Source organism: Atractosteus spatula, chromosome 21 (genome assembly GCF_055471065.1).
Source record: "Atractosteus spatula isolate fAtrSpa1 chromosome 21, fAtrSpa1.hap1, whole genome shotgun sequence".
Classification (NCBI taxonomy): Eukaryota; Metazoa; Chordata; class Actinopteri; order Semionotiformes; family Lepisosteidae; genus Atractosteus; species Atractosteus spatula.
In genome coordinates, this window is record NC_142726.1 from 4,003,662 (window position 1) to 4,147,840 (window position 144,179).

At 39.1% G+C, this 144,179-nt stretch overlaps 4 protein-coding genes across 4 annotated transcripts; 1 reads left to right on the forward strand and 3 right to left on the reverse strand.

The window, feature by feature from the left end:
* Window positions 1–5,642: 5,642 nt before the first annotated feature.
* Window positions 5,643–45,606, reverse strand: tango6 (transport and golgi organization 6 homolog (Drosophila)). Its single transcript, XM_088939240.1, has 18 exons — window positions 45,530–45,606; window positions 43,185–43,837; window positions 40,707–40,823; window positions 38,563–38,713; window positions 36,573–36,694; window positions 35,737–35,899; window positions 35,012–35,079; window positions 33,125–33,237; window positions 32,057–32,236; window positions 31,574–31,700; window positions 27,755–27,940; window positions 27,271–27,405; window positions 24,737–25,327; window positions 23,002–23,059; window positions 18,829–18,981; window positions 16,287–16,438; window positions 12,003–12,116; window positions 5,643–6,234 (listed from the first exon to the last, which is right to left on the reverse strand). Exons 1-18 carry the CDS (start codon window positions 45,579–45,581, stop codon window positions 6,058–6,060), a joined length of 3,312 nt encoding a protein of 1,103 aa, XP_088795366.1. The 5' UTR covers window positions 45,582–45,606; the 3' UTR covers window positions 5,643–6,057.
* Window positions 45,607–46,443: 837 nt separating this feature from the next.
* Window positions 46,444–47,539, reverse strand: il17c (interleukin 17c). The gene is made up of 3 exons (XM_088939151.1): window positions 47,466–47,539; window positions 47,077–47,324; window positions 46,444–46,696 (listed from the first exon to the last, which is right to left on the reverse strand). The coding sequence occupies exons 1-3, from the start codon at window positions 47,472–47,474 to the stop codon at window positions 46,444–46,446; spliced, it is 510 nt and encodes a 169-aa protein (XP_088795277.1). The 5' UTR covers window positions 47,475–47,539.
* Window positions 47,540–54,844: 7,305 nt separating this feature from the next.
* Window positions 54,845–93,473, reverse strand: zc3h18 (zinc finger CCCH-type containing 18). The gene is made up of 19 exons (XM_088939007.1): window positions 93,312–93,473; window positions 91,207–91,950; window positions 87,842–87,926; window positions 86,988–87,136; window positions 84,299–84,391; window positions 82,053–82,210; window positions 80,653–80,767; window positions 78,764–79,023; window positions 70,663–70,845; window positions 70,134–70,253; window positions 69,300–69,401; window positions 68,623–68,799; window positions 65,399–65,557; window positions 63,792–63,800; window positions 63,074–63,234; window positions 61,356–61,543; window positions 60,704–60,800; window positions 56,725–56,818; window positions 54,845–55,654 (listed from the first exon to the last, which is right to left on the reverse strand). The coding sequence occupies exons 1-19, from the start codon at window positions 93,441–93,443 to the stop codon at window positions 55,450–55,452; spliced, it is 3,231 nt and encodes a 1,076-aa protein (XP_088795133.1). The 5' UTR covers window positions 93,444–93,473; the 3' UTR covers window positions 54,845–55,449.
* A 7,061-nt stretch (window positions 93,474–100,534) lies between these two features.
* On the forward strand, window positions 100,535–113,346 carry trhr2 (thyrotropin releasing hormone receptor 2). Its single transcript, XM_088939008.1, has 3 exons — window positions 100,535–101,081; window positions 102,897–103,323; window positions 110,858–113,346. Exons 1-3 carry the CDS (start codon window positions 100,699–100,701, stop codon window positions 111,278–111,280), a joined length of 1,233 nt encoding a protein of 410 aa, XP_088795134.1. The 5' UTR covers window positions 100,535–100,698; the 3' UTR covers window positions 111,281–113,346.
* The last annotated feature ends 30,833 nt before the right edge of the window (window positions 113,347–144,179 follow it).

Genomic DNA, 144,179 nt, shown 5'->3' on the forward strand with positions numbered 1-144,179 from the left:
ATGTTACACCGCTTTAGTGGCATCTGAACTGTTTTAAAACAGCAGTTGTTTCTAAAATTCAAATAAATCTCTTATAGAGTAGTGAATGAAAAAAAAAGAATAAACACCTCTTATCTGGTAGGAAGCCCTTGAGGCAAACAAAAGAACTTACATGTGAGCACTGACAGAACAGACATCACTAAAAATAAGAAGAAAACAAATTCACTTTCTTAAAGAATGTTAAACATTCATACACTTATATTGCACTAACATGCAAAATGTTAAATGTAATAAAACATTCCAGAAAATGTGTACAAGAGTAATAACAAAATATTCCTTAAAACCTATTACCAAATATAAGAAAAAAAAACCTTGAAGCTTTGGGGGTTTCACTTTAAAAAACCTGTGCCTTTTTGCTTTACTTCAGCATAGTATCCCATTAATCATAACACTTAGAAGCTGTTCTGTTTGTATTGTGACTCATTCTAACAGAGAGTCACATGAAGACATATTGCCATTCATTGCAAGCTGTTGCAACTTGCAGCAAAGTTATGTGTTGCTTCCTTGAGCTACACGGCTGCTCTTTTGTGATTTCCCACATCACTTTACTTAACACGCCTCTTAAGACACATGGCTACACATGCACCTCTTACAGTGCTCTGCCAAAAAACTGCAATGGCAGATTTACAATGGATTCCCATTTCGGAAACTGTCCTTACCTTCCAAATGCACAACAATACCTCTGGTGTTCCCCCCTGCAGAAGGCTCCCCACTGACTTCCCAGGGATGCAGTTGCTGTTTCAATTTGCACTTGTTCGGCTTACAGAAATCTCCTTGTTTCACAGGGAGTAGCATTAGCAATTCAGGCTACATTTTTTTCTTTTGGAGATTTTTTCAGAACCCTCATCCAAGTGCACCCCAGTACCACTAGGGGGAGGTGGAGGGGGGTACAGAGCAAAACCAGACCCAGGGCATTGACTCAATCTTTAAGCAAAAACGAGCAAAAACAAATTCAGCACCGGGATTGCCTTGCAGCATGCCTGCAAGTGATCCATCCTTCTGAAACATCCCGGTTGAGCCAGCCCAGCAGGATGCAAACGGGACTGAGGTACTGTATGAGAAAGCTTTATTTCAAGCAGCAGCCTAGGCTGCTACTGCAGCAACACACTGCATCTCTTTTGTAGCACCAGAAGGGAAAAAACAATCCAGTTTGCTGGAGCACCGAAGCCACTGATTTTCCCATCAGTTCACCAAATTACCCAGCGCGTCCTCCTCCTAAAGACATAAAAGGTAAAACAGGATCCTGGCTTGAGGATTTGAAGGCACTAGTTTGTCCGTGAGAGATGAAGAAGAGAGAGAGAGAGAGAAAAGACCGCCAACTCTTTCATTATTATTTGAAATGCAGTCCAGAAGCCTTTGTCCAAAGTTCCCTCATTGTTCCCTTCGCTCCATCACTACATCACAGCAATAAATCCCCGTGATTCAGTTCATACAAAGTGCCTAAGTCATCTTTATTCTTTTTTTTTTCTTCAGCAGAAATGGAAGGATGCAGCTGCCTGCTCTCCTGCTACAACACAGAAACTGCAGCACATGGCAGGATGGTAATTAAAGTAACAGCTCCAGCTTTGGACGATGGGATCAGTGATTCGTCGTATTAATCCTGCCAAGAGCAGCATCCTTTAACATCAGAAGGACATGGGAGTCCCCAAGGTTATTCAGTGTCTGCCTGTACCTCCACTTATTCAGCGGGAGATGTAGGAACTCCACTGCTCTGAACTTTAAAGGGAAATTGCCAGGGACTGCAGCTATAAAAGGCTCTTGACATTACCTGCTGTTGCCTCTCTTGTTCTGCCTCACATGGTTCTGGGATGAAACGCAGAGCAGACATTAGCCATTTCGAGCAAGCGAACAACAGAATGTTCATTCAGCACAATAAAGACGTACTGAAAATAATCAAATAGTTTAAAAAAATGTATCACCACAAGCCGTCAGAGCAAGATTTCCACTGTACGTGCATGTTACCTTATTTTGAATAAATCTGTATAAACATGGAACTAAATGGCTAATAAAATATTGTTTCTTCAATAATAATTTTGGGATTTGCATTCCCAAACCCAAGGACATTTCACATAGTGATGAAGAAGAAAAAGAGAAAAAAAATAAGTCAATAAAATGAAACTAGAATGTGGAGGACACACTGTAAGAGAGTGAGTTTTAAAAGATTTAAAAAGAGCAGTGGACATACTGCAACTTACTGAGAAGAGTGTCAGGGAGGGAGCCCGTAAAGTGATATAGAAATGACCTAATGTGGCCAAAGATGTCAAAAAGGTCTTAATCAAAATTTACATGTGGGGCTCAAAAGACAGGAGAGGGTTGAATGCGACTCCAAAGTTCTTGAATACCCATGACACCCGAATGAAGAAGCCATCCACCATTACTGTGAAGCTCTCCAGCTCTTCAAGCTAACACCTGCTGCCCACCAAGAGCTCCAGGCTTGTATAACCTGAAAGAAAGGCAACTGAACTGGATGCATGTGCCCCATGGCAGGTGGACTCCCATGTGCCTGAACTGCCAGCTGGATTGTTTTTGATCAAAATGTCCTTTAGTCTTTGCAACACTTCTAATCAGACTATTTGTATCCAAGGTAGGATTTATAAAGATCTTCATTTTACAGTAACATGTTTAACTCTTGGAAAACATGGCAGACATGCTCTTGACTCCAGTATTAAGTTGTTTTCTGGAGATTAACTGTTACCTTGTCTGGTACACAACATCTTAATCCATTAGACTATGTTCTTCAAGTATTCATCTTAATTGAATTACTAAAACTGAGACCTTTGTGTTCTTTCACGGATTAGACCTTTTACAGGATTAAAAACAAATTGTTTCATTGTCCATGTGTCTGAAATTTAAGCATCTGAACCTCTGAAGAATTAAAATTTTGCTGCAAGAGATTTAACTCTGCAAAAATCCTCACCCTTACCTGTTCAACATAAATTGGCAACCTGTTAGTTGCTAGTTGTTCAGACACATACTAAGAAGTAACATTTATTAAATCCACAATGTATTTTTTTGACAGCAATATGTCCAAAATACATCTGAAACTGAGGACAAGGTGTAAAAACATTTAAAAGATTAAGCTAAAAAACCAAATGCAACTAAGGCAGGAAAAAGCCAACATCATTAATAGCTCATCTGAAAAAAAAACATGAAGAAAATCCACAGGAATTTTCCACAGGAATCCACAGGATGTACATCGCTGTCCTATAGCTGCCTTAAGCTGGAACAGAGCCTAATGCGAGCCCAGGGGATTGGCTAGGACAGGTCTTCCCTAGCACGTCAGCATTCACAATCCATGCTTTTTCATGGCTCATTAATAAGAAACTTACCACAGCTGACACACTTCCATATGCCCAAACCACTGACAAATTCGAGACTTTTAACAGGTTCCACATAAAAAGGTATGATGACTTCTTCTTTCAGAGAAAAGATCAATGACCAATAGCATCAGGATGACATTTTTTACATTGCCTTTGAAAACGAAATGTGATTGGAGAAAGATGATGTTCACCCTCCCATATCACAACAGCCTTTTTTCTTCGGCAGGACCAAACTGCAACTGCATGGAAGTGGGCATGTTGAAAATGACTGCAGTTGACGTCTACCTTATAAGTTTTATAAAGGATTAGAGTGGCAACATTAATTAAACGGTGTGACAATACACAGTGTTACATTGTTATGCATATTGCTCGGAACTGCTACCTGCTCTTCAACCGCTTGATTAAGTATTAATTCCATTATATAATTTAGGTGTTACTCATAGGAACAGACTCTCCCTGGAACTGCGTCACAAAATCAAGAAAGACATTGCTTTTCTGGAATCAGTCCAAAAACAAAGAGCACCCTGATACATTCTCAGGCTTAAAAGGTTACACACTGACAGGCTGAAACAACTGCACCTTCTGAGTCTTGAACAGAGAAGGGAATCTGTTACCAAAATTCAAGACCCTCAACTTAGTCAGTTAAGATCTAAAAGGTAAAAAATTCCACTTGAGTGAATAGTCAACAGGGAGCTGAACAAATGCAAAAAAAGGTTAAAACAGAGAACAACTGGTCAATAAGAAAAGTTTTTAACAGAATGGAAAGGGCTTTTGTTCACAGGCAATGTCCCCAGAGATTTGTGTGAAAAGCCACCACATTAATATAACTAACCTACATCACTGCTGTAATTAATGCTTATGTACATGGAAACAGGCCTCATCTTATTGTTTTTCAGCCCTGCAATGAATTTAGGTGATCAACATGAGTGTTCACCTTTGAACAGATGAAAATCCTAAAAAAGTCAAAGGGAAAACACTGCAGCTGCCCATTAGTAGCCTAAAAACTGCTATAGTTTCCTTCTTCTAATAGTCAAGACTTCCCTACCATAAAATTTTTACTACAGAATACTACAGAGTATTAATGGCCAGCAGCCATGTCATCCTGCAATTCACATCTGGCAGCCTACTGAAGCTCAGCAGGTGTCAGTACCTGGATGGGAGACCTCCTGGGAAAAACTAAGGTTGCTGCTGGAAGAGATGTTAGTGGGGCCAGCAGGGGGTGCTCACCCTGCAGTCTATGTGGGTCCTAATTCCCAGGGACACTATACTGTAAAAACACACCGCCCTTCTGATGAGACAGAAATCTGAGGTCCTGAATCTCTGTGTTTATTAAAAACCCCAGGGTGTTTCTCGAAAAGAGTAGGGGTGTTACCCTGGCGTCCTGGCCAAATTTCCCATTGCCCTTTATCAATCATGGCCTCCTAATAATCCCCATCTCTGAACTGGCTTCATCACTGTTCTCCTCCCCACTGAGAGCTGGTGTGTGGTGAGTGTACTGACGCACTCTGGCTGCCATCACATCATCCAGGTGGGGCTGCACACTGGTGGTGGCGGAGGGGATCCCTGTTACCTGTAAAGCGCTTGGAGTGTAAGCAATTATTAATTATTATTATTATGTCACTAGCCAAATGCAGCCAGAATTCCCCAAATGGAAGTGAGCGATTGGTTGAGGGTTGGATGGGATTAATCAGTCAGGGTTCTCTCTTGCAAGGCACTCCTAAGAAAGGTAAGGTGTGCAATAAGCTGAAAGGTTAGATGTGCAACAAACAAGAGCAGGCAGTTGATTGATCCAAGGTTCTCAACCAGGGTATCAGCTTCACCACCATGGCTGTGTAGCTTGTTCCATACTCCCACAGCCCTTTGAGTAAAGAAGCATTCCCCGGTTCTTCCATGTATTTTCCATTTGTTCCTCTCATTCATGTTTCACTGTTCATTCAGAAGAATTCCGTTGACTTTGTCAAATTCCCAAGCTATTTCCTTAGCACAGTTACACTGCTACTCTCTCGGCTCTCCCAAGATCCCTGTGGCCAGCTGGGTGCTTGTAGGTGTGGGACACACAATTATCACTGAACCACCTGCGCAAGGGAGGGACCTATAGAAAGACAGGTGGTTCAAAGAGTCTGCCAACATTTTCTCACCTAGTAGCTGCGAGAAAAACACAATCCGCTTTTCAAAAATGAGGTAAGTATAACAAAAACAATTGGTGATCACACATAAAAAATGAAACAGAAAAAAATAAACTTACAATGTCAGATATTAGGAACTGAATTAAGACAGTGAAGTGCTTACAACTCTTGAATATTTTTTTATTAAAATTAATAATATTTTTTTCTTATGTCAACCCCGTCACAGTTTTCCAAAATTTCTGAAATCCTATATGTACACAAGCAAGTGGAGAGAAAGTTTCAGCCTGCTGACTAAACCGTGAAAAGCTCTGTACTGTAGCTTGTCCGGGGGTAGATTTAGAGAAGCTGAAATGTCAGTTTGCCTCTTGGCTGTCACACAAGCACTGGGGAAAATGGTTTAGGGAAATCCCCTTTTTTCCCCCCCAAAAGAAAAAAAACCACCATAGACTCCTTAACTTCCTAACACACATTCCAAAGAAACTCCGGAAATGACACATGCAACCAACAGTCTTCACCACAAGATGAAGAACAGCTCCAAACAGCTCCGAAAGGATGGCATGTGGTCCAGATATTTACGGTAAAACTACAATTTTCTTCTCCAGTTTCTGCTCCGGGAAGATGAACCTCCGCATGACATCATCCAGCTCTTCCAGGGCCAGCTGGGCGTGGAGGACAGCAACCTCATCACGGTCATTCCGCACTACGAACTTCAGAGTGCGGTACAGATCCCGGAGCACGTCCTTCAGGACCTGCGGAGCACAGGAAAGCACAGGAAAGTCAGCGCCCACATTTCTCACATTTCTCAGCTATGGAACAGGATAGGAAGAGGAGATAATGAATACAACAACTGTAAAGGAATCCCATATTAAAGTTAGCCTTCAAGAACGTGCGTGGCGATTCTGAGCCTCTGCCATGTCTTTACTCTACATTTCCACAAATACCATGTGTCCATATTACTGTACTCCACCATCTTTTACCATGACTAAAGCCTTACAATGCTCCTGCTGCACTTTTCTATTTTCCACTGTAATTAAACGATTTGTCTCTGTGAACTTTTCCGAAAGAGAAAGAGGAAAAAAAAAAAGAAATGAGGCTAGGTTAAAAAAAAAACATCTTAGTGAAAATCCCAATAAAATATTCAATCAAAATGTATGAGAATACATTAAGACGGAGGATCGACACAGGTATCACCCCAGTACAATATCTTGCCAACTGAATTTGATTTAATCAAAATCTATAACACAATGTCAAAACTGTTAGCTTCCATTTCCTAGACCAAAATCAAGCTACCAGCTCTGTCACTTAAACAGTAATCTGCCAAACACTTGTAATGTTACCATTCTACCAGAGTTCCTTCCCATGAAAACAAAAGGTAATGCCATATTGTCATTTAACAGTCTGTTATAAAGAAGAAAGAGAAGAGTGCATTATTATAATGTCAAAACAGCTCTTTGAAACTGTAGTTACAGAAATGAAAGGGAGGCAGTTTTCATTACATGGCCTGTGAGACTGAGAAAGGAATCACCATGTTTAAATGAAAAGGCTGTCAAACAACAGTTTTCTTTCCTTATAGTACAATAGGTCTACAGGACTATGACAAGTTTAGTTTTTGTGTCCATTTTTCTGTTTTAACTAGGTCTAAGTGACAATACCCCTTTTCACATAGAACCAGACACACCCTGCCACCTTATAAACTGGACTTTATTCAATAAAAAAAGGATACAAAAAATAAAAAAAACAACTTAAATTTGGTAAGACAGGATTATAATACATCCACCCTGAATGGGGAGAACAATTGGAAAACCCCTTAAATTAGTTTCAGTCTTCCCTTACAGGCAACCTTTGGGAATACACATCAGAAATCTAAGGTTTGCAAAACCTTTGCATCCTCACACATTGAATACACATGTAGACACAGATTTCTGACACTATGTGCTGAGGATGTGAGGAAAAATTTGGGATCTCAAACATGATCAAGGAATTAACCACCACATATTAGTGGACAATATAGTAAAAAGCAGTTGCAAATATAATAACACAATGTGACCAGCAGCTAGCTTGAAAATGCATTTAGCCTTTTTTATTATTTTATAACCCAGTTAAAAGCAGTTCAAAAATGGATTTTAGATGGGCAAGACCTGTTAGAAGGACAGTCACAATCCCCAAATTCTGCACTGGCTTAGTCTCTTTCAGTATCGTTACAGTGAAAAGATGAATACTTTTAAACAGAACAAACAAGTCACTGCCTGAATGTATCTTGCCATCCGATCAGATCTGTGGTCAATTAGATCAGAAATAAAAGTAAGAAAACTGAGGTGGAAAAAAGGATGCAAATTAGTCTTCCGAAGGAAAGCTTTGATCTAATTTCTCAATAGGATGGATCCTATTCAAGTGTTTTATCACCTCTCCCAAGGATAACAAAGCCACAGGATCTCAGATTCTGCACTCATTTCAGCCGTTTTTGTCTGTCAATACAAGAAACAGCTTGCAAAAGCTGCTAAAGTTTTGTGGGAAGGTTTATTTCCAGAGAATATCCAAAAACTTCCAGCTATTTTTATCATCTTGTTCAGCGTCCTCTTCAAGTACATCATTTTCGTGACCTAAAAGTTAATAAAGTGTAAACGGGGGAGGGAGCTTCTGAGTGTTTTTTTCACAAAAAAATGTGATATCCATCTTTCTAAAAACATACATGCATACATAAAATACTGTTGGTTTGAAAGCTCTCTATACAATAACCTCTGTATAGACATTTACATGCCCTTGAGTAAGAAAAAATGTTATTAAAGCAATGTTTAGATGCCTGATTAGTTTTTTACGCTCACGCAAAACTTTACAATTGACCAGATGAAGGAAGGTAATTAAAGGAAATTATGGTGGAATACTAACATGTCACAAAAAAAGACCGAAATAAGGTTGCAAGGAAAACAAGACATTAATAACATGGCAATTGTTTTGTGAGATTATTTATTGTCCTCCCATCAAAGACCTTGGGCCACACTACGTACTAATTCCACTTGGCTCATTCCACTTTATGCAACCTTTTACACGTACATGGGATGAGAGACATGATAAAACTACAACGTGACAAATTAAAATGCATAACAAACCCAAGCGCTGCTGCCCTGAAACACATCCTACTGCACTTTGCTAAACTACGGAGATAGTTTACTTATTTTCAGCAAAGTTTTGTGCGTTTAAGTTAAGGACATTTGAAACGACTAAAAAGAGGAATGGTCACCTAGTGTAAGATACAATCATCCAGTGATCAAAAGAGTCAGAAATAAAAAAAAATAACTTTTTCAGTAAATATCAATAAAGAAAATATAAATAAGTAAATATAAATGTACTAATCGTCTCCCCGTTAAATCCTCTAACATTCCTATTCTTTCAATGAGGGTGGATGTGAGGCCAATTTTGCTTTTGCCACACCTTGAAAAAGGTGAGGTTCGACAGTCTGGCACAAGTTAATGATATGGGTTCCCTTGTACAGAAAGACAACAGCCAATCAAAGGCTAACAGCTGTAAATACCACAGGAGAACATGCTGCTTATTGCCACCAACAAAGAGTGATGGTGTATGTAACCTCAATCAGCATGGATATACCCAGCAGCGGACAAAATCCCAATAGGCACTAACTTGTGACCAAAACATTACTTCAATTACTTTAACTCTATAGTGAAATGTAAACAAAAAATAATAGCCAAGAGCAAGCTCTTATGAGGCTTCATTTGGAAGCTTCCATACGTACATCATGAGAATGTACTGTACCAGTAGACATGTAAACTGAAATGTATACAGAGTGTGGACTTGCGTTTTTACTTGGTGAATTCTACAATGATCAAAATAAAAAGGACCAAATCAATCCCAATCCACTCAAATTCAAGACTTTCAGCTGCGTGAAAAAGGGTACTCAGTATCAGTGCAATTACCTTTGAATATTAACTCATTTCAAACTGGCATTGTATGTTTATAAATACAGCCATGTTTCTCTTCAGTTGGATCAGAATTAACACTGACCAGGTCTATCCACACTACAGCCCATATAACAATGGTCCAGGATTCCCAAATGCTTCTGGCAATTAATGCATTACCAAAAGCCTGTAACCTGCGCAGCCTGAGAAGTAAACAGCCTTGCAAAAGAACGCCCTAGTCGGGCAAATCAAGCACGCTGGCATCTGCAGGCGCTGCCCCTTCTCCTGCACTCTTCCACTTGATCACTGTACCCCCAGGCAGGCAGGTAACCTCTGGCAGATTTAAACCCTCACTGGTCAATCCCACTATACAACACATCCGGACTTGCCTTTCACAGTGTTCCGTGATTTTAGGTCTTTTTGTTTGAATCAGTCAGCAATATCTCACAGCCCTCTTTGAACAATCAGACATTAAGGTAAGCATACATTAGGATGTGACAGCACATGTGGCTATTCGGTTTCCCTAGGCGGCTCACATGACGGATGCACAGCTAAGTCAACTACAAATAGAGAAGGATGAAAGCTATAGTGTAGTTACGAAAAACACAAATAAGGAAATGAGACAATAATGATTTAAAAAACAATTCTGGTTTGGCTTAAGTTTACTCTCCATTTCAGCTGTGTAATTTTTTAGGATAATGCATTCTGGCTTGCTCAAAATACGATCAACTGACAGAACTGAATCATGAATTTGAAGATTGGAAACTGCAGGAATTCCCATAGACCTTTAAATCCAACCTGTCTAAACCCCATCCTCACAAAAGGCGCTTTCCCAGGAAAATTAAAACCTGAGACCTGCTCTCTCATGCCTCTCCCTCCTGTGCTTCATTAATCATCATCAAATGTCAAGGTGCACACTAGTCTGCTTCACAAAATGTCTTGGATGTGTGATACCTTTCTGGTTTCCAACAGAAAGTGAGTCATTAAACTTCAAGGAGGGAGCTGGAACCATTTTTTGGCAATACAGGAATTGAAAATCTGGGAAAACAAGTTATATTGATGCCTCTATCCTTCAGGGCACCTTGTGAGCAGTATGGTTAAGCAGGTGCCAAAATTTCGGTCAAGAGACCTTATTTGCAAGGCTAACAGTTTCATTTTTGGTCCTGGGGAAGAGCTAAGCATGGTGTTACATCCGCCCTTCAAACACCCACTCTTGACTCACTTCCGAATCATCACAGCATAAATACAAAGATCTCATTGGGATACAGCTTTCATTTGCAGACAATGATCACCAATAACTACCCCAACTACTACATCACACAGATTTCCAAATTCTCCACTTCAAAGACTGGTCCAAAGATGACACTTCCCGGCTGAACAGTTCACAACTTGATCTAGTGAAACACTAAGTTACATTGAGGTCACACACATTTCTCTCAGGGGTGTAGTTTCCTTTCTAAAACTAACTATAAGGCTTGGGTTAAATGTAGATTAAGGCAGTGATTGTCTGCCTTTGCTGTTTAGTATAAGTCCACATTTAAATTGACTCTGTCTAAATTGACAGGATCTCAAAAGTATAGCATGTAATGCTGAAAATTCTCTGAAAATTGAATTGACATCCAATATATTTCCATTCCCAGGCACTGTTACCTAGAGGAAAGTCAACTTTCATATGCTTATTTTAGCTAAAAAGTCAACTTACCCTCCCCATCATAAGCCTGATACAGTCACAACTGTCAAGATGAAGAGTGAAAAAGATAAAGTACCTGTCTTTTACCATGGGGATCAAACAGTTTTGACAGGTATTGACCTGAAGCTGATAAAGGGACTAAAACTGTTTTAGGTACAGAATATATTTGAGAGGACAGGTGACAAATGTTTAATAAAGTCATGATGTCTGAGCTCTGAGCGATCTTTCTATAGCAAGCCCCAAAACCCCGTTATTCATTTCAAACAAACAGATAATTACACAAAGAAACCAAAAGCTTACAAACACTCTGATTTGGAAACGCTCAGCTCAAAGTTATAAGTTAAAGCCATTAAAGCCAAGTAAAGATTTTCAAAACATGGACCATGAAAATTCACCTCCAACACCCAATCGTAGGAGTGTTGGAAATATGCCTCCTTAGAAGTGTCAAATGTGTGAATCGTTTTAAGTGACGCTGACCACACAAAACTGGAAGCAAACTGGAGCAAGATAAAGTGCATGAAAGGACTGGATTGGGGACACTTTTGCTCATTTTCACTTTGACCACTAATAAAGGGCTTCCCTGAACTCCCTAAAGGATAAATCAAAGGAACCAAGGAAAAAGCCACCTCACACAGCCTTGTGAGGCTTGATATGTTGTCTTTTTCCTAAGAAAGTCTGCACATTCCAAGTGTGTGTGTGTTTCCTATCAGACTTATGATCCACATTCTAAAATACTGGTATGTTGCTCCTTTGAATATACAGTAATTTCTTAATTTACTTTGTCCGGTTATTATGAAAACAAAAAAATTAGTTGTGCACCCCTTTATCTGAAACTGCAATATAGCATAAAGTAAAAAGAGCTGGTTTCATGTTTTGATGAGTAAGAAATGCAGGTGGCACCAGGGAATCTCCTTACCTCTGTGGCCCTGTTACTCAGTCCTCTCAGGAGAAGGGCAATGACATGAACACCTGCTCTACGCACTTCGGCCTCCCCGTCTGTCCTAATGGTTGCAGTTAAACACGAACACAACTGCAGAGCACAAAACAGTGATGGCAACGGTTACAATTTGGAATCATACGGGACAGTTTCGTATTTTTCAAGATTTGTGGGTTTAATACAGATACTTAAAAAAAAACAACCGATTTTTATTAATATAAATCCAAATGTAAATGAGAGTTCAATACATTTTTCAAGGTAACAAATTCAAAAATAACCCTTTTAAAATTGTATATACTGATTTTTCTTTATTACAGGCTTTATTATAACGTAGTATTTAAAAACAAGTATGTTGGTATGCACAATCTATAGTCAGAGATGCAGTTGAATAGCTTGCACTAATAGCTTGAAAATTAAATCAATAAACTCTTCAAATGAAATTAGACTGTTACTCAGCTTCTTCTCATAAATATCAATGTAGCTCAATAATTAGCAGAGAGCTAGTCTGTATGTTATAGAACCATCTGCATGAGCTTTCTCGTATCCCTAGCAACGTGGCTTTATTTTTAGAATCTTCCCGGGACACAAAATTCCTTCGCAGGCCTCGGACTCCAGAAAGAAAGGCCAACACTTCCTAGGTTGGTATCCTTAAGTATACACACAATTCACTGCAGGCGCTGCCCGTTCAATTCTCACACCCCTTCGCCCCCCTGCATCAGACCACATGAAACGCTTCATTCAATGACCAGGCAGCCCCCTATCAATGAAGCCTGTCTTTCTTAAACTCTCTCTACTCCATCCCACTTCTGCTGACAGAAGCCCGTGTCTCCATTTCATCACTGGAGACAGCTTTGCTGGCAACGCCAGTTTGCATTTCTACGGCTGCCTGTGTGCTTAACAGTGAATAAGAGCCACTTGTTCAGTACCTTAATTCCCATTCAGTTAACCACTTGACTCCTTTCAGTTTTTATAAGACTGCATAATATAATTTCTGAGCTAACTGCCCCTCCCCTCAGAAGCTTCAGTACTAGAATTAGGAAGAACCTCAAGCAGATAACAGGAAGTGGACAAAATTTCCAAAAGAGAAACCAGGCCACAGCAGGTGTATTGATGTTGAACTATAATTGCATCAAATATTGCACCACGTTCATATTTATGGCATCCCATGTTGATAAAACACTGGAAGTATATCTGTGAAAGTAAATTAACGTGTAGCCCTCAACACTGGTCACTCATTTTAAAAAGTGAACGAAAATACCAACGTTCCTATAAATCAACTCTTTATATCACTTCCATTGTTCCTGTCATTACTTTACACTTCAGGATAATTATATCATCCTAAATGCTGTTTTCAAACCATGTTTTATTTGAGAGGTAAGCTTATAACATTGCTAGCAGAGTTATTTTATTAAAACCCACAGGTTAATACAAACATACTGTACATATTCAATTGCTTTCATTTTACAACAGCAAATTCAGAACGTAAAAACATTTAGCATATCATAGTAAAAACTGAACAAGTCAAAAGTCTACCTAATGACAGCTTTCAGTTTGTTTTATAAGGATGCCACAGACTTGCACAGAATAATCCAACAATACTTATTTTTGCCATGTAGTCACACTGTGAAACAAACTACAAGTCAGACCAAATCTTGGCTAAGACCAACAATGGACACAGACTAGTCTTTTGTCTGGATAAAGCTGGAAATAATTACTCATGAGTCTAGGTATAGAAATGTTCACTTTTTTTCTTTGTTGGGTTTGGACAGTATCACTCTTCTATTGTTTTTTAAATTCCACTGATGGGAATGAGTACTCTTATCAACGGTAATGTAGTACAAGAGATGTTTTGCAATAGTACAAATAAGTCACCTTTCTCTGTTGTTACCACTCAACTAAGCCACAATCTAGAAAGGAATGAGTTCAGATAAATTTCATTTGTGCTCTCGTCTGTTATGAGCATCACTGCAATCTCTAGAAAATTCATAAGTGGTTTATTGGTTTTGATAAACAAATGAATCTCGTTTTGTTCCAAAGAAATGCTGGATGTCTTTTTGTGATGTTTATGTACTACACATAGTCATGGTAATATAACACAAAGAGTGTAGATTATCTGGACGTAGGACTTTCCAGAACAGACCATGTTATTTTGAGATAACCATGCCTTTCACAGCTATTGACAAACAGTCAGGCCTTTTTCACCCACGAGAAGTTCGAGTTCAGCACTGAACAGGGTTTATGACCAGTCAGAGATGCTGATTTCAACATTATCACCAGGGACCACTGCAACACACAGGACTGCTGAGTTCAAGAAATGTGCCCAAGTGTGAAGGTGAAGAAGTAGGGATTGTTATAGCTGCTCATCCGCTAGCGTATTCTGTATTATTTCATCGCTTCTGAAACAACTTTCATTGCAGATAAAATTAAAATTAAACCTGTGTCTGTACCCTTTGTAGGTACAAATTACAAATGACATGAAAAGTCATGGCATTTTTCTAACTGCCCTATAATACAGCCAGTGATCTTGGGGGTTCAATTAAAGAACTGTATTAGGTGAGTATTTCACTTCAGCCTGGAGGTCATATAGATACGATACAGCCTGACAGCTCTGAGACCTGTGTAGACTGTCAGGATGCTGGTGTTGATGTGCACTGAGAAGGTGGGACAGAGTAATTGTCATGAATAATGCTCCACTGATGTCCTTGAATGCAGACACACTTGACCGTAGTTGTTGACATAGGTATAAATTGTTTTAGAAATTGTTTAAAATTGCCTAGCCTAGACTAGTTTGCGAATGTGACAAGGAATAAAAAAGCATGAAAGTAAAATGTAAAAAAAAAACTTCTCCACAGGCAATCTACATGGAATCTACAGTACAAAGATACTGATTATCCCAAAATAAGCTACACATTTTTACTCTCCTTTGCAGATTAAAAGGCCCATGATTCTGAAATAATTCAAAATCTAAATCTCAAAGCTTGTGACTGACCACTGATGATGGCAAAATCCTATGATGTACTTCAGACTGTATACTGTATACAAGACACAACATGGAGTGGAGTCTGTTATTATGGTGATTACACCGGCTAACAGAGCTTCAACTAGGCACTTTGGTTGCAACTACCTTTCTTCACAATGGCAAAATAATGCTCAAAGAAAGGGGTAGCGATATCAAATTCAAAAATAAGAAAATACAACATTCTGAACTCTGGTATGAAGCATTTTAGATTCAGGGGTATGGACTACAAACACATTTCAGTGGGCCTCTGGGTAATGAGAAATGCTGTTAAATTTGCTAATGAAGAATGTAACGTCAAAAGTGATTCTTTGGTTGTGTTACCAAAAAGGTTTGCATGAAATTGTCTGCCCTAGAGAAGAAAAGACTAGTAATTAAAACAATGTTGTACATTTCCTATACTAATTTTATCCTTCTATGGTATGATACATACTCAATGCTTTGTTGGACTGCACAGGTTGTATTAACTTTGCTGCTGAAGCTCATATTAAGTTCTTCATTAACAAATCTACAAGTGCCTCAGTGCATAGTTCAATGTCTGTACATAATTAAAAAAGAATTACTTGTTTGAAGAGTAGAAAAGGTTAAATTGAACCCACCACTGCAATGCCAATAATACCTACAAGTCTATGCTTACAAAACAGCACCAGATTCTTTTTCTGGATCCAAAAAGCCTTAAAGGTCAGGCTATTTTAAATAATCATTCAGATGTTCTCATACCCTCCTGCAGAGTTAAATATTGAACCTTTAATGAAAACCTACCATAAAAATCAGTGCTGCAAGGGCAATTAACTTTGAAAGGGAAGTGGTGTGCAGTGGCATTTTGGAATCCCACAAAATTTTAGAACCTTTTCAGTAAGAAATATAGTCCAGCTTGGGAATTGATTGCCTTTTCTGTTACCATCACTCCATCGGTGACCGCAGGAGTTTAACAACAAATACAGTAGGTCCATACACAGCTGAATAGAGAAACATATATGATCATATTTGAATATTTGTCAATCAATTATTGAGCACAATTAAAAGTCTCTGCCGGCTTAAACAACTCATTTGGAAACAAGCATACAGAGTCTTGCTACTACAGGTTACACCAGGAAGCAATTCAATGAATCACTGACTTTGAGAATGAACTATTCAGGGAAAGTTTTTTTTTTTGCTTTATTTAAAAAAAAAATAATAAAAAGAATAACATTCATTCAACACAACTGTGTGTTAATTATAATAGAGGACCCCAAAAAAGTCCTTACCTCATGAACCAAAGGCCCCAGAGCAAAGTTGAGCCTCTGAGACAGCTCACCCAGGTTCGACAGACTGCTGGCTCGGATGGAGCTGTCTTCATCCCGCGTCCCTCTCAGGAAAACGTGAATCAGGGGACCTGCATAATGGCACGTCAGGTCACCTAGACAGGGCAAGACAGACACAGTTTTGTTTTTTGTGAGGGTACTTGTACCTGGGCTTCCCACTAAGCTAGCCTCTTTCTCTTTGTACATTGCATGATTGCCTGAATACACCAATTCACATTCTACAACACTTGTAAAATGCACTGGACCTTAGATAAATTGTCTGTTGTAGCAAAAGTACTTTCCAGTTATGAACTATGCTGAAATTAACTGCAGCATTTGATTACAGTTACTACAACATTCCTATAGCGAAGCCCATTGCTACCTAATTTCCTGATGCTGCAATACTGTTACAAACAGCAACAGATATAGCCATCATGCTCTCCAACACCACCCTTGTCCATTTTAATTTCACAACTTCGCAAATGAAACTTTTCACGAGCTGACTAGCTAATTGCTGTTGACAAACTGTGCAAGCTGCATGCAAGCATCAATGTGCATCACAGAAAATTTGAAGTGTTTTATGTTTAAAGTCTGTGAAAGACTACAATATTTATTTTACACCACGTCAATAGTGACTAAACCAGAAAAGGGACTCTATTTGAATACAGGCTGATCTTTTTGTTATAAAATCAAAACAACTAATAATAATAAATAATAATAAAAAAAACCTTGCACTATAGTACAGTACAATATATTGCATTTCCATCCCAGTAGATCTCACAGCGTTTGCCATGCTGCAGGGGAAACACTTCACCCAGCACTGTACAAGCTCAGCTCACACCAGGAACGCACAGTAGAATTTAAATGCGGAAAGCCTCACTACAGATCAGGAAGAGGAGTGAGGAGTGGCTTCAGGAACTGAACTGAAGATGAACCTCAGATGGCTACACTGTGCAACTCACTGGTGGGAAAATGTCCAGGAAACCAGGGTTAACAACCCTACTCTTAAGTAGTAAGGACCTTAGTTTAACATCTTATCCAATCGATGGCAGCTCATACAGCACAAAGGCCCTGGTTCCCATACTGGGGCACTATTTTGGAAACTCGGGCTGAGATGGAAGGGCACTACCGACTGCTCCATCTGGTCCATCAGCACCTCCTCCAGCATCAGCTTGCTCTTCCTTAGACGTCTTGGTTCCTAGTGCTGAACAGGCCCAACCTTGCGCACCTTCCAACATTAGTCTTCAAGTCTAGGTCAAGGGTCAAGGGTGACCAGCGGTGCCAGGGCTTGTTTCACATCAGAAGGACCACTCTGATTTGATAGCTAACCCCTATGATTTTGTAGGTACCCATGTGCTTGTAATGTTTTCAGTGAACCAGTGCACCTCCTCCTCCTGACCTGAACATGTTCTGCATGCTCAACGAGGGAAGAAAAGTCACGAATGGCTCTTGAAAATAGACATTTTGGTATATATAAATAGAGTTAGAAGTTTTTCACCCAAACTTTGAACTCTAACCCCTGGATTTTCTATTCTCATAACCGGAATGCTCACTTGTTAGTTCAGGACATGACCACCGAAACAAAATTTGCCTACGGAACCGTTTTTTACCAAAAAAACTTTCCCAACAGAATTACATAGAATTACCTAAAAAACAAACACTACATTTTTTTTGGCTCATGTCTCCGTCACTAGTAAGTCACCCACTCTTGGAACAAGTACAAAGGCAAACAGCAACTGCTAGGCGTGAACAACTTTGAGAACGGACTATTTGTCTTGTTAAATAGGAGCTTGCCACTGCTTGTCGAGTGATCAACATCCATTTCCTCTTTGTACAGGACCAAACAAAAAAAGTATTAGAACAGAAGAAGGGTCTTAATTTTGCAAGTTTAGTTCAGTGAAGAAATTTGCATTATAGTTAAGACCTCAGTCATCTTCCACAGAAGCTCTCTGCCATGACCCACTCCACTAATCATTACCAAGCATGCAACAACTAATGCAAGTGAGGACATGACAGCATGCAAGACCTCCATTGCTTCTGTCAGTTTTAACTTTGCATACCGATTTCAAAGCCAGTTACCACTAATTAGCTATTTTCCATCCACAGGAAAACTCCGTTCATGTTTATCATCATTTGTCATTTAAAAGGATGTTACATTGTAACATTACAGTATTATTTAGTTAACGAGGTCATTGCCATCATTATGATTCCAAAGTGCTAGATCAATAATTTTATAAATTGTTCATTCACTTTTGTTGTTCTGTCAATTGCCCACTTCTCTTAAAACCAAAGTAATGATACAAAAGTACTGAAAATATTGGTGTTTTTACTGCTCAAACTTAAGATCTTTCATTCTTAAATTAGACTCTTGTCAGAAGTAAATTTAATCCATCACTTGAAAAGCTCTTGCATGTTTAGAACAGATCAAGCCAGGAATGCCTGAGCGGAATATTATGAGGAAAGGGATGACTTCCTACATATTCAAGCACAGCACATGCTCACTGACCTAGTGCCCTGCTGGCCCTCATCAGAACTTCCCCAACCTTCAGTCTGGTCTCAAGAGAGCGATGTTTCTTCACCTCCGGAGGGCTTTCCTGATACTCATCAAGCAGCCTCTGTAAAATCTGGTCTGGAAACACATCTGCCAGCACCGTTAGACCTAGGAGGAACAGTGGGGAAAAAAAAACATTGCAAACAAAGCATTTCCCATTTTTTGCCAGAAATAAAGTTACAAATGTTTCAGGACTGTCCCTATTTCAAGCAGCATGTGCCTGGCACCATTATCTTTTTAAAATATTAGACCAATGACAATATGTTTTGTTTTTTGCAAATGTCCATCTAAGCCATATGGTCTAAAAAGGCTAAACTGAACAACATTATGATACAAAGTCATCATTGTATAATACACAGATAACACACGTCACAATCACCAACTGCTTCCATGCCTCAAATCTGGGCTTGGCCCCAAACTTGGTAGCCACAACTACAATGTACATTGACTGTCAAGAAATACAGATAGATCAATAGGTTGGTCTTCCTGAGAAATGACTTCCATGTCTAAACTATATGACATAGAAGTGATGCAGGATTAGATTTACAAATTTGTTTATTGCATATTCTTTTACAAAATCAGACATCTTCATGTTGTCCAATTGGAATGTGACATTTTGACCACTTGTTTTCATTGTAACCCTTGTTTATCAGCGCAGAGCAGATACAGTACTAGCAGTTCGCTGAAAGAAGAAATATGATGGCCATCTACTTCTTACTAACGCTGTGAACATCAGTCCAAACACCAGGGCTAAGGCACTGAATGGAGAACACATGCATGTTTCTAGATAACATGTGTTCAGAGTGGCAGTCTTTACTGATTGAGTCTTTGTTTCCTAAAAGATCAGTATATGAATAGGTAGAATTGTTAAATGGGGCTAATATTTGGAATTGCTTTCCATTGAAGTGTGTAGGTTTAAACTAGTTTTTGGTCAAAATGGACAAAGGAGCACCCAGGGCTGTGTTGGAAAACGAGCCACACTTGAGAATCTGATCTTAAAATTGGTTTTCTGAGCACAAGAGGTATAAGCTGGAGTAATGAAGCAAAATGACACACTAGAGAACGCCATTGCTCACTGAGGGAATTTACTCACTCGCTAACACACTTAAGTGATAGTTCTCACCAAGAGAAAAAGAGCAGACAGCTAAGTAAGATGGAATGACACATTTGATTAAAGCTATGAAATGTATTAGTTTTATAATTACTCATCTTACTTGCATCATTAAATTCTGTGGAAAAGTGGACATGTATTTTGAAAAGAATTAACTAAATAAAAGGGCAGTCATTGTAGGGGAGTGCTGAAATGCATAAACACAGGCTGTCATAATTGTCATAATTATCAGTTCCTTTGACAATTAAAAGGAATTAAAAGTTTGTTACTGGGATGGCATACATGGGAGACTATTTTATAAACAGTGGATGAATCACCAATTTGAGAGCTCTACACTGTTATTAATCTTTAATTTCACCATTTAAAGTTTTGCAAGCATTGCACCTGAAAACAAACCACAGTCATACTGTTATTCATGGGAATATTTCGTGAATTTCTGAATCCACTCGAGGGGAGAGACGGAGTGCAACACATGGCCAAGGGACAATTGCTAAACTTCACTGGCCCCTTGCAAGCAAGACAATTATAGAGACTGTCATTCCAAAGACATTTTCTCCCCCTTACATCCACGGTGTTATTTTGTATAACTGCATTTAAGAAAATATAATAACATGGAGAGCAGACAACTGTAAGAATAGGCTCATAATAAAATAATCTTAATAGAATCTTAAATACCTCAAGGGTTACTCCAATTAATTATAAAGATATAATCTGGATGATAAACCTACACCTGAATGACAGAAAGGCTTCCTGAGATCTCTTTTTTTAAAGCATAGGGATTTGGAAATGCAATCTTTGGATTAAATTAATGCCTAACAAAGTGGATAAACCTTGGTCCCGAGCACAGACCCGTTAAACCAATTTTTTGTTTGTTTCAAACTACGAACCACAGACTTAGTAGTAACAACTACAGCAAAGCAGGAAGACAAATAATCAAATACCGTAGAGGCTTACAGTACATGGCTACTATTACATGGCATACTGTTCTAAATACTAGAGAATTATAATCGTTGTCTTTTTCCATCACTTTTCGTTATTTAAGATTCAGTAAGGCTTGGTAATGTACACAGAACAGGGTTTAACTGAAATAATGCTAAATGTATTTTTTGGGAATGTTATTTTGTATCAACAAAGGCCATCAAATATTCCGGGTTTAGGTTACCAGTTACTGTATTTACAAAATATTTTCAGTTGTTTTCAAAGATGTTCTTAAAATCACTATACATTGCCATGCTTGTTGTGAAATCGTAAAAACATTGATTCAATGTAATTCTGATGATCATTAAGATATGGTACTATGACTACTCTTACAAAAACTAACTAGTGAATAAAAGCAAATCAATCTGTTCGATTGAACAGGTCTGATAAGGGTATTCAGTGTCCTGGCCAGCCAGGTTGTAGCACTGCCTACTCAAACAAAACCCACCATTCAAGATGCTATAATAGACATGGATGATATGTATTTGGTTTTGTAGGTCTAGCTGCAGAACAGCCTAAATGTCAATCTTATTAGACAATAAATGAAATTAAAACATTTTAATCATGTAGCCTTTTTCCTTTTAAAACGATGGGACAACTCCGAACATTATTTCAAACTCTTAAGCTTTAGGTCTAACATTTGATGTCGTACATTTCCTCAGGCCCTTTGCAAATGAGGCCACAAGTCCCAGTGGGTTAACGTCATGCATAAATAATAAATGTGCGAATAATAAATCAGTAACAGGTCTTATACATGCAATGTTTATATTTTATGTTAATTAAAGAAAATCTGTTCATTTTATTTGTAATGTTTGTGTTTGACTGTGTACATTTTTCTTACAAGGAATGTCTAGTTATAGACAGGGCTCCATTATTAAAATCAGTCAGATTGACAGCGGCTACCAGATGAGATGATCACAGCATTACTGGTCTGTTGCTTTACTGTGCTGTTGCCTCCTGTGTGTTTAAATAGAAGGAGCAGGCCAATGGCTTTGGGGATCCCTTGAATAAGTCTTGGAAATACAAACAGAGCACTGGCGTATGTTTAAACAACCATGACATATTTAAAGAGTGGGAGCTGGGGTATAGGCTTCCAATACTATAGGTAGTGGTGAGCTTAGGGGTTTTCCCAAACCTTAAACTGAAACTTTTCAAACTAATCAAAAATGAAACTTTTAATGAAAGAGTGCATATTGGCTTTTGACTCTTTTGTTGTCTTGCTGTCTTCCCAACTGCAAAGTAAATCATTCAGCGTGTAGTCAGCTGATTACACACAACAACTCATTTCCATGTTGCTTAAGTGCTCCGATTACGCATGAGAATGCATGACACATTTTCTCTTAGTACTGCATCAGAAAAAGCTTGTATTTCTTTTTCACTGACTCAGGTATAGGTGAGAGATTCAAAGTCACTCTAATAAGATCTTGTATTTCTGCCAGGCCGGACACCTCTCTTCAGAGCTACGTGAAATTAAATACTTCCCAAATGGAGCAGGCTTGAACCTATCCTCCTCTTACTCTGCACTTCATTCAGATATTCCCTTGATGCATTTCCAACTTTTTTTTTTGTTTTGACTCTTTATTTCGTAACATCATGTAAACCACATATATACAAGTCTGATCTTGTATAACCAAACCCACTACAAATGGAGCAAAGTGAAAACGGACTAAAAGAAACAACTGGCACTGATCTTTAATCTCACTTCTAAAGCTATTAATTTAATGTGCATTGGACATATCCTTTTCATAAAACAAGGCGACAATGTATTTCCATTATTATATTTTCATGTTCTGGTACAGTGTGATGAAATACCTGACATAGAGATTAATATACTAGTTATAATATTGTAATATTGCGGAAATCAAAATACAGATCATCAGTAAAATATTACTAATCGGTCAATCACAACACACATCAGTCAATAAAAACAAACCGCGAACTGAATGCAAGAATGCCTGTAAAAAATACATTTTTATATTATATACTCTAATATAAACAGAATATATTTACTATTTGTAATACATATGAACCTTACAAACCTTGAATTGCTGATAGATACACAAAGGAGTCCTCGTGTTCCAAATTCTCCAAAAACACCTGAAATGTGGATTATTACATAAAGATCATTAGTACAGAAGGTAAGTAAACTTAGATGGAAACCATTAAAAAAACAGTATTTTACACATTTTTCTTATCCAAGAACAGAATTTCAAATCTGAGAGACTGTATGTGGAAAAAAGTTTAAAAAGCCTTTTGGTTTGCAACTGTTGACGTCAGAGTGAGTACTCCATTAAACGTGACCTTATTTTTAATAGATGACTAAATCTCAAACAAGAGTATCACAATGGGGAAGTTTTGAAGCAACAGTGGCCAGCCCACGATTTTCTGCCCATTCTCCAGTTGGGTCAGTAAGGCTGACAAATTCTCTTCAATGTTAAATGGTCTTTAAATTGCTAACTTGTGATTCCATATCAACTCCATGTAATTTTTCCAAAGATAACGTTAAGGCTGTAAAAAGTCTTTAATAAGCCTTTGGTTTGCCGTTTCAGATGAATACTTTTACACAAAACAGAAGATGAACATTGTTGCCCTAGAGCAAAAAAAAAAAAATGAAATCAACGTAAGTTTCCCACAGAATGTTATAGTCATAAAGTAATTGGAATAGCAGTATCAATCACTTCTCAAAACTGAGGCAGGATACCCTTGTTCCTCCATAGAATTGCAATATCACAGTTCCTGGAGCACAGCAGTGCTCAAAAGAAAGGATGCCTCCCAGGTGCCATGTTTTATATGCAAGATAGCTCTACTGGGACACATCGCAAGCATTTTAAGCCCAGGATCTAGAGTATCTTACATCATTAACTAAAACCATGTGTTTTCAAAATGAAATCTTATTTTCATCTTCACTTTAAAATTGAGTTCATAAACAGTAAAGCACCCATTTCAGTTCGAAAGATAAAACTGTGCGGTCCTCAACCCTTTCAACCACTTCCTAAATTTAATCCCATCGCCCCCCTCCCCCCAGAGCTCCAGCAAGGTTAGCCAAGGCTGATTCCCAAGGCCGTCTCTCAGAGGGGAGCCCTGCTAAGAAGACATGAGATTGAGATCATTATAAAGAATATTTAATGAGCACCAGAATTTGGCAATACCCAATTAAAGTCCAGAGTGATTTGAGCCACCCTGCTTTCACTCTGCTTTGAACTCCAACACGGTTCTGACATTTTTCATTTTTACCCACATACTGAAACTGAAGCGCACAAAAGAGATGATTGCTCTGATCTTATACTAGAGCAAACGTAATACATTCATTCGCATTCCATGATTCAGAGGGCCAGGCCTCATCCAAGATGAAAAGAATCTGAGGCCAGACAGCTATTAAAAAAGCTACTTAACAAATTTTATCATGAAACTGTCATCATTTTGTTTGAAAAAAAAAAGACTTTTAGGATTGAGTTTTCTGTAAGCCTGTATAAAAATTAAGAGTCCTTAAAAAGCTTCTAACCATCTAATAAAGATTTCAAAAAAGGGATTAGTAAAAAAGGATTTCTGCATTGCATCATCAATATTGTCAATCTAAAGAAAAAAACCACAGCACTAATTCTCTGAGTTTTCAAAACCAGAAAGATACAGTATCATAGATTATTTTAAAAACACATTTTACATTCAGTTTTGGCTCAGAGTCTTTCACAGACCTAAGTGATATAAATGATGATGACGTGATCTGAAGACCACCAGTTGCAAAGACTTCTTGCTGTTTGAATGGATAATACTTACTGCGAGAATTTTATCCTGAAAACCCAGGGCCTGGGAATCTCTGTCCTGAATCATGCGAGCCAATGTCCTTAAGGCAAGAGCTCTGGTTGGAACATCCGGATCGAAGGCTTCCAGAAGACACTCCGAGACAGGCTTGCTTGGCTGTAAAGGAGCGGTATCACTGCGGCTGATTCTGGACCCTAGCTGGCCCGCAGGGTCCGAGGGGAGTCGGTCATGTTGTGCTGTCCCACCCTCTGTCCCCGTGATCCGGCCTCCGTCTGTCGGACTGTTCTCACCTGCAGGCGATTCCTCACCCTCAGTGGTCAGCACGGAGCAGCCCTGGGCTCTTGAGCGCATCACGGCGTCGGCCTCTCTCCCGCCCGCTGCAGGTCTGTCCCTGCGGCCGCTGCGGTCGGCAGCACTGCCCGCGGTGGAGCCCGAGGCGCTTTGACCTGCCCTGAGCACGGCCTCTGTGGAAAAGGCGCCGTGAGTGGCGATGGTGGCACGCAGGTCTGCAGCCAACTCCTGGACTACCGGCTCAGGGTGCTGCTGGGATATGCGGTGTAACAGCGGGAGCAGGACTTTCATTGCAGCGTAATCTTCCGATTTCAGCTGGAAGCAGATACTTCTGGTTAAAAGTCAGACTTTCCCTTTCCTGATCCTCAGCTGTCAAAGAAGCAACTTTGTAATGAATGACATCTCAATTGAAAATGTATACGCATCTTAAAATTGTGTCAATGCGTAGGAGTATCACTTACACTTACTGAAGAGACATTTCTACTTTAATATCTTGTTGTCAAGTTTTTCAAACTTTTCCAATGTCTTGCGTATGTTAGGTATTTGTTTAAAAAATGATTTTTCATTAGTAAACTGATTTGTGTTCAGTGCTGTGACTCATCCAATTCTCCTTAGAATACCTACATAACCCCTCCTTGTGTCTTGATCTACGCCTGATCCCTAGGGCATCCCCCACACCCTAACCCACCCATAAACTAATCAAAATCCCTAAGAGAGGACACCGCACAAATGTATACACTACATCAACCTCGCATACCTGTGATCGCTGTAACCCCTCAGGTCACATCCAAAACATTAAATGGAGAAAAACCAGCACATGTACTTCAAAATCCAATTAAGTCAACAACACAATAATAATATGCCACTAAATCTTATAATTAGGCAGCAATTACCGGCGCATTAAAGTGAATATCGGAAAGTACCGTGTCTTTACTAAACTGTTTCTGTCATTATAGAACTCCATAATCATTACCTGAGAACAAAAAATTTCAAAAAAGTGAAACTACCATACTGAACAAAAATAGTCAGAAATTATGAATGATCTCTTTGACCTGGAATTGTAGACTTAGCAACATTTTGAAAATATAAAGAGTCATTGCCCTATACCTTAAAAAGAGGCTTAGACCATGTCAAAAGTATCAAACACAAGACTCAAGCATTATCTCAATTAACCACCTTTTAAGAGAAAAGGCATAAGATAATTAACTTTTTTTCAGTACAGTGCCAAGACAAAGTTTTTAAATCCCTTTGAATTTCACATATTTGACATATAAAATGTTATTAGATGTTGATATAAATCAGAATAGTAGTTACCCTGATTAAACAACTTTCAACATTTATTTAATCCTCAAATGATGCAACATTCAATATCCATTTGTGATGAAGCATGTGAAACTTCAGATTCAGTAGCAGGTGGCACCCTCCTTAAGAAGCAATGACCATAACTAAACATTTCCTGTAACAACTGATCAGTCTCTCACACTGGTTTTTAGGAATTATCCACCACCACTCTCATTCAGACGTCTTCTGATAGTTGAGTCATGATGTGACGATCAGTCGCATGAGACAAGGTGAGAGTGCCCTGTAGTGTTTGGGATATTAACCCGGGGTTCTCTGTGACTTCCTTGATGAGTCTGTGGTTTGTGTCTGGTGAGATTTTGGTAGAATGACTTCTCCTGGTTAGAGTGACTGTTATCTTGAATTTTTTCTATTTGTAAACTGTCTGGCAGTGGATTGGTAGAGACCAACAACCTTAGAAACGTTTTATAATTCTTTCCAGACTAATGAGTATCAAGATCTCTTTTTCTAAGGTCCTCGGAGATTTCCTTAGATTGTGGCAAGACGTGTTTCAGCACACCCGTATTGGGAAGACCAAACTCACAACATTTCAAATTTTTGAGTTTTTATACTCAGCCCCCAAGATCTACGTAATTATATGACACCTAATTTATAAAAAAAAGGTTTGCATGCTTTTTTTCCATGTACCTTAATTCATACATCATTTTGTTCCAGGAGACATGAAATTGCTTACTATAAACCCTGTTGGATATTTACATAAAGACTAGTTTTGATTTAAGAAGACTATAAAAACTAAAATTAAAATTTCCATACTTAACTTTGCATTTCACAAACTTTGTCTTGGTACTGTACATGCATCCTGCTCTCTAGGAGCCAGCTGTTTTGCATATTCATTTGGAAATGACTAGCAAACTACACACAAATGTGATGATCTGAGGATGCAGAATCAGCAGCTTTACCGTAGCAGCTCCAGCCAGCATGGTTGCCACAAGCCCCATGGCCATACTGAGTGACTGGGTCTCCACAGTCCCCTCAATTTCTCTGTGCAGGCAGGCACAGACCCTCTGCAGCATGGCGGCAATGAACTCCACCACCTGTAGACAGTCACAACAACGAGCGCTAACAAAAAAGCTAAGAAACATTAGCAGTGGAAGGGCTAGCTGTCACTTTCGTTAAACACCAAACACGGAAGGCCAGCCTATTGGATCTTCCTCCAAGACCACCCACCAGACCACCTTGGGGCTCTTGTGGAGGAATGAAAAAACAGTGCTATACCACCACCATACTGGATTTTAGCATAGGCTTTAGATCCTGAAGGCATATCACAACAAAAATTATACTGCTGAAGGACTGCATAGAATGTAAAGCAAAGAGGCAACTGGTAAGACAGATGACAAATGCACGCTCTTGGAAACACGGCTCTAAGATGCCCTTCCAACTGACCTGAATTGGGTTGCGCAGCAGTGTGTGGGAGAGTCTCTCACACATAACTGCCAGGACCTGCAATATCAGGAGCTTCTGCTCTTGTTTGGCTGTTTGTTGCTCTTGGTACTGCTCCAGCTCCAGGAGGCTCATGTTTGATGTGGATGCGGCCTCTTCCTCCTCCTCCTCCACCCAGGTTGTCAACTCCTGCCAGGCAAACCACCCACTATTAGGAACATAAGGACTGCCACAACCCACAGTCCATGTAAATTCAATAGACATTTTCTCCTTAAAAAACGCAAACATCTGCATTTTAATCCCACACCACTTCTGTTGTGTTCCAGGTTGCAATTCAGATTTATAAATGTTTTTTTTCCACTCGAGGACTGCAGTCAAGTACATCATTATTTCTAGGACACTTTGGAAAATGCTGCAAATAGTCAGACAAGTGGCACTGCTGAGTTTCCAAACTGGCTCTCCCTCGCTGATAATGCCGGCCAGAGCAAAATTTTACAACTGAGATGTGATTGAGATATGACCATCAGGCAAGCAGCTGTACGTGTGACAGATGCTCTTGGTCACCGCTGAATACATTGCCAATGTTCCCTTTTCAATTAATTAAAATCTCTTCAGATATGGTGGTTGACAGACATCCAACAGTCTTACAATAGTCTTAACAGTTACAAACCTTAGTCTTTATGTTTCCATGTATTGCACACTGATGACTAGTTCAGCTAAGAAGTTTGTTTTCTCTGTTCATTTAAGTGAAAGCATGTACTTCTGTCTGTCAAGTCTTGTTCATTCCATGTATGTCACCTTGAGTTATCAAGTTATCAAGAGTTATCAAAAAACATTTTCTTATATAATCTCCTTTCACAGGTAAAAGGTGTTTTTAACAGGTTTTCTTTTCTGTGAAACTGTCAGACTGATTATAAGTATTTTATCATTCCATTGACCATTAGTGTGAAGTTACCAAAATCTTTTAAAGAATTGGTGAGGCACACCAAGGCACACAAAAGCAGTAATACTACGATTCTGACAAAACTAAAATGACGCATTTTGTAATCACTGTCACTATCCTGAACTGTAGGAAGCTTGCTTTTACAAAAACAATCTTTCACACACAAAGCATTTACCATTACAAAACGTTTAAGAAGCTTCACCTCAATTGTAGAATAAGTAGACAAAACAATTCAGAAACTGTCAGTTTCCTGACGAACACTATAACATTAACCCTTCTTCTCACAGTCCTGACAAATGTCCTGGCTCCAGACAAGATAAATCATCGATTGGGAAATAGGATTGCTTCACTTAATTTTGCCATTCAAAAGACAGGAGGCTTCAGCCAGTGTATTCTTCGCAGGTCTTATTCTGAGTGGAGCCAACATCGCACGTTCAGGAAATCGTAACCTGGAATATTTTTCTGTGAGGAGTGCTTATTGTACATTTCTAAATCCAACAATAAAAAAGGATTAGGGTTAAAATACGATGACATCAGAGTGCTGCTCAAGTCTGCAGCCGTCATCTCAATCCTAGTGATTAGTGAAACAGGTCTTAAGCAACGCATTTTATGTAATTGGCTTTCACAGTATCACTGCCAAGCCTCTGTTGACTGGTGTAACTATTATTTCAGCTCACATGCTCTAACTTTACACCCGAAAAGGAGAAGGACTAACTGGTATGCAGCATATAATGATCCACTAATGATATCTACCCAGTCCCAAATGTGATCTGTAACACTACCATTCTTTTTCATCTTCTCCATTCGATGTTGCTGCTAAGTGTTATAAGTTAGATAAAGTTTTCTTCTTTTGAAGGAACAAGTAATAGGTTTACTCCATGCAGAAAAGGGAAGAAAGAAAATGCAACGTTTCGGCTGTGGAGTCTTCTTACACCCAAAGAAGGCTCCACAGCCGAAACGTAGCGTTTTCTTTCTTCTCTTTTCAGCATGGAGTAAACCTATTACTGGTTCCTTTGCAGCCTACGCATGCTGATGCAGCTACCCACCTAAACATTTTCTTCTTTTGTCAGTTAAACTGTTACGTCCATTGGTGTATTCGATGGACTGAGATTGTATTAAAAAACAAATTAATTACCTCTTCAGAACAGCCTGAATTATGACTACAAGGGACAGATCCACATTCTCTACTTTCCTTTCAGATTGGTTTCATTCATTTAATTTATTTATTTCATAAACCACAATTTGTTGTTTTATCAAAGGAAGCATGCATATTGAAATGGCAGATCTGAATTTGCAAAAAATGCAATGCAACATGAAAATATTATTGTAGCTCCTGGAAGACAAAGTAGAATGCCCAAATTTTAAAGATTTAAATAAAGAAGTTCATAGAAAATAACTTGTGATGGAGTCAATTTTCCAAGCTTATCTTATGTCCAAATATGAGGAAAATTTGAGATACTCAAATCTCTGTATCTCTCTTAAGTAATTCATTTGTCTTAAATGACTACGTTTATGACACATAAACAGAAAAAAAAATGTTTGATCAAATTAGATTGACAAATTTCTCTGTCAACAATTTTCTGAGTTTGCTAGAAAGGTAAATGAAAAGAGGGGAAAAGGACACTTTGAAAAACACCAGACATAACTGTGCTTTCAATGTAAACAAAAAGACTGTTGGGATTGGGCTCCTGCAACTATTTAAATATCATTTGTAGAGTTTTAATTACTGATTGTACCCAGTATTGTCTATTCCATGTCTTTTTCCCTCAATACGACTGTCTCCTAGTCACCCCAGGTAATAAGAGGTTGCATCTCTTTCTGAATTTCTGAATGTGGCGAAAGACCACAGAGGGAACTAGGGAGAAGGTATTAAAGTACATGGGAAACACGCTGGTGCTGTGATTAAGGTGATAACAGTTTGCTAAGCTATCATTATTTGCTCATCATTTTTAAGTACCTTACAGTCATTAGAAATACAGAAAGACTTTGTGCTGAGAGAATGAGGTATTGTTTATAATTATCATTTACTCTGCAAAAAGATGTGTTTTCACAACTAATATTCCCAAGTAATGTCAGCTGAGAAGACACCTCACTTCTACCTTTACATTTAGAGTAAAGCCAGCTTGAATTAAGTGTCATAAACACTCTTGGAGAAAGTGACTTCTTTTGAAATGACCTGATTTTCCTATTTCTCTTCCTTTCTCAAACACGCATTTTCTGAACTTGTTTTAAAAGTGTATTATGTGTAAAAAAAAGACAAAAAAAGCAACAAATGTGTTCCCCACTGTCCTAGAAGTTTTAAGAACAGACTAAAAAGCTGAAAATCTTAAATGCAATTCTTGAATTAATTTATCCCCAAGAGTACACTGCTCTTGAAACAAACACTGCTAAATCCAAACATAGAAAAACCAAGAAACAACCACAAGAAATAAAGAAATGAATCAATTCTCTGTAAGCCCATAAGACGAGTGAAAGATTTTACTACATAGTAGATGCTGATGATTTCAAAATTTCAACTGATATCTAACAACGTGGTGAAAGGAAACGTTGGACAGGGGAAATAATCATTATTCTTTTGTTTTTAATGAAAATATGAAGTGAACAGAAACAATGTAAGCTAAATCATTAGCCCATACTTGAGAGTGGAAGTACTCACTTCCTGGCATTGAGAGACAGAGCCAAGCTGTTTTTTATGAAATAGGTCTCTTTTAAGCATTAATGTCTTTAGACTTTCTTTAAACTGTGCAACTGATCCAATTAAGCAAATTAGTTCAAACTGAGTTATAAAATTCACTTGTAAGATGGAGGACTTTGTGGCCTTAGAGGACAAGGGCTACAGATGTCTACTTCAGAGAATTTCCACCCAAGCAGCACAGTACCTTCAGCAGCTCGATGAAGTAGTCCCCAGGCAGACTGCTGTCCTGTAGGCTGGCCAGCAGGTCCACAAAGCACTCCAATCGCCACTGCTCAGAGGACACCTTCTCGTACAAGGCCTCGTCTTCATTGCTGAATGAAACGTCCTGTTTCAACCAAACTCCACATCGGCCGGTGTCTCATTTCCCAACCTCAGACTCTATGTAATGGACTTCTTCACATTCAGATTTAGAACTTAAATGGCTGATATGACTACAACTTTGCGACATTTCCCATGCAGAGTGTCCTTCCAAGGACAGTATATATACTGTATATATTGTATATTGTATATATGCAGCTATAAACAAATGCCAAGTGAAATCTAATTTCCCTATTCAGCAGCCCTAAAACACATGTTTATGCGAGCCATGTGAAAGTAATGAACTTGTATGGTAATGCAGTGGCATGGAGACACCATGGGCAGTACGTATCGCAATGCTGTCGTTTACCAGTTAGGCTCTAGCAGGCTGACCACAGCTCCCCCTTCACTCCCGGGAGAGAACTGGTACAGAGGAGGCTCGTCTCCCGGCTGCCTGTTCAAACCACTCAGCTGCTTCAATGAAGAAATTGCCACGACAGGGTCCGTCGTTTTAGAGAAGTACCACAGCAGGATCTCATGACAGGGGGAGCTTCAAGGACATTAGAGGACAGGAGGTTCAACAGACGTGGACCGAACACATCTAAGACTGAATTCGCATAAACAGAAGGGTTACTCTTTTCAAAATTCAGTATTCTTTATGACCTCTTTTCTTTCACAGCACTGCTGTACCACAGTGTAAGGACTTCATCTCCGTTTACAGTTACCATAAAACAATACTAGGAACCCCCGTTGAATAACGCACTGCAAGAACAGCTTAAACAAAATCTCTTTCACACGTTTTTACAGCCCAGGTGCACCTTATTCTAGTTGGTGTTATTCAGCAGTGTCACTACAACTGAAGCTATGTTGAAGAACAGTGTGTGGGACTGAACTGAAAATGCCCCAGTTTTTACCAGTTGTCAGAAGGATTTAGATCTGAGGTTTGTTCTGGCCAGGGAAGCTCCTCTGGTAAACCATACTTGCCATAGAAAGAATCCATTCGTTGAACTGGGAGTTCCTACTATTCTGGACAGTGAGTGCATATCAAAAAAAGGATTAAGCCTTATCTCACAGCTTCCTTGTACCAAAAGATACAGACTTATAAAAAAGGTGTATAGAAAAAAACTCCAATATTTATTTTCCAGCTACACCTCATTATTTTGCTTTTAATCCTTCTTTCAACAAGGGGTAATGGACACTGCGGATTATTGGGGCAAATAAATTAGTCATGCCACACTCAATAACTTTACAACGCTACTACAGTGGTAGTCACACAGAGTGCTTTGGATGAACAATTACGTGCTTTGGACGAGAAAAACCGTATTTCCCAAAATAGCACACAGTAGTATGTGTATTTTTCAGGTTTACTTATAATTGAATCCAACAAAAGCCAACAACTGCAGACTCTATTTAGAATAAAAAAGAGAATGCAGCTTACCGTAAATGAGATGCATTTTGTTTGGTAAAACAATACAGAGAAAAAATAACAGGAATAACACTTCCAAGGGACATCAACAGAGCCGGAAGGGGTCTATTCCCAACAACACAGACCTAAGAGATATGGAATCAAAATCAAAAATCCGAATGTGCAAGCATCTGAATAATACATGATCACAGTATAATTAAGCTAAAGCGGACACCCCATGATTAATGCCCCTGGCTTACATCTCTGGTGAAGGAAGCATTGAATTATACACATTTTCATTTTAATTAACCTTAAACAGACATGCCATCATGATTAATAAAATGCAGCTTAATCTGCAAGTGCTTGCGTTAGGGTAAAAAATGATAGCTCGAGTTCACCTCCAATAATCCTGTCTAAATAATTAACAGGATCAGGCATATTTATGTGAATTTAACGAACAAAGGAGTGCCTTTGCAGTGTAGTTGTATGGTTTGATACAGGAAATCACTTTTAAGTTGTCTAAAAAGTAGCCAATTAGACAAAGTAATTACTTATTCGGCTACAGGCAGTGGTGAAGAACCACACCGCCACCAGGTAAGGCCTGGGATTAATCACTAGAGAGACTCATGTGATCTCTCACGTTCCTGCAGTCACATTAGTGAGAGACGCTCTACTGATAGGTGGGTGGGGCGGAGGAGCTTGTCTGCATTTCTTCAGTCTCGCTGTGCAGTACAAGGCAGTATAAGAACGGTTCATGTGGGCAGAGACGTGAAAAAATAGTTCAAAATTGAATGAAGGGAAAAAACACACAAAAAAATTTCCAGACCACAACTTTAAAACGACTATTGTTTATACTATATATATAAAATATATATATACAAAATAATGAGTTTATAAACTTCCAACTATCATGTTGCCTCAATAGTATTTAGGCAAAATTACACAAAAATGTTCATATCATTATCATGTAAAGAAATAAGCTCAAACTAAACTTCCACTGTTAGGCCACCTTTAAACATGCCATGTTGCATAACCAAGTAATTTAATTTCATTCTGTCGCATCAGTGACAACTAAATCGTAGCCATTCATTCACATGGATAGTTCTGAATATACAGTACTTTTCCTGGGTTAAGCACAAGATATTTCCATACCACAAACTGAAAAGAAGCATCCTCTGAGATATTCTGTTCCAAGACCCCTCAAACAATTTGTATAACAGAAAACATGGCATAGGAACAACAAAAAGGGATTAGAGATTTCAGCATCTTTATACAGAGAGCTTTAACTCAAGCCAGTAAATTTATGCTTCAAGCCGTATTGATATTCTTTTGGCTCATGTTCCGGTAACAGAAATAGCACTCAGTAAGACGCCTGTGGGCTGGAGAAACCTTTTATTAACCACCAAAAGCACAGTGAGTATTTTTTTAAAGAACAAATAATCTAGCAAATTAACCTTTTTTGTACCTGACTATGCAGAACAAAGCAGCACAGAAGATTAGCACCGAAACACATGTATTCTTGTCAATTTTTTAACACCTCACTTGGAAATATGTAGCTTAAAAGAACACGGACAACAAATATATAAGTTGCATGTTGCAACAGGGATGTTGCAAAAAGGTTTTTGCAAATCAACTGTTTAGAAACGAGTACCGAATTTATCAACATGCAGCACCACACTGTTTTGGAGAAAGCTGAAATGGTCAAGTAAATTAACTGGAAGCGACTTTGAGAAAGCAGCAGTATTTTTTTACACCTGGATATTATTTAATCTCTGTGGTCTTCCCTTCATCATGCTAAAAAAGAAAAAAAGACACTACCACTGAGCACCACGAGACTTTCCAGGCCCAACTTGAGTACACGATGTCAGCACTAGGGCAAAAACTACAATGTTTTATTAGAAATGTTTGCTTTGGGTTTACCTTATAAATATCTTCAATGCATCGGGTCAGGTCAGACTCCTCCACAACTGGTGTGCCACAATTATTGTCTAATAGTCAAAAAAGAAGGGGAGAACTCAGCTGGTGTCAGAATAATCTGTACTTTAAAAACATTCACTTTCAAACAGTTGAGGTGTTTGACTATCTTTTTAATTCTCCTCAGACCCCACAATTAAATTCCAATTAATTTAAATCATGATCTGATCCTTCTAACTCTTCGATAAATACCACTTAGATCATTTACAATTCTCATTCAACAGTACTTCTGTGGAATGTGATATATTTCTCTATGAAACCAGAGAGCCCCAGAGGGACCTTTGCTTTTAAAGAAAGTCAATACACATTAAAACACAGGGGCAGGAAAAGCCACTGCTTACAGTCTTCACAATTAGGCAAACCACAGCTTTTAAATAAAAACCCTTGCTTGTGAATAATTAAGTCAGCTAACTGTAGAGTCAAGTCAGCAACAAACAGCTCTAAAAATAATTTACCTTGGTTAATTTTGGGAGCTTTTATTTGCTGCATCTGCTGTCTTTATTGCTTGGCTCAAGAGGAGAGCTGATCCCTAACAAAAGTATCTTTTTTGTGCCAAGTCACTTTTTTAATTTGCTGGGAATGTCTTATTTCAGATAGTTTTATGAGATAATCTTTGCCAGGAAACTGTATGAAAATCCCAAGACTTCCGAAGTGCTGTTCTTAGCTTTTACCCGTGAGGCTCAGGCAGCTGACAAGGGGGTTCAGGAGGTGGGCAAGCAGGTACTTCTCTGCAAGCTGGGGCTGCTCCTGGACCATGGTGAGCACTGTGGTGGTCGCCACGCGCTGCAATTGCAGGGCCGTCAGCTTGGCTCGCATGTGAAGAAGATCCAGGACCTAGCCAGCCAAGCACCAAGAGAGAAAGCTTGTAATTCCAAAATTACAAGCAAATGCTAAAATGGTGGCTCAAAGACAAAAAGAAAAATAAAAAGCATCTCAACAAGCTGTCACAGTTTTTGCACTAGCAAAATACAACCAAGTTGTGCTTTTTTCCGTAAGACCAATTTTTGCAAATGATCACAACCTATACTGCACTACACTAAGATACAACTAATATCATCAAAACCTTCTCTCATAAACTTCAGTCTTAAAGCAAGACAGAAAATATGGATGCCTAGTCTACTACTTCATTGGTTGTAACAGTAAACTGAATGCTAAAGACTAACTGCTGTAGCTTATTAAACAGCCTCCAAAAAACAATTCAGCTGCAATAAACCAGAAATCTCATGATCTGCTCTTTTCAAATCCTGCTGTTAAAGGCCTCAGGATCATAGTCAGTGAAGGAGAGCTCTATACATTATTCTGTAAAAGGGTGTGCTCTTCAGCAATTTATTTAGACTCTTAAACTCTCCCACAGAGTTCAAGTTTTCGGATCAAATCAATGGTTCTGTTCTACAAATCATTTGGATCTTTAAGTCTGGTTAAACACAGTACAGTGCAGCTATAACATTCTCATTTGTGTCTTTTAACTAAGAGCCGCGGAACAGCCTATTTCAGTTTATTTTGGCACCTGGGGGCACACCAGTCGGTAGTACTCATCTGCAGACAGAGACTGCTGGGGGCAGGTGGACAGGATCCTGGCCACTGTGTCACACTTTCTCCAGTCTGCTTCCCTTCCCCCAGCTGCCCCCGCTGTGGAGGGAGAAAATAGGTACAGTTCTGAAATACAACTTCAAAGTAATACATTACTCTGTCACCATTGTTACTGACTTATATCATCAGATGTCTGTGCAGTGCTGGCACTCAACTGCACTTATCTTTCTAACTTTATTGCAGATCTTGATTCTTTTCTGCCTTGATATCTAGCACTATAAAACAAAATACATTTAGTGACTTCATAGATACAAATGCATTACAAGACAGCATACAAAAAAAAGTGTGCTTCAAATTAGCGGAGATGAAAAATAACAGGACCGCTGGGAAGAGGTAATCCCTGCAAAGCAAGATGCATTTGATTTGTAGAACCTGTCTTCTCCTTTGAAGGGAAAAACAGTAAATCTGGAACACAACCCGATATCTTCAGTTTTCTTTTCTTTCATAAAAACGCATTCAGCAGATTATTCTCCTTGTCCAACAGGCTTATCACATTTCTATTTCAGCACTGCTGAAAGATTAGCCACACTGCTTTCATCTGAAAAGTGACTAAACTTAGACTTCAATCACTAGTGATTATAAAACTAAAAACTACATATTACCTTATTAATGTTCACTTTTCATGGCTTTCATAAAATATTGAACAGTAAAGGCTAGTGTGACTCAGAAGACAGCCTAAGGACATTCACAACAGCTGAAAGTGAAATTCAATTAAAATTTACGACACATAGACTCCATACAAGAATCAGCCAGCAAAGACACTTGTGTGGCAAAGGGAGTAGAGTGCCTGTGGTCCCAGCATCTCTGTCTCTAGGCTGGGCAATGTAATAAGCAAACCGTGACCTTCATTCCTCAAGAAGGGGTGCACAAATTTCAGTACAGCACCAAAGCTGGATGAGCTTGAGTCAGCCAGAGTATCCTTGGCCTTCCTCTGAACAACCACTTCTGGATCCTGCTAGGTCCCTGTGGGCTCGCACTGTTGTCAATGAGAACTGCCTCTCTCCTGCAATCACTGTTAGCTCTCCTGTAGGTAGTCCGAGACCCACGGGATGAGAAATGGAAGATGGATCCAACAAGTGTACATTTCTGAAGAAGACACCCAATGTCCTCACCTCTGCATGCTGAGCCAATCAGAACTGATAAATGAAAAATGATCATTTCAAATTGTGTGGTGTAAAACAAGAAATGACTGAAATCCAATTCTGAACAACATAAGTGAATACATTTTGACACTGTACATATAAAATTTTCACACCCAGATCTCTACATATAAAGGCTTAAAAACATTAAATTAAGATGCCATGTGAAGCTGCTGTTCTGTTAAGTTAACTGACACTGTTAGCTGTTCTGTTACATTAAGTGACTCAGTCATGTCCTCTAAACAAGCACACATTTGGAGCAATATTTTCTCTCAGTGCTTTTCTCAGTAGCAAAAGAATTTGGGGCCACATTAAATAAAAAAATCAAACCCCTCACATCACTCACAAATTTCAAACTCCAAGTTCAGTGGAAGTTTTCATCTGTCTAGAAAAAAACAGAAAGGCACCTTGGCAAGTGACTTGTTTGGATCCTATGGTGTACAATTGGGATTTTTGACCCAAGACCATGACTGTTCGGAACGACACATTCATACAACTTACACATGGCATCAATTTTATCCAAAACGTACAAACCAGAAAACTCTGAAGTCCATCCCAGAAGCATAAGTTGTAAGGCAGGACTGAGAGCACATAACTGTTTTTGTTCTCAATAGGAAATCACAGGGTGAACATGCAAACTGCACCCTAGGCTGGAATCAAACCCTGGACCCAAAAGCTGTTTGAAAGCAGTGTTACCTCAACGTCTTGAAATGTCATGATTCAAACTATATGTCAACGTTAACTGCCATAACCATGCGGCCACCTTACCTCCAGCTCCTTCTAGAATCCCTCGGACTATGGCCTGAACTCCACTGGGCTGCATGAGCCTCTCAGAAAGCAGCTGCCCACAGAGGCGTCTTAGCCAAGTGGGAGCCTGCGCCAAGGCCTGCTTGGAGACACCTCCAGGACTCTCTTTCACCTGCGGAAAGGCAACGTTCAAAGAACGTTAACACACAACACAACACAGCTCACAGCTTCACCTGGGAGGCATGGAAGAGCCAAAATTTCAAATTTACCCTTAGCTGCAGCATAGTCTCACCATGCTGTAGTCGTAATCTAACAAGAACAAACCTCTTTCTCCAAGAAAACTCCTTCGGCTCAGTGCAGGATATATATACACAGTGCAGGTATGGATGCACACAATCTACACATACATATAGCTGAAGATTCAGCAGCAGGTGCTGATCTATCAGATAACTCAATGTCATCTGATATAGCAAAGGTGTCTGCTCAAGTTCCAAAAGCACCTCAAACCACAGACATTTTAAACCAATGGGTTGACTCATTCAATATTAAGATTACTTGTCAAAATAATTGCTGCCCAGACAAAATATGAACCATAACAGCCTTTCTACTAGCCTGAAAACTAAATTTAATTGTATTGTGCATTTTCAGTTTACTATAAACATATTAACCAAATGGGCACACCTTTAATGCTGGAAGGCATTCATTACAAAAATGTGTTTACACGCCCACTATACGGTTAGCACACGTATGTAACTTCACACTATTAACGTACTTTGCAACTAAGGCTTAATGTTTACAGTAACAGCACTTATGAGTCATGTATCTCTGATGAAAAGGGTTGAATGGGCCCAAATTCAGCATGACAAGGGGTGGGAACAGTAATGAAGAAGAAAGGGAAACCTTTGGCAAATGCATTTAGCATGAAAATAATTCCAGCCCCAGTGAAACATTTTTATTTTAAAGGCTTTAGTTTTGGTTTTCCTTTAAACGACAGCATTTTGATATGCAAAGATATACAAATAAACGGTAATCAGTTAAAATAACTTTAGTTGATGAGATGATTTGGTTTTGCAAGTAGTCAGAACACTGTTAAGCTATGACAAATCCTTAAGAAATGTACAGCGCTCCCACAAAGAGTCCCACTGGCTTAAAAGCCTCATTAGAAAAAAAGTGTAAGGTAAAGGACATTCTCAGGAATGGGTCCTACGAATGTGCGCTAAAGAGCATAATGTAAATCAACTTCAGATAAGCACTGATTTATCCAGTTGTTCTGAGGAGGGTAATAAATTCACTGCACTCACATTGACGTGGCAACTCTCAGGTCTACCACTTTAAATGAGAGAAGATATTTCTGTGGCTCAGGATCTGCGCCCGTGGCTGGAAGGTTGCCGGTTCGTGTCTCACAGCCGGCAGAGGAATCCTGTTCCGTTGGGCCCCTGAGCAAGGCCCTTAACCCCAGCTGCTCCAGGGGCGCTGTACAAATGGCTGACCCTGCGCTCTGACCCCAAGCTTCTCTCCCTGTCTGTGTGTCTCATGGAGCATGCGAGTTGCAAGTTGGGGTATGCGAAAAGACAAATTCCTAATACAAGAAATTGTATATGGCCAAAAAATGATCTTAAAAAAAAAGTGTAAAATGGAAACATCTGAATTCATGGGTGATAAAGTTTGTTCTACTGTTCAGTTAGAAAAGTCTTGCTAACAATATTTGGGATTTGAAGGTAATGAAAACTGTACAACAATCCACACCATCATGGCTGAGACCTTCTTAAAGAATCGTTCTCAGTATCTTTTCTTATTACTAAATAATTAATTCATCATGAATTACTTCAATAAATAATTAATACTGTAGGTTTACTGTGTTTATGCACATCAGTTGCCTATATGATATTATCAGCAAAGTTCAATAACTTATATATCTTTGTGTGACAGAATGACTTTAATGGGTGAATATTTCTTAACTTTGTTCTAAAGTCAATTAGACCCTGCTGATTGCTGTTGCAATCTGTCCAGGAGCTTCTCCATTTGAAGCAATAATTGTTTTCTATTTTGCGAAATTAAACTTCAAATGTTATATTTTAGAAAGAGCGGGATAGACATCGTTTTTTGTTTCACAGACTTTCAGGTTTCATCTTTACAGCTCGTCCTGCCAAAATCCAAACACGTACTTGTTTTGGGCCACCTTGCAGGATCAGGAGCTCCTTAATGATGATTGGCTGGTAAACTTTTCCCAGAAGCCCCTGTAGTGCTCTTTTACAATTCCTGCGTTCTTCCATACTAACTCCCTGTAACACAAGAACATTTTTTAACAGAAAATCAAAACTAGAAGGAAAACACGTTTCGAACCATAGCACCTATGTGTTTGCATCTTTGCATGCGTTTGCATCTTTGTATGTGTTTTTAGCACATATACTGTACAATCTAGCTGGTGCTGTTCTTTTCCAATTCTTCACCTTTCCTTTCCTCTCATGCCTTCTAGTGGTAAGATCAAGGACTGCAGTTGTTAACATCAGTGCAGATCCTGTGCCTTCGCATCCTTGAATAGGACCTATTAAGAACCAGCATCCTAAATAATAGACTTGTGAGAATTACAACACCAGATCTACTGCAATATACAGTTTCTTTAGCATAATTTACTAAACCTTGGAGTAAAAAGCTTATTTTTATCCTAAGAGACCTCTGAAAATCCCCTTGGGCCCCTGTATCCCTTTTTTGAGAACCAAAAATCATTGTAAATTATTTATAGATGTGACCCTTGAAAAGGATAAATGTTGCCTCATCTCTAAGATTAATGGAATGATTTAAAAATACAATACAGAAAAGAGCATTTATCACCATGTAACTAAAAACCTTTGAATATTAGTAAAAACGTTCTATTAATGCCGGCACAATATTGGCAATTCTATGAAAGAATCATAAACGGACAATGCAAATTACTGCACTCCCTCTCTAGGGAAGCACATTTTGATCAATTCTGAAAACTTTATTAGCATCAGTCATGAGGCCAAATGCATTCAGATACAAATGCAAATGACTCCATGCCACTGAAATCATAAATTTGCAAATGCAAATGCGATACCTTAACTTTCAACACTACAAAAAGATAATAATTTATGTGCCTATGGCAAATGCATTTCAAATACAGTTCAACTGTAAACATTAATTGATTGCTTAGGTTATATAAATATTTGCTTAATAAAAATAATAAAAATAATGACAATAAAAAATGACTGACATCTTTATACTAGTGTATAACAGTACCCTCTAGTGGAACTGTCTGAAAAATAAGTTCACAAAGTACAACTGTCATTACAGAGGATAATAGGATAGGAACTTAGCCTGACCAAATTAGGATATTATCTGGCGGATTTCCATTTTCTTTTTATGAACTAGTAGAGGGGTGGTCAACCGTGGTCCTGGAGATCCACGTTTAAGAAAGTCTTGTATTATCACTTTGTTATAATCCTGGGTCCCTAAAGCCATCTTAAATCAGCTGGTGCCAGAACAGAGACTTCTCCAATGACTATCAGCATGAATAATAACTTATCTGTTTTGATTATTTTTACATCACTCCTGAATTAATATCACCTTCTGTGATCAGTTGATCATGGCTCCTACTACTGATCAAACCAAACACAGCTAGTACAAATACAGCTAGTATTTGACCCAGAGGGTCACTGCAGATCAGTGCTCCAGATAACTATTTTCAACAATCAATAAAAGGCAACTTACAGATCTCAAAACATTACGATCTTTTAGATGATGGCAACTGAAAGGAAATCATCTAAAGATGCACTTTCGTTTCTGAACTTTGTAAACTGATATAATTATAATGACAATTAATGATTAGCTTGTAAAGCAACGGTTTACATGATAATTTCTGTCTCACAGCAACTAAATTCTCTTCTAGCTAAAGGTGTCTGTCTTTTTGGAATCTAAATTGGCACTCTGCTTCCCTGCCTTCTGTTTTTATTTACAAATGAGCGCTAAGTAATTTACCTACGGTTTACAAATCAACCACACTTTAACAACGACATTATTGCAATGTAATAATGTTAATAAACAGGTGATTAATATTTATATTTATGTAATAATAAAATCAACATGTGCAATATGTAAAAGTCATGTTAAGCCTCTTTAAATGGCAGTGTTGGAATTTTACGGGAATTAAAATACTTCATTGGATTTGTTTTGGGATTATTTCATTCTCTGCTGTGGGAATTGTGAATCACATGACAAATTAGATAAAAGTGCAGCAACACTATCCTTTCCTTTTTATTTATTTTTATTGAAATACTGTACAGTAATCTCATGAATGCTGTAGATTTCTTAATCAATAATTCAACATTCTTTGTCACTTCTTTTCCCTTTCAGCCTCTCAATCACTTTTGCTGCACTATTGCTTACTTTTTTTAAGGTGCCAGGATTAAAAGTAGCGATTAATACTGAAATGTCAGATAGTGCTTAATGTAGAAGTATCCCAAGAGTGAAGCAACAAAATGCCTTTACACCGCATGGGTCAAGGTGCAGCAAAGCCCATTCCAAATTCACCAATAGTAAGGGTTTTGTGTAGAATTTATTCAGCGTGTGAAATAATCCACGATACATGAACGTTAAAAATGAAATATGATATTGACCGACATTACCTTTCCTTGCTCAGTGACGACAGCCAGCTCGGCCTTAGACCTGCTGGGGCAATATCCCAGCTGGCACAGCCCAGCCAGGATATCGCCCAAGTGACGGGTGAAGAGCATGGTGCCCAATGAGCAGAGTTCAGCCACCTCCAACAGCACGGTGCAGGTAATGAACAGCCTGCGCGTGCCGTCTGGAGGGACATCTCGTTGCAGCGCGCTCTCCACAGCCGCTCCGAAGGCAGAGCGCCGGCTCAGAGGAATGCCAACCCCGGGCAAAAGGTAAGGGCAGATGCCCAGGGTGACCACAAACTGCAAGGCGGAGCAAACCGTCTTCTGCTGCGCAATGCTCAAGACATCCGGAGGCAAAGGAGGGGCAGCCTCAGGGGTCCTCGGGTTAGGCTTTGTGGGACTGAATGACTCCAAGAGTCTGGTGAGGCAGCGCTTGAGGCTCTGCAGAAGCACCAGGCACTCCAGCACGAAGTTCCAGGTGACATCCTGTGAGCTTTCACACCAGCTCGCCTCTTCTGTCACCTGAGACCTGAGGCGGCCAAGCTCTTGGCACGCAGGGTCGCTGCGAAGCCTCTCACCCAGAAGCACAATGTTGGCCTGCAGAGTTCTCAGCAAGGCCTCCTTTTCTGTTGTATGCACATCGCTGATGCCAGACTCTGGAGAGAAAAAAAAGAAGTTGTTCAAATATCCCTGGTCTTTTAAAAAACACTGACACATATCTTCTGCTTCACAAATTATATTTAAGGCAACTAAAAAAATATGTAGTCCACCCTGGCCGTGTGTTTTGATCATTTTGTTCTTTTATACATGAAATGACTAGCCATATGCTTGACAGCTGCAGGACTTCTATGTTTTAATTTCAGATTGTCTCTCTACTTCATCATACAAACCACCTGCTTATCTGGTCAAAATGGAAGTTGTACTCTGGGTTTAGAAACTGAGAATTAGAAGTGACCTATTAAACGTTCTGGTTTGTGCCTCGCCTGGGGAACTGGGTGGTCACTACTGTTCTCCAGATTTTCCACATGATCAGTCATACACAGCCCCACAGCCTCTGTCCGGAAAGTAACACAATGATGTAATTAAAAATGTCATATCGACCGAGGATCATCCTTCCCTTCTTCAGAGACCCATGAAACAGAATTTCGATATTGTGCATAATTTGTCATTGTTCACACATTTGTCAAGCCAGGCGGCCCGCCTCTATAAAATTGTGGGAAACCCTGCATTGTATCTATTTAAGGAAGAGAAACTAAATCAACTTTGTTCTGTAAAACTAAGGCTAGGTTGTGCAACACTAAGCAGCAACGTAACCAGTTGAAAATAGTCATACAAAGAGTTCCCAAATAAAAACGTCATTACTGTCAGGCGATGCCTTCAGATTCAGTGTTTTATCTGTATTTTAAAAAACCTTAATTGCACAAAATGACTTCGAAATCAGAAAAGAAAACAAATCAAAAACCTGCACATCTTCAAAAACGTCGCAGAGTAATTGTTTTCGTTTTCGAGATGGCTATATTTCATTCATTATAACGAGTTAATTATGAAAATTCCAGAGAAATCCAAATGGATTTGATCTGAAAATAAACTACATAGTCTTAATCATGAGATAAAAGCTTTGATTTAAACGACATAAAGTATGAAATAAGAGCACGCTTAAGACAGCAGCTTTTATAGAATAGCACGTAATAAATTTCAGTTCAATCTTTATTATTCCATAGGGGAAAGTTGTTCTGCGGTCCAACACACTAGTACAACAAAAACGATACCTCAAGAAGCAACAATGCATTTACATTATTGAATTCTGAAATCTGAGGTGACAAACGAGTTCTTATGTCCCTTACACCTTGTGGCATAAAGGCGTATACCTGATGGGGGTATTTTCATATACAGGGAAATGTTATATAACCATTTATTGTACAAAATACGTTGTTATTTTTTTATTTTTAGCGGAAGAGTTTCGATGGATTACTAAGAGCTACACTTTAAAACCTTCAAACTGAACCTACTCAAAGACGCTTAGAGTACCCCTACAAAACACATGGTTACTGTGACTATCTTAATATGACGGCTCTACTGACCAAACTATTCTAACGCAGGGCAGAAAAGCCCCCACCTAAGCTTTTAAAACATATGAAAACGAACCTGTGCTACAGTAACACGAAATAGCGAATCACACCGAATCATATCGTTCATATTCTGGAGAAAGTTTCGCTTCCCAGTGTCCATAACTTGAGTCGCTTTAACTGTTAATGCACAGCTAACGGGGAGACAACGGATGAAACAAGACAACTTTTCCGGCAACAAAAACTCACAATACTGTTCAACACGCGTAACATGTCACTGACCTGCAACAGGTTTAATAAGAATATCAAGAGCCTCCAGGACTTTCACCAACATCTCTGTTAAGTTATGTGGGTAGGAGTACCATGCAAATCGACAGCACTTTGGCGTCGCACTGAAAAGACGTCACGATACCTTCCCATGATGAGCCTATCCTCGTCCAACCTTAATGACGAGTTTGGCGAAGAGCTACAAGGAGCTCTCTTGTTACTATTGATATGTTATATATGTTATTTTTTTGTATTGCTGATATAATAAAGTTTTAAATCTGACTTGTTACTCAGCGTGTGAGAGCAGTATTTCATTTAAAGCAGAACAAGATTGAAAACCGACAAGGAAAAAATGTAACGAGGTTAATGAATTGACACCAGTAGTTTATTTTAACCTTAACAGCCATACAAAGGTAAGTATTACAAATGATAACAAATGCATTTTTGATGTTCATCTTGTAAAATGAAATGTATACAAAAATCAGATTAGTTTCCCAATGCATATTTTCATCGGTCGTTTCATAGTTGTACTAGTTTACATTACACCTAGTAGTGCTCTTTCAAACATTCTTAAATATTGAATGTTTTATACTATTATGAGAAAAAGTCAGTTCAATGCTAACAAATGTGTTTACGTAATCTGATAAGTACAATAAATAACATCTGCTGCCTTAAATCACAAATGAGGACAGTTATGAATGAATAAAAATAAATAGCTAAATAAATACATAAATAAAATAAATAACGACTCCATATAAATCTCGAATTCATGTAAAAACATGCCTTACGGAGCTTATCAATATAAGCAACTCGGTTCATGTTATCACTTACAATAACAAGAGTGCATTTTAAAACAAACACAACACGTATATATGTGACTCATGTCACTACAATGAGAGTTAAAAGACACAATTATCCTCTATAAGAGGCTAAGAATGGGTCTTGGGTATTACACATGTGCAAGCCACTGGGACTTTTATATATTCCACAACGTAGGTATACTTCCTCTCGTTCAACTTGCGATGCGGGCAATCTATCCTTTTCAAAACCATCATGGTTTGCTCCACAGGGACAGAGTTCATGGATAAATTCTCCGTCCCGTCCTTAGGATCGATGCATCCCGAGCACAAGCACTCGGCGTAGGCCAGTTTTTTCGGGAATCTGTTTTCATCCACATGGATTCTTCACCAGACAGCAAAATGGGAACAAGAGAAAACGCCGTTAGAGAAAACCGCCGCATAAATCGCTTGCCTTATTTTCATCAAGCAACCAACGTTTTTCTCAACAATAACCAAAACACACGCACATCCCTGAACTGCTGTACGTATTTCCTGTCTTGGTTTTAGCACCTATTTTAAACTTGTTCATATAGCTGGGAATTTTAAAATGTTGACTCTAGGCTAGATGGTTTCATCTCCACCCATGTGCTTAATCACATTATTCGATTCTAATCTAACAGCTGCGACCTAACAAAAAGTCTGCAAAGTGGAATCAGCTCTTATCCCTTCTCTGCTGGAGACGCACAGCGCACCTTGAGGAATAAGGAAAGGTAGTGTCCTTACCTGTACCGCCAGGGGGAGATGGAGCGGCGACTATGATCCCCGATCGGACGCTTAACTCGGTAGTTCGGGCAATCCTCATGCGTTTTCCCTGGGTTTCTTTCCAGCTCCCTGACCATGTAATACGGTGGGTACCGTTCCAATTCCACCCGTCCTACGAAACTCCTGTAATGTTGCTCCAGGTCCCCTTTTGTGTAGCAGCGATGCCCTTCCGTCAAACACAATCGTGTCACGGCCAAGAGAACCAGGATCTGCAATAAAGAAAAAATAATATATACAGTCTTGTATAAAGTTTAAAACTTCTTGTTAAAGTTTAAAAGAAAGCTTGACCAGAATGTCCGTATGTCAGAGAATAATGGTGTAAAGCGCCCTGGTTTTCTTTATGAACGTACCTTCAGCATGTCTGGAAAAAGTCAAGTGGTTGAGCTCCTAAGCAAGGACAGCCAGTTAGTTCGCTGGATTTCAGGAGTGTGCTCTGTGTTTCTGCCATAATTTGGCCGTCGAAATTTATACTGTAGCTCCAACTCACTTTTGTCCTGGGGAAAATCCAACCGTACACGCTGTAGAAGGAAATAATTTACATGATTTTGACTTCCTTTTTTTCCCCAAGTTGGATTCCATACCTAAGATGTAGAATTAAGGGGGGAGGCGCCTATTTTAGAAGATGAGGTCAGACGCTGAAAACAAAACGAGAGACACATATTCGATATGCAGTAACATCGGATTCTTCAGAAAACCTAATGGCTAAAAAATGAAAACCGATTCAAATAAGGTTCTCCAGGTGAAAGTACCCGCATAAAAATATTTTTCGGTTGCGCGTAACGGATCACAGGTATAACTGAGCTCTGCGTATTACACCAAGACATTTAGAAGCCTTAACTGCAGATTACTTAATTACTTAAAAATATTTTTACAGCATGCAAAACATTAATGGAAAAATGTTGTATACAATATTTTTGGGATTGCCAACATAAGCTTAAAAATGAATTTAAAATTGCATCAAGGCATTTGGAGAATAAGTGAACTATCACCTCTCGGTCTGTCCTTCACGCCCGTGTAATTCTGTTGTCCTAAATGCGAAAGTAAGAAAATATATTACGTTTTACCATTCAAATACAGGTTCTATGCAGGCATCAACAATAGTACTAAACTACAAAGGCTCTCGAAATACAGTAAAAACAATTCCTAACCTTACCACTTCAGTGTCATTTCATTTCTTATTTTCTGTTTGACACAATGATTAAAATATAATTAAGACAAAAAATAATCAGAAGGTGGATGGGAATTCTGTGTGGACTGCGTCCATGTCAGCAAACAAATTCGGAGTGTTATTTAACCTTTTCTTTAAAGGTTATGGGGCTTTCTTATTTTTTACTTCACACTGAAACCTTGAACTAGACCACCTGGGTGTACAGGTGGGTGAGGTAACCCCCTTTAAAACTTTCTCAAATATTTTTTATTATTCTCTCTAAACAGACAATATTAGACAGATTAAAATCTTACAGTTTTGTGGGGGGACTGAAACCTTGTAGTGGAAGAAAGCTATATAATAGGCTATAGAAAAGACTATATAATAGGTGTTATAGAATTGGGTGGCTTGGTTTACTCTGGTGCCTCATAGCTTCTGGGTTGTGGGTTCGATTCCTTACTGGACTATCTTCTGTGTGGGATGTATATGTCTCTTCTCCCCACCTCACCCCTCCCAGTTAACCTTTACACAATGTCTGGAACATTTCAATGGCGTCTCTGAGTTGTCCCCATGCCATGTGTGTGTGTGAGCCCTACAACAGACTGGCATTCTGACCAGTGTGTTGTTCTTTGCCTTCTGCCTCTGGGACTGTCTCTTTGTAGTTTCATTGCTTAAGACGAAGGTTCTTTCTGTTGATGGACCTGTCTGGTTCCAACCACTGCCTTCCCTGTGTTGAAAATCAGTGACACACAATTGGCTTCACTGTCCCTTTTTAAATGTCATGCATTTTGATCACATTCAGACTTTTTTGTTCACTTAAAATTAAGTTCAAATCTATATGTACAAACAATATAACATATATGCAGCCACATAGATCATTTAAACTTTTATCCAAATTCAATTGAACATAATTATGTGACCTCAGAGCCCCCCAGCTTGTTTTGATTCCAGAGGAGTTTCAGAAATAAGGAGTCCGCCCTTTGATGGGAGTTCCTGGGGCAGTTTGATCTCCTGCACACAAGTGGTTAGGAAAGGTTTAATTTTCCAGAGGAGCCCCAATAACCACTGCCTTCCCTGCTCTAATTAACATCTGGTGAAGTTGCTCTGGCAGGCAGTAGCATGCCATTAAAGCACGGACCACTAGGCTTAAGAGCAGCTTCTACCCAACGGCAGGGTTCATCATAAACTGCTATCTGTGCAGTGCCTCCGAACTCACTGCAGCTCTGCACTGTGCACTTTTGACTTGGACTACCATATATTTATGTTCACTACCACATGTTTATTGTTCTCTACCATGTATTTGTGGTTTTGTTTGTTTATTGACTGTACATACTATCACTATTTATCATGTACCATTTTGTAATGTACTGTCTACATTGTGTGGTGCTGTCTGTCATACTGTGTAGTCTGCTGTATTGTGCATATCCTGAGAGATTGGCGCAAATAGGAATTTGATTGTAGATGTACGTATGGCAACAAACCCTTCTATTCTACTCTATGGAGAATAGTTACATTTGGAGTTTCTTTCAGACCTTTTCCTGAAATTACGTAACAGAAACAATAAGTCATTGCAAATTGATTTTAGTTGGCAGTTTTGTAGTATCAGTAAGATCGCCTTTGGCTATTCAGTAGAACCACAAACTGTAAACACTTGACACAGTAAAACACAGAAATCAGTCACTTTAAGTAGAAGTCATGTCTTTTTTATTTTTGTCAACCACTTTCTTAATTGCATAACTGGGTCAGTGTGTAAACATTCTGATTCTCTGTTGTTAGTATAGACAAGTTCCCCTTGACAGATCACAGCATGACATTCAGTTTCATGTTTCCTCATACGTAGATTAAGAAACAATTGGACGCCAGAGGGTGGTAAGTGTGAATTTACTGAATACTCTTCCGTGATTGCTTCTGATTAGAAAGTCTCTAGGACTGGATAGACATCTAGTGAAAGCAACATAATATAGACAAGTTCCCACTATAACAGAGATAATTTTATAGTCCTTTGGAGGAGACATAGGTCTGAGGTCCTGGCCAAATTTCCTCATGGCCTTTACCAATCATGGCCTCCTAATAATCCCCATCTCTGAACTGGCTTTGAGTGGAGTGTCCAGAAAAGTGAGTGTAAGGAATTATTTCTTATTATAAAAAGCATGTTCTTTATGGTGACAAGTGGTAACGATGTTGAAGAACAGATATGTGCAAGACATTGATATGTTTATGTTACCTCCATAAAGTCATTTTCTAAACAATGAAGTGAAACAATAGAAAGGCAAACAGGGGGTTTGCATATACAGTGGAAAGTGTGGAAATATTTAGAAATTCATCAGAAGTTGCTGGCAGACCCGAAAATCAGTGAACCAAGGCCACTTAATTAAATGAGCTCGAAATAACAAATAAAAAAAGTCCTGGTTTCAAGCTCAATGCTTTCTTAAAACTTAAAACTAACTCTTTCTTAAAGAACATTATTCTGTAATTAAGGCTATGAAAATAAAGATTTTAAACCTAAGGCCTATTTAGTGCAGATGTTTACACAGAATTGGTTGGTAATTGTGGGTGGAAAACCGGTGCAATGTTGCATGAGCACCAGGCCTTTATTTCAGCTGAAGCCAAGGCACAATAGCATGAGAGGAAGAAAAAGATTCTCTCTTTCTCTGTCAGTTTTCCCAGGATGAGTGGCTGAGCTCTCTTTTTTTTAGCCAGATAACAGAAGATACAATTCCCACAGTGCCCCCTCTTCCAGCGACTGGTTGACTTTCCATTCTTGCCATTCTAAAAACTTACGTTTTCTTGAATAATTTGTAGCTACTCGCAGTCTACATGTTATGTCAGAATCACAAGGACATATTGTTAACCAAAGAAGCTTTTAAAACACAACTTTTTACTGATGAGAAGTCATTGGTGCTTCAGGTAACCACTGGGTTACACAGAAAGTGAACAATGATTTTGAGATTATCATGGTGTTATAAAAAAGATATATAAAAACAATCCTTCACTGGCAAATCTCATACTCATACTCAGGAAAGAGGTTTTCAGATTTCGCTTTTGTGCTAAAATGATTAGACTAAGCTGACATCTTAAACGTTTTCTCAACAGTTTACTCACATTGCTTCAGGTCTACAAGCGTGCACTTCCTAAAGGGAAAACTCCCAGCTCAAAAGCCTACTTCATGGTGAAATTACTTTATCTAATTGAAATCATTTGGTACTCTATAGTACCAATAAGAAACAATTTCCTGGCACATATTGAAAACCAAAATGACAGCCCAAAGGAAACAGAGTTAGAATCCACTTTAATATCTGAAGCAGTGTTGAGGAACAGTAGCTCCCTGGTTGGTCAACGACTCATCACTTGCTGTTTGTAGCTGGACACCCTGAGAAATGAGCGGCATGATCTACATGTTGCACAGTTATAGTGTTAGCATCTCATTCAGAGGAGATGAAGACCAAGTGACCTGTTACTTGTGATAGAATGGCAGAAATATTCACCCAGCTGCTCTTCTGATAAGAGGATCAGCCTTTGAAGAAAGGCGTAAAGGTCAAACTTTTGTTTTCCCACTATTTTGTACATTTTTGTACTAAGAATATTAGAGCTATAAAATAAGGCTAACTATGTCCCGGAAAGAATGAAGATCCCCGAATCCTGAAATTTTTAATTTCACTTTGTGAATATAATTCGCTATATGACTGATCTTTTTTTTAACCTTTCAAGGAATGGTCAACTTGAAATGGGTACAAGCCTATTCTGCTTTTGTCAATAAGTTGCAATAAAATAGTATGCTCGTTAAAAAAGGAAGTATTATTCAAATAATACAGGTCTAATTATATAATGGGGAACTTTAAGTTCTCTCTGTATCTAGTCACAAGGGCCTAGTAGACTTTTATTAACATGATTTAGTGATTTCTTCTTTTTTTGGGGGAGAGGGGGAAGTCTTTTTCACTGAATAAAAATTGGAGAGGACTTTCTAACATTTCTCTGAATTAACTTGAACTGCTTTTTCTTTCAAGGTCTTGTCCAAAAGACCATGAGGACAGGGAATATTTATTCGTAATGAAACCAAAATAACCCGTAACACTTATTAACTAGAATGCAATGCGATAAATCATTGACATACATTTTTCCCAGTAAGAGTTTGCTTAAAACTGGAGTTTGTGCCCGGCTTTGAAAAATTTCCCAGACTGATTTCACCGAATAGCTGCAGTGCTATAGTCTCTGAGATGACTGCCCTCAAGGTTATCAAGAATGTGGTATTTTCCTAGATGTTGTGGGAAACTGGTAGCATTTTGTTAAAGAAAAACGTAACTGAAATTAATAAAATAAAATTTTTGTCAAATTTTAACAGGCTTTCAATGTGCAGCAGATTCTTAGGAATAAAAACAAAAATGGAGGGAATATAATTTATTGTGTTGGTTCTCTCTCCATCATTGGAACAATACTCATTTCAATAACATGGAGGGATAAAGGGAGTATTAATATTCCAGAGCAAAAACGTTTACATAAAAGAACACTTAAACTGAAAGTCTAATTAAGACATAAGAAAACGAGTTCAACAAACCAAAAATTACAATTAAATTGAGCACTAGATTATAATTTCCATAATAACTGATACAAATATAATGTATTAATCTCTGGAGCCATATCCATTTTAATTGTGGCAATAATGTGGGAAATGTGAAAGTATTTTAGAAATTGTAATACTATTCTCAGTTTTTCAGACAAGACATTTCTTAAAGAAACTCCTCCTTGAGCAGTGTACTTATTGTTGTGAGAATGTAACCTTTTTTGCAACTACATTGGTTTGAAATGGAACGTTTTTCATCTTGTGTATTCATGTTATTCCCAGTTAAAAGTAAAAACACCAAAGACAGCTCAAATATTTGATCTGAATAACTGGTCAGGCTGAACTTGGATTATTTCCAAAAACTCGTAGAGTATATAGTTCTGGTAAAATCAGTTTTAAGTTAACTTTTTTTTAGGAATAGAATACAATGGGTGCAGAGGGTGTGCAATGTTTTCATTGTTCACCGATGCATGTCTAACATCTTTAGAATTAACAGCAACCTGAAAGTTACTGTGCCTTGAGGCGTCTAATGATGTCACCTGTCATCACATCACATCATCTGGAGCAACAATGACAAAAAACCCTCGCAATTAAAAACAATTCTGGAAAGGAATTCCCAGGACTGCGCAAACACAGTCTGGATCTTATACTGTAACCTGAAGGACATTGGTTCACCCTGAGAGTCACAATCACAGAACGGGACTAGATGATTTGATTTTGCTTTGCAAAGGAAAAAAAAGTGTTGCTTGCTGCCATAAAAAAATTGTTTTAGACAATTTTAGGAAAACAATTTCAGACAATTATTGGATGGTTCTCATGCATTTATGTCTATTTATATCTATTGCTTTCACAAAATTTGAAGGGTTTCTTTTTGCAAACTGAAAGGATCAGCTGGATGCATTTACAACTGAATTACATTCTATCTGAAGAATTCAAATCCACAATGGCTAAACTGCAATAAAAAAAACCTCAAGGACAAACTGATCTTTGTAAATTTCACTTTGCATGCATCCAGGCTGCTGTGTGTGTGTGCACAGCAGCCAAGACCAGGAGAAAAAAGGATACAAGAGGTCAGAAGGCATGTATATGGTGACAATAATAATGCAAAATACTGTTTTTCTAGCATCAGATCTACAAGGTGGGAGCTGGGACCAGAAGAAAAAATATAAAAACATTCTGGTCAAAGCCTTTTTGTGGAGTTCTCCCAGTTTACACTTTCATTTTACTACTCAAGAGCTTTGACCTCTAAAATGCTTTCAGCGAGAACAAACAGTTAAAAGTTTACATTGGAAAAAACGGCAGAGAATGTTTGTTTTTGAAACGCTGTACACTGAGCCAGCTGAGCCTGGACCTTTGTTTTTCTTGGGAGTCTCAGCTGATGCACCTAAATGAGCGCAAAGGTACATACCAATAGAATCTTCCTAGTTCCCCATGGGGCTAAAGGAATGAGCTCAGTTACTCTTTTGTCTTATCACCCAGAAGGCTTTTTTTATCACATCCAAAGGCTGTCGCCGTTTTCCGAAGTTCAGAAATTTTTAGCTTTTGCCTCCGGCTATTCTGCTATTCCATCATTTATTTTTGTCAGAGCTAGGCGTGGAAAATAGATACAAGAACGCATGAGGGAGAAAAACTTCAGGGGGAAGAACTGTTTTTTAAAATATGTTTCAGTTATACGGTATATATGATCAAGCATATATACCATGCAACTCAACCACTTCTTGTTCATAAAGTCTTCAGCACAGTCTTTCCATCTTTTTATTAGCTGATGTTTTGTAGCATGATTGCTATTTACACATTGTTCTTTATTGGTGCTTTCCATGCACAAAAAGAAGAAAAAGAAGAAAACATTTGCATGATGCTCTAGAACAGTAGTCTGCAGTCCGGCTGTAACCTTAACTAACTGAATCAGCTCATTATTGGCTCTTTGAAGACCTGGAAAAATCGCAGACACACTGACCCTCTAGCATAGAAGAAAACATCAAACCACACTTCAGGAAACACTCCAAAATTCAAGCATCTCTTTATCAAAATAGTTTATTTTGTTGTTTTTCTTGTCATGAAACCAAGATGCAGTCTTACTTTTATTCAGCCAACATCCCAAATACAACCAGGTACACTCCGTATGAACTAAAATATGGAACAATTAATATAAAGAATGATTATCTTTTATTTAGGAAGAGCTAGGAAAAAAATTCTGTGCCAGATTAAAAACAAAAGAAAGGCAAAATACTTCACATCACAGTCATTTGTTATCTCTATAGTTGTACATTGTAAGAAATTGAAGTATATCATGTTGAAAACACTAAACGCACAGATCTAGTAGAATACAGTTCATTGGTTAAGAAAGGCTCCATGGGCAAGGGCCTGTGGATGTGATGTTCTTTGCTTCTCCAAATGTTACTGCCAACATCTCCTCCAACTGCCTGAAGTACGAGGTGGGTCTTAGAATTCACAGTCCACAGCAAAGAATCTTACAAAAACATATCAAAGATTTTGCCATTTTTAATAAGAAACTTACTGAGGCCTTTTTTTCCCCTCTCAAGAAGCAGCAGGACGGTGTCTGCTTCCTCTTATTTGTGTCTTAAATATAAAATCCTCCCTCTGTCTCTGAGCTGAAATGGTTTGGTAACTATACTTTCCCAGGGATCTTGGCCCGCTTGCGTGCAATGGCGTCCTCCACAGCCTTCAGCTGTTTCAGCAGCTCCTCGCGCCGGGACAGCGTGCTGGCTTTGCTAGACTTCGCTGGGGGGGCCGATCCAACACCCGCCGGAGGTTTGCCCGCCAGGCTGGGGCCTTTGCCGGAGGACTTGGGCGGAGGAGACAGTGGGCGCTTCCTGAAAGGAAAACCAGGGAGTGCAAAAGCAGCCCAATGGTAACACAGGGGCAAGGGAGATAAAACTGGATGTTAGGGTTCAACTCAAATTATTAATGCGGATACCTCTAATTTTTAGTCAAATAAAGAAACAGAAGAATTCTTCTCATTTTCCCTACTAAAGGCATAAGATGGACAGGAGTTTTTAACTGCTGCGTCTTTTCTAATGACTGGAGCTGTTATTACAACAAAACTAAACTGACTAGTTCACCTAGTAGAACTAAAAATACAGAAACTGAGGCTGCCAGATGGCACACGTGCTGCACAAAGCCCTCATAATTCTAACACATGGGCACAACATAATTCAGGGAACTTAAATGTATTTTATAACCACATTTTATTCACGAACGTGAGCAAAATATTATGTTGCAACAGCATTTTTGTAAAATCAAATTCTGCAAAGCTGTAGCTCAGTTACTACAATTATTAGATTTTACATCCAAGTGTTGAAAATCATACTAAAAGACCTGAAAGAGAGGACAGTAGTCTTGAAATTTTAAATTGGTTGACTAGGCTGTTGGAGAAACAAGCTGCCTGGGTTTTAATTCCAATTCTGATAACAAAAGACACTGAAATTGAAGCCTCAATCCAAAGACTGGAAAACAAAGTACGTAGAACAATAAATGAGGAAAAGAGCTCACTTCCAGAAAGCGCTCCTGGTTTAAGCTCAGATTCTGCCATTTCCTTGATATATACTACACCTAAGCAAATTTCATCCTTTGCGTCAGTTGAGAAACTCAGTCTCTACAGTTACAGACTTTTGTTGACACCATATTTTTTAAAATCTATATGCACTATGTGGATATACACTACAATAAGATGGAGATATAAGGCAAATTACCTAAGTGCATGCAAAAAAGTGCATGGTATGTATGTTAAGTCCTAGTCTCTAAACATTAAACTGGATATCAAATAAAAAACACTACATTGATTATCATTCTTAACTACTCAGAAACAATATCATTTAGTTCAGGTTTAAAATTCATGCTAATGCTAAATTCAAGAAATGTTTTTGTGGAATAATGCGGTTACCTCTCTGCTTGGGCTGGTGGTGGTCGCTGGCCCTGTCCTCTGGGGCGGTCCAGTTTGGGGGAGACGGGCCGTCCTGGAATTCTTCTTTCCCGACCTGCAAAGGGACAGCGAAGAGTGCCTATGGACTCTCATAGATGCATTGCCCAAGAATGCTGGAAGTGACATTTCCTCTCAGAACCATATGCAGTTTAAAATGTCCCGATAACCAGATTGTCTGCCTGATCTACCATATTCTAATTCAGAGAAACGGAAGATCTCAACCTTTAAGCTTAGATTAATTCTCTCCTTCACACACAGTTTTCACACAGTTTACTGAGTCAATTTGAAATCAGGCTTTTTGGCATTGAGAAAAACATATTTTGTGTTAAGTAAACCAAATCACTCAACAAACCAAAAAATGTCAAAGGAAAACACTTAGCTCCAGTTTCACAGTTACAGAAGTCCTACAGCATAAAGACATAATCCAAATGTGAACGGACAGCTTACTTTTGTAAGCTATCAACAATTTAGTGGCAATTTTCTGATTATTTCCATGCTACACCTTTCTCTTTTAGATTACTTGGCATCACATCTGAAAAGTGAAGGATTAATTCACATCCTCTGAAGTTTCTACTAATCTTCTGTTCCTGTTCATTTTGATTACTGGGCAGTGAATGGGCTACAACTTGATACTTTGGTGTTATTTAGCCAAGTTACTGGAGTGTGAAAGAGACGTTACATCCACAGTTCACACAATATTTACAAAAATAATTATGTAAGTGATATCTTTAAAAAATTGCTTCACTGCTTTGAACATTACTCAAGGCACTTTCGTGGATAGGTGTTGCATAATGGAAACACTAAAAATAAACACTTCTTTGCTCTCAGACTTTAAAACAAAAGTGTTTCCTTGTACACAACGCAATAAAACAGCATCCAGTGAACAATAGCATCTCTGTCTTTTTGACTTGACCGATAAAACATGGGAAACATGGGGGAAGGAACAATAACTTTCATGTATCCATAACTGGAATATTACTCCAAGACATTTGGTCAAAAACTAGTCTGGCCAACAACAACTGGTAAGCCGTGTATTAGAGCTTTACTATGGAAACATAGCTTATATGCATAGTATTAGTGGTCTACTAGTGATAATGGACAAAATACCTGGCTTGGATTCACATAGGGACTGATCCACTGGCTAAGGACCTAACCTAAGGATCATTCATAAAGTACTAACAAATGGATTCCAGGTCACTCCACAAATACAGTGTTAGGGTTCCCAGAAGGCCACTTCAAACTCATAATCCAACGAATCACTTGGGCAAACTGAAAGGCAGTCATCTAGGTGTTTAAACACATCGACAAGCTTGCAGCAGCACCAACGTATAGGCCCCTGTGGGGCAACACTTGCATCACAAGAGGAGAAACCTCGATCTCTGAAATTTCCAGCCCTTGGGTGTACCTCACGAGATATGGTTTCATCTTTAAAAACTGCAAACTGAAAGTGAAAGGGCAAGGCACTTTCACCAAAAATAACATACAGCAACAATACAATAAATTCTCCATAATCCTATTTTGGCACCAAAAGCCAGGAATGCTTATATGTTATTCATACGCAAAAACAAAGACAAGGTTGTAACTTTGACGTAAAAAACCTACCCAACATGAAAAACTACTTTACAATCAAAACAGGATATGATAAGTTTAATTAGTGCTAAGTAAATAAGAGCAGAATGCAATCTAGGTATGTCCTCTACTCTCAGTTACGTCAGGGTTAATGATGTTGTCTGTTTGACAATGATGTGTCATACAGTGTTCTAATAAATGAGAGAAAATTCCAGAGAAAATATTGAGCAAAGGCCTCACCTAGAGCTGTCAATAACCATTGAACAGAATAATTAAACCTTACAGTCTTCAGTGTCAGGTAACAAAGGTTTTGTTAGGAATCAGAACTTCCCAGTGCATTCTGCTAATGTTTTAGTGACGTCCAAAATGAACAATGCTAAGTGGTAAAAAATATTGTTGCCCTGCAGGTTACAATGCATCACTTCCTGTCAAAACACCAAGACCAACACCCTAGTATGGCAATTTGCTCATCAAAACAGCAAGTGAGGAAATGACTGAAACTGTAAAAGAACACTTCCCAAACAGCCTGCAGCAGTAAATGATATAGGTAGAAGGGTAAGATATCCTAAATGTAATGAACAGGAAATCAATGTTATTTCTCTGTGGGTAATCAACCAAACAAATGTAATATTAGGCATCGCCACATTTGGTCCATTATCTATGTTTGGCATTGTCTTGTCGACTGAAGAATGGGTATCCGTAATATTTATTATTGTTTGTTATTATTGTTTATTATTGCTTCTCAAAACAAAAACCACATGACAATATCAGAAAGTTGTTCATTGAAGAAAAACTTTCTTGCACACAAATTTACAAGTGAAATGTTCTGGTAAGTGGCACTGACTTACTTTAGAATGTGCGCACCAGAAGAACTGAATGGAATGTTTTATGACTACAGTAAAAAAAAAATGTTTCAAACTTTTTTCGGGATAACATTTATTTATATTTTGTCATCAAGAGGGGAAGATTATTGTGATAGTAAGGGTTATTTTTTCTTTCCACTTTTTAGTGTTCAAAGACTAGACAACCCAGCAACTTCAAGTGCCCTGGGACACAACTTTTAAATTAAATACAAAAATTGGGATCCTGTGTCAACCTTGATGGTGGTCTGACCCACACATTCAAAATCCCTTTCAAGATCTGTTTAAGGGCTGACTGATGGCAGATTAGATTTCAATAATATAAGCTTTCAAAATTCTGAACCTGAAAAAGTGTAATGATAATTTTACACCAGCAACACATCATAAGCTGCCTGTTCAACTGTTTGGACAATTAACTCCAAACTTTGCAATGTATAATTCTTGTAACAACAGGATGTAAAAATGTAAAAATGGGGTTCCTTCAAAAACCAAGATGGTCACCAGACTACCATTTCTTTTTTGTTATGCGATTCATGACAATGTCTGTGATGCAATGAATAGAAACTTGACAGACTGCATAAACCACCAAAGCTCTTTCTGATTTGCAAAAGTTATGCTCATTGCCCAACCAACACCACATCAATAATGGCTCTGTGAAACCTATCCTGCTCAAGAACTGCTAGACCCAATAACGTCAAATTTGGTAAATCCAATTCTGACAGCAATATAGTTAACATAAGTTTTGCAGGGGCTCCAATTTAAACGACAGTTGTATTGGGAAATGCTGCACCAAAACATTTGAAACTTTGCAGGATTCAAAACCTCCAGAACTGCTTCAGAATATGCACCTTATAGATTTCAGCGATATGCCCACACAGTCCAGTAATACCATTTGTTCATTTAAAAAAAAAAGCAGCCAGTTAATTCCAAATGTGGTAGATGTCACTCTAGTGTTGGATAAATAGGGTTAAACCAGATGTTCACCATTTTGAAACATCAACACCCTTATTGATATAGATTCCATATTGCAAACTGCTCCAGGACAAAAACTGTTCGGCCAATTAATCCCAAACCTGGCAGGTTTTATTCCTGCAACAATACCATTACCACGTCAAAATGAGGCTTCTGCTTAAACAAGATGGCTGCCAGACAGACATTTCGCTCTTAGACTTCAAACAACTGAGGTTTCAGGAACTGCTCCACTTATTAACATCTTTGTTAACTGGCAGGCAATACACTCCAACTGTCACCTCACATTGGACAACAATACATTTTACACTTAAACCCCCTGCTCGGTGAAATACACTCTGTAACAATGCCAAAATGATAAAAATTAAAGCTGAAGAATGCAATTTGATATTGAAACCTAAAGTACTTTACACTTTATTAAGTAACGGAATCACCCTGTATTGCGGATATTCATTGCATAACTGGTAATTCTAGATGTGTTAATGATAAGGAGTTATATGGTAGAAATTACCGAAAGTTTAAGAAAGCCTGAATCTCCTTACCTCTCTCAGGTGACGTGGCTATTCTTTTGCTTAGTGGAGAAGTTGGCCTATCCTTGTCTGATGGTAAGTATCTTTTCCTGTTTCCTTTATCAGCTTGCTGAAAAACAAGTTTTAATAAACAGATGCATGTAACTGACATGACGACAGTCAATCTAATTTTGTTTTCACATTCCAGATGCACACTGGAATCGTCGGCAGTGATTCGACTTGGCTCACTGCCACAAACCTCACACCTTCCTGGGAAGGATACGGACTGTATATACTTTCTTCCCACTAACATGTGTCTGCTCATCCTTGAACTATGAGCCACACTGTACCTACAGAGAGACTGCAATGAACAGATGGAACAAACATCTTTCGGACAACACTGTAAAGATCGCGTACAACTAGCGAGCCATTCGTTAGTAATGAGTGTTTAACCTTAACTCAATGACAGAGGACAACACGATGTCCTTACAACTTATACTTATGACTCTAATTCTGCCTTTACTTTGGGAGACATACCTCAGCATGAATCTCTATGGCAATAAAGGAGTGATGATACTGGGCTTATGTTTTCTGTCTCACAGTGCTTACACAAACGAAAGCCGAAGGTGACAGAATTTTCGCCCATTAGCAGCCAGCTGCATCTGCTCCAAAGGGGGAGGGGTACCTTGTTGAGCAGCGTAAGCTTGATGTCCTTGTGGGAACCGTAGCCGGACTGCGGTCCAGAGGGGGGCAGGTGCTGCTGGGAGGGTTTGCTACTCTGTCCCGACTTCAGAGCGGTGGGCTTGGGGGGCTGGGGAGGGGGTTCCGGTTTTCTTCGCTCCTCTTTGAACGGCTCATCCTTTTTAGGTTTTCCTACAAGTACAAAAACATTTTCACAACCACTCACTGCTAAAGCTACCTTACACAACACTGAATCTTACATGTATTGAACACTTTACATCTAAAAGCATTCAATTGTTGAACAATGAAAAAACCTGTATGCAGGTAGGGATATTATTATTATTTTTTAGATTTAATAATCTTTACTAACCAATTGTCTGTTTTTTAATCTTAAGGTACTGGTTCTAATTGAGCGATACTGTTGAGTCGAATGACGTTTTGTATGATGTCATTGTATTTTTGTTATATTGTATTATTGTCGTATATGTTATATGCTCTCGATGTGCAAGGCAAATACCCCTAGGGGTAATAAAGTTGAATTCAATTCCATAAAGCATCGAAATATATAACAAACCCAAATCGGCCAGGATGGCAATACTTAGATCAAATGCTAAAGTGTTGGTCTTGAAATCCAATTAGGTTTTGCTGTGCAGGTTCAATCTCTGCTCACAGCACTGTTACGATTTGCAATATCGCAGAGCTCGTAAAATTGATGTTGATACTGTATTTTCAATTGTTGCTTGCAACAGCCTTTCAGGATAAAACAGTTAAACATGAACCAGAGGCCAGGGAACTGGAAATTAAAACGGAGAACAGGAGACATTTCTCTACCCAAAAGCTATGGGAGTCTGTTTCAAGAAAAGGGTGGATGAGCTTCTTTGGTCATTAAGTACCAAACTGGCTAGATGGACCACAAGACCTCCTGTCATTTATAATCTTTCTTATGTTCTCAACTAACAACTAACTGTGGCTTTCATTCATTCGCCTTCTAAAGACTAAGGACCATATCCTACTGAAAGTCAAAAATGTAAGTTCTGTGGTTTCTTTCAGACCTTTCATGAACATGCTCCCTAAGCTGCAGACAAGCTTGTGGAGATGAAGCACCTGCAGAACTAGACATAAATATGTGTGACAAAGGTTTGCTCTTAGTTGTGTGATCTCCCAATGGAAGAACAGAGGCATTTCAGTACAGTAGAGTGAGAAAGGTTATAAGGTGCTATCATGTGTAGTAGGCACAGGCAAGTGAAATCCAGTGTTGTTAAAATGAATAAGCAAACACCAAAAGATGGATTCATGTCTGCACTATAAAAAGTTTTACAACTATGCCAGTCTCCCATATGTTACTAAACATATATATTGAAACACTATCCATTGAACATTTTCTAGTTTCTGCAATACAGCCAAGTATTTGGTTCCAGAATTAAGATGCGCTGTTCTGAATACGTGAAGCAAGCACAAACATTTCACTCACAGAATACTACATGAGACAAGGATGAAATGCTAACAGAAAGAACCCTTGCTGAAAATAGATGTGTGTAAACTACACTACAACTCTGCACAGGTAAAATCTTAAAATGTCAGATCAGCACTCACAGTAGGACATTAACGAACGGAGGTAACCATCATATGCAGGAAAAAAAAACGTAAAAACGTGGATGCAAACCCAATCTCTTCTATGTGTGAACGTTCATCCCTGATTATAAATCTTTCAGACCCCAATACCTTTCTCTTTTTTCTGCTGTGCTGGGGTGGGTGATCGGGAGCTGGCGGAGGACACAGGACTGGCCAGGTCAGCATACATGTCTTCAGAGTCTGCACTGCGCACTGAGCTGCTGCTGGAGGAGGCGCTGGACACTGAAGACACACTGCTTACACTGAGAGACCTGTGGTACCAACACACCCCATCACTTTTAATACAGCAAGAAACACACAAGCCACATAAACCACAGTCTTCAGCCTACCTACTTATAATTAGAGAACAGAAAGTTAACAGTAAATACTGAAGTGCTTCAAACCATATCATGCAGAAGTGTGATTGTTTCTTTTAATGGATGGAAAAATGGACAGGAAACAGATTAAAATAATAAAAAGGGGGTGGCATTCTGGCAAGCAAGAGCTCTATTGATGCAAGACAAAAAAAGTATGATATAGACCAGTGATTTTCAACCTTGTCTGTTAGGGGGACCCCTCTGAAGATACATTTCAATAAAACAAATCAAAACTTCACTCATCCATTATTATAAACTATATTAATACAAAGAACATTAACAGTGGAACTGCAGGTTAGCACAATCTAAGCACAGCCAGAGCGTGCCGGTTTTACCACATCACTAGGAGATGCGCTTCTCTGTGTTGCTGGGGATCCCTGGGCAGTCTTTACAGAGCCCTTGTTAAAAGCCCCTGATCTAGACAAGTTGCAAGTGATAATCTCGTACAATACCTGGATTTTCTGTGACGACAGGCAGCAGGAAGAAAGGGAAAAAAAGAGAGATTGTTAGCAATGCACTACAATACAGTATTTACCTAAATAAAAAAAAAGCCTTGATATATATGAATGCTTGAAATGTTCTCCCTCTTCGGTATTACCATACAGAGATTGCTATGCTTTATTATTTATTCATTATTAATACAGTTCTGTCTGTCCACTTCATTGGATTGGAGTTTCTGAATTTCAATGTGTTTTTCATTTTCATGAGCTTTTGATAGTAAGATTATTGGCAGGTTGCTGTGCAAACCTTGAATTTATTAGCCTTGTTAAAATGCCGTGATGGAAAGCACAGCAACAAAATTAATTCAATGAAGTTTAATTTGGATCTCCTGAGAGCTACATGGTAATATTCCTCCAGCTGGACAGGAATCACATGTGCTGAGCTGAAGTCCACGTGAAATGGAAGAAAGGGCCTTCCAGCACAGTTATGTATTCCCCTGCATTGTTTAATAGAAGCCTGACAAAATAAAAAAGTTCCAATAGGTTTTAACCAGGTTCAGGTATGTGACAAAATAAAGTGGCACATGACAGAAATACTTGCAGGAAAGTACAAAAAATCACCTTGGTTACAAAGGCAGAAAACAAAGTAAAATATGGGAACAAATCAATAAATCCAGCCTTGGTTAGTTACATGTGTAAGCAGAACTTCCATTTTGGGTGATATGAAACCTTTAACCCCAGATCAACAGGGAGGAAATATTGTGAAGAGACAAAGCTACTTAAAGATCGAATGTTATATTAAGCACTATTCCAGTTTTGTTACAATCATCAAACCAGATCACAGCACTAACAATGTTTATGGCTATTTTCAGTCCTGCACATTTAAAAATGGTGATTAATTTTGAAGTGGCAAGGTTAGTCAATAGATGCTGCAATGCTTTTCTAACATAACCTTCTGTTTCACGATTGTCATGACCTCTTTATGCTATGACCACTAAGAATTTTTCCAAAGCACTGGGGGGCCCCCCTAACACATAGCTTCACTGTAATAAACTTCTCCATTAGACCATCATTTTGGTCAATTTGTACAATTACACTAGGCATTGTGATTTCTTCTAAAAAGCTACAGGAAGTCTAGTATTAGTACTGTTTCAAATACCGTAAATTCAATTGTATTATAATGACTTCATACGTAATGCAATGGATCCCCTTTGCAGCATTTTCAATTAATCAAAAAAATAAATGACCCTCATCAAAACTTAGTATCGAACCTAAGGCAAATACATTAGAACATCTGTAGCCACCATCGGTACTGACCGAATTCTTGATAAGAGAATCAAAAGGCCATAGCAAATGAAATGAATGGTCAGGAAAGCACAAGTTGCTGGAGAGAAGCTGCTCTCAGACTGTTAGGGCTGCATGAGAATTTCAGGATATCGCACGACTGTTACATCGCTGCATGATTTTAGGTTTCATCAGAACAGACTGCACTAGGAGAGCAGCTGTTGAAACCTGAAATGGTCCAGAATATTCTGCAACGGGAGACCTGCCAGTTTCTATTCCTGGTCATACATTCTTTTTTTTTTTTTTTTTGGAAACCCCGGCACCCGACTGCTCACCTGGATTTCCTGGAACCGGAAGGAGAGTGAGAGAGGGAGACGGAGGAGGATCGGGAACGGGATCGTGACCTGGACAGGGAATGCGAGGGAGACCTGGAATGGGAGCTGGAGCCGGAATAGCTGCTGGCACTGCCACTCACACTGCCGCTCACCGCATGCCTGGAACACAACAAAGCCCACCCTTCACCTTTCAGACACACCCCCTGCCCCGCAGGCTAACAGGGGTTCCTACAAGTATGAGACGCAAGAGCTCCAGGAAGACTAGACGTTTGCTTAGTTGTTGATAAGATTAATGATCCCAGTATTTTTTCCCAATGGATTCCATCACCTGACTTTCGACAACATGGTTAGGGATTTTGTTCCACACTCCCTCGACTCTGCGTCACCTGTTCTCTGCCCTGAAAACTCACACACTCAGCTTACATTCCAGGTGTTGATATTGAAGAAGTCTTCAAGACCGACCCGAGACTATGTGATCCAAGCATTCTCTTTTCTTTGTAAAACAGATTGTTACGTTATTCCTTGTGATAACCAACAGCAGACGTTTTTCTAAACTGCACACGCAGTGCTATTTCCTTCATACTATCAGTACGCAGTCTGCCAGGATCAAGGCCTTGAATATGCTGTCAGTCAGCATCTGCAGTAGGAGAAACTGTCTCAAGTGGTCCTGCTTATGAGCAAGAGGCATGCTCTATGAATGTGTCCCCTATCTAGGTAGTTTTCCATTTTTACACACTTGATTTGTCCGGCAGCAGGGAGGGATCCTCACATGGAGCACTGTAAAATTTAGAGAAATTCACAAGGGAAAAAAAAAGAGTAACAACAAGCAAGAAAACAATGGCTGTAGTAAATCATGTGCACCTGCTAGGAATACCCAAACAGCGCAGGGAAAGAACCGATCCAGGGAAAGACCCAGAAGCATTAAAGAAAATATTTTAAACTTTTGGATGCCATAAACACACTTGTCTGCTTTGCAAATGATTTTTAGGTCCAAGGTGTTTCTTGAAATCTGTACACAATAAAAATCTGTGCAATACATTACGTATTTTTAGATTCCCTCACAAATAAAACAAAGTTTTATTACTTGATTAAAGAACTTTAGGACCTCTACTATGATTAATCCCTACCCATTGACTTGAGTAAGACAAATTTAAACAAATGTCATACATCTCTGGCAATGCTGTAACTATTCACAGGCTTAAAATGTACCAAAAATACATTTATAACACAACCCCAAAGGAAGAATCTTCTGATTTTTTCATATATTAGCAACATGTTAGAATACAGTAAAATGGTGATATAATAATCAGATTTAGCACTCAAAGTGTACCCCTTTACATTAAGGACAAATTTTTAAATACTAAAAAAGGGGTAAGTTCATTTTCATACAACCACTTACACAATAAGCGAAGACATTCTCAAACTCTTGCATCTGATTTTCTCATTCAATGTTTATCATATCAAATCCACAATTTGCAGAACGGATTTTCCCTGTGAAAACCTGCTACATCAAAAAACCTTTTCCTGAAAACCAAAAACAGCCATTGAGGCTCTTTTGACAAAGCTTCACTGTGACACGGCCCACAATAAACAAAAAACATGGAATCTCCACTGGAGCCTTCAAAATGGCACATGGAAATTTTTACACAAGACCACACAGTGAGAGAAGTATAAAATGCCAAAAAATGAATAGCAGGTGAAAGTCCACATCGCGAAACAAATGGAAAGGTAGGAGCCGGAAAAAAAAGAAAAGTGTATTTGCAAAAATGCAAAGAAGGTCCCCTTAGTTTCATGTCAGACATTACTACAGTCTACATGCAGCAGTGACAGTGAAGTTCAGATCAGCTGCAGCACATCAAAAAGACTTTCGATGTTTGTAAAAATATATCATGCTTTGAGTGCCAAACCACTCATTTTAATTATAATTACGTCCGCTTCATTTTATTTGAGGCAAAGCCAGTTCTGGGTTCCTGCTTTATACACACAGAGTTTGGAAGCTTTTGTGTTTTATTTTCTGCTATTTTATAGCAGTTTTTTTCACAAATGGCAATGGCTAAGAAGACGGAAACATATGAAAACGGAGATCTAAATTTAAACAACGCAGCAAGAAAACAAGGGCAGCTTTGGAATAAACCATACTTATTGGATAGATTTACAAGAACAAAACTGTTCAAATATTATTTATCATGCAGCTTAAAATAAAATGAATTTTGCAGCTTGATTTTTTTCTACAGTAAAAAACTGCTTACTGGAAAAAGAACTACATAAAGACAGTGCCATTCAAATATGTACAAAAAATATAATTAATGCAGCTGTCTAAAACCTGTTATCCTACCTTAATTAAAAATTAAAATTTTTAAGATGCTGGAATTTTAAAAAAGTGTGGGAAAACATACTAATTAATGTATTATTGAACAGGTAGATTTTTCTTCAGGAAAAAACTTAACAGGAACCACAGCTTTTTTTCGCACTCATAAATGATAGTTTAACATTATTTTCATTATAATTTATGATAACGAAGTCACCTTCAGATGATTTTCCATGAAAGGTAATACTTTATAGATGTGACTCCTATATTAATTCAACTAGCAAGTCACTGACTTTTCTATTGGATTGTAAGGGTTCTCCCATCCAAAACGTCATGTCTCCTCCCAAAAAGCTTTTTAGAAAATTATGGAGGAAGCAGGAATAAAAACTGTCTCACTTAATAATTTCCCCAGGTGTGTCTGGCTCTTGGGGTGGAAATGTTCATCAGGCTTGGTGTGCAAATTTACCCACAAGGTACACCAATGAAAACTAAACTCTGATACGGCAGCAAAGTTAAGGAAGGCAATCGTTAAAATACTGACATATATTCAAGGAACAGATTCTCCTCCTCTCCAGGAAACAAATGTATTGAACAATTAAAACCCAATTGAAGTTTATTACATGGGATCAAAAAACAAATATGCAGACACATTTTCTTCTCATTTTTGTGTAAGATACAGAGACAGCCCTTAATACTATGTAACAAGGGCAAAGTCGTGAAGAAGAAAATCCCAAACCCAGGCCTGTCAATAACAGACAACAAATAAAAGATTTTGACAAAGAACCCTTTTTTGAAGCCTGAATCCTTTTTTTTTTTGGCTTTCTGTCTTAACCAGGAGCAAGATCATTTGCAGGCCAGGTGTGATTTCTGTACCTTAAGGCTGTGATAAACGGATTTGGAATCGGCTTCCTCTTACCTGCCGGGGGGGTTGTGCGGTTGTCGATCCTTACGGCAGCCATCTCTGGTGTCGGCCACCTTGCCCCCCTCTGGGGCTGGCTTCACAGGCTTCCCAGGAGGCCCTGGGGGAGGCGTCATAGATGGCTTCTTCACAACTTTTTCCCTGCGAGCGGGCAGCGGATTCTTCAAAGGGATGCTACAAGAGAGGAACACACTTTGCAGGCTGCTGTTTGGGTGAACAGATTGGCTTTTTTAGTCATCTTCAAGCATCTTTTTGCTTACTTTGCATGCTTTTTAATAGTTTTTTTCCCCATCATTATCTATCTAAGCCTGTTTGTCTCAGTGCCAACACATGCACCCCATTTTCTAACACTATCAAAGTTTCTAAGTATCTATCTAGTAAAGGCAATATGGGCATGAGAAACCAGATATGCGTCTTGAACTTTTCTGCTGTTCCAACTATAGTGTCGGAACAATCCTGGGTCCACCAAGAATTCCAAAAAAGAGAAAAATACACAAATGTAACCAATGAATTGTACTAACCCTAGAAATGTACTGATGGAGCCTGACTTTGAAGTCATCCTTGGCAACAAAAGGACTTCTATACATAGACCTCTTCAAAAGCAAAAAGGAGCCGAATGCCATTGTATAGCAGAGGCTAAATATCAACCTTGGAAATGACTGCAGTTTGCTTACCCTTTCGCTGGGGGTCTCAGAGGCTCCGCTTTAGTCTTTGCAGCATTCCTCTGAGCAGAAGGAGTGGGAGAAGGAGTAGGAGAGGAAGAGAAGGATCGCGACCTGCAGAAAAGCAAGTTTGGGTAAACCACAGGAACTGCTGTGCACAGTTATATATGTGGCTGTTCCTATGCATAATGGGAACCACTGTAACCATAGCCCTCGGTCATCAAAAGTGATATCAACTCCGAGAGCCCAGCCTTCTGCGACAACTAGCTCAGAAAAGACCCTGCGCTGTATTCTGTTCAAAAACACAAGGAAGGCATTATACGTCACTTTGAGTTTTAATAATACAGCTAAGGAGTAATGCCTAAATGCACTCATTACAAACGTTTTAAAAAACAAATTCATACTATTACTTCAACCCATACAAGTTGAAAAAATTCCTGTCACTGCAATGTTTGCGCGTCTCTTTCTTGTTTTTTTTTATTTTGGAGTCCTTAGCAATGCTTCTGTGCACAATCCTGAAAATGACAAATACCTGCTCACTCCAATGTACTTGAGGAGTGTAGCCATTATTGCCCTCACTCAATCCATATCACAAATGAGTAGATCCACTTAAAGCACTTACTGTACCACTGATTTGCTGTTCCAAGATGGAACGATAACTACATACCCAACAAACTGGTAATATCCTCTAAAGAAATACAGTGAAGTTTTCGCACACTCTAATAGGGGTAAATTATCTGTGCCGGACTTGGAAAATAGCATTTTCACATCTGGGACCACAGAGATGCAAACTCAGATCGGGTCCGACAAGTCGGGGAGGCCCCGGACTGCAGGGCTGCTGCTCACCTTGAGTGACTTCCAGAAAAAGAGCTGTGCTGCGAGGACTGGCTCGAGTAGGAGCTGAAGGAGGACGATCGGGACCGAGAGGAACCGGAACCAGAGTACGAAGAAGAATGGGAGGATGACCTGCAAAAAAAAAAAGAGAGGTTGAAAAGAGCAGACCAGAGCACACCTTTATTCAGCGTAGAAATCAAAGCTGAAATGACAGGATTGCAGGGTAGGTGTATGACTGCTCAAGGCTGAAGGAGAGGGGGGTGTTCAGAGCCTTTATTGTTCATTATGTCATCAGGGGTCTGCTTTCTCACCAGATCATTTTACTTCATTTCTGTACGTTTTTCTAGAGGGCATGGCCGGCCAACATGCGCTCTGACTCCCCCACAATCATTCATAATCTACTGGGATAATACAGTACATCAATTGCAATGGACTGTAGACCGAGACCCATTTGAGTCTCCTCACTCATCTGAAATGCCTGCCACACAAAAGCGGGAGGGAGCCGAGAGTGCAATAGCAGCCTGAGAGCTGGTTCCCATACCTGGAGGAATTGGACAAGGAAATGGAAGATCCTGAGGGCCGGTGTCTCCGGCGCCCCCGTGTGGGGGAGCCCGATATTCCCATCCGCTTCTTGGGGGATTTGGACCGCCGCCAGGGATCTTTCCACTCGTCCGGCCGTTTTATCAATGGCCCCATTTCCTTCTTGGGAGGCGGCTCCATCGGCCTGCGGGGGAACGGGGAAGAGGGTTTCCCCGTTAGTGGCATTTGTTAATCCCTCCTTTAAAAAACAGCGGCTCCGCTTCCAGGACTCGCAGCGAAGATACGGAACGTGCCGCAACCGTAAACACCACCGCCGTGGCCATCACTCCCCGGCAGGCCGCAAAAAGCTCAACGAAACTACAGGTAGTGATGTGAACGGCTCCTGCACTTTGAGACTGATTTATGTGAAGGGCATTATCAATAAAATGTGCATTTAAAGCACAATTAAATTGCAAGATGTGTGCTGCTGCTTTTCACTTTTCACCAATATTCATCAATGCACTTACATCACGAAGGTACAAGGAGCCTGTCAATACCCACACAAGGGAGTGCATATACCCCTATTTACTAATATGTCATCAAGATAAAGCTAACCGATGCAGAGGTGGAGATAAAATAACCTTATGTAAATGCAGCTCTACTCCCTAGGAGGAGTTTTCAACAAAGTTTGAAACACGGTTTCAGAATGATATGTTCTAAAAGTCTGAAAGGTCTTTAGTCTGTGGAAAACACATTGCAGTTTGGTGGGACCAGAACTTCCTGAAAATAACAGATCTCTGCCTCCTTCCTAACCTTCCTTCCTTCCCCTTCAACTCTGATGTCAATATTCCTTCTCCCTGGAAGAAAAATGGAGAATCTAAAGTAAATGCAGAATATCACTAGAACACATACAAGTTAAACTCCGTGTGAAACAGTACAGTAACGGAGTCGTGTGTGGTTTTGTCAGGACACCGGGGCTCACAGGTGAACTGCAGTTGCTCATTATATTCAAATTTGAATGACATTTACTACATTCCTCCAAAGTTGCACAACTAGTATCACTTCTGAGAACAAAAATATATTTCCTTATTTTAAAGGAATAGTTTAGATATGGCTGAGTGAAGGGTGTGCAGATGTTTTAGGGGATTTTGAACTAATGAAGAAAATAAAATGTAAAAAGTACAGACCGATAACAGGGCAAAGTAGCATCTATTATAGAAATGGCTTAAGTTTGTAAAAGCGTTAAGAGCTACCCCAGTCCCTGGTACAGCAAGATGGTGATGTAACTAAAGCAAACCCTGTGAAATTCCACAAGCATGATGCAAAGCAAACAACAGAGTTTCAACCAACAGGTGGACAGATTGAGGTGAGAGCTATTTTTAGCACTGTAACATGATCCCTCTTCATAACCACTGGGGAAAAAAAAATCAGAACTTCCTTCAAAGCCAAAAAGGAAGCAAACACAGCTATGTAATTACAGCTGGTGAGGAAACAGGGAAAATCTCCATAATTTCTTATGATTATAGTTGTAAACAAAACTGGGTTCCATCCCATATAACATCAGCACCTCTGTGTAAATTTCAGCAATAAAGGAAATAACACTTAACACTGTAGTGCTTTCATCTATTGAAACCAAGAAATACTAAATTTATATAACCATGTGCAACCTGACAGAATGCCTTTAATACAGCTGAAACTCTCAGAAGAATGTCAAAATAAAAAGTGTAACAATTCAAAGTTCGGGAAATCGAATCACGGGAGGTTATACAGGCATGATTTCTTGCTGATTTTACAGTACAAGTATCCTTAATGAAAACCTTTTCAGATCTGCATGTACAACACTCAACTGGACTGCTACAAGTTTACTGACAGTTCTTCTGAAGCCAAAACCCATCTCCTCAAGCACTCAAATTGTCTTCTCTGGTTGGTGTGGTGATGTCTGGCAGGAACAGAATATATTTTTCAAAACTAAACTTGAATGATACAAACTTTGGATAAATTCAGCTAATACCTACGTGTTTGCAACATCCTTCTGGCTCAGCAATGGTTTAGCCATGATGTAGATTTTTTCACAGGCGCTCTCCTTCCATTCAAAAAACTCAGTGAGCAAGTAAGGTGTTGAATAACAGTTTGCTTTTCGACCTAAAAGTGCAGCCATTGCTCAATTAATGCAACAGCTATAGTTAAGGAAAAAAGAAGCTGGTCCACAACTGTGTCTCATATCTGCACATACTACCCAAAGATACATAAGTATTTCAAGAGCTGTATCGGTATTTGGAATGCAGAAGTAAAAAAATTCTGCTCTTGTTTTTGTACCTCCTACACATAACTGCACAGATGTAAAGGATCCAGTTTCATGTAAATGTCCCTTTTTCTCACTGTCCAATCCAATATTGCAGAATCACAGCCCGTCTTTTTAATATAGAAATGTTGATCGAAAAAAGCAAATAACAATGGATAATTTGAGCAATAATGGAAATTGAGAAGTATGCAGAATTTTGCGGTCACAATCTGAGATCGGGGCATAGAGCAGTTACTCCCAAAAAAACACAGATGAAACATTTATGATCAACAAAATTCTTCAAATTTTCCATTCAGAGACAGGAAAGAGTAATGTGATTGCACAATATTCCGTATCAAAGCACCTTTCGCTAATGATAGTTTCAGTTTTGGCTTTGACACATGAAACATGAACACAATAAAGGCAGAATCTAGACCTTCCAGCTGAGTTGTGATGCAAGAAAGGTCTGTCCTTTACTCTCCACAGAAGTATGAATGACTGTATCTGCTTTATTTAGAGCCTAATACTGAGTTGAACCAACCAGACTACTACAATTAGGCCACTTAGTAAGTTCTGAAGCGCTAAATCAGTGGTCAGATTTGATTTTTAATCCACTGAAAAACGTGAGGAATAAGAGTCAAGGATTATGCTGGAAATGGTTCCAATATCTGTAGAATTCATGCTAATTAATGTGAATTCTCAGTTGTATACATCACTAAAAACAATTTTGCAGGGCACATTATTTGCTGATTTAGATAGATATGATTTGCTGATCAATAACAAATCATGAGCATTTATTAAATCAATGACTTACACTCAAATAAAAGGTAACCGAGGGAAATACATTGTTCAAAGCTACAACTTTGTTTATTCTGTCTAGAATTGAAACCTTCAACTCCCTAGTCTACATCTACAGTACTCATCCTGGAAACATTTTACTATCGAGAAATCTAACCAAAGTGTTAAATACATTCCTGACATGCTGAACTAAATTCTTCTAAATGTAAATTCTTAACTGAATTTCTTTTCTCACACAGAATTAATCTTAACCCTTAACAAACTGCTCTATTTGCAACATGTAATTTGCTAAAGCGATTCAAACAATTGTCCAATAAGCACGAAACTCCAACAGTTTTATTTGCATCTTTTGGGATCATTATTAATCTTGAAATAATGCTTGCCGAGAGGTCTTCAGAAGATAGGCTCAAAATTCCCCTCTCAAACACCTTGGAGTAATGCTGAGAGTCTGAGGAAACTATCCTGATCATTTTTCAGGTGTAACGTGCTGGGCAAATGTTAACTGTTTATAATTAGAATACTGCAGTAAGACTGAAATAAGTGTATAATTGAAATAATCCGACATGTAATACTGTACATATCAAGATCCAAACATTTTTCTAATCATTCTTTCACCTAGTCCTAGAAAAGCCAGCTCAGACAACCAGACAAAACAAAAGGTTAGTATTGTCTTCCCACTACATGACCAAACCATCATAATTGCACTTTTGACTTCCACCAAGAACCACGAGCCTGATAAAAAAAAAATCTGATGAGAGAGTAAATTAACGCAGGAAGTACTACATATAGGAGAAGTACATCACAATGCGCTGTATTTTCCATTTTCTCCAATAAATGAGCTAGAAAACGATCCGTCCCATAAGGCACACTTAACAATTAGCAGGTTACAACGTTGACGTTCTTAATATGCATGCTTCCAGGAAAAACGGGAATGACTAAAGCCTAATGCTGGCAAAGCAGCACTGCTGAACCTGGACTGAAACTGAAAATCACCCTGGATAGCATCTGGAATCTGAAGTCATAATGCGCTCTATGTATTACAATAAAAAAATAAAACAGTGGGATCATATACCGCTGTATGTGTGCTCTCTCCACATTGTTTTCTTAAAATGTGTTAATGAAAGGTATTTTATCAGTTCTCGTCTTTCTCAGCATTATAGAAGCAGCTGACTTGATGGAACTGTGACAGAGGTGCACGCGACCTGATTGTGCGTAGTTGAGACCTGACACAGTGCACTCTTCATGAGGATAAGGTCAAGCCTGACCCCAGATGAAGAAGCACATGTAACAAAAAGAAAGATGGGGACAAGCCAGTGGAGAATCAAGAGAAGTATTCTTTGAGTTCCAAGTATTTGTGTTCCCGTTACTTGTTGTGTTTTAACATTTTATAGAAAAAGCACATGTTTAAAAAATGTGTTTCAAAGATCAGATCCTCTAAGTTAACTAATCAGGAAAATCAAGGGGTCACAAATCACGTGGACATTTTCAGTCACTCAACTTAAACACAATAACAGGCAAGTTAAGCATTAACAATTTGATAAACAGACACTGTTGATTAATTAGCACAAGACAGCAATCAAATTTGTTCTGCTACAAACCACCTTTGATGTTCTATTGTTTGCTTACAAAAATCTGTTAGCTTGGATATTTGGCTGTTGCAAAATCTGTAAAAAAGAGGCCACTGTTCTTATGTCCAGAGCTGTCAGCCATGTGTGTATACAAGGAGAGCATGGGGCAGGACAGCATCATAGGAATATCCACTAGAAATCTTCCCAGGGCTCAGATGACCTGAGGATATTCCAGTCCATCCTCCTCTCCTGCATCATAAACCCTCCCCAGAGCAAATGCAAACAAAAGCTGAAGATTGCTCAGCTGTATGATTTTTTTGTTTGTCAGTTCCCCTTGAAACACGGAAGTAGGAAAGGCCACCCTTTCAGTGTTTTTTCAGTGCTCTGGAAGACTTGTCTGGCTCTTAAAAACAGACAGTGCCCCAGAACAGACCTGGAATTTAGATGAGGAACCAAAAAGCATGGATCCACCTCACATGCAGAGGTCATTTGTTTCTGTATTACACTTTAGAACTTTTCTAATGAATAATAAAAAAACAAGGCAGTTCAATCTGTCGACAGAACATAATCGACATATATATATTATTGTCAATTATCAAAACACATGACATAATTCAGATACATGACCAGAAGAGTTTTTCACATAGATACCTTTTCCAGTTATATTTATTGGTCTTGGTCATACACAAACAGCAATTTTATACAGTATTTTATGTCGGCAATGTGTAGTGAGGATACTGCTATGGCAAGAAGCATAAGGAACTTTAAGATTCATGTGTCTGTATAGATAGATGCTCATTATTATATCACTTCTGCGAATGTTTGTGAACTTAATCTGCTAGTCTGGTATTTATGGTACAAATGAAGGAGGGATGTATCACTATATTATGTCTCAAAGCATGCCTTAGTAATGCAGATAAAAATGACTGCTTCGGGTAAATCGAGTAAGAATGTTTCATGTCATGTTTCAGGTATTTGTGCATGTGTTAAAGTGCTGTTTTTCCTTTTGAAAATTTCCAAATAACTTTCAGGCTCAAAATAAAATCAACCGCAACAATAAATGTCTCAGCACAGAAGACCTCAGGTTACCAAAGGAAAGTTTGACAGCACACAGAAAGCATGTGAACTGGATAATCAAGAAAAGAAATTATGTCAGCACCAGTAACAAAAGAAAGTGCACTCTTCCTGCTGATTCACAAATGTGTGACACTAGACGAGCAACAACATACTGACATTCAAGGTGGAAAACACACAGCAATGACCATATCAGCCAACTCATTCTTCAAAGCTATTCTTCATTCTTGCACAGTTTCCTCTGTACGTCATAAGCTCATTTTGTTTGTTTATGCAAGATGATGCAACATATATTTAGAGTCAATGAACCTTGGAGATCAAAAGCTTACATGGGCTTAAGTGCAAACCTTATCTACAGACAGCTTGAAGCGAAGGACACTCACATTCACATTTTAAAAAACAAACAAAACTTTTATAATGAATAATATGAAGCAAAATTTAAACAGATTAAGTAAAACAGGACTATATCCACATCATTTACAAGAGGAAAGGAGCTGTAAAACCAGCAAAGACATTATATTCAAGTAACATTATTCCTGTTAATGCTTAGATTAATTATTAGATTAATAGATTTCCTTATTATTGCCGTCTCTGCTCCATCAGTAATGACGCAGGTACATTTGTTATCTGAAGCAGTAATGCATAGGAAATGGTAAAACACCACTGATTATTAAACTTTCACCATCAATCAATGCAATTCTAAACCACACTTTAACATGTATTAATTAAAAAGATGGGAAACAAGCATCCTATTTTGTATACTTTAATACATGGGAACAAGTAATAGTTTTACTCTTTGCAGCCTACGCATGCTGACGCAGCTACCCACCTGAACTACTTTAATACATATAAACAATACTGGAGTTTCTGCTCTCCAGAAAGAATTGATAAATTGCCAAATCCTAGCATACAGAAATGCACAAAATGTCTCAGGACTGGTATTCTATTTTGATTCAATTTAAATCAGAGGATTTTATTCGTGCTGCCACACCTGAACGTCAGATCTCAGTAAACAGCAATGTCACACAATAAAAGACTTTCCAGTTCTATCAATGACCCATATTACTCTTTTACTGCAAAGAACACAAAACAAGTCTCCAGCGAATGAAATGAAGGGGGAGAATGTTAAGGATTCATTGTCTGGTTTCTGTAAGGAAGGGTTTTGGGTTTTGTTAGGTTTCTAGGTCATAAGCACAAAAAGAACTCTCTCTTGTGTTCCGATGTCCTAAAGGCAAGGCAGGGCATTTAATTCACATTACAGCTGTAATGCAAGTAGAAATTACTTAGATGATATATACAAAAAAACATGGGTCATTCAGCCAGTCCCATTTTTACTCAGATACTTCGAAAATGCATTGTAGTCAAGTCTGGTAGATTGAATTTTGTATGTCTCTTGTTACGTAATTCTTACATACAATACCAGCCTTTGATTTTAAACCTGTAGGTGTAAAACAGCTTCCTTTATTACTCCCATAATGCAAAAGTAATCAGAGAATCCCTTAAAACGTACTACCACACACAAAAAAACAATATTTTGTTCTTAATTCTTATCTATACTAACGAATATATTCAATGCAAAGAATGCTTGATGTATGCTTTAAGACATAATATCTGAGGTTTTATATAAGCAAATAGTGACAGATAGAGGAGTTGATTTGTCATATGTACAATGGGGTTCTAATTGCGCTGTTCTCTCAGGACATACACAGTACAACAGATAAAACCACACAATGTAGACAGTACATTACAAACCAGTAAAGACAAGGAACAAGCAGAATAAAAACAGGGTCGCTTTTTAGGAATGGTCAATAAAATGCCTTAATAACCACAGCAAAAATGAACAGAAACTGAACAGTAAGTGTGAAACTGACATTAGCACGGAAGAGACATTGGTGGGATTCTTACGTCGTCGTGGGCCAGGAGAAATTTCTTAAACCCAGGTTTTTAAACAAGCCTATAACCAAAACCAGTCCCCACTTTTGTACAGTGCAAGAGAATTGAAAATACATCAATCTATAAAGACTGTTAGGAATATAAGCTTAACTGTACACCCTGGCTAGTACACAAGGGATAATGTATAAATTGGCCACAGTGACAAGAGCGCCAAATGAGGGAGCTACACAAGCTCACTGCACAAGGGGAAACAGGACCCTCAGCTGCATGCTTGACCTAACCTGACGTCACTGAGAAACCAACTGCCAATGTCACTTCAAATCCAAAAGCCTTTGCTTTATGCCGAAGGCCCTTACATTTAAATGAGCTCCTTCATGGCACCTGAGGCTGCCGCTGCCTTCCAATACTTGTCCTGATAAGCTCTAGATAAGGGCACGATCATGACGTACATGTGTCAATGTACGCACAGTCACGTCAATGTCGGCTCAATCCCAGCATGCAGCACTCACCGCGGCGGAGGTGGCGTCCTCGGCTTGGGCTTCTCCTTCTCCTTCTCGCGCTCCCGCGTGCGCTCCCTGGGCCGCTCCTTCTCATCCCGCTTCAGCCGGTCCCTCTCCCACTCCTCCTTCCTGCGCTGCCTCTCCTTCTCCCGCTCGCGCTCCCGCTCCCTCTCCCGCTCGCGCTGCCGGCGCTCCCGCTCCCGCTCGCGCTCGCGCTCCCGCTCCCGCTCCCGGTCCCGCTGGCGGTCCCTGGTGTCGCGCTCCCGCTCCTGGGGAAACCGCAGCGGCGAAACGCTCGTTCGGGAGGGGAAACTCCTGCGCGGCGCGTCTCGCGCGACAGGGCGGGACCCAGGCCACGCCTGCTTCGCCTGGCTGCGTTTTCACTCATAAAGGACCTGGTCCTATGGGAACGCCCTGCGGCTGAAGCAAGCACCTCGCTCCCTTGAGGAAATGGATTGTTCCAAAAAATTCTCGAATAATTAGGCGGCACTCTTCCCTCTGGAGAAGAATTTCCAACAACCAATGCAGCAGCGTGGGGACCAAGGACTTGATGCTGTGGAAGACGCTGCCCCTTCGCAAGAGAAATTAAACTCAAGTCCTCGCTACTTGGTCATTAAAGATCCCACCGTGGTTCTGAAGAGCAGGGGGTGTACTGGAGCAGCTGGATCTGGTGTGTCGATACTGGGCTTGGCCACTAACCCTCACGATTTAGAAAGAGCTGAAGGGGTTTCCATATTTGCGCAAGATTATTAAAGGAATCGACTCCAGCTGTCTGCAATTTGGCTCCTTTATAAAACGTCTTAACACACCGACAAGCACTGGCCGCTCTGGTATCAGATTAGACCAGCGCAGGCCCTTGGCAAGACGACAAACAACGAGGTTAAGGATCTAAATTGAATGGAATTGTGCTGTGTCAGGGGCACTAGTATTGCTGATTTGAGACACATTTTTGGACAAACAGAACCAGCCAGTAAGACTAGGTTTCAGAAGTCAGGGAAAACAAAAAGGCCAGCAGGTTACAGACCAAGTTAGAATTGGTCTCTAGGAAGGCCTAAGTCTAAAGTTCTTCCTTCATTCAACTTGGTTAATCATTTTCTCAGTTCTCCACCTTATCTCCTGTGCAGTGAGGGTGCCTGTGTGTACTGACTGTGGCACGTTACACAGGTGGGCTCTGTACTTCAGTGGTGGAAGAAACATTTTGAATGGAAAGTGTTATGTAAAAGTAAGGTATTATTTTAGCAGCCAAACTGGTTAAATAGGGCCTAATTCCTCCCCTAGTTTGTAACCATTCTTGTGTTTTTTTAAGATAGAAAGCAGAATATTGGCAAAACACCACTCTGTTATACTGTATGGGAGGAATATAGCAGCAAACAACAAACAAGGCCAAGGCATTCTGGATACATAAAATGCAAACAAAAAGCGCATATAAGAACTAGAAATTGGCGTGGGTATATTCTAGATATTTTCATTTGAATTGTGACTTGATAATCCATAATTTTTTAGCCAGAGCCTATCCCGGCAAGCAAAGGGCACAATACTCTGGATAGGACGCAAGGCACACAAAGAACTAACATGGACACGCTTACACAGGGCTAATTTTCCAGAAGCCAATTAACCTACTAGTTGGTTTTGTGGGAGGAAATCCATGTGCACACAAGAAGAATGTACAAACTACACACAGGTGGTAACCCCGAAATTAACCCAACACCCCAGTGTTGCTGGGCAGCAATGCTAACCACTGTGACACAGTGCCTCCCAGCACTTTGAAACAGCTATATAATAATAAAAATAATTGCCTTAGTGACATTAAACATTACTCTCTAAAGAACAAACATCTGCTAAACCGAATCCTGCAGGACACAAGCTCTAGTCCCCTTTCGGACATCAGCACAGCTTACGTTGTAATGGTACGGCACTGCCTCCGTGTACTGAACCCTGAAATTCTCGTACTGCCCCCCTCGCCAGAGGCACTCCATTTCGTAATCGTAGTAGGAGTCTGCGTAGGGGTCATTCCTGCAAGCAGATCAAAAAGACATCTAGTGGTGATCTCCACCTTAAGAGATGATCAATCAAGAACATGCAGGCGACTCCAACGTATAAGGCAACTATAAGTTCTACACAGCAGACAATCAAGCCAGGGTTTAAAGTGGGCATAAAACATGGATCTTGGTGGTGAAATCAATAATCTACAACCTAACAGGAAAAGGAAAACATTAATAAATGAAGGAATTAAGGCTCGATTACTGCATCTGTATGCCAGACCGGACCATAAGAAAGAGCATAAGGCCAACAGCAGGAAACATCTAAAATCTTAGAAGTTCAGGTTTCTGTCTGTATGTCATGTTCAGGTATTGCTTTATAATCACCAATAGCAAATTTGTAATTTGCTGCAATATAAAGAGAATACGCTGAACAGCACATTTTTAAACCCAAGATGTCAAACTTGAGACAAAAATCGTCTTTTTGTGTTTAATTTTCTTTATAACAAAAGTTCTTTATTGGACGCAACACTTTTAAAGTTATGGATTGACCTTCTATGGCAGAGTTCAATAAAGAGCCTGAAACCTTTAGAAAAAAAAAACATGCACACAGTAGAAATGAAGGGTTAAAATGTTCAAGACAGAAAAGTGCTTTTAAGTAAAGCACAAGCTTCTACTCCACTGATGGACTCAGCCATTCTTACCCATAGCTTGTATCCCTGTACTCCATATCTCTGATGCATTGAAAAGGAAACAGACAGACCATTAAGACTTGAGGCAGAAGACTGCAACATGAATTAAAACAAATGCAACTACAAATGTGTTTAGCAAGAATGATAAAAAATGCACACATCCTAAAAATGTGTAAATTAAATTTAGCTTCTTCAATTTTACAGACCCACATGAACCACATGCATGATCTTTTCTTTTGTCCAGAACCATATTCATATACTGTAAATCATGTTCTATTCAAATACAGTTACTCTTGCACACAAAGTTTATTCAAATCCCTTAGATTTACTTTTTAATTTCGAATATGCATCTGAGTGTCTAAACCCCCTTCTCTTTAAATGTGTCTGCGCAGGCATGTGTATGGCACATAATGAATAAAAAACTAAAAATGCCTGTTTATATACACAATAACAAGGGTTATGCTTAAATGGTTATGATCATAATAACACTGTCATTACCCAAGCGATAAAAATTTACCTTTTAGGGGGCTGTTTTAGTTTTTTTCCTTATAAAACATTAGCCCAGCTATGACTTAATGAAATACTTTTGATCTGGTCAGCATTTATCTGCTAGCAGTCTGTACTAACCCAGGGTCTCGGATCTCTCTCGTGATACGGTACGTCCTCTCCCTGAAGAAGTCATTCTCTTTATCGAAATCCCGCTCGTCCTCTCCAATCGTCACATTGAATCTCTTCTCCTCGAAGTCGGGCTCTTGCTCCTTCCGTATTGTAGCTTTCTTTAAGACCTACAGAGCCCAGATTCAACAGGCAGAGAAGTTAATAACTTTAACCTGTTCAGGGCAGCATGTCATAATCTCATGCCACTACTTGAGATATTTCCCTTGACAAAACAGCACAAATCAGCACACGTAAATCCAGCATTTTAAAAACTTACTACCAGATTGCACTGTCCTTCCCACCCTTGCCTACAAATTCCTGTCAAAATTTCTTTATGGGGGCTTCAGTCTTTTCATTTCAGATAAATAACAGCACCTCTGGGGCTCCACCTGTCAGACATCCCCACTAGTTAAAACGACACAGTGAAACAGAATAATTATTCAGATATGTATGATCCACCACGATTTTCTACCTTTTTAATTCAAGTTATATTTTTGAATTAGGGCAGACAGAACCTAGGGATCATCAGATGAAAAAGAATATAAGCTTCTAAGTCTAGAAGATTAATTAATTTCATGCAAGGCATCTGTATTTTCTTCTGCGGTAGAAATACTGAATGTGTAAACTAAAGATGTCCGGCTGACTTTTTACAATAATGCCTCACAGCAAGCGGTAAGTGCAAGGGTTTCACTGACATAAACTGCAAGGTTAAATCACCATCTAGAGCATGTATGTAAAGGGTTTGAGGACACATCAGGAGGCACTGGAATAGGAGTTTTGTGGGGTTTTCCAGATTAAGAAAGGTCAATAAATAAGGTAGGCCAGAGAGGGCAATACCTGGTGTGCAAAACTGATTACATATGTGAAGGACCATTGAGGAAGTGGAACAAACAGGGAACAAGATGAGATAAATCTTTATTTGTTGGTCTCTTTACAGATTACACAAATGGTGAAAAAAAAACATTAATAAAGGATTTTATCCTACACAATTTCATACACAGTTTGGAAACCTTTGCTTTCGGCACAAATGAATGTTATCTAAATGTACACCCTACAAAAGAAACTGCTCAGGAACGAATCTATTTTATCTGCTGGATTTACAAACAAAAAAAACAAACTTGTACAAGCACTAAATTTCACCTTTACTCACAATGCATGAAAAGAAGCAGATATTGGCACCTGATCACACATGCGGTCAAGATTCCAGCAGCAGATTTTAGTTTCCGGTTCTAGAAAAGTATACTTAAACTAACAGACAAGCTGTGACACAGAGAACTTCCCGTTGATGACAATGAATTTAACGTAAGGAAGAAACCCCGCATGAGAATAGCTTGTCCTCCCACTTTTTCTTACACGAGCTAAGCAGTTCTCCCTTGTACATACCCTAAACAAATACATTTACAATCACCCGTTGCCACCAAATCTCTTCACAACACTGCAGCTAGAGCGGTGCTTCCTGGCTAAGTGCTTAGTAAGCACACGGCAAACTACCAAAAGGTAACACGATAAAATGGCAAGCTCACGTTTCTGCACAAACATCAGTAGTTAATTCCTACTTGAGAAATTAAATGTACTGACTGTTTGAAACGTACTGAAGTGTATTTAGCATGACTCGCCTGGCTGAGGGAATGGCAAGGAATGAGCCAGGGAGCTGCTGAAAGATTGAAGATGAAGGTGGAGGGAGGGGTGTGGAAAGAAAAGTAAAATGGGGCTTGGCAAGAGAGATTAATTTATGATTATATATTTATTAATGTATAGGGGAACAGTACATAAAGTGCTCTATGACAGAAAACTCGAGCTCTGTTCTATCAGATTTTGTGTTGTTTTTTTTGGTGTTTAGGGTGAGTGTAACTCACTAACTCATGACATTTCCAATAAAGCTCTTGGCCGGAACCCTTTAGTTAAGTAACTCTGCTAGTGGGAGGCGACAACCTGAAATAGGGAAGGAAGAGTTAGTGGGAAGGGCCGAGTGATGGTCATGTGCTCCAAACCCCCAGTAGTCTCTGTTCCTGTACTGTTAAGTAAGATGCTATATGGCCAGTGCTCCAGTCTGCCTAGCAGTATCAATGGGAAGCTTCATTGTAATGAACTAGCATGTTATCTGGGGCCTCTTGTTTCACTCGACACTACACAAACCGGCCCACGAGGAGCCACTGAGTTAGTGCGCGCACACACACACACGCAGAGCAGATTACTAGCGGGTGCGGCAAGAGTACCTCTTTGGCGTGCCGGAGTCCTCTCTCCCAGGCGCTCTCCACCGGGGGCTCCACAGGTGGTGGAGGTGGCAGTTCTTCCACTGCTGGCCCCCCCTGCAAGACAGAAAAGACCAGCTTCAGCTCCTGCACACGAGGCATGGGGGCCAAGAGCACCCCAACATCTCATGTACCTTCAACGTCACGGACCACAGTAGGGGGAATCCTGCACAGCACAATGGCCGGCAGGCACGTCTTTGAACCAGCCCGACGCAGAGAATAGGGAGTGTGCAATTTAACTAGTTATCGCTGAAGTTATCGCCTTTGTTTGTGGGATGAAAGTATGCCCCTGCTCCCTTTTTTTTCTGAATTCTGGCATGAAAAATGCTATTTAGGGATGTTAATGTGGCCACGGCACACGGAAAAATAAAATAAACACGTGTGCACACGCACCCTGTGTCCTGACAAGGAAAGGGCTTTGGTTTGACCAGAATGCTTTGGCAAAAAAAAAAACTTTTGTTGACAAATGATCAAGTGATTTTCATTTTCAAATTCATTTGAATCGTTGCAGAGATTTATTTTTCCACATTGATAGAATTCTAACAAAATGCCAAAATGCTTTCTAGGATTTTCAAATTAATTAGAAGAGCCATATGAAATCAACCATCTAAAAACGATATACATTAAACAATCTCCATTATAAAGAGCCAGCAAACATGTAAAAACAACACATTTATAATTTTTTTTACCAGTAGCTAACTACATATAGCACATTCTTGTCTATTCTCTGTCCAACTACTTCTCACATATTGCAGTACCTGTGAAATTTACATAGCCTGCTTTCAGTTGAAAAAAAAAACACTTTCACAAATAACCTCATCTTTCATATGAAAACATTTTGGTTGGGATAAATTGTATTATCTAAAAGAACTTATAACTTTAAATCAGAAAATTTTCAAGAAATTAAGAACTGTAATTATAAGAACATTACAAATACATAACTAAATCCCAAAAACGAGCATTACGGAGGCTGAGATCACGCTGAAAAGTAGATAGTAGGAAGAACAGTTTCAGTTGTCTTCAGACGCTGATGCAGATTCCTAATTAAAACTATTAAGAAATTCAAAGGAACTGATGTGACATTGTTAATGCATGATGCAATCTTACTAATGCTAAACATATTTTCAATGCCTTTAGTGTTCTTCCTAGAACACTGCCATTACAGAGCACAATCTGCCCCACAATATTCAAATTCCTAAAAGATACTATGGTAAATCCCCCCTCTACAAATATCCATGTATTTTAGTACCTCTTTCAATATTACACAGTTACTTTCAATCGTTTCTATGGTCCATTTGCTGTTTTTATTTATTTATACATATTATGTTTCTTAGTAATGTAATTTTATTTGTTGTCTGTTTTTATGCTACAATTATTTATTTATGTACAGGAGAACTGTACATAAAGTGCTCTATGACAGAAAACCGACTTCTGTTTAAAATGCCCCCCGAGGATTAAAAAAACATTTTAAAGTGAAATGAAATTCTGTTTTACAGTGCATACTTATTTTCCCACTTCTGACAGTGCCTTCACTGGGACATTTCAAAACCAGTAAGCTATCATCAGCTTGTTTATGCTTGATGCTGCTTTTTGAACTTAATTCCAGTTAAGTCACCTTAAAAGGCCACCACTAGGTGCTTTAACATCGAACCTCAGTAAAATGAAAAGGTCTTGAATTCCACTGCTGCCACCTAGTGGTAGCCTGATTCGAGGGAAGATGTTTTCTTTCCCACTTTTTATAGTGACATTTAAAGCCGTTATTTCTCAGACTTACTGTGTAGTATGTAGTAAACATGTAGTATAGTTTACAGTAATATCTAAGTATTACAGCATTCCTATCAACAAACAAGATAAAATAAGTCTAGCGATATCACAATTTTAACCAATCTTTTACAGATACACAATGGCAGACCCTGCGCTCTGACCCCAGGCTCTCTCCCTATCTGTGTCAAGATGGGGTATGCGAAAAGATAATTCCTAATGCAAGAGATTGTAAAGGGTTAATAAAGTGATATTATATTATTATTATAATATCCTGAAGGCAAATCCAATACAGGCAATCAGTATATTCCATTCTGCGATAATGTTTAAGCATAAACTACCAAGCAAACAACTGACCGTGAAGAAATATCCTAGTTTTAACCAATCTTTAACTTTGCCTTAACCCTTCATGGCCTGAATTTATTTGCCTACTTTTTCTACTGGCAAAACTATCAATTCCTGAGAGACTATCAAGAATTGACTGACATATGGAAGACAAATAGAAGTAGCCAGTGTATTGACTCGCTTTACAGGTCGTTGCATGCAAGTGCCAAAACTCAAAATGTGGGAATCTGCAGCGTGAGCAGTTCAGATCTGACAGGTTAAAAATGAAACTAACAGAATACAACATGGTCATTTTGTGTCTGCAGTCCGACAGAGAAAGAGGAGGATTTCTGAATTCACATGCACTTTCCAGTGCCAACAGACCAGATAGTAAGTGTACTATGCATGATCAGTGGGATTTTGTGAAATTCTGCTCAGTTTACACTCATTAGGCTTTTACAGACTGGCCACTGAGAGACTCATCTAGGTTACATTAGCCGGTTGAAAAGATTCAGCACTTTTTGCAATGGAAGCAGTTATTGCTGTGAAAGGTAGAAACAAGGCATACCCATGGATTTGAAGGCATGAGAGGATGAGGTCCAACTGGGGGCCCTCCGTTGGGTGAGAAGGGGTCGGGCTTGACTATGAGAGAATAATTTCCTTTGTCGTTCACCCCCGGATGGATAAATCTGCAATTCATTCCCCATGTGCAGTTACCTGGAAAGGGTTAAAAAGTAATCAATCATTCTGGAGATGGATATAAGAAATTGCCTTATTAACTCCTAGAGGACAAAGAAAATCCAAAGTTAGTCCTAAGCTAATCCCAAACAAAAGGGTGATTTTATAAAACAGTATCTCAACTTTCCACGTATGATAATCAAGGAAATGATGGACCTAACACGTATGAAAAGGGTTAGATTGACAATCCTGTCGTGGAGCACATCTAACCAAAGCTTGAGGGTACCTGCAAAAAGTCTTCTTCAGCGCACAGCTTGGGCCTTTCTGTTTCCAGAGAGTGCTTGTTTGAATCCAAGCTATACCACTAGTGCCCCTTTCGAGCAAGATTTCCTATGGGCCAATATACGCTTACCTGAGGGGCTACTGGGGTTTGAAATTGACCAGGGTTTACCCAGCTTGCTGGACATCACCAACCTGGTCAGACAGGTGCCCGAGAGTCTGCAGTGCTACTGAATTAGTGAGAGCAGCAACAGTCAAAACCTCACTTTGCCACCTGTGCCATGACCTTGTGTGCAAGAAAGACAACACTGAACTCTTCTGAGGATACATGCCTTGGCAAGCCTTCAAGCATGTACAACACCGGCGTAAGGGTTGTAACTGCGAGATAACAAACATCCATCCATCTAGTGCCTTTGGAAAGACACTGACCTGCGCAAACCTAAGAAATGGAGAGGAACAAGATACCTTTCATGAAAAACCTGCAGATGGGACGGGGCCTTATCTTCCGATCCATGGGGTCCTTCACCTCGCCTTCTTCCAAGTCATCATCCTGGAAAGAACGGGGAATACTGTCAGTCTCCCACACTTGACAGCTTTTCAGAAAACGCTCAACTGTACCAGAGTGTCAAAAAAACGACAGTTAAACTGTCCCTGCCTTGGGCGCAGCGGTGGCTCTGTGGCTAAGGATCTGCGCCTGTGGCTGGAAGGTTGCCGGTTCGTATCCCGCGGCCGGCAGAGGAATCCTACTCCATTGGGCCCCTGAGCAAGACCCCAACTGCTCCAGGGGTGCTGTACAATGGCTGACCCTGCGCACTGACCCCATGCTTCTCTCCCTGTCTGTGTGTCTCAAGGGAAGCAAGCTGGGGTATGCGAAAAGACAAATTCCTAATGCAAGAAATTGTATATGGCCAATAAAGTGATCTCATCTTATCTTTGCATACTGAAATAAGCAAACTCCCCAGATCTGTTCCAACTGCAACAAGCCAAGCTGAGTCACAGAATGGTAAGCAGTTCTAAAAGGATACTAAGAGCGTGCCATAATTCCAATAATTCCCTTATAAATTATTTGATCTGTCTTAATTCACATTAGATTTTGTATTCATGTGAAGCAGACATTACAGCTGCTTCACAGCAAGACAAAGCCTAAATAAGAAAGTTGCATTCATAAAACAATGGCATGGACATTTATTCTGGCATAGGTTTTGCAAAATTGATCTAAATGATGTGCTTCTCTCTTGTACTGAGAGAATAAATAGTTGTAATGAAACAACTTGGCTGGAGTTTGTCCAAACTAACCCAAATCTTTCCATTGTGAATGAAACCAGCTATCTGCGCTGTTTGATGGATCCAGAGAAGAGTCTCATCAAAAAAAACTTTCTTCACCACTTTCACCATTTCAACAGCCACAATGATGCCATCACAGCAATTCCAATTTAGATCCTCAACAGCCTCAACTAAAAATCAAATTAGTCACAGTCAGAAAAGATATGAGTGTGCAGGTGCGTCAGTGTTTGAGCTCCTAGGAAACCAGCTTTTAAAAAAAGCTTTTAAAAAAAAGGTTTCAAGTGTGAAGCTTTTTTGAGCTGTCAATAACTCAAGTGCCTTGTAAACAAAGTCAGGTGTGCAGCTGTATACTTTTCACCAGCTCCTGGGTTATGTACAGTATGTTTAAACAAATGCTACATTTTGCTTAGCTTAGCTAGTGCTTTAATAAGTGAAACATTTCAGCCAAGCTCTGTCACAGAAAATCAACAATATAATTAGCTTGTTAGAGTGCTGATTGCCTAAACTCTTTTTTGATTAATGCATTTAAACAATCACTTATTAAAAAGCAGAAGACCCGAAAACAGGCAGCATACATGTGAACATACAGGGTGAACATTTTGGTGACCGAGACCGTAAGACAGGGCTGGATTTTAAAGATTATTTAATTAAATACAAATTAAAGTCACTATTTACAAACTGCCGATTAATAATACATGTATTAATTAAAATAAGATAAGAAAACCCCTAAAAAACATCTAAATTAACCTCTGTATCAGATATGTAAACCCTGAGATTACTAGGTTCTTAGTTATTTAGCAATTGCAAACATGAATGTTTGTGGCACACAGTAATAAGGCAGTTGTGTTAATAATTAATATTTCCATTTCTTTCCACCCATCCACTTTCTAACTGCCTTACTCTATTCAGGGTCGCGGGGATGCCGGAGCCTAACCCACAGGTGACAGGTGCAAGGTGGAGTACACCCTGAAAGGGACACCAGTGCGTCACAGGGCAGACACAGACACGCGCACACCAGGGCCAGTTTTCTCACCTCCTGGTTTCTCTGTCTTTGGACTGTAGCAGGGAGCCCGAGCGCCTGGAGGAAACCCATGCGAACACAGGAAGAACATACAAACCCCACACGGATAGCAAAAACTGAACTCAGGAGCCCAGCGCCACGTCACTGTGCCGCCCTCATTTCTGTCCCTCGAAGGAAAATCTTCAAATCCCATCACGTTGGAAAATGTTCTGGTTTCAATGTAGCTATATACTAAACTACTGACCTCCACACTGCGCTACTACAGGCTGGATAGGCACAGTGTATATTATCTGGAACCCTCCATCAATTTGCCTGTAGCCCCCAGAGAGTGTTAAAGTAAACTACAGTATCCTCCTAAATTAAGAAGTGATATCTTCATGAGGCACTTCAAATCAAAAACATGCAAATTAAAGAGTGTGTAAATCGAGGACTACCTATATATACACATGTGAATTGAAGTACAATTAGGATACAGTGTCAGGAGATGAAATGAGGTAGAAAGAAACAGCTGAGACAGAGCAGCTCATGTGCTGCTCATACTTACACACCTAATGAGCAGAATATAAACTCAACTGCCTGGAGATCACAGGTTCTAATCATCACTGTGCAAATCAACTGGAACTGCAGAAAACTGTGTTGAGATGAAATACTCCCATGCTACACAGAATCTGGTTCCAAGGGGTTAAGAGTTCGTATGTAATACACACTGCCTAGGGAATTCTACCCTTAGACACAAAGGGATCCTTATACAAAACTGGGGTTGAGACCTAAGAAACAACCCAACACTTCAATACCATATTAAGAAAATGGGAAATAAATGCAAACGTTATCACTCTGTACCAGGGGTAATCAACAGTCCAACAGGTTTCATAGTCAGACTTTAAACCATAAATTTCTGAAGGCATCTTAATTATGTTAAATAGGTGGTGTATTCAATTAAGCAATTTAGAAATCATTTGGAAAATAATATCCATCTGCCCTCATCTACCACTGTTGCCTTCACCAATGACTTGCTTCATTGATCAATCGCTTAAACAAGTGTGCCTAATCTTGAAATAACAGGTGATTTAGGGTGACCTTTAAGAATTACTGCATTAAAACACTCCTTGTCAACCCCTGTTCTACAGGAAATATAAATTTTAACTTCATTCTAAGTGAACTGATTCAATGAAGGAGAACACTGGAAGTCTGTCCAGTTCGCTTTTGGGAACATCATCTGGGGGTCCCTGGAACACCACACAGAAACGCCAAGGGATAAAAATGACCAGAGAGTGCAGTCTGTCCTACTGCTGGCTGACATGTTGCTGCTCCAGATCTGCAGTGTGAAAACAAGCTCTTTACTTGAGCATGGTGAAGAGTAGTTTGGTTACAGAAGCTTTATCTGCTCCGAAGGTTCACATTTATAGCAAAGCTTGGTGAAAAATAACGCATTTAGGAAATAAAATGAACACCTGCTCTTTAGAACACTGTGCTGTCAACGTTCAGAACAAAGTTGATCTTAAAACAAAAGAGATTCTCCACTTACATCTATTTCTCCCTCATCGATCTCTCCATCATCGTCATCTTTCTTTTTATCTCGTAAGGAATCTCTCCGACCCCTCTCAGGAGCCTTGGGCTCCTCTGCCCTTTTGGGCTCAGCGACTTTTTCTGGCTGCTGGGAGTCCTTCTTCTTTTCCTTCTTTTCCTCATCCTCAGGGTCTGCCTCTTCCTCCTCTCCTTCTTCCCCAGGCACCCTGTCCCCGTCCTCGTCCTCAGGGACGGCGCCGCTCGGCTCATCAGGCACTTCCTCGTCGTAGTCCAGCTCGTGCTCGTCCAGCTCCCGCGTCACCGACGAGGACTCGTCCTTGAGATCGCTCACCCGGCTGTCCACGGCTGCTGCCTTCACCCCCTCGTCGTCCTCCTCCTCTTCCTCCTCCGCTAGCGGGGAAGACAAAAGCTTCTCCCGGCCCAGATCAGGCTCCGAGTCGGGGGACTTCGCCTCTTGGCTGACTCGATCCTCCTCCTCTTCATCGTCCGAGCAATTCACCCCTCGCCCCCTCGTCAATGCTGCACCTGACGGGACCTCGTGGCACAGCTCCTCTCCATACCCATCCTCCTCCTCCTCCTGGTCCGACACTCTCTCCCCACCCTCGTCCTCTAGATCCTCCAGGTCCGACTCTGCCCCACCCTCCTGACTGTCCTCTTTCAGCATCTCGCTGTCCGAGGTCTCTTTCTCTTCCAGGGACTGTCTGTCATGACTGGGGCTTTCAGTTGCATCCATTGGAGGCGACTCTACAGAGAGGAGACGAGCAGAATAAAGACCCTATAACTCACACTGTAAACACACAGATCAGAAGAAAAGTAAATTAATTTGAACACTGATTTTAAAGCCTAGCCTTTGACTGAGGAATAGTTCTCCACAGATCAGATATACTTTCTATCCCCCTGTCAGATATATCAGAAAATCAAAGCCGATTACCGAAGTTTTGACATTTGTCACTAGTATACTATTTAATGCAGCATTTAATTTCACTACTCCAGGATCAGACTCAAGTAGTATAGGGCTTGGTAAGAGGTGGGAGTTGGTTAATTTCTTTTAAAGCATGAAGTGGATTTCTTTGCTCTTTTAATTGTCTTTACTTGGGATTCAAAAACACTTTCAGGAAGCAGGTGTCAACTTTTCTCATTATTTATCACATTATGTTGTCCTCTGTAGCCTTGCCCACCGAGGAAAGTGAGCTTAACAACAAAGCTTAAAAGTAAATTATTATTGTATATAAATGACCAAGAGAGAATAGCTGTTCAGTTTTAAAATGGTAAATCTATTATTTTTTCATTTAAGAATATCAGATTTCTGTGAAAAACTTGAAAAAACGCACATATAAAAAGAGAATAGGATGTTGTCTAAAAAATTGCTACCCTACTATATTGCCGTTTGTTGAGATTTGCAGAATAATGCTAATAGCTCATTTTATAAGTACAAGAATGAGACATTCTAGTGTCTAGCCACGATCTACAAGTTAATCTAGCAAGCGAAAACTACGTGACTTGTGTAAAAACTACGATCGTCCGTTGAGCAGGACTAAAACGAAAAGTAAAATTGTACGTACAATTTAGAATTTGCACATAAATCCAAACAAAACACCTCGATAAAAATAACTAAAACAAATTGGCCTGCATAAAAAGGTTTAGATGATAAATAGCCTAGTCTACAACCTGATAGCAAGGGTTTCGTTTTCCTTCAATTGTCTTTCTATACAGTGCAGGATTAGGTATTATCGATCAAATCGCACTCCTATGAACTTACCCCCTGCCTATAACTTCACTCGCTCGGCTATTACGCCACCAAATAAATGAGTGAATCAATGAAGAATATAGCGGCTTGGAAGACAGCAGGCCCCACGACTGCCTTCAGTGAACCAGGCAGAACACCGTCTCTGCAGATGCATCATGAGAGCGCCTAAAATCCCTATAAAACAGATTTAACTTACCTTTCCGGGACAACAACTACTTTCCCCCCCTTAAAATACCTTCTTGGTTTTAGCCCCCTTCCTAATCTGCTAAGCAGCCATGCTTCCCTGTTCATCAACAATACAGACCTCCCCCCTTCAAAAAAATAATGACAAAAAATAACAGATATCTGATTGTTACCGTTGCCAACCTGTACGTCTTTTGAGACAGGAGTGTGATCGTAACTACTGCCCCGTCTCTCCCCGTCCAAGCGTAAAGCTGTACACAGTAATAAATATCTGGATTGTTTTTTCTTCTATCGGAGAGATTCATAAACCCTGCTCTACACAGTGAGAGCGGCCATTGCCGTTACGTCATCAAGGCAAGACGGCGTCAGACTCGACGGCGCAGAGGACTAGGACGTTCAGGGTGCCAGGCGGTACTTTGTTATTCTCGGAAGATCAAATCTGGAAGGATATGCTTTATATGATTGCCAGTATTACAATGGCTTTTGTTTTTTTAAATTATTATTCTTAACTAACGTTATCGCCAAAACTAGGGCAGCCAGCAATCATAGTCAAAATAGCTTGTTCACATCATAAACTAACAGGAGAAGCGTCGGTGATGCTAATTTTCAAACAAAATGTGTGAAATAGCTACATTGCTTAGAAAGTAAGATTCATGAAAATGACGTCTAACCACAGATGTATCCTGGAGTATCTCCCTCTAGATTAGAAAAGTATGCTATCGATATTATTTTGAGTTGCTTTTGTACAACCTCATTGGCCTTTTGGAGTGGCAGTTTTCAAACGTCTTGCTATGTGCACTCGACTTTCTGCTCAGAAAGAGACGTTATCTTCTATAGAGCTGTCTCATATCTTTTCACGACTGACTTTTAAAACAAACCTTTGCTTCCAATTTGTGAAATATCAAAAAGCAGATGGTGTCACTGTGAAGGCGGCATGTCTGTTTCAGAGTTGGACAGGCTCTTTGACTTTCCACCGGAAAATACACCCCATTTCTATTTGCCTTCAATTCAACCGTCCATACTATCGACTGCAGGAGTTTGGAGATTATGTGATACCAACATCTCCCACTAGATGGCGATCAAACCTCATTCACAAATTGCCGTGCAGTCCCGCTGAAAACGGGCGGAATTTGAGGTGGCCCAGGTGAACGACACTTGAAGTATTCGGTGTACAGTATTTTTATTTGTCAAAACCCTTTTTTGGGGACATTTTACAACATTTTTTAACAACGATAACAATTCTTCAAATGTATTTTTTCACCCAAGAATATGAAATATGTATTTGATTTGAGATTCAATTAAACTTTTAACTAGAAACTTAAAACACAATTTGACACTTTCGTCCAACGTGACTTATATTTGTACTAATTTATCCAGTGGACCATTTCAGACTGAACTAGGCCTGAGAGCCTAAGCTTATACCACAGCAGTGTGCTAACAGCTGACCTCATAACCTTCAAATTGGGAATTCATAACCTCTACTCTGGTAACTTTCTTTAGGTGAACTAATGAGAAAAATAAAAATAGATCCTATTTTATCTTCTGAGTTTGCTGTGATTCTGTCAGTAAAAGAACATAAACTGATATCAGCAAGTTAAAAACCCAACACAGTGGGATGTTTCTAAAAAGTGGTCTAACGCATGCAAGATTAAACACGGAGGTTCCTCACTTGGTATCATGAGAACTTTATAAGTACATTATAGCTGACTCGCTTGTTTTCTGTTCATAGGTCTAATTAATACAATGGTCACTGAGATTACATGCCACTAATATCCAACATGCTGTGTTAAACGCAGATGGAAATGAAAAGGCATGTTTTTTTGGTAGCAGAATTGAATATGTAGGATTATCTAATTACATGGTGAAAAACATTAAAATCTGGTTTTCTGAGAGGATAAAACGAAGAAACAGGATAGATGTAATTTCTTGTGCTGATTGTCATTGTTTTTTTTTTAAATCTAGTGGGGCAACCAATTAAACTCCTTCGATTATACAAGGCAGGATAAAGATCTTACTTCAGAATTGCCGTAAATAGTGTACTGAGGCAGGACAGCAATTCTTTAAAAATCAGACTAGATTATCAGATTAGATTCCTTCATGCTGGTAGGAATGACAATAAAAAATAAGGCTTTTGTCGTAGCTGTTAATAATGGATACTGAAGAGCTTAGGCTTTGATTTACATAGATTCATGCTACTGTATGTACAGGCAGGGGACCCTGGTGCACAGCTATAGGATGACTTACAGGAGGAAAGGGATCAGCTGATTGAGAACTCCTCTATAACTGACAGTGGAGAGCTCCTCAGCTGAAGCCGGAGAGACAGACACATTCAGACAGGGAAGAGAAAGGTTAGGGATAAGAACTGCACTCAAGCAAGAAGGACACAGCTCAACCCAATACTGTGGGCAATGCTGAAGAGCACAGAAAGTCACATGCTAATGTCATTCTCTTGTGGATAAAAAGTAATCTGAGGAATTAAGTGTTTTAAGTCATTCTGCCTCTACAAATAACAGGTCACTGAAACATCACCAAAAGGTATGCATCTGAGGTAAGAATTTTTAAAGCTTTGCAACCTGTATGTGAGAACTGATTATTTAAATTAGTAAAACTAGAATATGTGTGGCTGTTCACGTTTTGCCTTTTTTATTCTAAAGTTCCAAAGTTTTAATGTTAACCGTAAATGCAAAATGTTTAATTAAATGTAAAAGTAGTTTGATTTATGGGTTTAAGGTTTTTTCTTACACGCCTTGTTATTACAGGTATTAGTTTCATTTTAAAAATATACCATATTTCAGCAAGACTGAAAAAAAAAAAAAAACAATTTGTAAACTTACCAATGTAATTTGCTTTTGTATTTTAAATATCTTTACATTTATACAGAGAAGGTGTAGTAAGAATTTATAAAGCTTCATTTTAGTATTTTTACTATATATGTACAATACTGACAAACCCAGTCCTGTTTGGTGTTTGTCTGTCAACAGCTTTATTGAGAGGCTGCATAGTTCATTAACTGCCATGGGGCTCACTGAACAACACGTTAGATCTCAGTTTTAAGCACAATATATGAGCAACATATGAGTATATTTAACAACACCATTTCGACTGGCCACACAAGAGTCTCATAACAAAGGAGTACTCTACTTTAGTAAATATAGTAACATCATTTCTTTTACTTTACATCGGTTACTAAAGTAAAGTAGGTAATACTTGCCTGCATTAGATTTACTCTAACATTAGCAAAATATTTTGCCTGTGCTTTTCAATTCCAGAGTTTGCTGAAATACACATTATAAAACCCATGATGAGTTTGCGGAAGAAACGTCACTTTAATCTCTAATTTCAACTTGGAAATTCAAGCTCCTAATGCTATAAAATCAGAACCAAAAACAGAACAGAATTATTTTAGATAAACCTTCCAGGAATTCCATGTAAAAATGGGTACAGTCTTACGGTTTCATGGCATTTTTTCTTTGAAGACATGCAAAAGTAGCATGGTGGTAAATTTGTGAAGACCTTTGATATTAGCCTGTTTCATCAAACTTTTCTATATTCATGGAACAGTTTATACTTTAATGACTGTATGTTTGATTTTATGTTATTGCAAGAAATTCTAAATCTGTGATAGCCACAAGTGACTTTTGTTGGATGCAGATTTTCATTAATGTGAAGTTATGGAAAAATGGGCCGTTTTATTTGTAAACGCCCTAATGAAAGTTCACCCTCTGTATGCAGTCAGGAAATTTGAAAAGGCAGCCCCAGTGACAATTCCTGATGACTCAGTCACAAGCGTATCATTATCCTTAAGAGGCTCAGTAGAAAAATCTTGCAATTGCAGATCAGTTCGCCGTCCATAGCAATATCCACAAATGTGCTTTCATTTTTCATTGTACTGTTGCATAATTCAACAGGCAGGAAGTTATCTTGCGAAGAAGAAGGTTGGTGAAGCTGGTGTAAGAATACATCTGCTCGCACAAGGTTAAACCAAGACCGCTTAAAATAAGCGATCTCCTTTTTTAAGCCTGGAGTCCTGTGTGTATTTCAGCATCCTCATGGAAACACATTGCCTGATGTATCTGAGGAAAACTGATTGAATAAAAAAAACTTGAGTTAAATTACTTTTTTTCTCCTTCAGTTCGGTTCAATTTATTAGAGCAGGAAAAGAGCCCTTGAGATGAGAAAATCTCATTTGCAAGGGTACTAAAGTGATGGCTGAGGCAACAGCAGGTGTCTTCTAGATTCCTAAACATATGGCATTCAAGCTTAAAAAAACCTGGACGCTAAGTATTGCTTAGGTAAATATAGAAACATCTTAAAGTAAAGTAGATTGGATAGAACAATTCAAGACATATGCTCATCATGTTTTTCATAAAGGTACTTAAAATGTAAGAAGTGACATATAATGCAGTCTACACTGAGAAGCTACATTTTATTTCAGTAGTTTAATCAAGTGCCAATAAAATCAACAGCACAATGTTTCACGTTTCATCATTCAACTGCAGTATCAGTAGTGTTCCATGTGTTTGACAGATGTCACTGTCTATTGTAAACATAAAATGAAACCAGAAAGATCGCTCACTGTGGAATTTTATTTTGTCTGTATGATTTTTAACTCGTTGCCTCACAGGGCTGTGGCCCTGGGTTTAGTTCCTGAGGTGCTAACTCTGTGGAGATTTTGTATTTGTTTGTGTGGGTTTCTGTCAGGTGCTCCAATTTCAAAAACGTGCTTGTAGGTTGTTTGGCTTCTGGGAAGATTGGCCCTAGTGTGTGAGTGTGTGTGTTTGGGTCCGTGCCCTGTGATGAACTGGCGTCCCATTTAGGGTGTATCCTGCTTTGTTCCTGTTGCTTGCCAAATAGGTTGCAGCTCCCCCACAATCCTAAATTGGAATAACACAGATAGAAAATGGATGGATGGATTCTTAACTTTGGACCTCACACTAACAGTCTCGTTGATGATGGCTCACCCTAACAAAACAATGTATTTATAGTTACCCCCAAAAGACCAGAAATTATATTTTTCCCTAGAAGCCCCTTCTTTGTAAATGATGTAACTGCTATAACAAAAGAAAAAAAATATAGTCATATAAATAAGTAAAATAATTCATTTTATTCATTTTATTTCATTTTAAAATTAAGCATGTCATAACATAAGATCTGAACAAAACAAAGCATATTAAATATTCCAATATTTTTGTCCGATAAAACTCTATTTTATAAATCAAAACTTAAAGTATCAAATACACAGTGTTCTTGTCAATAAACTGGCTCCACACCTCTGGCGCAAAGGTAAATCTATAATTTTTAAGACATCTGCTTCTGGTTGTTCTCATGTAAAAAAGCTAGCAAGTGCAAAGTGATTTGATTCCATTGCTTAAAAAAAAGCCGGTCTGTAGGTACCTGACCATAAGCTCTTTATAGCTATAAGTACCTTTCCCTCTTCCAGTAAATACAATGATTCGATCACATACATTACAGGGAATTACAGCCAAACACATTTCAGACATTGGTAAATAAAAATACTCAAGCAGACTAACTTTTTGTATTATCATACTATCAATACAATTGTTTTCGATATGGCAGTCAATTTGACCCCTCCTGGGGTTTTCTGGTTTCTTGTGCCTTGTAAGACTCTTTAGTATACTGTACATGCATAAAAAAACACACAAACAAACAGCCCCATATGTATCTGTTGGGTGGAGAAAGTTGAATTTGAAAAACAGACATGGGGCTCCAGACCTTTTAAGGCATTCCTTGTTTGTTTGTGGAACCTTTTGGCATCATTCATCCTGAATGTTATATTCGTTTGACATATTTTATCCTACCTGGGTATCTTAATTCAAGCAGCTTCTTTGTTTTGTGATTTTTTTGGTTTAAATTCAATATAATGGTCTTTGAACTGTGACCACTTCCCATTTTAAGATAGAACTTATCCTTTTTGTTTAGGGGATCATCCTTTATGAAGATAATGGTATGTTTATACTAAAGTGCAATGTAGAGGCACTGAACTCCTTGGTGTATCATGATCATTTCTGTAGGAATAATACTGTATGTGAAGTTTACTGGGGAAACCTGTGAGTTATTCGCGAACAGTGTTTGCTCATAGTGAAGGTGCCCCTGGGAAACAGGATCAATCTTGAACCAAGATCTACATAAGTCTCCACCAACCTGCCTTTCAAAGACTAGAGTTTATATTGCTGTGTTCAACTTTACTTTTTAAGGGGCAGTTTGTTGCTTTTCTAGCTTTTGCTCTGTCCAGTCCTCACGAAAGGGTATTAGCTAACATTAAGGCCAAGTGGGACTATAATAATTCATAAAGATCACTTCAAATTTTAGTTTTGGAGCCTTTTAAGGGCAATGTCTGGCTCCAGCCATGAAGAAGATAAAGATAAGTGCACTTGGCATAATTCACACCTGGGAAGCTGTGCATGGACGCAGCAAACTTGAAAAGTTTCCATGGGAACAGCTTTGTATTCCAACTGTGGCCAGTACCAGGAAGAAAGGGAGTGGAACTTGAGAAGCAGGAACACAAAGACACAACTCTGTTGAAGTAAGGAGGCAGAACACTATTTACCTTTCAAATGCACTTCGTCCTTATCTTTTATTTCGCTGATCAATAAGCTCCTGTAAAAAATAATCACACGAGCAGGATGGAGTTCCTGTCCTTTACAGCCTTTGTCATGTTCTCAGGCGTTTCCAAACCAAATATACAGTATGTCTCAGCTGGCAGCTCTTACTTTAAGACTAGGTTTTTGTGGAAAAAGAATATTGATTGCTTTAAATGGCAGTTTGTCGAAAATGCACTTAGACAGTGACTCTAGTTGCTATGGTGAAAGTGGGCAAAAAGTAATTTTTGGCAATCAAGTTCTGAGCCTGATGGATAGGATCAGAGAGCAATTTTCTAAAAGACACTGTCAAGAGGAGAACGGAATCGTTAAATATTTGGAAACGAAACATGATTTTTAAAGAGCTTTTGGGTTGAATTTCCATTCCCGTATTAAAGCTCTCTTATTTTTTTATCTTCAGTACTGTAAAGAGTTTTTGAGAGACCTGCATAATGGGGGACTGGCCTTTTTGTTTTATGTCTGGTCAATGGAACTACAAAGCCATGATATTTCCACTTACTGTACCATCACAATACTTACTTTACACCTAACTATGTGAAATACAAAATGTTATTTAAAAATGCGATCATAAAGCCCATCACCTCTAAGGAAATTCTGTTAGGAAAACCAAATTTAATTTTTAGTTAGACGTATCCTCAGCATATACAGTACCACCTTCATTAATCAGCATGTTTATGTCATTGAGAAATCTTTGTTAGATAAAGGCAAAAATCTCCTTGATTTGTTTTTCCTAGGGGATCAGTACTAACGTTTCTTTTTTTTTCTTATGTTTGCAGAGAACTGAACAGAATGGGCTTTCATTTTACCCCCCCGGAAAGCAGCAATTATACTAAAACAATAGAAAAAAAAGACAAAGGAAATTAATCTCAAAACACCCCCCAAAAAATTTAATATCAAAATCACAGGGGCCACCCAGGGGCGACAACAATCGTGAGCAGAAATGACAGAAAACGGCAGCAGGATTGAAACCCCCACCAATATTTCTCTGGTCTCCAATATAGACCAGGTCTTAGGATCCATTGAGTACAAGACCGTCTCAGTGTTTCTGGTGCTCGTTATCTGTGGGGTTGGCATCATTGGCAACATCATGGTGGTCTTGGTGGTCCTGACTACACGGCACATGAGGACGCCCACTAACTGCTATCTGGTCAGCCTGGCAGTAGCCGATCTCATGGTCCTGGTGGCTGCTGGGCTTCCTAACATTTCTGACAGTCTGGCTGGAACGTGGGTCTATGGACATGCAGGCTGCCTTGGAATAACCTACTTCCAGTATCTGGGAATTAATGTGTCATCTTCCTCTATTACTGCTTTCACTGTAGAAAGGTAAACATTCCATTGCTTCTACCTGCTATTTATTATCCTACTATGAAGAGCACACAAACCTTACTTTATATTTTGCCAATATTGTTTCAGAATACTGTACTTGAAATGGTTTGGAACCAACGTAGGAGTTTAGTCTGATACATCTTTCCTAAGGAATAATGGCAGTACCGGATTTCCCATGAGGCACTGTAGGCACACTGTAGGCACAGTGCCTAGGGCCTACGAAATTTTTAGGGCCTATAGTATGTACAGTAGGAGGGAGACACTAGTGACTAACGAAAAATGAGCTGAAACAACATGCTTGCGATCGACTCTAGGTGTTCCAAATCAATAATCGTACGCTATCTAGCGGCTGTTCTAGAAACTAGAAGTATCGAACTGATGGTCGCTCAACTCGCTCCATCAATCACGTGGTTTAGCATTAGAATAGTTTAAAGTGCATCATGTCAATCGACGTCATTCAATTGGCGTTTACCCCTCTTTCTGCACATTTCAGGAGTGAAAGTGCCGAGGGCCTTCGAACCCCAAAATCCGGCCCTTAATAATGGGTAGACGTAGTACAAGGCATGGCTAAAAAAATGTATATAGTACTGTATTTGCAAAAAAATTTGCAAAAGTTGACATTCAAAACTTTTTTCTTCACCCTATCCCCCATCCAGTTCTTTTATCCTAGGGAAAGCCCAATTAGCATTACGAAAACAATATCACACCTTTCCCCAGCACAATGGTATGACAGTCTTGCCAATCCAGTATTATTCAATAGGGGTTTCCAGTCCTGGTCCTGAAGGGCCCTTTGTGTCTGAAGGTCACTTTAAAGCCTCACCACCTTAAGACCTGGGAGAAGCTTTTAAAATGGTCCAAATAAGCCAGTTTATAGAATGTTTTGGGTTATTAAAAGATGAGCTGGAAAGAAACATTGAGGACACTACAACCCTCCAGGACTGTGACTTGATACACCTGGTTTATACTGACGTGAAGGAAGATGAAAGAAACTGAACTTCAACTTGGAAGCCTTTTTCAGTCTTTGCATTACCTATAGCCAGCAGCAGAAGTTACATTATGTCTGTACAAACTCTTTATTATTTATATGAACATGACAGGTAAAAGCCCAAGATTTGAGTTTAGTCGGTAATGTTCTTTTTAACTAATCTAATTGTTTCTCATCCTTTCTGAAATAAAATTCCTGAAAACTACTGTGTCTGCTTCTCAGGACAAAATCACATACTGGTATATTTATGCATATTGCAATGATATTTACCTCTGGTCCTGGAAGGCCGGCAGGTTTTATAGGTAATTTATAATATTCAATGATTAAAGACCTGGAAAAAGTGGTTGTGGAGACCAATGAAGCAAACATTTAAGAGACCAGGGTGGAATGAACACCTGAACATGATGTGCCAGAACCAGGAGTGACTATCATTGGCACAGTGAACAATTACTTTGGTTTCAGGAAGAGATCATGTGAAGAAATGGTTGATTTGGTGAATGTAGGAAAAGCCTGAAATTTCTTAATTTACAGACAAACTACCCTTTAGCAGATTTTGTCCATTAAATCTGAAGTCTGTTAAAGAGAAGTCTGTTAAACCGAGAATTTAGAGCATTTCATTTTACCAGTCTAACATGACTTCAGAGTGACATGCTGTTTAACAATGCTGGTTCAGTGTCACTGGGCCAATGCATTCCCCTTCTGCAGCTCAGTGTTGATTAGTTTAATCACTTATTCAGGTTCGGTAATGCAATGCAGAGCCAACAGAAGGTCAACAAGCTGCTTGTAGAGCTAGGACTTTCAACAGTCTTGGTTTGTTTGTGTTGAAGATACATCGCTATCTGCCATCCAATGAGAGCCCAGACGGTGTGCACGGTTTCGAGAGCCAAGCGTATCATCGCCGGGGTCTGGATCGTGACCTCGGTCTACTGCATGCTTTGGTTCTTCCTGGTCGACATCCACGTCAGCAAGGAGGGTCACGTGGAGTGCAGCTACAAGGTCTCCCGGGATCTCTACCTGCCCATCTACCTCATCGACTTCACCATCTTTTACGTCGTCCCCTTGCTCCTGGCCATCGTGCTCTACGGCCTGATCGCCCGCATCCTGTTTCTCAGCCCCATCCCTAATCGCGCGGACACAGCCACGACCCTGTGCAAGGGGGACCGGAGTCAGAAGGACAAGCCTGGGACGCAGGGGGGCGGTGGCAAATCCCCCAACCGCCCGCGGACCAAAGGCGCAGTGTCCTCGAGAAAACAGGTATGTCTGACTCGGTGGTGATGTTGTGGCAGTAGGAAGTCTTCCAGAGATTGAACACTAATGCCATCTGGTCAACAGATGACCGTACAAATATGGCAGATTCCACCATATTATTACTGCCACATCCCTGGGTGGGAGAGGATCCCTCATCTGTAGCCACCTTGAGAAAGAAACTTTTATACTGTAATAATGCTCATTATATTTACAAATCAGTTTTCAGCCTTGTTTTAAGCTCTAGTCTTTTGTATAATGATCCAGTTTTTCTGGCCTTGAATTTTAAAAGGTTTAACATACTCAAAAGATTCCATATCAAGAGCTGCCACCTTTCAAAGCCCAGGCATGTACGGTCAGCGTTTTCCCTTTGGGAATGCCCAGAATGCCACACTTGGACAAGGCGCACTGCCACTATAACTAGTGTTTTCTCTCTAGCCATACACTTCACTGTAGTTCATGAGACAGGTACTTTTGCAGATTGGTGAATCCTTCATAACTTCAAGCTTCAACATTTAGATTTGTAAAAGAGTCAAAGAATATGTATGGAAGACTCAGACACCAAAGTGAATTTAAATGTTTGCAGAGGGAAAGCATTTGAACAGTCAGTAATCAGGAAGGTGATTAATGGCAGCTAAAAACAGCAAGTCTCTGTCAGGAGTCACCAGTGTAAATCTGAACTGTTGAGCTCCTTGTGCCTCTGCAGCCTGTGCACGCTGACGCAGCGACCTACTTGAACTCAATCTGACTAAATGGCTAAGCTATACGTTTCAATGTAACAACTGATAGGGGATAGCAATAAAATAAAGGTGTTTTCCTAATCTTGTGTCCACACTTGCAAGACTAGGCACATTTGTACATTTTTAGTGCTAGCTTTGACAAATTTGCTGACAGTATAAAATAATTATAGGGCTATCAACTGCAAGATTCACTTTTCCTTAGCAGACAGCCTGCAGAATGGATTTAGGACTTTGTTGCTCCTTCACTCCAGTCGTAGTATGGAAATGTCCATTTCATACCTCATTTAAATTGTTTTGACCTACAAGAATGATCAGAAAATAAGTTGCCATCCCTCAGAAAACATCAAGTATTATCAATAGGAATGAAAGTATAAAGTCTGCTAATTAACAGTCTTTTCCAGTTTTTGACAGGTAGATCTCATGCTTGGGAGAAAGGAGGGAAAAATAAAAAGAACACCAAATTCCAAAACAAAAAGTCACATTTATCACTGGGTCGTAAAAATACCCCCCCCCCCAATATCTCTCAAATACGTCCTTCTGGAGTCCCAACTGATGGGTTAGTTTCTCCATCTTCAAAATCCCTGAGACGGTAACAATCCAGTTTTCTTTGTTTGGGGGAGCCCTTTTCAGGGTTTTTCATCTTGTATCTTGAAGTGCCCATTGTGTAGCTTCAAGTGTCTAATTGTACATTGCTTTAAGAAGCAATAACTGAAACAGATCATGTCTTCTCCCCTGTAAGGGGTTAGCGTGCAAAGACTATTCACGAGGAATGACAGCAGCCGAAAGCTTGGGAGAAATTAGTATCGTTTATTGGGATGTAGAGATTTGGCGTAACCTGCTTGGCTGAGGGCCAACCTCCCGGCCTTTGGACGGGGAGGATAGGACCCCCATGCGACCAATTGGGTAGCTGCAAAGGTGGAGAGGGGGTGGAGGAGGGATGCAGAAAACGAACGAGGAAGAGGAGAGGGTGACGTTTGATATATATGGAGACCGGTTGCTTACGTCAGGATTAGTGAGAATTGCAGCAGCTGTGTCGAATGAGCGCGGCTGCCTTCATTCCTCCCGAACTTTCATTAAAAACTCCATATATCATCTGTGCTGTGCTAACCCCTACGCATAAAAAGCTGAGGTTGTACATTTAAATCAATTTGGTTATGAAATGAGTTTCTCTGTAAACCATGAGGTACACAACAAAGTACAGATTCTGCATACAACCTGCATGAATTCTTGTACATTATTAACAGTATATTTATTTTAAAACAGATATAAAACCGATTATAATATTTTGTCTTCACTTGTCTCTAGACAATCATTGCAAGGCAATGAATGGCTCTTATAGAAAATGAGGATGAGTACTATGTGAGAAAGTGCCAAAGGCATTGAAAAAAAACATGCATGAGTGCACAGAATATGTCAGCATTAAACTGACAACACAACAGACAGCACGTGTTAAAATAGCCTGTTACTATGCTAAAGCAGATAACTGGCACATTTTCAGCATAAATAAATCAGTAGTCCTTTATTGAAATAGAATATATATGCCACTGCCCTTCTGCAGATGAGGATAAATTACTCCTCAATGAATTAAGAAGGCGGTTGTCACAGTGATGGCTGAAATAATGACAGCCGTTCTCCACAGTTGTTTTAACTGCTTTTACTCCCTCGCCTCCTTAAAGAATACTGACTTGCTAGAAGCAAATGACATCGGCTAAAGACAAGCTGAATATAAACTTTTCAAAGACGGGAGTCATGTCATTTTAATCGGCTAATTCCTTCACTGGCCATGTCACTCTTTCCCGAAGCTTTTAGTTTGAGCTTTGGCACAAAGACTGCTTGTTCCAGACTCCCACAACCCTTAATCTTTTCCAGTCCTCTTAATTACTATTTGTGGTTTCTCTCAGCCCATCGGCTTGACTTTGTCGGCACCTTTCAGAATTGTGAATGGTAGCATCAAACCCCTATGTGTCTAGAGCTCTCTTTCTAAGCTTTAACATTAACCTAAATTACTCAGTTTCATGCCAACAAGCCTAACCTTAACAACTCAACATAATGGATGTTAATGTATTTACAATAAAGTGTTCAATTACAGCTCTGTTATGAAAAAGACCTTCATGGTTTCTGTTAATCTCTTTCAGCTATAGACCGTCACGTGTCTAAATAGACTAAATAGTCTCATTTTTGATAAATTCTCGTAATATTATTGTACAATAATAAATTATCGTACATTATAATGTAAATGTAAAGATCAGTTAGATCAGGAGGCTTCTTTCAAAGCAGGACCTTTAGATTCTGTTCTTTTTTTCACTCTATCAAAGTGCTAAAGCCAGTAGAGTTAAATGTGATTTTAAATGACCATCAAAGTCATACAGTGTGTTCAAAATGTCAGCTTGGCCTTCATCTCATTATCTCCCCCCCCTTTACTAATTAAAATATACACGTCAGCTTTTTCTGTTCAATTAGACATTTCGTAATGCAAGGCCTTTGCCATTTCCTAAAGGTCAAAGAATAACTGCTTTAAATGGAGATACTTTAATCTTAAAAGTCGTCTGTCATGTCGCATTAGGAAAGCAAGTCTTTTGTCATTTCACTCAATTCAATGCAAGCACTCCTGGCTCAGCTGGTGTTAAAAAGACAATGCCATTTCATAGCTGACACAACACATAAATACTATAATATATACAGTACCATCTACATAGGACAGTGTTACAGTTTAAGGTATTGTTAAGTCTAGCATTCCTTTACTCTCCAAGGTAGCCATTAGCTTAGCTCCGGGGAACCCTTCTCTGGTCCTCAACAGGTTCAATAGTCCTCAATAGTTCAATAAGACAATAATGAGTTTAATTAGGCAATCAAGGGCTCAGGCAGCAGGAAAACCAGAATCCCTCTGGCTCTCCAGGACTGCTGTTGTACTCTTGGGTTTAGTTTCAATACACAGTTATTCTTTCAAGAAACGAACGCTTGACTTCACAGAAACCCCAGTTCATATGCTAAGACCAACAGGAATGCAAATTGTACCAGTTCAAGTACAATTGATGCAATCAATGTGATTCCAATGAAGTCATGGAAATTTCTGAGAAAACCTGGATATCCGGGACTGGATATCACAGAAACATATCTCACACTATTACTACTTTTTTATTAAATGCACAATTATTCACATGTTTTCATACTTTGTAATAAAAAATAATGCTAAAATGTTAACTGGTTAATGGTTTTAAGTGATCTTGGGACACCTCAGAAAGTTTCTTGAAGCCTCTGGAAGTCATCTTGATTGGCAGTGCATTTTCTGGTTGGCTCAAAGTAGAAGCAGTTCAACACTCAGAACACAGATACCATAAAGAAAGGCAGAGCATTGTCCAAATTTATAATATAAAAGATTATCTACCTCAACAAATACACTATATAAAATACATCAGTCACCTGGGTTTCGACTGTGTCCATCATGCAGAAGTTCCAGATTAATGGTATGGGTATTACACCACCAGTAAGATCAGAGTTTCTGCCCCACCAACATTAGTTCTACTTAAATGTATGAAAAGAAAATTGTTTTGGAAGGCTAACTCACAGACAAGAACAACAGCTGGGAGTCTTCAAAAAATCGTCATCAGAATATAAAGTCTTCAGGATGACCAGTCAAGGTTGACCTTATCATTCTGCTTTCTGCTGCTCTCAGATTTCCGTGGCAACATCAAAAGACAAGACATGAATTTGCCGAGTAACAGCTATTTGACTTCCAAGTCAATTAGGATGAAATTACGTAGTGTGTAATGGGAGCTCGTGTTCCCTTCTCTTCTGAGGAGAACAGAGGTGCATCTTCTGTTCCTCGTTAGAATTAAGGGACAGACGGAACCTAAATTATATCTAGATGTTTTAACTAAAAACACCTCCAAATCCACTGCCAAATGGTTAAGAGACTATAAAATCAAAGTTCTTGATTGGCCATCTCAATCTCCCAATCTTAATCAAACCGAACATTAGTGACACGAACTAAAGAAAGCAGGTGACAAGCACCAGCCACATAACGTCAAGGAGCTGGAGCTGCACTTTTCATTTGACCTTAGTTCACAGGCTAATGCTAATGTATAAATAAATGCATAAACCAACCCAGCAAAACATGAATTAGAGAGGAACAGGTCAAAGTGTTTTTGTGGAGGTGATCTCTGCATTTTGTGTAAATCTATAAGAAATATTGCATTTCACTATATTCGTACTGGCAACATAAATAACAAGATAGCGAGACAGTACACTGTCACAGTTCATTGGCGTTCATCATCAGGTGAAATTGTTCCTTGGTTTCCCTCATCAAAATCCTTCTTATGCCCACAGCTAAGACTCTTCTTGAATGAAAATAAATGGCAAGCAAATTTAAAACATAATATCTGTCCTTTTATTTGATATACAGTAGCTACAAAATGAGAATGTGTGCGAAGTGTAGTTCAGGACCCTATGCTGACGGTATAATCCGGAAGTAAGTGGAGAAGGACATCGGGGGAAGATACAGCAGGATAGGATGGGTTGACAGACAGGGGGGCGTGACGATGGTGATCCGGTGCTCAGGGGGCTTGGCAAGGGCAAACAGGTCCAGACAGTCCAAAAGAGGGAATCCGGGGCGCAGTCCAAAGTCCAAAACTGGGGGATCCATCCAAGACGAGACAAACACAGTTAAAATCCGGATTTGGATCCGGAATAGGGACAGGGAATAAAACCAGGATGACGAGGCCAGGCGCTCCGAGCCCTGGACTCAGACGGTCAGGACGCTGTGATGAAACCTATGCTGTCGGGTCTCTCCTGGACCCGCTGGTAGGTGGGCTTCCAGGCGTCCATCTCCCAGTGCTGAGCCAGGAATAACGAGAGCACCAGGCTGAAATAAGGAGGCAAAACAGGGGGCAGGTGCAAGCAATCAACTAAAATACGAAAGGGCCAGAGCACCCTTAAGAAGATTGATTACAATCATGACAGTGTGTCCAAATTCACTTGCGTTTTCCCAGGTAAAACAGTGAAGGAGGAGCTATGGTATTACCTTATTATCCTTCTTAAATTTGTTGAAGCTGGGTGTCAACATATCAAAAGTATACTGTAGCATTCAATTTTTTTAAAACTAAAAGCCATTTATTTTCTAAGTGAAAATAATATTGCCCTTGTTTCTCTTAGAAAATTATACCAGGATTAGGCAGTCTTCCTCTGCTATGGAAGCAGATGTATTCTCTGTCATGGAAAAAAAGATGCTTTTTGCTCTAGTGTTGTTCCACACTCCTGCTGTTCTGAAGCTTGATCGTTATTGTACTTTTTTTCCTTTAGTGATATTGCACCTCTTAAGGATAATGGCTTTGACTTTCCTATTGAATACTGACAGCCAGAGCCACATAAATTGCAATAAAAGTGTGTTTTAAGAGCTCTTGCCCATGCACCTTAATGACTAGAATAAATGCAGTATTAAGCAGAAGTCATGATCTGAATTACAGAAAAAGAGGCAAATAAACTTTCTTTCTCTAAATAAATATACCCACCTGAGCAAACCACACTTATTAAAAAAAATAAAAATGTTTTCCATCTAACTTTGGTTTCAACAAACTGTAAGATTTGGACCAGATTACAATGCAATGCGTAACTCCTCCAATGTAGAGTTTCATACCCCTGTACCGATACACATGAAAGCATGTTGTATTTTGCTATATCAGGTTGAATAAGAAATGTCAAATATACTGTAAATCATGACATAAAATATGACATTTAAAATAATACATCCATTTTCAGTAATTGCTTAGTCTGCTACAGGGTTGCAGTGAGCTGGAACCTAACCTTGCAGTTAAACAGGCACAAGGCAGGATACATCCAGGATGGAATGCCTCTGTATTGCATTGCACCCAAATACATACACATTCACTTACACATACTAGGAACACCACCTAATCCTAGCCAGCTTGCCCTTGCATTGTGCAAGCGTGTCAGAGCACTCAAATGCCCTGCAATCCGAGAAAAAATGCAAACTCCACACAGGAGGATCCTAGGGCAAGAATAGAATCCAGGCAACATTGCTCATCACAGCACCATGCTGTCCATTTCCAACAATAATGATGAAAGCCATTAATCTGGAAAGGAAATATACACACATAACCGTTTTTCTCTTCAGAAGGACTGCCTTTGTACTGTCATTTTATTTGTAGAGACAAGCTCCCAATTGCCTTTAGAGAAAACTTTCACACCAGCTCTAAACATTTCAAATCACCAATAGCATTTAATTTCAAGGACAGAATGTTACCTTCAGTTGTTCACAAAGAATCTCAACAGGAGATGACATCCATGGCTCACCCACTCAGCCTTTCTGAACCGAGACATTGGTTACTGACGTATACGTCCTGCTTCTCAGCCTTTGTGTCATACCTGAATACACAAATGACCTTTTTAGCCTAAAAAAAGAAAAAGGCAACATTTAATTTAACTCAGAAAAAAAACTTTCCTGTCAAAGTTAAAAATTAATTTCATGAGATAATTCAGAAATGAGTCACATTCCCTTACCTCTACAGAAATTAACAGGACAACATTTTTTCCATTGGTACTCCTTTATAAAATGACTTGAAATTTTTCGATTTCCAAATACAATAAAATATTTTTTCTACGTCATCTTTACCTCAGCGTTTACTCCTCTAAGTTTCTCACACTTGCTATTAGAAAATTGGAACCAAGAATTAAACTGGAGCATGAAGATATGCAAATCTCCTTGCAAAAATCGTATGGGCTTTACCTCACGATGCAGGTTTTTTGACGAGTTCTGTCTTCTGTGTTCCCCTCCTGCTGTCTCCCAGGTGACCAAAATGCTGGCCGTCGTGGTGATCCTTTTTGCCCTGCTGTGGATGCCCTATCGCACCCTGGTGCTGGTGAACTCCTTCATGAAGGAACCCTACTTGAACTCCTGGTTCCTCCTCTTCTGCCGCATGTGCATCTACGCCAACAGTGCCATCAACCCGGTGGTGTACAACCTGATGTCCCAGAAGTTCCGGTCTGCCTTCAGGAAGCTGTGCAAGTGCCAGGAGGAGGAGAACCAGCGGCGCACTATGTGCATGACCCCCACCAGCTACAGCATGGTGAGGGACACGGTGACCGCAAGTCCAGAGGCCAACGGCAAGAAAGAGGAGAAAAAGCACGGGAAACGAGGGAAAGAGGTCAGCTTCCAAAACGAACAGACAGTAGTGAAAAAGGACGAGGAGCTCTACTTCAGTGTAGTTTAGCCTTCTGCCTTGCAGAGGGACTGCTTTGTCAAGCAACAGGCAAGAACTACATCCTTTGCCAAATGTGTGATGTATGAAGGCCCACAGAAGGGAAAAGTACTTTCTGAGGAGCAAACACAAAACTTTGGGCTTTGGGAAGTCCCCACATCTTTCATGTTTGTCAAGAACAAAGGCCTTCAGACAACACTATAGGCAGAAATGCGTGCATAGCAGTGAAAACTGCTTATTTAATTTAAAAAACTGATCAACATGAAAGATCACACCAAGAAAAAATATAACCATGTTAAGAGAACTGTTCAACAGCAGTCTATTCTCAAAATTCACCCTCATTAACTGATATCCAAACCATTGATTGTTTTGCTAAAAGACGAACATGCACCACTGGCCAAATGAAAAATTGCATGGTTGACACAAAGCATCAAGTTTTTGCAGATGACAGTATCTAATAAAAACACCACCACTTGGTGTTATCAGATAAATACAGAACAAGTGACTTTACCATTGAGAGAGCCAGCAGTATTTTCCCCTCGTGAGATGCCCTTCAAGGAAAATGTTAATCTGGAAGCATGACAAAGCTACTTTTTTAACATCCTGCACTTAAAATGAAGGACTAGTGTCAGGCTTGGATGGGTTTGCAAGATAAGCGTTGACACATCATTCATCATAATGATGTCAACTATATGATTTGCTGCTGCTGTGTGGCGTATAATTGCTGTCTTGGCCATCAAGTCTGCAGCCTCCCAGCAGCTCAAGGTAAAGGCACATCACCTCTTCTGCAACAGCTCGACCCCCAAAGAGCTGCAGTTCTCATGAGAGAAAAAGCTGAAAAAGCCTGAACTTGCTGTGTACAAAGGTGACTTTATTGGTCAATGTTATTTTCACACTGTTTCTCAACTCACTCAGGGTGTGGTCCAGATCCAGATGAAAAAGCACACTGCATCTCCTAGGTCTTAGCTTTTACTGCGCACAGGAACAGAATGGATAATTTTAAAAATGCATTCTAGGAAGGAATCATCAGTTTGCTCTGGCAGCACAACGGTTTGACCCAGGTTCCTCCTGTAGCGAGCTAATGTTAGGAAGACCATCTGTCTCTTAGCAGGAGCAGTAGAAAATGAAATGGTTCCTGCGATGCATAAAAAAGGAAATAGTCTGTAAACTGATTAATTCAGCCACGCGTGTAAAGCAGGTCAAAATGAGAAGAAAAAGGTGGAATGTTGATGCAACAACAGAGATTCTCACAGAAGATGTATGATATATAATAAGAGAAAATATTTTCTATATATATACTTGGTATATGCAGTACTGTATAAAAGTAGCGGAAAATGCAGAGCTTAGGGAATAAAGAAGGTTTACAGACAACAGCAGACCATTCAGGCAGTCTTGCTCATCAAGCTGTTTTTAGCAAAGTTCACCTTAGAATACCTTTACATACAACTCACATACTGTACTGTACAAGTGGTTATAAAGTTAGTGGACTCAGTCAAGCATCAGATTTGTGAAAACAGTGAGAATAAGAACACAACCGCTTTGGCAATAACACCACACCACAGAAGATATTTTATTGACCCTTCATTTGTATTCATGATGCCTTGATTACATATTCCAGTGGACACTTGATGTCATTGCCTTCCAGTGTGTTCCCTATAGACCTCATTGTAACAGTACCAAATTATATGTTCCAGGAAGCACATAAAAACTCCTAATGACAGTCATTTGAAAAGGACAAATAACTTGATAAGCACCCTCTATTTTATCTATAGTAAACATACAAAATATTTACAAAATATTAAAGAAACCAACATCTGATGGGTCATTTTAAAAGTTTTTTTAGTTAAACATTCAGAATGTTATTTTGTTCATTATGATTACACAAATTATGAGCGTACTGAAAGCTTGTTACTTCAATGTTGTGTTATCAGTATTTTGTCTCAGTCTTCAATAATGTGCTTGAAGATGCATTTCAGTATTACAAAGGGAAAACCTTCTATGTAAATATGTGTTTTATATGCATGCTGTATTCATGTTTATGGTTTCCCCAAAATTAATAAATTTGAGCAAATGAAAAACAAAAAATACTCCATAGTTTATTTTATCTTAAAACTTTAAAAGAAAATTTGTGCTGACATTTCCCAGAATCTATAAGAGGAGTATGGTGTATGCAGGTAATGGAATGCAGATGTGATTTAATATATTTCTAAGACTATACTTCTAAAAATAAGTAACCATTTTTTTTTAATTCTTACAACACATTTTGATATTGGATTGCGAAAATGCAATTACAAAAATGTACTTAGCTGAATTAAATTGGAAATACAGTCCAATGGGTGCATTTCTTTCTTTTATTTTTAACAGTTCTGGATTTGAGCATTTCTGGAGTTCAGTGCTGTCTTCATGTTTTTTACTCCCTCAGGGTGTGATCTAGAAGGAAGCTTAATGTTATTTATGGAATCATGTAAAAGGAATACACACAAAAGTTAATAACAAAAAAGGAAAACTTGGTCACATTCATCTTTTCTACGAGTTCTTTTCTCTTTAAGGAGAAATCAAACAGTAGTTTTAAGTATCATTTGGCAAGGCAAGTTTCAAAGTCTTGTCGCATGTCTGAAGAACCGTTTATGAAACACCATCTGTCTTCTGTATTGTTCCCGTTATGGAAAGTGGCTATTGAGGTGTCGTCAGAATCTAGAGACATTGGTCAGCACATTGGCTAGTGTCAACATTTGCATTTCTTGGGAGCTTCAGAGCAAGAAAGGAATTGAGATTTTCGCTGAGTTGTAGGGGTCTGAGACACACTGATCAAAGGATAATCTGTCTTGGACCCCCTACCGCGTTTGCTTTACCACTGAGTAGTTAAGTTCTGGGTAAATTATTAAGAGTGATCAACAGCCCAGGCACAGAGGATCAAAAGAAAGAGAGAAGGGAGAAGGAGAGAAAAAGGAAGAGAGGGGAAAGGTGAATGCAGGACGCACAGAGAGGAGAGAAGAGACGGTGTCAGGAGGGAGGTCCTTGTTCCGATCAGCCTTAAGGAACAGATTCTATTTAACTGTTCGAACCTTGTTTGAACCTCGTTAAGAGATCTTGCCATTCTGTTGTTTTAGGAAACTGCTTTCCTATATAAGGAATCCCTAGGTTAAAAACAGCCTCTCCTGGTAAGTGGATGATTTTTAGAACAAGGTGATAGGAATCCCATTCTTTTTGTAGCATCCACATTTATATAGAGATCTTTAACTCTAGGTTGTATTCTGTTTGGTTTGGAAGGCAGGTTTATCTCTTTTTGGACCATCTGGCATTATATAGGATTTGAATACTTGGTAGAAGTCTCAGTATTTTTTCTGGTTGGTCAGGATTCAGGCCTCTGAAACGCCTTGTCTGTAAATAGAGTAACTTGTATGTCGTGTGTTATGTTGTTTAGTTTGCGTTGTGTCATTATTAATAAATGCTTCGGGTGGGTAGTTGCGTCAGCATGCATAGGCTGCAAAGAAACAAGTAAAAGGTTTATTCCATGCTGAAAAGAGAAGAGAGAAAATACAACGTTTTGGCTGTGAAGCCTTCTTCAGGTGTGAGAAAGACAAGGCAGACAGCAATTCTCTCAATGACCGACTTGTTTTCGTGTAATCTTCTCAATTCTCATGCGGGTTTTGACTTCACACCTTTCTTCACCCTTCTGCAGTTTGCACTTCCTGAGTGGCCTCTCTGCCCCTCCTGCCTCCTCCCCTCTCCCAGCTTTTGTTCTGTGCTATTTAATCTTTTATGTCTGCCCTCTCTTTCTCACACCTGAAGAAGGCTCCACAGCCGAAACGTTGTGTTTTCCCTCTTCTCTTTTCAACATGGAATAAACCTATTACTTGTTCCTTTATTAATAAATGTTTGTTTAGCCTACTGTGCCTAACCTGTAACTCTTTTCACCACAGTTGTGCCAGAAAACAAAGAACTCAAGATAAAGCTAATTATACAGTACCAACTGTTCGGTTATATTCTTGGCATATATTTTACAAGGAGAACTTCCTTTTTACTGACCTTAACACCGTAAAAATGTGTGCAGATGGAGTGCCACCAGTGACAGCTCCCACAAGGAGGAAAATGAGGAGGAAAAGAATGTCATGACTATCGCTTAGGCTTACCTACGCTTCTGATGAGTCATGACTTTCCTCCTCTAGATACTGAGGGAGAGCAATTAAAAAAGGAGACAAAACGTCTGGCAGGATTCTAAAGAACACATCCTTGATGCGTTGAATGTGAACTGATATCTTAAAAGTTGTTGAGGTGGATTGTATCACACAAGTTCAAAACCAACCTAGTAATTATTTTATAAGGTGTGCATACATGTAGTTCTGAAAAATAACAGTTATATCAGTTATAATAAACTAATACATGCAGAATTTATTACCCTCAAGTTCATAAGCACTGACCAATTCTATATATACAGTATATATTTGCCTTTTCATATCTAACCAATTCAAATTCACTGTTTCTTTCATATCTCAACTCAAAACAGTTATTCCTGTACTTCACAGGGAGAATAAAGAAAGGCAGACATCTTTTGATATGCTATAAGCAGCAACAGTGTCCTACAGGAGGTTGCTTCTAAGAGAAGAAGCAGCATGTCTCTCACTGATGTCAATGTAAGCTTACAGATGTCCAGGACATCACAGGAGTCACAGCTTCACCAGGAGCTGAGATAGCTGACTAAAGCTAACCGTACCATGGCTGAAAATGATCACATTCTATTTCAGAAAATGTAGATAAAGCCAATTTAATTTTTCAAATGTTTTGAAGAATTCATTGCCTGAGGGGCAAGGTTGTTAATTGATCATACTCAATTCATTCATGTTTATATCAGGTCTCCAAGGTGTCGCAATTATCTTATTTAGGGTTTTATAAATTTTACATATTTATTCATAAGGTCAATTCAGTCTTCCATTAATGGTACTACTTGCAATAACCATTTGCTTGTCATTCTTTTTGTACTTGCTGCTAAAAGTACATATCTGTTCTTCATCAAAAACTCAAGAGACGAGACTGCCTCAATAAAAAAACAGAGAAGTTGTCGAATTACAAAACCTCTTATTTTAAAAAGCTTTTCTTTTATTGTGCCAGTATTGCTGTATATTTGGATATGACAAGAATATATAATGATTCACCTCTTGAATATCGCATTGTAACCAGCACATCGTGTGTGTACAGGACGCCTGTGTATTTCATTTAGTTATAAAATTCATCTATATTTTACAGAAGAATTCCTTTGAATGTGAAGAATTAGAGGAACGCTACTGAAACCTTTAAATATTTGTTTCTTCCCCTGAAAGTACCTATGATCATGTGTTCATTTGTAATATGTTTCTGAAAATTTGCAAAAAATCTGGTGTGCTTGGTTGACAGATTAACAGTTACAGTATTTGTAATACTACATCAAGTCCCCTAGGCAGTGTTTGTGCCAGAATCAGATATCAGAAAGAACTGTTTGCAAGCTACAGTAGTTAAGTCTCATGAGGTGCAGATTCCTCAAGGCACCTATGCCAGCCTTGCAACTGATAAGCAGGCTTATTTGAGCTTCTTTTAACAGGATGTCATTCGCTAAGACCTACTCTTCTGAAAATGACAGCAGGGAAGTAGCATTATCCACTTCACTAGCACAAATAAAGGAAATATGATTGAATCACAGGGTTTGAAATGTGCTCATTTTTCAATGAGGACATAAATCGCACACCTCTGTCAGAACAAATTAAAAGAGAGATAAAAATGAAAAAAAAAATCTCTTTTTTGCCTCTAAAAGCAGAGCCTGCTTCATTTGGTCCAGACCGAGAAGCTGTGTGAACGGAGAGATAAAGCCAGGAGCCATGAAGTGTATCAGATCAAAAGTGATGAATACCTCAGGCACACAGCTGCCACTCGATCAGATATTAATTCCCTTATCGCACACTTTCATTTAGTTTAGAGTTTAGGGTGCTTTTCCTTCCCCAACCACCTTCCTTTATCTTCTTACTCTACATTTACCTTCATTTTCAGAATAATGTAAAAAACGGCTGGGTACCTGAAACCTTGAACACACCAACAGAAGTGCTGAAGCCTGGGGGACAAGCTGTCATCACATGGGCTTACAAACATCTACTAGCACAGCTGGAGGACAGGCTTAGTAACAGCAGATCGGAACAAAGACATCACCCTGCCTTTCTACAAGGGCAAGAGGAGCAGGCAGTAAGAGCTATCATAGCATCACATGGCTTTTCTGGCCCTGCAAGCTTTTCACCTTTTGCTGGTCAGAGACACAGATGAACTTTCAGAATTGTGCCGCAGGGAACAGAATGGATTCACACCCAGATGACCCATCATTGAATGCATTTCCACATTGATTGTTCTCCTGCAAACAACTTGCCAATTTCGCTTATGTTACCCATAATGCACAAGGCTTCACATGATATCAGACTTAAAAATTCATAAATATTTAGATAGTATTCTTTAGTGATTTCTAAGATCCATCTCTGAATCCACTGTCTTGACTTATTTCATCTGGGGTGAAAAGTAAACATAAATGTTTAATCAGTAATTTTTCGGGTTTTGTGGAATTTTCAAGAACTCCTTCTGCTTTCTCCATAGGTGCCTTTGGTTTTTCAATTCTCTGTTCGTTACTGCTCTAGACTATGTAAAATCATGAGTATTAACGTGATTTGCATTAGTACACTTTTGTACACCACTTTAGCTATACTGGCTATACTGGCTGAAAACATGTAGCCTGGTAAAGCACAGTGAACACATGACAAAACAGTTGAAAATATATTAAAAGTTGATTTAAAACATAATTAAATGCTGAGTATATTTGATAAAAGCCGAGTATATTTACTTACATTTATACATATTAGATATTTATGTATTTATAGATATTTATATCAGCATCTGACTTTGAAGACTTAGAAGTATAGATGATAAGAATAGGAATGCAAAACACAAGAGCAGGATTCCCAACGAGATGACGTCAGATCTGTTGAACTCTGGCTCAGCACCCTGCCAGCATTTTCGCTGTACTGCGACTACAACCCACACTCATTAGGATAGCACTGATCCATCCTGTCTGTTGCTAAGGAATTCTAGCGATTGATGGAGATTAAAAGAACCCAATACTTACGTTTCTGCACAGAAATAATCCTGACCAGCCTTTGATTTGAGAGCTGTCTCCCCCAGCATGCATCAAGCCACAAGAATTAATTAGGTTGCCTTGCAATGCAGAATGCAGTGCAGGTCCCAGCCATGCCATTCCAGGGTGCCACCTTTCTACTGAAGCTGGCATGGCAGGGCTGTTCAATGCTCTCTGATAGACTACTGCATCTTTAGAACCCTGTATTCTTATGTGTGTATTGAAGCCACCTCACATTAAGCCAGTTGGAAGCTGCATTTTCTTTCCCTTCTTCCCGGGTTTTCAAGATCACCTTGATCTCACAATCACAGATTTTTCAAGAATTAATCAGGACATCTTCCCACTTCTAATTTAATTGCTCTATCATTATCACCTGATAAAATGCAACCTTCCGTACACTGGGACAAGCTAACGAGGTTTGCTCATTAAGAATCATTTCCCTTTCTCCTGGGAAATTTCATTATGTCTGTTTGACAGTGAATCGTCTTTGTTCAATACGTTATGTCAATGTCACCTGACCTCTACAGAAAAGAAAGAGAAGAGAAATGCAGATGTCATTATGCTAATGATACTACAAGCTTCAAGATGAGGGATCTCATTTGTCTGTTTTTTAACTAATTCTTAATTAGTTGTGGTCTTTCTACCTCCATAGAAATCAATTTATCAATCAACCAACAAATCAATCAAACAACCATCTAACCAACAAATTACAGTAAACAGTACAGTAAACTCTTACTTTAACAGACTTCAGATATAGCAGACAAAATCTGCTAAAGGGGAATTTTATCTGTAAAATCAGAAACACCGGACTTTCCCTGCAACAACTGACAAAGTCTGTACAAGTGGTAGCTAGTCTGGACAATAGGCTTGCTTTATTCTTAATTATAGGGTCAAAACAGAGAAATAAAGTATAAATATTTTTTAATACATTTAATGTACTGTATAATATTATTAAAGTACATGTAGTGACGCAATATGTTTTGCATTTACAAAAAACAATTACAGCACAATAATTAACATTAAAATGAGACAAACATGAAAGGGATGAAAAGTAAAATGCAAAAATAATAAAACAATGACATTTTGATATTTTAGGTCTGAAAGACATGGATATCAATGGTGTTTGAATTTCATACATTTTAGCACATTTTTAAATGTTTAAAATGCTCAAAACAATTTTAAAGTATACACTAAAATGCTAACAATATATTTAAAAGCTCTGTAAAATGCACAAATGCATTTTAAAAACAAGCTCAAAATAAATACTTTGTAGGTTTAAAATTTAGGAATATCAGTGGTACCCTATAAGGGTAGGTCAGTTGCTTACAATGGGTGTGTCACGATCGTAATCCCTCCTCTTAAGGGCACCCGACTCTTTCACATTTTTGATGATTTCATGCACCTGCCCCCAGTACTGGCCCTCCTTATTTAAGCCGGGCGCTCTCAGTACTCTGGGCTCTGCATCGGAAGACGGATGCCCAGAGGCCTGCCTAGCAACAAGCCAGCCTATGTCCGCGGCTTGAGGGCATAGGTCTCCTATCGGCGTCCTGACCCAGCTGAGTCTGGGGCTCAGAGCGCCTGGCCTCGTCATCCCGTTTTTATTCCCCGTTCCTGCACCGGATCCCGTTCCGGTTTTTAACTGTTTTGTCACGTCTCGGCTGGATCACCCTGTTTGGACTTTTGGACTTTGCCCCAGATTTTCCCCCTGGACTTGTTCGCCCTGGCTACGCCCCCCGAGCACCAGTTCACCATCGTCACGCCCCCCCCCCGTCTGTCAACCCCTCCTCAACCTTGTCTTCTCCTCCCCGTCGTCCTTCTCCACTTGCCTCCGGATCATACCGTCTGCATAGGGTCCAGAACTACGCTTCGCGGGAGCCTGGACCGGCTCCCCTTACAGGGTGTTGTTTGTGTTTTGTATGTTTTAGCGAATTTTGCTCAGTATATTTACAGCAAATGAAATAAAGAGCATGTATATTCATGTTAAAAAAGGCACAGGAACACATTTTATCAACTGCTTTGATTGCAATTATTAAAAATTTTAAAAAAGCAAAGTCCAGAAAAAACTTTTTTCTAATTGAATAGTGTGTCTTTGGGCTGAAAAAAACATAATTCGTGCTTTAACGGATATTCAGCAATAAGGGACAGCCCTTCCTCCCTTTAAGTCCATTATAATGAGGGTTTACTGTAATTAAAACATAAAGCACACTCAGTGCCAGTGCTATTAGGAGATTGGGTTCACTTTGCAGGGGAATTAGTTCTCACAGTAAAATGAAGTACAATTCATTGCTCCACGAGATAACAGGCACTCTGATTTACAAGTACTGATGTTTGTCTTGTCAGCATACTAGCTTTTTGCAAAGGATTTTTAGACTTTGTGTATCAGCTGAGTTAACTCATTAATCAGAAGGAACTGAGTTTAAAAACAAAATCTGATTTTTTTAGAAGCCTGGTGCTTCTTCCTTGAAAGAGGAGTGCACCTTCTTTACCTGAAGAAGGCTCCACAGCTGAAATGTTGTGTTTCTCTTCTCTTTTCAGCATCAAATTAACTTTTACTTGTCCCTTTTCAGCCTTCACATGCTGACGCAGCTACTAACTTGAGCTACTAAAACCTTTTACATGTGCCAAAGGGTAAGTGTGTAAGGAGAAATAATTTGACTAATTTTTGCCTGTTTGCCTGTTTGGTAACTGTAAATTTGATAATGCCAGTTGGCCCATAGTTGACTATAAATACTTACAGAGATAAAACATACAGAGCCCAGCATTGGTATGTTTTTAAACCATTTTTGTGATACAGAACCAAGCTGTTTGTCAGTATAGTATCCCATAATCTGGGCCAAGGATTGTTTAATATTTGTATTTATTATATATATATAGTTGTTTCTTAGTGTTCGTTTTCTTGCTGCTAGAAGACTCCCATACAATTTATTGTCCAGGAGAGTGGAAAAGGAGTCAGGCTGACAAATAAAACCGAACGGCGATGATTCTCTATGACAAGCTAAGGGGCAGGACTTTGTCATAAGAGAAGAATGGCAAACATCAATCACGCAAACAGTATGCACCCCAACCCATCTATTCCCTGCACATGCTGCACAAACTGCCCAATATATCAGAACATTTATCTGTGCGCTAAATGCTTCAGCTTCACAAACGAAAAGGTGTTGGAGAAAACCCTGATTTATGTTACGCAAGGTCTTAATGGCCTCCTGACTGACATTCAGAGCAGAAAAGTGACATTCTGTTTTTGTAGATTTCATCCACAGAAGAGCAGCATGGTGGTGCAGTGGTAAGCATTACTGCCTCACAGCCCCAGGGCCCTAGGTTTAATTCTGACTTGGGGTGCCATCTCTTCGTGTCTGTATATTCTCCCCAGGTGTTTGTGGGACCCCTCTGGGTGCTCCAGTTTCTTCCCACAGTCCAAAAACATACTGGTACTGTAGGTTAATTGGCTTGTGTCTGTGTATGCCCTGTGATGGACTGGCATCCTGTCCGGGGTGTACCCTGCCTTGTGCCTGTTGCTTGCTGGGATAGGCTCTGGCTCCCCCTGTAACCCTGAAAATGGATGGATGGATCTGCAGAAGAAGGAGTGGCAACAAACCGTTTTTAAAGCCCAAGCCAAACGGAGCAATTAGTTTATAAACTCCTTTAAACCAACTGCCACACAAAGACAGGGCTGTTTCATGGTCGTTTTGTTATTTCTTGTTTTAATCGTGTTTAATTTAGGGAAAGGCATCTGGAGACAGAGGAGGCTGCTTTGCAAGCACCGGAGGAGAGATACACATCGCCTTAATCATCAAGAGAGAATGGAGACAAGAATTTTTTAAAGAAGCCAAGGAATATGAAGTAATAACAACAGAGATAAGAATCCCCACATGCGACATGAGCCTCATAAGAATGTCTTCCGTGTTGGGATTTCTATTTTTAAGCCTCTGCAGCTCCCTTACATAACATTTCAGTTGCTTTGTCTGGGAATCCAAAAGCAGCAGTGTATTATGGAAAGAGAACTGCTTTCTTATACTATTTTGGGGGGGTGAAATTGATATTAGAAACAGTCTATCCCTATGTCTTGCTTGTGCTCTAGACTGTCTGCATTGCGCATAGTAATTACCCGGTTCAGACAGGGCTCTTCAATGTGTCACTGCAATTAGAGATGCTCTGATAGAGTGAATTATCCTCTACATTTCATACTGTCATGGTAGAAGGGAAGGCCAGCCAAGCAGCATCTGTGTCTTAAAATGCATCTGGGTAAAATCCCCTAGAAATGCTGTCTGCTATTTTCATAAAATTTCATGGAAATTGAATACCTAGATTCTGGTTAAATTTATACACCAATGGTGTAAAGAAAACAAATATATACAGGATTCCAACGTGGTTCTTTTCTCTGACCGGTCGTGGGACATGAGTTACACAGTCCTGAGAAATTCAAGAATTAGACTTAGTGCTTGTAGCCCCTGGTCTCCACAGTAACTGGCTGCAATCACACATGGAGTCAGTGAGAATTTGTTCGGGACAGCTGCCACTTAGTGGGTAATCACCTTGGTAGCACCAGGTTACTTAAACCCTGATCTGCCTATGGTCCAGCGCTCTGTCATTGAGCTTCCTACCTTGCTAGGGAAGTGCTTTCAGCCCAGCCCGCCGGCCAGGTTTGATCTGCCTGATTAAGCCCATCTGTCTGATCCTGATTGAGCCCCGCACTACCAGGCTGATTCCTATCTGCTCCTATTAACTACTCCTGCACATCCACCTGGCACTGTGCAGTCCTGCCTGCCCACGCAGCTCCCCTGCCCTGCTCTCCTCTAGTGTGCCAGGCCTTCACGGTTCTTTCTCGCCTCCTACCTTGCCTTCACTGGGACAAAACAAGCCTGACAGACACCGCTCTTTCCATCTCATCGCTACCACAGTCAAAACCACAGCTAGATCAGTTTACTGTCATGTAAATTGTAGTGTAAACCACTAGTAAGGTTTAATAGTGACAGTGTCTTTCTTTCTGTCTGAACACCAAATGTTTCTGAAATTACATTATTGCAGGATTTGGAGAATTCTCAATTATTCTTTTGTCAAGCAAACAATTGCTCCTAAATTGCTGCTAAAATCAGTCTAGCAAATTTCTTAGCAAATTGCCAAAGGGGGTTTTATATAAATATATTTAACTGTGTTTTACAATGTTTTATGTACAATTATAGTACACCATTGGACTTGGAAGAGAACACAAAAACTAATTCCCCAAGGGAGAAAATAAATCTCTAGAGCTCCAAAGCCCAAGACTTGCCTCCCTGTCTGGCAATGATAACATCTCTGCAGAGCATCTCCAGTGGTCCAGCCAGGAAAAGCAGTCCAGGTGGTGCCCTAAAGGCCAAACATCACTGTTCAGAGGGCTATATCATTACCCAGTGATAATGGAGATTCCCCAGGCAGCTTAGTATTATTCTGGTGGGCTGGGGTGTAGTCAGGCAGTGTATCCTTAGCTTGGTATACAGCCGTGATCCCTTTGACGTTATAGGTGCCTGTGAGTTTACAGTGTTATCTGTGAGAGATGAGCGTTCCTCCAATTGATGCAAATTCTGCTGTAAGGTTTGAACTTGAAGTGTTTTGCAGAAATTCTCCTTCATCCCATATTGGTGCCAGGGTCATAGCAAGTTGATTAACAATTAACAGCTGTAAACTGGAAGAGGGTATCATAAGAAGCATAAATGATTCTTTATATTTTTTTTAAACAGAATGATACTTTTATCTCAAATAAATAAAATTACACATGGTTACATCAGGCTCCATTGGGGACTAAACTGAGGTGGATTAAATAACTGACAGATGTTATTTGATATGGTGCTTTGCTCTTCAGGTTAAAAGCCATATATAATACAAAATAGTAATGCATCATTTAATGAAAGTATGCAAAAAGCAATTTAAAATATTTAATTTGAAATATTGTAATCTAAGTCATTAAAATGTAATTTATTCTTTTGTAGGTATTCTGTATAAGGTTAGAAAAAATAATGTATTCCTTTATAGGTAAGATTAAATTCCTTTTATTAGGGATTTTAATTAGCTACAAATATGCAGAACTGAAAAATGAATGAGGTCTATTATGTTGGAGGAAATTAAGCTGTACACAATAATCAACATTTTTTATTCTAGCTTGTATAAAGGTTTTTGTCACACAGCTTCTCTTGACTGTATTCTTCTAAAAAATGCCTGGTGACTACAACCATCACATTTTAGAATACCTAAAAGTCCTTCATGGTGGGGAGAAAAGTATTAGGGTACAAAAGATAAATTTTGTAATACAAAGAAAAAAATAATATTCCAAAATATCCAGATTTGATGTGTATAGAGGATCATTTAAAAATGATTACTTGTGGGATTTTGAAGAATATCAGTGTTAAGGGATTGTTAAGAGTTAGGAATGTGTATAAAACCATTTAACCATTCAAGTTATAATTGTTTCGACCACTATAACAACAACATAAGAAAGGTTAGAAAGGAAAGTGGGCAATTCTACCCACCTAGCTGCCCCTCCCACCAGTACCTAATTGATTTCATTCATTATTTCTTGAAAGTAGTCAAGGTGTCAACAAACATAGTTGGTTAGCGCATTCTGTCATGCCCTCTACAGCTAGAGGGCGCTCCTACTCTGTCCTGTTCCTAGTCTCCCTGTGCTTTGCTTGTCCTTCCGGTGTGTCTTTGTGTGGGGCTATATATTTCCGGGTCTCCCTTTCCTCCTCGCTCAACATTGAGGGCACGGATGTCCTGAGATCAGCCGAGCACCAGGTCTCTCCTGTCCGCGGCCTGAGGACATAGGTTCCTATACTGATATCGTCTGACCTCCTGAGCCTGGGCTAACCCCTGTTTTGCCGCTATGCATAAGGTCTTTATTGCTCTCTTGGCCATTCCACAGCATGCCCTTCCAACATCCGTGACAGAATGCTGAGCCATACTTTGACCCCGTGATCTGCGTTGTTTTTCTATTTTTGTTTTCCCGCATCGCTTTGGGGCTTTTTTTTCAGTCCTCCTATTCTAATCATGGGATGCCACTCTGACATCCGTCCCTGTGAGCAGGTCATTCAGCAGTATGCCTTCCCGACATCTGTGTACGAATACCTGGCTTTCCTTGGGTTGTCACTCCCGGCATGGGTGTTTTTCCGGGTGTTTTTCCATTTTTTGTTGTTACTTTTTTTTACTCTTGGTGTTTGGTTTTCTCACTTCCTGGTTTCCATGTTCCCTGGTCTCCCTGACCCCTGTTTCCCTGGACTCTTGGTTCCTATCTATTGTGAGTTTTTCTCATGTGGTTTGCTACCCTGGTCTGCCAGGTTTATTTTTGTTGTGCGTGCTTTTGTACGTGTCTTGTCTGTTTTTTTGTCTCGCTCCTCCGGAGCCCAGTCTGGCCCCGCTTCCTCTACTCAGTAAAGGTTTTTACCCTGGAGGAGGGTGTAGCTCTTAGCCGTGGACTCCCAGAGGTTCCTTTCAGTTAAATTAGGTTTTTCCTCCCCCCAGTGCTGTGCAGCTCTTATGTTTCTTGGGCATCAGGAGCTGCCTCTGAGTGTGTGAAGGGGGGGGGGGGCATAAAGTGCTTGTTATTCGTGTTACCCCTTCTCCTTAGCTACCACTTGTGTCTACTAGCTTGTGTTTCATTTGTGTTTTATCCATTGGATTGATTAAGGCAATACCTTTTGTAAGTCAGACATTTGGTTGGAATATTGTCAATCATTGTAAAATACATAAAACTGCCAGTACAAATCTATGTTCAGTGGAAATATGTATCTAAATAGCTGGACACACAGACAAAAGCAGATGTACAGTAGACACCATGTTTGAGCAATTGGAGATCTCTTGGACTGTCCGGTTTGAAAAAAAAAACTGTTAAATAAACACAATTATTCCAGGAGTAACTAATGACAAAAGCTGGTCATCCCTTCAGATTGGATCTCATGACACTTCTATCATTTCTGAAATAAATCGCAAGGATATACTGTATCAAAAAGAAATACAGAGATGTCATGAGAACTGAAGATCTGGCCATTAATGTTCTGTTGCTGTTATAGTAAGCACCATTTCCATGCAGTCAGAGGAACTGATAGTTAATATTCAGTATCATGACTGAAAACAGGTGGGCTCTATTAACCATGCCTGTAATTAAATATTTAATATAGATGGCATGCTGTGATAAGATATCATTAGATATCTGCGTGAGGTATGCTTCATATTGTTTCAGTAATTCAGCCACATGCAGTGAATTTTCTTTAAGAGCAATAAGAAAAATGGAAATTTAACTCTTCTTTGGTACCTAAGATCCTACACTTAAACAAGTATTTAGTGTGACAGGTAAAGACTTTTTTTAAAACTTCTTTTAAATTTTTTGAAAGCAGATGTTTAGAGTATGACATCTTTTTTTTTTACTCTGAAACTTGTTTTTTTTTCGTTGGCAGGTGTTTTTTAGAAGAAAAAGCCAGCTGCTCAGATTCTGAAATAAAAGGTTGAATGAAGGAATGAGTGTAGGTTTTGGTAGGGGGATAAAGTCAGCAACATCTAAGAATCAGTAAAGACACCGAGGTGGCAAGGTCATTAAACATCTGGAGTCTTGCCCTGCCGTGCAGTTGTGTCTTATAGATGGCCTGTTTGGACAGCTGTTTTATACAAGCCCTGCTGAGGTGGAGCAATGACAATTGATACTGTACCTGCAGCACACCTGAAAACACCGGAATAGTGTACAATGTAAATAGAAATAATAATACAAAATAAATATTCTAAAGCAAAGAAAAATCAGGTTTCAGCATTCAGGTTTCAGAAACGACCTTTACAGTCTTTTCTTTGAAGATTACACAAATCACTTCACAACAGCACCCAGAGCAAGATAAAGATATTTTCTAGAAAAGATAAATCAGTATTTATACAGTATAAAATGTGAGAATAACCAAATCCACACATATGGGAAAGCTGTGATGCTTACAAAAGACACAGGATTAAAGAGGTCATGCAGAAAACCTTGTTTCTTTTCAGCTGTGCTACTGTAAACTTTAACAAAAGAAAGCATTTAACTGCAAAAAGAGAATTAGTCAGACACTAGAAAGATTAACAGAAGGGTTCAGACTTACTTGTGGATGAGCTTCTGTACTATTTCTACTATTTCTACTTCTGTAATAATATTTACTTACCAATGGGTTTCAGTTGTAAGATATACCCCCCTAATTTTGCATTGCTTTATCTTTTGGATCCTGAGCATAAACATCAGTTAAAGTAAGCTTACAGTGTGTTAATTGTTATAATAATATATATATATAATTATGACTTGTTAATTATATAAGTGAAAATAAATATGGACACTCTTTAAAAAATGCAAAAACATATAATCCCTTAGGAGTATTTCTGTAAATTTTCTATCCTTTTAAAATGTGCATATTGAAAGCAAAGAAGCACAGTTCATCAAGCAGACTCATAATTACACAGCTTTTTTCTCTGATATATCTTTACTATTTATGAAATACTCAGAATTTTAAAAGCAACAGAAGCAACTTCTTCTATGTGAATGAATTAGCATTTGATTAGTTTAGTCAAATCCTCATGAAGATGGAGAAGGGGCATGATTGGCATTGTTAGTTTTACTGGGGTAACTGACTAAGGAGAATAATAACCCACGCATTAGCAGAGCTCTGCTTTGAGGACAAAGAGAGAGAGAAATCTGGACAGGAGAGTCAGCGAGAAGTGTGATATTTATAGCACATGTACAGTATGTAAGCTGAAGTAGGCAAGATTAGGATCTGACCTTCCTTTTGTGTAACTCCTTTAAATTTTGCTGGATTCAGCATTCGTCTGTATCAGGACCACTAAATGTTCACTACATTTTCAATTTATGTCTTATATTCCCACTTGAAAGCTGGGTGCTCCTCAGGCCTGTTGCTTTAGCCAAATGCACTACAGTGGGGGACACTCTCTTATCTACTCTGAGCTCTTTCATTCAGATGCCTATTCCAGCCTCGCTTGGAAAATGTCCACCTTATTCTATAAATGAGAAGCTGAAAAATATAGCAGATGTTATTTATTTATAGACGGGCTATTATCTACTGTGAATCCTGTTACTTGCAAACTCGCCGTGTCATGTTGTGATACGGCCACGTGAAGTGTTTTGAAATGTCGATAACCATGAAGAGGGGCTACATCATTTTAAAACGGATGCATTCAAATGGATATGTCTGACTGTGCCAGCCTGAATGGCAGTTTAGTGATGCAGACAGTATGCACTGTGACATTGTTTAAATCCCACAATCTCACTTTGGATTGATGAAATATTGAAACTACGTCAAAAGAATTGAAAAGATGAAGTTGGAAGCAGGTCAGGGCCTCCTTTTTCAAAAGATATATCCTAAGGTGATTCCCGTGGAGTTGCCTCGATTACTGTTCATGAACATTTTGTCTTTTAAAGCATCTTAGGGACTATTTAGGTTATAATTCCAACATTAATGACCTGAATTACAACAAAATGTTGATTACCCCCTTGAATTTCAGACTTCAAATATGTTGTGTCTTTCTCTGTGACGGTCGACAGTGAAATACATCAATTGCTGGATTCAGATTTTGAATTTCGCAGATGGGTTGAGCTTAAATTCTTCTCAGATGAATGTAACTACAAGCACAAATCAGACATCATAACTGAAAAATACTTTTGTTTTTTTGTTTTTTTGCTTGCTGGTTTGATTTCAATTCACCCATTATTTCATTGCTTAAATCTGAGTATCACAACATCTCTTTAGAGTCAGGGTCTTTTTTGTGTATTGGAAACTCATAATACTTAAACACAACTTGGTAATACTTGGATGTGAGAACTAAGACTCTTTGGAGAGGATACAGTTCACGGAAATGGCTTCATTCATTTAAATACACTATTATTGAGCTAAAATCTTTAATATGCACAGCAATGCTACAGAGCTAGATTTATTCTCAAGAGGATCTTGTTACTAGCTATTGAGATGATTGCCTTCAAAATTAAATACCCATTACTGCTTGCTGGAGCCTGTAACACAGTACTGAGTGATTGCTCCATTCAATTATATTCATTTAGCACATTATTGCAATTTTAACTAAAGGATTCAAAAACTATCTGAATTCTATATAATTCAGAAAAAATCTGTACAACTGCATTGCTAAAAAATCAAGAACTTACATCATTTAAAATGAATTGCATACAGTAAGACTCCGTTCTGAACTTTATTGATGATTTTCACACAGCTCTGTATAAAGTATATAGTAGAAGACGCTTCTTCTGTCTCAAATGTTAAATCACTAATTCTTTTATCATCATTAGTATATTATATGTATTCAGTGATAACTTCATCATTGGAATTAAGTTCAAATTTTACATAATCCAGATTTTGCAGTGTGAATGCACTGTGAGAATTTGCCTCCCAGTCTCTCTAACTCCAGGTGAAGATAGACTTTAATACATTACTCAGCTTTTCTCAGCAATGTTTTACCCCTTTTGTATTTACCATAGTTATTTTCACTCTCCTCTTCTATCTCAATAACCTTCTGAAGTGTTTGATTCAATGTTTATTTACCTACTATTCTCCTTTGTAGTACCCTTGAGCTAGAAAATGACAGTTAATTCCACAGCATGACCAGAAGGACAATTTAATTAAATTGAATTGTTTAAATCATGGCATATATCACAAGATAGAAAGAGCTCCCAATTAACACTTGGCCTAATAGAGTAAATGATGGCTCCTTTTCCCAAAGGCTGTTTTATTTCAACACTCTTAATCTGAAGAATTTAAAACACTTTCTGTAAATACAGGAACCGGTAATTTTTATCATCTCGACAAGTTAACATAATGAACTTTGACGACACTTTTATATTCTAGAGTGGAAGTCAAGAAAATGGTGAACAAAACATTTTGATCTTACTGTTTTTCAAATTTAGTTTTCTTATAGCTAAACCTATACAGCTATTGCTCTAGCATATCTGATAAAAATTCAGAAAAATTCAATGGCACTAGATTAACTTAGATTCAATGACATTGCCATGAATAGCAATTTCAATTATGCTGTAGTAGGTAAAGACACATACAGTACATGTTCTGTACAAATGCAAAAAATAAAACACTTTAATGTTTCAGATAGAATACATTAAAATTTGTGCATTTATGTGGAAAAGATTAGCATAACACCTTTGACATATATTGTTATAGCTGCATTTAGAGCTTATTCCGAAGTTCATGGGCAGTAAAGAAAAAAGTTGCGAGCAGTATCAGTTAGTCTATCAAAATGCTGGGGAAGAGCGCTCCATGTTGCTTATCTCTCTGACACCCATTGTACTGGTCTTTATATTCCATTAGAGTGGGATCAATTGCTTTTACAACCTTCCCAGTTTTTAAACTGAGTCCATCGCCATGGTGATTATGTGGAAATGAGGAAGTTGGTGAGCCTGTTCGCCTGCCCTTTCTAAAATAAAATCTTTGATGTTTTCTCCTTTTCATACAAACATGGTATTCTTTTAAACAATAGCTGTTGTATTTAAGAGCCCTTAAAAGTATTTTTTTTGGATAAGTGAGCACAAAGACAATGGGATGTCGTGCTTAATAATGGTTCTTTATTAAACAGAGTTCATGGCCATTTTTCACAAAGGAAACCTATAAGAAATGCCGGTAAAAAAAAACTTTCCAAAGTTTAATTTAAAATTTAAAAAAAAAAAGTTTAAATGAAATTGAGAATTGAACTGGATTGTTTTTTGTTCAATCACTTTAAAATCCAGAAGTAAATTGCAATGTTGTAGACATACTTATTGGCACCCTAAATCTGAAATTATTAATTAATGTATTAATTATGGTTACTGTTTTTTCATTTAGGCCTAATTGTCAGTGATACCTCATCTACATTTATTTAGCATCCATTCATCATAGCAAATGGTGGCTATGTTCAAGGAAACTCAGGGTGGTATAGAAAGGTGAAAATTGTCTGTATTTAACACTGCAAGTTATAATCTATAGTTCCTCAAAAATAAATATTCCTCAGATCATCGTTGGAAAATGGGTAATCTGGATAATAATGACATGCACCCACCACATGCTTTATCTTTTCACTGGGTATCTTTATATTAGGGTACATTCTGAAACACAATATCAGACCCATTTCATGTTGAACCCATATCGTGCTCACACTAACAGCCCAAACAGATGCCCTATGTGATGCAATTGATATGGATGTCAATTTGGTTGTGCTGGTCCATGGTTCACTATTGAATCCCGGAGGTTTCCTTTAAGTTAAATGAGGTTTTTCCTCCCCCCAATGCTGTGCAGCTCATTTACTTTTTGGGGTGCCAGGAGCCGCCCTTGAAAAGGGGGGGTACTGTCACACCATGTACACCTAGAGGGTGCTCCACTTCTGTCCTGTTCCTAGTTCCCTGTGATTATTCATGTCTTGTTGTGTTGCCTATTTACTTCCTGTGTCTGCTCTGCTCCTGGCTCAGCATTGAGGGCACAGGTGTCCTGAGATCCGCCGAGCACCAGGTCGCTCCTGTCCGCGGCCTGAGGGCATAGGTTCCTATACCGACATCGTCTGACCCCCTGAGCCTGGGCTAACCTCTTTTAACCCCCTTTTAACCCCTTCTTTAACCCCTTTTACCGCTACGCATAGGGTCTCTATTGCTCTCCTGGCCATTCCACGACATGTCTTTCCGACATCCATGACACACAGGACACATACAGACACGAGCTGGCACTCACTAGCACCGGGGCACTTAACCTACCAGTGGATAGCCAATTCCCAGAGGCATCTCGCACTAACATGAACATACAAACTAAAGCAGAGAGCACTCCTAGAATGGGCACTATTGCTGCGTGGCAGCAAAGCAAACCACTGTGCCACCATGCCACCCTGGTAATATTGGTGTATTTTAATGTTTTAGTTTTATTGTAAAGTACATTGAGAGGATGTGCCATGAACTCTTCTACATAAAACAAAGGTTATTATTCATTATAATGATGGTAAGTTTAATTGTAAGAGGAGTAAGAGTTATTAATATATATTCTTCTCATGGGTAGAACGCTTTATTAATGAAGTTAATATTTTCAGCAGAAATTTCTGAATACTGTTGACATTTATCTTGGGCATGCAGCCTGAGATAATTCCTGAGTGACACAGACTCATAATTTAACTATTGTGCATAGAGCAGGTCAGCAAAGGAGCATGTCGAGGTTAATTTCATGCTGAAATATGGGAATAAAGAGCATATGGGAATATGGGAATATGGGAATACATATTTTTAGGTGCATGGCATAGGTGTGAACTTTACTGTTGCCAGTTAAAAACATATATAAATCTGATCCAATTTAAGCATTGTGTGTATCTTAAATAGTGAATTTCTGAACTTGGTCTAGTCTCTTGCTACTGTATTTGGTTAAGGATATGAACCTCTGTAGTGACTGTGTATCATATTTCATTTGTAGGTTTTAATGATTACAGTGCAAGGAGCTGCAATTATTATTTCCATTTATAGCCTGCAATTGGAGATAATGAGACTCAAACACAAAACGTTTAATCGTCATTGGGCATTCACTCAATCTTAATGATGTTTACCATATGAAACTGTTGGATTTTCTGAAAAAACAATTATCTCTGAAAAGAAAAAATATCAGTCACTTTGTCTGCTGTAAACTAAATCTTAATTTGACAAATACATGAAAATGTCAACATGAAATCCACTTGCTATTTGCTGTAGTGAGTATTTAGTCTAAACAATGATGGATCTTTCTCTTAAAAAACAAACACCCAAATAATTTTGGAAAAGTACAGGTTTGTAAATTTACTACAAGTACAAATACAGATTTTTACTATCTGCATTTTGTCAGTTACTGGTACAATACATGATACAAATAACAAAAACAATGATGATTATTTTAATAATTACAATTTAAATAAAAGTTCACACAAAAACCTATACAGAGTGCTAATTTGGTCACACATATTTCACAAGGTTACCTTCAAAATGCTTTATCAACATACACAATTGCATCTCATGAACTTGTTTCACAAATATATGCATTTGGTCATGCAAGATGAATAATGAAATCTGAAATGGAAACTTAGTTTTGCAGCTGTGTGAAGCATTTCATAATTGTGTAGATGGGCTTATGTTTACTCTTTCAGAAAGTAATGCTGATAGTTTAAGAATATACATGCTAGCAGCTAAGAAACTCCTTAATATGTTGAGCTGAAGAACATCACCTTGCATTTTCAATCCATGTGACAGAAAATACACACATCCATACTTGTTTGCTATATACTTTATTCCAAGTATCTGATGTAAATTCAGAAATGTTTTTCACTGCAGCCCTTCTTCAGCCAAATACCTCATCTGACTTTCAATTACAAAAATCTGTTTCTGAATAACATTGAGTGCTTCCTAAAATGCTCTTCATTGAGAAAGAAGCAGAAGTTCAAGTCTCACTATAAACCCCCAATTAAAATAATATGACCCCTTGAAATAATAGAAAAAAGCACCCCACAGAGGAGATGTGATATTGAAAAGGACTCAAAAGCAGCCACCCATGATTCTGCATACTTTTTTTTAGCTTTCTGGACCTTTATCAGATTTGACTTAATTTTACATGATCACTTAAAGAGCCATTTTAATTTGTTACTTCAGAACTTCAGAGTATTCAGAACTTTGCCTTTCTTAATTATTCAAATGAATAATTTTCTTTAGATTACACCTTCTGATATTGAATTTCCCCCTTGCATGGCAAAAACAGATGGGCACCACTAAGACACTGAGGTGTGGGCAATAAGGACCAGTGTGAACTACAATAGTGAATTACAGACCATATGAGACAGTTAATGCACCTTCACTTTCTACACTGAATTTGCACATGAAACTTAATCACTTGTACTTTGAGTCACAGCTCTTTCAAGCACTTGTACTACTCTCTGTGTCTGTATGTGGATTTCTGCATGTTGGTGGTGCATCTGTATTCCTGCCCATCTATGGTTTATCTTATGGTGTGTGCAGTATGTCAAATTCCTTTGTTCCAGGAGCTTCCTTTGTGACCTTTTCTACTGCGAAAAACAAGAAACCATTGCTTGCTAGCATTATATTCATTGTGGATTACTGCTTGTACTGTAGCAAAGAATTGACTATTACTACCTTTCTCTCGCTGCCTCCTGTTCTTCTGCAATGCAACAGATCAGATGAGAGTAAGCAATACAGGTCCTCTCTTAGTATTTCACATTTGAGAAATAAGGTTATCCATTTGTAAAGGCTGGTAGTAAATAGAAACTTTGTTTTTGAAGATGTATAATTTAGGAGGTTGATACACAAATTTCTGGGACTCAGATATGCATTCTTTAACACATCTTGGCAGATGAAAGGCTTGAAAACGTCAGAGTCTGTTTCTTTATCATTCAGTTTTGGACATTGCTTGATCTCCTGTTCCATTCTGATTTCCTCACAAAAGGTTTCAACCCTCCCTGAGAGCTAGAAGCAGACACAGACAAAAGCAGCTGCCAGGGAGTGTGGGCAAGGATAGCAAAAAAAGCAGGTGTTGTAAAAACACTTCGCTGTCTTTTTGCAAGAACACTCAGAAGTTTCTCTAGAAAATTAACTAGCACATGGCAGTGGTGAAGCATTAGCCTAATTATAATTTAAGCTACTGTAGGTCTAATAATGTTATCCTTTAAAGTAACTCATAACAAAGGTGGAACACAGTTAATTTCACTTTCATGTGAAACAAAGCTCAATAAACAAAACAAATTTCACAGTCGCTATGCAGACCGACTCAGTCTATCACAACTGATCACTATTCAAAACACTGAAAAGAAGAAACTACAAATCTGTTCCCAGTTGCCAAAAAAACTGTTCTTCATTGAACTGAGAGAACTAACATCAACATAGCAGACCCATTGTGCCACTGTTACATGTGCAGTATACAGTATGTAAATAGAAAGTTATCACTGTGCTGGAATCTTTCCAGAAAAGAGCAACCAGGGCTTAAGGGAATGCCCTACATTGAGAGGCTCAAGGAATTGATCTTTGGTTTAGAGCATGGGGAATTACAAGGGGAATTGATACAAGCATTCGAAATGCTCAAAAAATTGACAGTCATCACAACTGATTTCTTCTGAAAGACAAGTGAAACAGTAACCGCAGCCAGAAGCGGAAACTATATGAAAGTTCATTTAAAACAAAGAACATGAGTTCTTGTCCTTATGATATTTGTAATGTTCTTTGTGGGAGTATGGAAACAGCTACTCGGACATGATACTGAAGCTGATGTCCTGGCTTTCAAGAAACATTTGGATGAGATTCTTGGATCAATCAACTGCTAACTACCAAAGTAGGCTAGACTTGGCTAGAAGTGCCAGATAATCTCTCATCTGTAACCTTTCTTATCTTCTTAATACTAAAAGGGTAGGCCCTCAGTCTGGACTGAAACACTCATCAATAGGCTCAAGGAAGCATGGTGCCATCTGGCCACATTCCTTTATCAGACCTGTTAATGTGGAGTCACTCACGCTGTTTATTACAGGAACAGTTTCCTTTCTTCCCCAAAATGCTCTCCTTTATGGAAGCAATATTATACAAGTCTGCTTTTACCTTGCATAAAACTTCCAATAACTGCAAAAGTAATCCCAAATTGAGGCATTATCATCTTTTATTGCACTTACTGAAGACTAACAGGCAGAATACACATTATGAAGATGTTTGCCTTTAAATTGATTTTAGAGCCTCCGTTGTGCTCTTTGTGTTTTGCTTGATAAATAACATTTTCATTTTGGTGTTCAAGTTTGTGCATGAAATCTGTGTGTGAAGGCTGAAAAAGTAAGTATTCCATTAAATGTAATTTCTTACTCAGTAGGAAGTATGGTTATTTTTGTACAAGTGAAAAGTACAGAAATGGTTTATTAAGTCACACAAAAGATTAAATCCACAAATGTATTTACAGTCCATTTCTTTGCATTTTCAGACAAGGTAATTTAATGGTGAATTTGGCCACATAAAATGTTCCAGACACAAAAATCCAAAGACCATGTGAAGTATGCACATTACATACCAGGATCAAACAAGTGAAGAAAAACACATTCACTGCCATCCAGAATTACAACCGCATGGCCCTTTGATACTGAATTTCTGTTAAATGGCAAGTACTTAGAACATTGCTTATTGGAAAAACATTTAACCCAACCAAAACACTACACATACACACAAATAGTAACATCAAAAGAAAAACGTTGAACTTTCTCAAACTAGAAAAATCTTGATCCACTTGTGAATCTTGTGTCAGCGGCAGTTAACTATCCAGTTCCAAGACTTATTTGCTTCATTTTACCATCTTAACAGCTGTCCTCCAGTTTTGTGGTGATGGTAAGAGTCCCATAACACCTGCTGGAAAACAGCTCAGGAAGACCAGAAAGCCCATCCTTCACATATTAGGAGCTGGGTCTAGGGTAGTTAAAATAGGGCTGTAGAAAGCAGAATTACCTAATTAGCAATACATCATGAAAAACTTTAATAGGAGCAAGGTCATTGGTGGATTCAATCTGACTGATTCCACTGTGCATATTTAATTGTTGTGTTTTTTTTTGCATGAGCATGTCTGTTAAACTCTCAGTCCTCAAATCTACATAACAATGAAATATGACAAATATTCTGACAGTCGTCTTCTCTATTGTTAGCAACAAATGCAACAGTCATAACTCTAATCTGGCTTATTTACTTTTTTGTTGCTCTGCATCGTCTTGGCAGGTGTTACAGGACTGAAAGACTTTGATGAAAGCCACATTATTACAGGATGAATTATGCACAACCAGTATCTCCACAAATGCAGTAGCAGCTCTGTATCTTGCATTCTGAGATAACCGTTTTGGGTATGTGGCTGTTGTCAACACAGCAGCTAGACAGACAGGTTAGCAATTAAAAAAAGAAAACAGATGCCTGGACAGTGAAAAACATTGCATTGGTCCTGTAGAGTTTTTTCCAGTCGAAGACCGATGTCATACAACTACAAATATCTGAATCAAGCCTCAGTCTGCAATGAATTTGGACAACTATTTGAACCCTAGTTCTTCCACTGACCTTCCCCCTGTACCAGATTTTTCTAAATTCAGCTTAGTAAGCTTCAATCAAATTACTAAAATTATTACCACCTGTAAAACAACTTTCTGTTGCCAAGATCCCATCCCTACCTCTTTATTGAAAGCTTGCCTCCCAGACATCTGCCAGTTAACTGTCAACAGCATCAACAGTTCCCTTTCCCTGGGTGTGGTCCCTACTGTCACGATTGTAATCCCTCCCCCTTAAGGGCACTCCAGCTCGTTCACATTTTAGTTGATTTTGTGCACCCGCTCCTTGTTCCAGCCTCCCTACAAAAGCCAGACGCTCACTCTGTTCCGGGCTCTGCACTGGAACACAGACGTCCGGAGGCCCGCCTACCACCAAGTCGCCTTACGACCGCGGCTCAAAGGTATTGGCCTCCTATCAGCGTCCCGAACCAGCCGAGTCCGGGACTTGGAGCGCCTGGTCCTGTTCCCCCTTTTTCTCCCCGACCCTTTGCCAGATCCCGTTCCGGTTTTTAACTTTGTCTTGTTCGTCTTGGATTGATTCCCCGGCTCTGGACATTTGCCACCCCACGGATTTCCCTACGAACACCCTTCGGACTTGTTTGCCTGCACCACGCCTCCCGAGCACCTTCATCACGCCCCCCTGTTCGTCTACCAGCCCAGTACCTCATCACCTCCCCGTGTCTGTTCACTCCCTACCGGATTGTGCTGTCTGCATAGGGTCCTGAAAGACGCATCGTAACACCTACTGCCTTAAAGATTGCATCTATCGCTCCTATTGTGAAGAAACCTGGCTTGGACTCTGATATAATGATGAACTACAGACCAATCTCTAATTGACCATTTCTATCAAATGTTTTAGAGTGTGTGGTTGCATATCAACTACCGGCACGTACTGTATGATAGCTAATAACTTGTTTGAGCCATTTCAGTCTTTCTTCAACTCAAATCATAGCACTGAGACTGCTCTTATCAGGGTTATGAATCATTAACTTATTGCCTCTGACTCGGGGGCTATAAGTATCCTTAACCTCATTGATCTTAGTGCTGCTTTTGATACAGGAAATCATTCAGTGTTACTTAGTCGCTTGCAGACATACTTGTCTATCAATGGTAATGTCTTTAACTGGTCTTGCCATTATCTGACTGGCAGGCAGCATTTTGGCTCCCTTGGTCCGCACACCAGTAATTCCCCCTTTTTTCTAGCCAATCACGGTGTGCCTCTGGATTCAGTGTTGGGCACTTTACTTTTTATTATTTATATGTTACCTCTCAGCCAAATTATATGCAAACATGGTCTTTAGTTTCACCGTCATGTAGATGATACTCAGATTAATGTTGCCATTCTTATTCTTATTTTCTAATTTTCATTCTTATTTTTTTATTCTTATTTTCTCATTTTCTTTTTCTTATTCTTATAGAACTCTCTGTTAAGATTCTGCCTGTAAACTGTTTTGACCTCACCATGGAGGATATGAGGCAAGAAAGGTTCAATAAGAAAGGCACTAGACTTACCATGGGTATCTCATGGCACATTCACAAGCTGTAGTTGGAATTGTTAATTCAGGCATCAAAGGAATTAAAATTTTATTAGACCTTCTTTTCAGGTTTTAGGGTTTCTAAGCTATTAAGCTGTTTTTTTTCCCAAGACAGAAACAGCAGAAACATCACCAATTCAGTTTCTATTCATATTCAATGCAGACCTTGTTGAAAAGTGATTTATGAGATGTTTCTATTTTTGTTTTAGTAGCGACTTCAATTAGATCTGGAATAAGCAAAGGCACAGGCATCATGCTACCAGAGAGGCCATCTCTAAATGCGCTTGGTAATTGCTCTTCTCGATAACCTTGTTGTTTGCAACTGGATAAGAGAAGAAGATCCAGAATTGGCTAGTCCTGTAGAAATATCCATGGGATTAGAGAGTATGCTCATTTTCTGTTTTTTTGTGGAGCAGGCTGTGTTTGTATTTCATCAAAAGGCACATGTTTGAAACTGAAAGCTTTTTACTCCTTTTTAGGAAAAACACAGAGAGAAAAAACAGGAAGCTCCAAGCACTGGAACACAAAAGGCTTCTAAGGATAATTTCCGTTTTTATATCAAAATGAATACAGCTGCTCATTAGACCATGTGAATAGACACTGATATTGAAGGAGGTCTTGCAGGAGAAGAGTGAATTGACAGACTCCAGTGTTCTGTGATGTTCTCATGACCTGCATAATCATGTCAGCGAACTGTCACTGAACTCAAAGGAAAGCACAAATAGCCATGAATGTAACTGACATACTGTATATGGTACAGTGTTACTTAAAGAAAAATCAAAGAAACTAAAGTTTGGTCCTTTGGTGAAATGCAAAACTAGTGAATTTCTCAATCAGCTCTAGTGCTGGGTGGCAGCAATCCACTAAATATTATAGCTCATTCATACAGTATGTACCTATTTTTAAATATTTGGAACATGTACACATCATTAATTCAGCAATATTCCATGAAGAGAAGTCTGATCCTGAAGACTGAAGAATATTCATTCAATATTATTAATTCATATGATTTCTGAATTAAGGGTGGCACAGTGGTTAGCATTGCTGCCACACGACACTGGGGCCCTGGGTTGAATTCCTGTATGTTCTCCCCATGTTTCATGAGTTTCCATCAAGCGCTCCGGTTTCCTAATTGGCTTTTGGGAAAATAGGTCAGGTGTGTTTGTGCTTGCGTCTCTGTGTCCGTCTTGCAATGGACTGGCGTCTTGTCCAGGGTGTATCATGTCTTGTGCCCATTGCTTGCTGGGATAGGCTCTGGCTCCTAGGTGACACTGAATTCGATAAAGTGGATAAAAAATGGGTCAATAGATGGATAGTATATTAAAATCTTCAACTTTCAAGCCAATGATTCAGCAACTTAAATAACAGAGCTTGACACAGACACTTCTGGAATCAGCAAAACAGGAAAATGTTGCCACACAAGACTTTCCTTGTGTGTATTAAACAGCGGCAGAAGAAAAAAAGTACAGCTCTATTTTTTGTTGTACATTTTTGAAACTATTTGTTTAATCCTACGGTACATTTTGTGAGCACATCCATTGTATTTGTAAAGTATTTCTATGTGAAACAAACAGTAGCACAAACCTATAAATAAGATACAACAAGGCTTTCGAGTTCTAGGTCCTGTCTGCTGGTTCCAGCTGAACTCTCTTAGTTCCCAAACAGTAAATTGAACTAATACTTTGCTTAATTACACATTGGTCATCATTTTCAGCCGCAATTAAGTTAAAAGTTTCAAGCGATTTTTGAAATTAAATAATTAACTTGAGATCTCTGGCAGTGTAAAAGCTGAATGCAATATAGCAGTTTGAATTGGTCAAATTATTAGTTCAGTAAAGAACACAATTAAGTAAACGGAAGGAATTTAGGAATTCAACTACAATAGAAATCAGCAAACTCTGGGGTCACCAGGATGAGGATTGGGACAGAGATACCAAATACAGCTCTGGAAACATTTCTCAAGGAAGACAGGCTGCAGACCTCTCCAGATACTGGAGGTCACTGTCAGCAGGAACAATGAAGCAGACACAAAGAATTCATAGCAGAGCTCAGAACTGGTCAGGTTACCATGGTAGCTAAGCTGAAACCCAAAGAGAGCGCGTTGAGCTTGAATAATGACACAACCTTTTTAGGTATTTGTGTGATGAAGGCTTTTCAAAACTCATAGCTCAAAAATCGTCGAATTTTATATTTTGTGTAGTTTTCCAGAAATCACTTACACTATCGGCACTTATCCAAATGCAGAGTTATTCCCTCAACAGTACCTAGTGAATTCTGTGAACAAAACATTATACTCTAGTGACCTTGTTGCAAAAGCACTATATCATCTTGGTAGTGAGAGTTGATTTGACACGGGCGATTGGGTGATTTTAACCTGTTGAATGATCAAACCTGGTGAAAATCAGGAAAACATGGAAAGGAATGAATATGTCAATGACTTTGTACCGAGGGTAAGGTGGAGGCTGGACTAAGTCAGTGCATTATTGCGCTCGGTGGATGCAAATCCTCTGTAGTCTAGTTTAGTGTAGACCATCCACAGACATCAGTGAATGTTGCACAGACATGCATAATGATAAGTTAATTGTGGTGCACAAGAGACCAGTCCAAGTGGAATGTTCTGGGCAGTACTGTTAGTCACTACAGAACTGCAGAGCTGTAGCAATTAATGGCAGCTTGACCACATGAAGCTACATGGGTCAGGATCTGCCCTTGCTGCAGGCTCACCTTGACAAGACGACATTCCAGCGGGCAAAAACATCACCATGATGCTCATTCGACTATGACTATTTCATAACTAAGACAAGGACACCCTCCTTACCAGACTTGAGCCTTAGTGACCATTTGGCACTTGATACACAGCATCTAGAACTCAGAGACCAGTGAACAGGCATGTGCTTGTCCAGGCTTTCTGAAAAGAATGAGACAGAATCCCTCAAGACTAGTATCTTTAACCTGGTGTGAAGCATATGTCTCAAATGTGCAGCCTGCATTGCTTATATCATGTTCAGTAGCATGTCAGTGTGTGACAGATACAAAAACATTTGATTTTAGTTATATATTTTTGATGCTCCATACAATATTTGCTTAGAAGACACTCTTCTGCAGGGTGATAGCTGATAGCAATCCTTAGAATAAGTGGATGGTGAGTAAGTATCACCTATAATGTGGCCTTTAATAAAAGGGTTTCATTAAGTTTCATAAAACTGCTAGTCACCATCTTCTGTGGAGCAAAAGCCTTATTATAGTACCCATTTTTACCAAGACAAACATTTGGCTATACTGTACCTCTGATCAGAAATCTTTCATATCATGTTGCAAATAAAACAAACAGTGGCATTTTGATGACCAGATTCCATCTTCCTCTCCTGGGATCACACTTTGTATGCGTCATTCCCGAGTTGGCATATAGTAGTTGCAGTGTTCAGGAGCTGCCAGCGTTATACAGAGAATAAGTCCGTCTAAGAAGGCAGTTGGGCTTTTTTAACCTTTGCCATTCCAGATTATTTTCCACTGCTGCACTATTACAATGGCCCACCATAGCGAGCACGGCCACATGTACAGTATTCCTTTTTTATAAAAGCATAGCAAGTGCCTCCTGAATGTTATGTTTTTGGAACAACCATGAATGAAAACATCTTCTACAGAAAGGGAAATTGATTGGATAGATATGACAAGTTGACAATACATACTGACGCTTTTATATTCTTCTGCAGCAGAATGGGTGTGTGTGTGTGTGCTCTGCTTTCAGCATCTGGGAGATGATGTGCTAATTGCTTGATTCTATAACAGAGCAAACCTGGAGGAGCTCATTGTGTAATGCAGCTATCAAATCCCTTGAGAAAGTAATGATAAGAAGTACAGTATGTGAACTGCTATAAAAAAATCAATCAAGTAATCAAAAGGTTACTTTTAGGTGCTCCCGAGCTACTTATCCAGTAACAGCTTCCTCTCAAGGCACAGATTGGTCCTTTGAGAAGGGGTGTCTCACCACCTGTAGTTTCCACAAAGGGTGCACATTTTTCGTTAAGCACAATCCATATTTGACATGGTTCAGGGCCAGCTGGTTTGCTCCTTTTTGACACTGTATATAAACTGTATATACAGTAAAACAGCAACTTTCTTATTCAAAAGGGTTTGTGTTTATTCGTCTATTCTGTTCAGCTTGCCATATCAGAAGTCCTTACAAACTGAAAATACACCCTTCACCTTTCTAAACTAATGTCATGATGCATTAGGAATGGCAAATTAGTTTTCAGAAAACGAGTGTTCGATAACATACCCCCTTTTTGTGATGGCCAAAAAATAACTTGGTTACAGGGGAAATGTGTTTAAGGTAGCTTTAGCTTTCCAATTCAACCCTCCAAATTCATGGACAGCTCTCCAGCCCTGCTCTGATTAAGAATGTCATTATTAGATGTCGAATTTGGGTTAAACAAGATAGTTAATGTAAATAGGGTTAGTTTTGTGGAGGAAAAAATAGAAATCTGTAACAACTGTGTCAGTGCTTTGTTAAATGTTCTTTTTTGCTTTTGTGATAACTAGAGCTGCACTGCATATTGAAGTCCCATAAGATATTCAGAGGCTGCTAAATCTTTTGTTTGTACTGATTGTTACAAGTGTTTCAGGTAATGCTCTCTAAGGGCATGAAGAATTTCCAGCATATTGTGCCTTGGCACTATCAGATACCAAGAACCAGAGGAGAAGAGACATGCTTTTTTCTTTGGTTGTGGTTGCAATCACACTGCTATCATTTCTCTTTCCTGACTGCGTGTCAGTCCGATAGAGAATATTTACAACAAAAAGTAAAGACACTTCCACTGATGCTTTCAAATATAAAAAAAATCTTTTGGGTGAACAGGTCACAAATAATCCTTTTGAGAGGATACTTAGCTCGGAACACAAGAAACACGAGCAATCAGTCCTCAGATAGGAAGTGACTCGAGTTATTACTGCAGTAACTTACCCTGCACAGAAACTGACACAGGTCTGCAATCATTCCGCTGATGACTGAAATGATTGGGGACCTAGTCACTATATTTCTACAACACAAAAAAACTACTTGAAGGATTTTGCTCAGTAGAAGAGCATGGATGCTTTCTTGTCTTTTTCCACTCAAATTCGTTCAGGCCTGCTAGTCTACAAAAGGTGAAACCTCAGATCTAAACCCTGGCTCCCCAAAGCAGCCTATCGTTAG

Coding starts and splice junctions, on each gene's coding strand:
- tango6 (XM_088939240.1), bottom strand. CDS start 45,581: ATGTTGGTGAAAGTCCTGGAGGCTCTTGATATTCTTATTAAACCTGTT. Junction 36,695..38,562: donor GATTCTAGAAGGAGCTGGAG/GTAAGGTGGCCG, acceptor CTCCCTCCACAG/CGGGGGCAGCTGGGGGAAGG. Junction 32,237..33,124: donor CAAAATGCATCTCATTTACG/GTAAGCTGCATT, acceptor ATGTCCTTGAAG/CTCCCCCTGTCATGAGATCC.
- il17c (XM_088939151.1), bottom strand. Junction 46,697..47,076: donor ATCTCCCCCTGGCGGTACAG/GTAAGGACACTA, acceptor TGTCTGGTGAAG/AATCCATGTGGATGAAAACA.
- zc3h18 (XM_088939007.1), bottom strand. CDS start 93,443: ATGAATCTCTCCGATAGAAGAAAAAACAATCCAGATATTTATTACTGT. Junction 87,137..87,841: donor CTGCAGGTTTTTCATGAAAG/GTATCTTGTTCC, acceptor AACCCTTTCCAG/GTAACTGCACATGGGGAATG. Junction 61,544..63,073: donor ACAGCAGAAAAAAGAGAAAG/GTATTGGGGTCT, acceptor TTGTACTTGTAG/GAAAACCTAAAAAGGATGAG.
- trhr2 (XM_088939008.1), top strand. CDS start 100,699: ATGACAGAAAACGGCAGCAGGATTGAAACCCCCACCAATATTTCTCTG. Junction 101,082..102,896: donor ACTGCTTTCACTGTAGAAAG/GTAAACATTCCA, acceptor TTTGTGTTGAAG/ATACATCGCTATCTGCCATC. Junction 103,324..110,857: donor CAGTGTCCTCGAGAAAACAG/GTATGTCTGACT, acceptor GCTGTCTCCCAG/GTGACCAAAATGCTGGCCGT.